The sequence below is a fragment of the Malus sylvestris genome, chromosome 17 (assembly GCF_916048215.2).
Source record: "Malus sylvestris chromosome 17, drMalSylv7.2, whole genome shotgun sequence".
Classification (NCBI taxonomy): domain Eukaryota; kingdom Viridiplantae; phylum Streptophyta; class Magnoliopsida; order Rosales; family Rosaceae; genus Malus; species Malus sylvestris.
The window spans coordinates 18,159,835-18,304,013 of NC_062276.1; the positions used below are offsets into that span (position 1 = coordinate 18,159,835).

The 144,179-nt window shown below is 37.3% G+C and overlaps 2 protein-coding genes and 3 long non-coding RNA genes across 6 annotated transcripts; 3 read left to right on the top strand and 2 right to left on the bottom strand.

The window, feature by feature from the left end:
* Positions 1 to 60,658: 60,658 nt before the first annotated feature.
* LOC126612631 (transmembrane 9 superfamily member 7-like) lies at positions 60,659 to 65,439 on the bottom strand. The gene is made up of 7 exons (XM_050281095.1): positions 65,207 to 65,439; positions 63,767 to 63,931; positions 63,525 to 63,634; positions 63,207 to 63,315; positions 63,019 to 63,131; positions 62,237 to 62,387; positions 60,659 to 62,085 (listed from the first exon to the last, which is right to left on the bottom strand). The coding sequence occupies exons 1-7, from the start codon at positions 65,330 to 65,332 to the stop codon at positions 60,928 to 60,930; spliced, it is 1,932 nt and encodes a 643-aa protein (XP_050137052.1). The 5' UTR covers positions 65,333 to 65,439; the 3' UTR covers positions 60,659 to 60,927.
* Positions 65,440 to 65,769: 330 nt separating this feature from the next.
* Positions 65,770 to 67,970, top strand: LOC126612634 (uncharacterized). Its single transcript, XR_007619199.1, has 3 exons — positions 65,770 to 66,032; positions 66,115 to 66,209; positions 66,765 to 67,970. It is a non-coding gene; the product is annotated as an uncharacterized LOC126612634 (long non-coding RNA).
* Positions 67,971 to 70,774: 2,804 nt separating this feature from the next.
* Positions 70,775 to 91,029, top strand: LOC126612630 (protein ROOT HAIR DEFECTIVE 3-like). 2 transcript variants are annotated; one of them, XM_050281093.1, is made up of 23 exons: positions 70,775 to 70,948; positions 71,838 to 71,987; positions 75,744 to 75,810; positions 75,903 to 76,005; positions 76,270 to 76,340; positions 76,485 to 76,548; positions 76,631 to 76,696; positions 76,859 to 76,906; positions 76,983 to 77,045; positions 77,194 to 77,250; positions 77,437 to 77,595; positions 77,683 to 77,751; positions 77,842 to 77,933; positions 86,936 to 87,014; positions 87,124 to 87,289; positions 87,673 to 87,797; positions 88,050 to 88,312; positions 88,547 to 88,643; positions 88,732 to 88,896; positions 89,245 to 89,349; positions 89,961 to 90,055; positions 90,158 to 90,254; positions 90,412 to 91,029. In XM_050281093.1, the coding sequence occupies exons 1-23, from the start codon at positions 70,945 to 70,947 to the stop codon at positions 90,625 to 90,627; spliced, it is 2,421 nt and encodes an 806-aa protein (XP_050137050.1). In that variant the 5' UTR covers positions 70,775 to 70,944; the 3' UTR covers positions 90,628 to 91,029. The 2 variants fall into 2 exon arrangements, with proteins under 2 accessions (XP_050137050.1, XP_050137051.1); XM_050281094.1 differs by lacking the exon at positions 90,158 to 90,254.
* Positions 77,949 to 80,302, top strand: LOC126612636 (uncharacterized). The gene is made up of 2 exons (XR_007619202.1): positions 77,949 to 79,304; positions 79,429 to 80,302. It is a non-coding gene; the product is annotated as an uncharacterized LOC126612636 (long non-coding RNA).
* LOC126612633 (uncharacterized) lies at positions 81,725 to 85,142 on the bottom strand. The gene is made up of 4 exons (XR_007619198.1): positions 85,022 to 85,142; positions 84,857 to 84,942; positions 84,703 to 84,774; positions 81,725 to 81,962 (listed from the first exon to the last, which is right to left on the bottom strand). It is a non-coding gene; the product is annotated as an uncharacterized LOC126612633 (long non-coding RNA).
* Positions 91,030 to 144,179: the final 53,150 nt, after the last annotated feature.

Here is a 144,179-nt window from a genome sequence, read left to right on the forward strand (position 1 = left end):
CGAGGCATTCATAACTATGGAATACGCATGTTACTCTTGCCAAGGATTTACTTAACACAATCATGACTAGCGACTTTTACTACTTATGAATATAAGTTAATAACGATTACGTGAAATTCCCTTATACTCTAGCATCAAATTCATGCATGCGAACTAAGTATGCATCCTTAATTAACATACATAAACATGTTATCAATCAAATAGATAAGTAAACCACATTCACGATTCATGAAATCATAATTGGAGGTAATCAAGTCATATAAAACATATGATCATGGCTTTGAATTTCCCTCTAACTATAAAGAAATTAGTTCCTCATGTTCGCAAATAAACAAAGATAAATAAATCTAAACATGAACATAAAGATAGAAAACACCTAGAAACGCTCCAACAATCCAAGCTCCTTGAATGTCATGCACGGCTCCAAGAGTCTCTTTCCTTCTCCTTTGTAAAGTCACGGCACAAGAGGGATGATTGGGTGAATGATGTAGTGAAAATCTGGTAGAGGGTGGGGTGAATGAAAGGGTGCGGCACTACATATATATAGGCTGAAAATCACAGCCCCTAGGTAGCAAAGGAAAAGGATCTAAAGGCCTAAGTTGCATAGGAAAATAAAACACAATCATTGAAGGAAAACAAATCAGAAATCCAAAGGGAATGGGAGGATAAGGTGCGGCACTTATCTAGGAAGGGATAAGGGCTTCTAGAAACCAAAATCCCAAGGGAATTGGGTAAAAACTCACGGCACAAAGTGGAGGGAAAGTGGCTGATTTGCAATGCAAGGCAAAGGTCTTCTAGAAAGGTTCTAGGCGCCATTTTTGTAGGAAAGGATTAGGTTTTCTAGAAATCTGATTTTAAGCATCCTAATATAGCTAGGAATCCTCCCAAGTAGCTGAAATATAGGTGGATTAGGATTAGGATAAGATATGATAGGATAGGGTTTGGATAATGTTTTGGATAAGGTTTCTTCACTTGAGCTGATTCTTTGGCTTTAACTTCCCTTCTTCAAGTAGGAAACCTTGTTTGAGTAGGAAACTTCAATCTTCTAGGAATCCAACTTCACTTAGGAATCATTCTTCAACTAGGAAACCATCTTCAACTAGGAATCCATGTTTGACTAGGATTTCATCTTCAATTAAGCACTTTCCCACTTCAATTAGGAAACTTTGAATCTTCAAATCTTCAATTTTGAAACACATTCCTAGCTCTTCAATCCTTCAAATTCGTCCATTCATTGTGCTCCACATGCATGAGCTCCATTCTAGCTCAATTTTGCTCTAAAATGCTCCAAATTGCATCTTTTTGCTTACTTTGTCCTTAAAACCTGAAAACACATGAAAATAGCTTAAAAGACTAACTTAACTACGAAAACACAACATAAATGCATAAGAACTAACTAACTAAGGCGCATAAATATGCTCCTATCAGATTTCTAAATGACTAGCATGCATAAACAATTCAAAATTTATATACATGAGCAACGGAAGCAATTTATCAAATAATATCAAAGCTATAGTCATGCAAATCCCCTTCAAGGTTCATAGGTTTATATATAATGCATCAAAACATTTTAGTAAAGAACAAGGTGTAGGTTTAGTCTTATACCTCTTGATCTAGACTTGAGACCAAGGATGGACCACCTCCAAGCCCTTTGTTCCTTGAAGTCCTTGAGCCTAGCCTCCTTCCTTGCCTCCTCCACTTTGTTAGTAAGAGTGCTCCAAGGTTCTCCTTTAGTCTCCAAAGGAGAAGACCTCTAAATATCCACACCCACTAGTGTAGTGAGATGGATGAAGGAATAACCAAAAGGGTGAAAGATTGTTAGTTAAAACACCCTCTAGGTGGCCGGCCTTTGTGGTTTTAGAGAGATATATTCTTTTGCCTCTTTGTGGTTCAAAAACACACAAAAACCCTAAGGATTAAATTTCTATAAAGTTCCTTATATAGACAAAAAGAAACCTAGTCAACAACTTGACTAAATATCTCTCCCTCTCCACTTGCAAGGGCCGGCCCCTTTGTGTTGATTTGGGCTTTGGGCTTTTATTTATTTCTAGTCATCCAATGCTTGAATAAAAGCCCAATGGGTTTAGGCCCAATGGGCCCAATTAAACCCGAACGTTTCTTTAAGCCCAAAACGATCTTTTATCGCTTTTATGATTTCTTTAGACTTTCTAAATTAATCACAACACTTAATTAATCCAATTAATTATTTCCATCATCCATTAATTACTCACTACAAGAGTGTATCGGTGTACAATCATTTTAGGTTCTAATTAGCAAGGCAGTGAGGTGATTGACATCAATCCAATTGATTATATTTAATCCAATCACTTAGTGAATTAAAACTTCATTTTAATTCACCTTTCTTCTTTGATGACTACATTTAATCATCTAGAAGAACTCACAAGCTATGAGTGACATCTAACCATATGTCATAGCTACCCAAGCTAATGTAGAAGTTGTTCGGAGAACCTATTCAGTTGGAATTACAATGTAATTCGATCCTTCTCTAAAACAATACTCTCAATCACATTATTAGGGTATGGATATATTATGTCAAACCCCTAATGTGATTATTCCTTCTTATATGATTCTATTGAGTCGTATAGGAACGCTTTCCTTTATTACGCTCGATACTTCGGCCGAAGATTCCCGAATCATATCTTAGAGTATTCTTCCTCTCTAATCGAGGATTAGAGATTCCTTGTTACGCATTCACTTGCCTTCATGACTAAGTGGCTTAACCCCAATTATGCCGTGGACATCCGCGAATGGGGTGATTTTGACATAATCAAAGATTAAGTACTTAGCCACAAGACAACGACGATGCCTCAGGTCAAAGGACTACTTACATTATTCCAACCATTAGAGTTACTTGCTTGACATGTGATTAGACCTCCATGCAAGTACTCTCGTTCGATTGTGTTCAGTGAACTCATTCCCTTAATGAGCACCTACATACTTGTCTTAGTGTCACTACACAAATGGGATGAGACTTTCCATTCTTCCATTTGAAGCGGACACAGTATGTACCGGTCTAAGCATTGTCAGTATCCCTCCGACAATCCAATGACCAGAAACCTTTTGGACATAATGGTTATGTTAAGAAGGTCTCTGTAGTCTAACATCATTAGATTACTTCTTCAATCGATCCATTGTCCATGGATACATTATTTAGGATATATATCGTTTATTGAGATAGTCCTAATTCGTGTCTTTGCCATTTGATGTATAAGAGTCATCCATACATCGATTCATTTGTCCTGAAAGGTTTCTTCCAAAGATTGACTTTCAGGGCATATTTCCAACACTTCGAGAATACAAAACTGCCATTGGGTGGACATTGGTCGATATCAAGGGAATTAGCCCTACCACTTGTATGCATCGAATACTCTTGGAAGAAGGAGCCAAACCATCTAGAGAAGTACAACGCCGGCTCAATCCACCTATGATGGACGTTGTGAAGAAGGAAATCATCAAGCTACTAGATTGTGGAGTGATTTACCCAATTTTTGATAGTCATTGGGTCTCACCGGTCCAAGTTGTTCCTAAGAAGTCTGAAGTCACTGTGGTAAAAAATGAAGATAATGAGCTTGTGCCCACCCGAATCCAAACTGAATGGAGAATTTGTATTGACTATCGGAAGCTCAATGCTACGACAAGAAAAGATCATTTCCCGCTGCCCTTTATTGATCAAATGCTGTAAAGGTTAGCCGATCATTCATTTTATTGTTTTCTTGATGGCTATTCGGGTTATAATCAGATTGTGATAGCTCCCGATGACCAAGAAAAGACTACCTTCACATGTCCCTTTGGTACCTTTGCTTATCGACGCATGCCATTTGGGCTATGCAACGCACCAGCCACATTCCAAAGGTGTATGGTAAGTATTTTCTCAGAATTTGTGGAAATGATCATTGAAGTGTTTATGGATGACTTTAGTGTTTTTGGTGACTCATTTGATGCATGCTTGAATAATCTTACTCTGATCTTACAATAATGCATCGAAACTAATCTTGTCTTGAATTGGGAAAAGTGCTATTTTATGGTAAAACTGTTGGAAATATGCCCTGAAAGTCAATCTTTGGAAGAAACCTTTCAGGACAAATGAATCGATGTATAGATGACTCTTATACATCAAATGGCAAAGATACTATTTAAGACTATCTCAATAAACGATATATGTCCTAAATAATGAATCCATGGACAATGGATCGATTGAAGAAGTAATCTAATGATGTTAGACTATAGAGACCTTCTTCACATAACCATAATGTCCAAAAAGGTTCCTGGTCATTGGATTGTCGGAGGGATACTGACAATGCTTAGACCGGTACATACTGTGTCCGCTTCAAATGGAAGAATGGAAAGTCTCATCCCATTTGTGTAGTGACACTAAGACAAGTATGTAGGTGCTCATTAAGGGAATGAGTTCACTGAACACAATCGAACGAGAGTACTTGCATGGAGGTCTACTCACATGTCAAGCAAGTAACTCTAATGGTTGGAATAATGTAAGTAGTCCTTTGACCTGAGGCATCGTCGTTGTCTTGTGGCTAAAATATGATTCGGGAACCTTCAGCCGAAGTATCGAGCGTAATAAAGGAAAGCGTTCCTATACGACTCAATAGAATCATATAAGAAGGAATAATCACATTAGGGGTTTGACATAATATATCCATACCCTAGTAATGTGATTGAGAGTATTGTTTTAGACAAGGATCGAATTACATTGTAATTCCAACTGAATGGGTTCTCCGAACAACTTCTACATTAGCTTGGGTAGCTATGACATATGGTTAGATGTCACTCATAGCTTGTGAGTTCTTCTAGATGATTAAATGTAGTCATCAAAGAAGAAAGGTGAATTAAAAGGAAGTTTTAATTCACTAAATGATTGGATTAAATATAATCAATTGGATTGATGTCAATCACCTCACTGCCTTGCTAATTAGAACCTAAAATGATTGTATACCGATACACTCTTGTAGTGAGTAATTAATGGATGATGGAAATAATTAATTGGATTAATTAAGTGTTGTGATTAATTTAGAAAGTCTAAAGAAATCATAAAAGCGATAAAAGATCGTTTTGGGCTTAAAGAAACGTTCGGGTTTAATTGGGCCCATTGGGCCTAAACCCATTGGGCTTTTATTCAAGCATTGGATGACTAGAAATAAATAAAAGCCCAAAGCCCAAACCAACACAAAGGGGCCGGCCCTTTAAAGTGGAGAGGGAGAGATATTTAGTCAAGTTGTTGACTAAGTTTCTTTTTGTCTATATAAGGAACTTTATAGAGATTTAATCCTAAGGGTTTTTTGTGTGTTTTAAAACATCAAAGAGGCAAAAGAAACATCTCTCTAAAAAAACCACAAAAGGCCGGCCACCTTGAGGGTGATTTAGCTAACAATCTTTCACCCTTTTGGTTATTCCTCCATACATCTCACTACACTAGTGGGTGTGGATATTTAGAGGTCTTCTCCTTTGGAGACTAAAGGAGAACCTTGGAGCACTCTTACTAACAAAGTGGAGGAGGCAAGGAGGGAGGCTAGACTCAAGGACTTCAAGGAGCAAAGGACTTGGAGGTGGTCCATCCTTGGTCTAAAATCAAGATCAAGAGGTATAGATCTATACTTTCACTTAGTTCTTTACTTGAATGTTTTAGATGCATTATATATAAACCTATGAACCTTGAAGGGGATTTGCATGACTATAGCTTTGATATTATTTGATAAATTGCTTCCGTTGCTCTTGTATATAAATTTTGAATTGTATATGCATGCTAGTCATTTCGAAATCCCACATGTAAACTCATAGTTTTCCCTTCAAGTGGTATCAGAGCCAAAGGTTTATGTATAATGTGTCCTTTTGGATTTTATGCATATGGGTATTAATATTATGTATGACATAATTATTGCTTCATTCAAAATATGTTTATCTTTTATTTTTCAATAGTTGAAAAATGTTAGTCAATAGTTGAGAAAGATATGTATGCAAAAGATGTTTTGTATGCATGAATGAAAATTGAGTTTTGAACTAGTTTGACATATTATTTCTTCATTTAAAGTATGTTTATCTTTTGTTTTTCAATGGTTGAAAAATATAAATCAAGAGTTGAAAAAGATATGCATGTAAAAAGGTGTTTTAGATGCATGAATGAAGAGTAAGTTATGAACAAAATTTGGGGTTTTTGAACCAAAGGGAGGGCACGGTTTTGGGGTGGTTTTTTGGGTTGTGTTTGTGTTTTATTGTAAACCACTCACACATCCTTTTAAAGCTAGAAAGTAGAAACCTTGTCACTTTTGTTTTTGGGTTTGAAAAATCACCAAGAATACACAAATCTTGAAAATATGTTCATGGTTTTGTTCTTGGTGTTCATGGTTGTTTTTTGGCGAAAATGGTTTTATTTGGTTTTCATGCATTGTTTTGTGGTTTTGGATGATGTTCATACCATCCATAACCATATCATAAATTTATAAAACCCTAGACTTGACTAGGAGGATTTCCATCACTCTTTTCACTAAAGTCTTCAAAGCAAAACCAAGTGACAAGCAAAATTTAATTTTTTCAACATAATGTGGAATTAATGCATGTTGTGTAAGAATGTGTAAGAGACTTCCCATTTCCCCTTAATGTGGCCGGCCTCCCCTAGTGGATTTATCCACTTGTGGGGCTATTTTGTAATCTTTGAAAAGTTGATATTTTATACTTTTGAGTATTTACGGTTTGACCCCTAACTTTTTCTTATTTGCATTTAGGCCCCTACTAACTAGAAAGTTAAAATATTTGATTTTAATTTTGTTAGTTGTTTAAACTCATAATACTATTATGCCCATATGCACTAAATCTAAATGTTCATGTTGCATTCCATTTTGATTATTTAATGTGATTAAGTAGTTAGAAAAAAGGTGACTATGGACTTATGCCTTAAACGATAATTGAGCTATGAGATAAGGCGCTAAAATCAAATTATTTGAACCTTGGGAATGTGTTTTAATTACTGTTTTATTGGACCTTGTAACATTTGACATTAATCTTTCTCTCCCTCTTAGTATGTGTAATTTGTAGGAATTTGTACAAATCGGTTTGTAATTCTTATTATTTCTTAATCTCTTTTAGTTAGTTGATTCCCTCTAGTGCTAGACTAGAGTTTCTTTAACTATTGGTAAGGAGACATAACTAAAAGAGGGTTTTGACATGAGATTAAAGATTAAATGGGTCCAATGCCCTAATTAGCAATGAATGATTGTCTTTCATTTCTAATGGCTCAATGAAAATGTTTTAATTGGATTGAAAAGCACGTAATTAAATTGACACAACCTCCCCGAGTTTATATTCAACAATGTTGGCTCGTTGTTGCAATAACCTAATAAGTCCATGGTCATCCAAGAGCCTAAGATAACTATAAAGTCCAATTTCAAAGGAATGCAAAAACCTTAGTAGTAGTAGTTACTTCCAATATTTGAAAATTCGTTTTTGATATTGATTTGTTTTTCTTAAAACAAATAGTGGGAGTATCATACGCTACTAAACTATAATGAATACAATTAGTAGTTATATATATCTCCAATATTTTGAAAAATGTTTTGATATTGATTTGTTTTATGAAAACGAATAGTGAGGATATCATATGCTACTAATTTCATTAACTTTGGACTAGTAGTTGTAATAGGACACTATTTATTTGAATATGATTAAATAAATAAAATTGATGAGACCTTAAAATCCCTCAACCAACATACAATATTAAGTTGAAAGCGTAAGAGTGCTTTGAACACTTTTTCGTGGCCTTCCACCGTGGTAGGCTCCAATCGTTTATGACTTGTACATCGCCTTCACCCTATCATGGGGGAGTGCAAAGTGCATGCTTATACTCAGGAGGAGTTTATTTAAAAGATTTGATGAGGTTAAGGTAGGCAACGAGTGTGGCCAACATTGTATCATCGTGAGGTTATGCTTGAACCCCTATCTAAACCGGCATGGTGGGAAAGAACTTAACTAAGAGAAATGATGCCAAAATCGTATCATCGTGAGGCATTGCTCTCTAGAGGCCAAAAAGATGGGTAATCACAAGAGGTTGTTATGAATGGGTAATTGTACCCTCTCATTATTATTTTTGCTAGCCAACATCGTATCATCGTGAGGTGGGCTTGGTAATAGTGAGCCTCCCATAACCCGCTAGGAGCTTTCTTTGAAAACTCCCGGATTCCATCTTGAGGGATATGGAATTTGCCAAAAATGGTGGGTGGTGTCATTCGGTTTAAAGACCCGAATCGTTTGACTTAATCGACAATCAAACTAATTATTTTATTGTTTATGTATTTAGATATGGTTGGAAGCACACTCGCGAAAATACTCGACAAACATTGCCTAGAGGGGCACAATTTCCCATCGTGGTATCATAATGTCAAGATTCTCCTAACATTGGAGAAGATTGATTACGTACTAGACCAGGCTCCACCTCACATACCTCTCGGTCCTGAGGCTACTGAGGATGAACGTGCTAAGTTTGACAAGCACGTTAAGGATGACACACAAGCCAAGTGCTATCTGTTGGCTTCCATGAATGAGGAGCTATAGAGACAGCACGAGGGCATGGACAGTGCATCTTCCATAACACTCCATCTTACGGAGTTATATGGTGAAAGGATGCGCAACCGTCGCTTTAGCACTGTTTGTGAACTTGTGAAGACCAAGATGGTCAAAGGGGCTCCAGTGCATCAACATGTACTGAAGATGATAAGATTCATTGAACAATTGGAGAACCTTGGTACTCCACTTGACGGGGAATTGGCCCAGGACTTCGTATTGGCTTCTCTTTTTTATTCATTTGCGCAGTTCGTAATGAACTACAATATGAATAAGATGGATAGTACTCTCTCTGAGTTACTAAATATGTTAGTAACTGCCGAGAAGACTATGAAGAAAGAGAACGTTGTAGGGACTTCTGCAGTAGTCTACAACAAGCCATCATCTTCCAAGGCCAAGCAGCAAGGCAATGGCAAAGGGAAGGAGAAGAAGTCACCCACTCCTAAGCCGAAAGGAGGAGTGAGGAAAAAGAAGGCAATGGAGCCCAAAGGGACTTGCCACCACTGTGGAAAGGATGGGCATTGGAAGAGGAATTGCAGGTTATACCTTGCAAGTCTTAAGGACAAGCCACAAGGTATGGTTTATGTTCTTATCTTCAATTCTAAATGTTAGATCTTCTAAATATTTATATTTGATATAAAGAGCTAATCACTTGTATAATTGTATATAGGTGGAGGAGCCAAGTAGAAGAGAAACAAGCAAGGAAAATGTGGAGAAGGGTTCGGCCACTTTGTTTTTTGCTCACTACTTAGGAAGTTTGTTAGGCATTAAAGATTGTCTTTAAACTTTCTTATTTTGTTAAGAACTTATTATGTGGCTTCATATGATGGAAGACCACTATTAGTGCCTAAATGTATAAAGGTGTTTATGTTAGTCTCTAAATGTATAGAGCTAATACTTTTTGTATTAAACATTATGAATGTTTGAAATATCATATTAATGTAATATGAAGAATGCCTTTTTAATATACTATTTCCTTAAAGTAGTGTTATCAATTGAAAAATTGTCTTGTTGTATCCTAGATGAGATACAAGAGTTATATCACTTATTGTAATGTGATAACCAAACTTTAGATTTATCAATTATGGATAGATCTCACATGTAGGACATAAAAGGATACAATGAATCTTTAGATTTGGTTCCATTTGTCTACCCATGAGTTCTATATGAATTGACAAAAGTCTAGAGAATCCTTTCTTGAAGAAAAGGAAGATCGCATTATAATGATATAAGTAATAAGAAAAACGTTTCTTATATGGTTGTCACTGTTGGAAATATGCCCTGAAAGTCAATCTTTGGAAGAAACCTTTCAGGACAAATGAATCGATGTATGGATGACTCTTATACATCAAATGGCAAAGACACGAATTAGGACTATCTCAATAAACGATATATGTCCTGAATAGTGTATCCATGGACAATGGATCGATTGAAGAAGTAATCTAATGATGTTAGACTAAAGAGACCTTCTTCACATAACCATTATGTCCAAAAGGTTCCTAGTAATTGGATTGTCGGAGGGAAACTGACAATGCTTAGACCGGTACATACTGTGTCCGCTTCAAATGGAAGGATGGAAAATCTCATCCCATTCGTGTTGTGACACTAAGACAAGTATGTAGATGCTCATTAAGGGAATGAGTTCACTGAACACAATCGAATGTGAATACTTGCATGGACGTATACTCACATGTCAACCAAGTAACTCTAATGGTTGGAATAATGTAAGTAGTCCTTTGACCTGAGGCATCGTCGTTGTCTTGTGGCTAAGTACTTAATCTTTGATTATGTCAAAGTCACCCCATTCGCGGATGTCCACGGCATAATTGGGGTTAAGCCACTTAGTCATGAAGGTAAGTGAATGCGCAACAAGGAATGTCTAATCCTCGATTAGAGAGGAAGAATACTCTAAGATATGATTCGGGAATCTTCGGCCGAAGTATCGAGCGTAATAAAGGAAAGCGTTCCTATACGACTCAATAGAATCATATAAGAAGGAATAATCACATTAGGGGTTTGACATAATATATCCATACCCTAATAATGTGATTGAGAGTATTGTTTTAGAGAAGGATCGAATTACATTGTAATTCCAACTGAATAGGTTCTCCGAACAACTTTTACATTAGCTTGGGTAGCTATGACATATGGTTAGATGTCACTCATAGCTTGTGAGTTCTTCTAGATGATTAAATGTAGTCATCAAAGAAGAAAGGTGAATTAAAATGAAGTTTTAATTCACTAAGTGATTGGATTAAATATAATCAATTGGATTGATGTCAATCACCTCACTGCCTTGCTAATTAGAACCTAAAATTATTGTACACCGATACACTCTTGTAGTGAGTAATTAATGGATGATGGAAATAATTAATTGGATTAATTAAGTGTTGTGATTAATTTAGAAAGTCTAAAGAAATCATAAAAGCGATAAAAGATCGTTTTGGGCTTAAAGAAACGTTCAGGTTTAATTGGGCCCATTGGGCCTAAACCCATTGGGCTTTTATTCAAGCATTGGATGACTAGAAATAAATAAAAGCCCAAAGCCCAAATCAACACAAAGGGGCCGGCCCTTGCAAGTGGAGAGGGAGAGATATTTAGTCAAGTTGTTGACTAGGTTTCTTTTTGTCTATATAAGGAACTGTATAGAAATTTAATCCTTAGGGCTTTTGTGTGTTTTTGAACAACAAAGAGGCAAAATAATATAGCTCTCTAAAACCACAAAGGCCGGCCACCTAGAGGGTTTTTTAACTAACAATCTTTCACCCTTTTGGTTATTCCTCCATCCATCTCACTACACTAGTGGGTGTGGATATTTAGAGGTCTTCTCCTTTGGAGACTAAAGGAGAACCTTGGAGCACTCTTACTAACAAAGCGGAGGAGGCAAGGAAGGAGGCTAGGCTCAAGGACTTCAAGGAGCAAAGGACTTGGAGGTGGTCCATCCTTGGTCTCAAGTCTAGATCAAGAGGTATAAGACTAAACTCTCACTTTGTTCTTTACTAAAATGTTTTGATGCATTATATATAAACCTATGAACCTTGAAGGGGATTTGCATGACTATAGCTTTGATATTATTTGATAAATCGCTTCCGTTGCTCATGTATATAAATTTTGAATTGTATATGCATGCTAGTCATTTAGAAATCCCATGTGTTAAACTCATAATTTTCCCTTCAAGTGGTATCAGAGCCAAAGGTTTATGTATAATGTGTCCTTTTGGATTTTATGCATATGGGTATTAATATTATGCATGTCATAATTATTGCTTCATTCAAAATATGTTTATCTTTTGTTTTTCAATAGTTGAAAAATGTTAGTCAATAGTTGAGAAAGATATGTATGCAAAAGATGTTTTGTATGCATGAATGAAAATTGAGTTTTGAACTAGTATGACATATTATTTCTTCATTTAAAGTATGTTTATCTTTTGTTTTTTCAATGGTTGAAAAATATAAATCAAGAGTTGAAAAGATATGCATGTATGTTTTGTATGCATGAATGAAGAATAAGTCATGAACAAAAATTTTGGGGTTTTGTTCTTTGTGGTTGGCACGGTTTTGGGGATTTTTTGGGCATGTGTTTGTGTTTTATTGTAAGACACTCACACATCATTTTAAAGCTAGAAAGTAGAAACCTTGTCACTTTAGTTTTTGGGTTTGAAAAATCACCAAGAATACACAAATCTTGAAAAAGTGTTCATGGTTTTGTTCTTGGTGTTCATAGTTTGGTTTTGGGTGAAAATGGTTTTATTTGGTTTTCATGCATAGTTTTATGGTTTTGGATGATGTTCTTACCATCCATAACCATATTAAAACTTTTAAAACCCTAGACTTGTCTAGGAGATTTCCATCACCTTTTTTCATTAAAGCCATTTAAGCCAAAACCAAGTGACATGCAAAATTGGATTTTTCTACCTTGCATTGAATTAAAGCAAGATGGGTGAGACTTCCCATCTCCCCTTAATGTGGCCGGCCACCCTAGTGGATTTATCCACTTGGGGGGTCTTTTGTAATTTGAAAAAGATATTTTATACTTTTGAGTATTTACGGTTTGACCCCTAACTTTTTCTTATTTGCATTTAGGCCCCTACTAACTAGAAAGTTAAAATATTTGATTTTAATTTTGTTAGTTGTTTAAACTCATAATTCTATTATGCCCATATGCACTAAATCTAAATGTTCATGTTGCATTCCATTTTGATTATTTAATGTGATTAAGTAGTTAGAAAAGGGTGACTATGGACTTATGCCTTAAACGATAATTGAGCTATAAGATAAGGCGCTAAAATCAAATTGTTTGAACCTTGGGAATGTGTTTTAATTACTGTTTTTATTGGACCTTGACACATTTGACATTAATCTATCTCTCCCTCTTAGTATGTGTAATTTGTAGGAATTTGTACAAATCGGTTTGTAATTCTTATTATTTCTTAATCTCTTTTAGTTAGTTGATTCCCTCTAGTGCTAGACTAGAGTTTCTTTAACTATTGGTAAGGAGACATAACTAAAAGACGGTTTTGACATGAGATTAAAGATTAAATGGGTCCAATGCCCTAATTAGCAATGAATGATTGTCTTTCATTTCTAATGGCTCAATGAAAAAGTTTTAATTGGATTGAAAAGCACGTAATTAAATTGACACAACCTCCCCGAGTTTATATTCAACAATGTTGGCTCGTTGTTGCAATAACCTAATAAGTCCATGGTCATCCAAGAGCCTAAGATAACTATAAAGTCCAATTTCAAAGGAATGCAAAAACCTTAGTAGTAGTAGTTACTTCCAATATTTGAAAATTCGTTTTTGATATTGATTTGTTTTTCTTAAAACAAATAGTGGGAGTATCATACGCTACTAAACTATAATGAATACAATTAGTAGTTATATATATCTCCAATATTTTGAAAAATGTTTTGATATTGATTTGTTTTATGAAAACGAATAGTGAGGATATCATATGCTACTAATTTCATTAACTTTGGACTAGTAGTTGTAATAGGACACTATTTATTTGAATATGATTAAATAAATAAAATTGATGAGACCTTAAAATCCCTCAACCAACATACAATATTAAGTTGAAAGCGTAAGAGTGCTTTGAACACTTTTTCGTGACCTTCCACCGTGGTAGGCTCCAATCGTTTATGACTTGTACATCGCCTTCACCCTATCATGGGGGAGTGCAAAGTGCATGCTTATACTCAGGAGGAGTTTATTTAAAACATTTGATGAGGTTAAGGTAGGCAACTAGTGTGGCCAACATTGTATCATCATAAGGTCATGCTTGAACCCCTATCTAAACCGGCATGGTGGGAAAGAACTTAACTAAGAGAAATAATGCCAACATCGTATCATCGTGAGGCATTACTCTCTAGAGGCCAAAAAGATGGGTAATCACAAGAGGTTGTTGTGAATGGGTAATTGTACCCTCTCATTATTATTTTTGCTAGCCAACATCGTATCATCGTGAGGTGGGCTTGGTAATAGTGAGCCTCCCATAACCCGCTAGGAGCTTTCTTTGAAAACTCCCGGATTCCATCTTGAGGGATATGGAATTTGCCAAAAATGGTGGGTGGTGTCATTCGGTTTAAAGACCCGAATCGTTTGACTTAATCAACAATCAAACTAATTATTTTTTTTTGTTTATGTATTTAGATATGGTTGGAAGCACACTCGCGAAAATACTCGACAAACATTGCCTAGAGGGGCACAATTTCCCATCATGGTATCGTAATGTCAAGATTCTCCTAACATTGGAGAAGATTGTTTACGTACTAGACAAGGCTCCACCTCACATACCTCTCGGCGCTGAGGCTACTGAGGATGAACGTGCTAAGTTTGACAAGCACGTTGAGGATGACACACAAGCCAAGTGCTATCTGTTGGCTTCCATGAATGAGGAGCTACAGAGACAGCACGAGGGCATGGACAGTGCATCTTCCATAATACTCCATCTTACGGAGTTATATGGTGAAGGGACGCGCAACCGTCGCTTTAGCACTGTTTGTGAACTTGTGAAGACCAAGATGGTCAAGGGGGCTCCAGTGCATCAACATGTACTGAAGATGATAGGATTCATTGAACAATTGGAGAACCTTGGTACTCCACTTGACGGGGAATTGGCCCAGGACTTCATATTGGCTTCTCTTTCTGATTCATTTGCGCAGTTCGTAATGAACTACAATATGAATAAGATGGATAGTACTCTCTCAGAGTTACTAAATATGTTAGTAACTGCCGAGAAGACTATGAAGAAAGAGAACGTTGTAGGGACTTCTGCAGTAATCTACAACAAACCATCCTCTTCCAAGGCCAAGCCGCAAGGCAAAGGCAAAGGGAAGGAGAAGAAGTCACCCACTCCTAAGCCGAAAGGAGGAGTGAGGAAAAAGAAGGCAAATGAGCCCAAAGGGACTTGCCACCACTGTGGAAAGGAGGGGCATTGGAGGAGGAATTGCAGGTTATACCTTGCAAGTCTTAAGGACAAGCCACAAGGTATGGTTTATGTTCTTATCTTCAATTCTAAATGTTAGATCTTCTAAATATTTATATTTGATATAAAGAGCTAATCACTTGTATAATTGTATATAGGTGGAGAAGCCAAGTAGAAGATGAACAAGCAAGGAAAAATGTGGTGAAGGGTTCGGCCACTATGTTTTTAGCTTACTACTTAGGAAGTTTGTTTGGCATTAAAGATTGTCTTTAAACTTTCTTATTTTGTTAAGAACTTATTATGTGGCTTCATATGATGGAAGATCACTATTAGTGCCTAAATGTATGAAGGTATATATATTAGTCTCTAAATGTATAGAGCTAATACTTTTTGTATTAAACATTATGAATGTTTGAACTATCATATTAATGTAATGTGAAAAATGCCTTTTTAATATACTATTTCCTTAAAGTAGTGTTATGAATTGAAAGAATTGTCTTGTTGTATCCTAGATGAGATACAAGAGTTATATCACTTATTGTAATGTGATAGCCAAACTTTAGATTTATCAATTATGGATAGATCTCACATGTAGGACATAAAAGGATACAATGAATCTTTAGATTTGGTTCCATTTGTCTACTTATGAGTTCTATATGAATTGACAAAAGTCTAGAGTATCCTTTCTTGAAGAAAAGGAAGATCACATTATAATGATATAAGTAATAAGAAAAACGTTTCTTATATGGTCATCACTTGAAACACAATGATCAAGATCACTCTTGATTCAATTAGTAGTTTTGAACAAACAATTGGGCATTCTTTAAAAGGTTTTAAAATGTCAATTGTGTTAGTGATTAAACCAAGAAACAAGTGTCTAAATCTATAAAATGTTTAAAGACTTTAGTCACTTAATAACAAGACATTAACTTAGTGGAGATTGAAACAAATAAGCTTGAAATGTTTTAAAGCTACTACACAATGTCTTCTTCCAATATACTCCACTTTTATACATTTTGAATGTATGAAGTGATTTCTCATTAAAGTCATGAGAAATAGTGGGAGGTGTGAAAATGGATATAAACTTGAATGTGATTGGTTTATAGTTGTCTAAAGAATAATAGTAATTGACTATTATTAAATGTTTGTAATTTTAATTGTTAAAAGACTCAAGCTCTTCAAACGTTAAAATTCTATGTTGTGTGACATTCTAAAGAATAGTCTTTGAATGTTGGTTTCGTCAACCTAGCATAAAATAGTTATATGTTGGGAGTTGTCCATCATTCTCTTTTATGAGAACAAGCTAAATAACTAAGCATATGGACAAGTTGATGAAACAAAAGGGAAATAGTTTCAAAATGAGTCACAACATATGGTTTAACAACAAGACAATCCAAATTCAACATCTCATGTAACTATAACGCTCTATGTAGTTTTAATAAAGAATTATATCAACCACCTAGAAGGAATGGTTGAGTTTCTATATCCTTAGTAGGAGCCATGCTTCCACTAAAGACTTGGATAATTCTTATATTACTACATTAAAGGTCTTAGTATGACTAAAACTTGAAGTATGGTGTATGACACCATATAATTTAAATGAATAGACTTAATGGAACAAGTCACACATTTCAAAAGGAATTACTTGAGAAGGAATTCTTTTGTGTGTGATTAATTTAAGTTAGTGGGAGCAATATGCATTCAAATCAAGAAAATATAATTGTTATTTTTGAATGAATGCTAAGTTACAACAAGGCCAGTGGGAGTGATGTCATAATTTGAGCAACAAGATGTGAATAAAGTCTATTCGATAGACTTGATAAAACATAGAGGTTACTCGAAAAATGACAAAACATGACACGGTCAATTTTGAAGTATAGCCTTGAAATTGGACTTATTGATATAGCAAGGCTATCTCACTAATGTTATATGGGAATTAAATCTCAAATGTTGTAGATTTAAGAAAGCATTTTCCTATGTGATAGGAAATCACTTTCATAACCCTTATAATGAATGTGTCATAAAATCACAAAAGGGACACATGTATTGACTTGTGAAGTAGATATCCAAAGGTGAAGAACCACAGGGGTTGTCACTTTAAGATATTACTATATCCCAGGATCAGAACCAAAGCAACTGAAAGAGTATTATTGCCTTTAAAGAAAGAAACATCAGAGTGGGACTCTGGAAGCTTGCATTCACTTAGGTTGTTAACCAAAGTGAAAATAAGCCATTTTAACAAATGGAACTTCATAATGGATGAAGTACTAATCATATGAATGAATTGTTAGTATTGTACTACAATGGTCTCAAGGTTGGAGCAAAGTTTGCATAAAGTATACAAACAAAATATATGTCGATATATAGTTTTAGAAACTGCTTCAAAAGGTGTTTTGAATGGAAGGGGTTCTTTTAGGACCAATGATTGAATCCAAACCATAAGGTCTTTAGTAGGATACTACGACGTAATGGGGCGATAGCTCAAGCCATGGAATCAAGGTCTCATCAAAGTATTCGAACACAAGAAAGAGACATCATCAAATGTTTTGGAAACATTTAATAAGTAAATACCTTTTAAATGATAAAAGGGATTAATGCATAACCAAGTTAACCTACGAGCATAAGCTCTCTCAACAAGATGTATAAGATACACTAGTGATTGACTTTAGTGCAAATGGGAGATTGTTGGAAATATGCCCTGAAAGTCAATCTTTGGAAGAAACCTTTCAGGACAAATGAATCGATGTATGGATGACTCTTATACATCAAATGGCAAAGACACGAATTAGGACTATCTCAATAAACGATATATGTCCTAAATAGTGTATCCATGGACAATGGATCGATTGAAGAAGTAATCTAATGATGTTAGACTAAAGAGACCTTCTTCACATAACCATTATGTCCAAAAGGTTCCTAGTCATTGGATTGTCGGAGGGAAACTGACAATGCTTAGACCGGTACATACTGTGTCCGCTTCAAATGGAAGGATGGAAAGTCTCATCCCATTCGTGTGTCACACTAAGACAAGTATGTAGGTGCTCATTAAGGGAATGAGTTCACTGAACACAATCGAACGAGAGTACTTGCATGGAGGTCTACTCACATGTCAAGCAAGTAACTCTAATGGTTGGAATAATGTAAGTAGTCCTTTGACCTGAGGCATCGTCGTTGTCTTGTGGCTAAGTACTTAATCTTTGATTATGTCAAAGTCACCCCATTCGCGGATGTCCACGGCATAATTGGGGTTAAGCCACTTAGTCATGAAGGCAAGTGAATGCGCAACAAGGAATCTCTAATCCTCGATTAGAGAGGAAGAATACTCTAAGATATGATTCGGGAATCTTCGGCCAAAGTATCGAGCGTAATAAAGGAAAGCGTTCCTATACGACTCAATAGAATCATATAAGAAGGAATAATCACATTAGGGGTTTAACATAATATATCCATACCCTAATAATGTGATTGAGAGTATTGTTTTAGAGAAGGATCGAATTACATTGTAATTCCAACTGAATGGGTTCTCCGAACAACTTCTACATTAGCTTGGGTAGCTATGACATATGGTTAGATGTCACTTATAGCTTGTGAGTTCTTCTAGATGATTAAATGTAGTCATCAAAGAAGAAAGGTGAATTAAAATGAAGTTTTAATTCACTAAGTGATTGGATTAAATATAATCAATTGGATTGATGTCAATCACCTCACTGCCTTGCTAATTAGAACCTAAAATGATTGTACACCGATACACTCTTGTAGTGAGTAATTAATGGATGATGGAAATAATTAATTGGATTAATTAAGTGTTGTGATTAATTTAGAAAGTCTAAAGAAATCATAAAAGCGATAAAAGATCATTTTGGGCTTAAAGAAACGTTCGGGTTTAATTGGGCCCATTGGGCCTAAACCCATTGGGCTTTTATTCAAGCATTGGATGACTCGAAATAAATAAAAGCCCAAAGCCCAAATCAACACAAAGGGGCCGGCCCTTGCAAGTGGAGAGGGAGAGATATTTAGTCAAGTTGTTGACTAGGTTTCTTTTTGTCTATATAAGGAACTTTATAGAAATTTAATCCTTAGGGCTTTTGTGTGTTTTTGAACAACAAAGAGGCAAAAGAATATAGCTCTCTAAAACCACAAAGGCCGGCCACCTAGAGGGTTTTTTAATTAACAATCTTTCACCCTTTTGGTTATTCCTCCATCCATCTCACTACACTAGTGGGTGTGAATATTTAGAGGTCTTCTCCTTTGGAGACTAAAGGAGAACCTTGGAGCACTCTTACTAACAAAGTGGAGGAGGCAAGGAGGGAGGCTAGGCTCAAAGACTTCAAGGAGCAAAGGACTTGGAGGTGGTCCATCCTTGGTCTCAAGTCTAGATCAAGAGGTATAAGACTAAACTTTCACTTCGTTCTTTACTAAAATGTTTTGATGCATTATATATAAACCTATGAACCTTGAAGGGGATTTGCATGACTATAGCTTTGATATTATTTGATAAATCGCTTCCGTTACTCATGTATATAAATTTTGAATTGTATATGCATGCTAGTCATTTAGAAATCCCATGTGTTAAACTCATAATTTTCCCTTCAGTCACTTGAAACACAATGATCAAGATCACTCTTGATTCAATTAGTAATTTAGAACAACTAATTGGGCAATTTTAAAATTGTTTTAAAATGTCAATTGTGTTAGTGATTAAACCAAGAAAGAAGTGTCTAAATCTATAAAATGTTTAAAGACTTTAGTCACTTAATAACAAGACATTAACTTAGTGAAGATTGAAACAAATGAGCTTTAAAATGTTTTAAAGCTACTACACAATGTCTTCTACCAATGTACTGCACTTTTATACATTTTGAATGTATGAAATGATTTCTCATTAAAGTCATAAGAAATAGTGGGAGGTGTGAAAATGGATATAAACTTGATTGTGATTGGTTTATGGTTGTCTAAAGTATAATAGTACTTGACTATTATTAAGAGTTTGTAATTTTAATTGTTAAAGAACTCAAGCTCTTCAAACATTAAAATTCTATGTTGTGTGACATTCTAAAGAATAGTCTTTGAATGTTGGTTTCGTCAACCTAGCATAAAATAGTTATATGTTGGGAGTTGTCCATCATTCTCTTTTATGAGAACAAGCTAAATAACTAAGCATATGGACAAGTTGATGAAACAAAAGGGAAATAAGTTCAAAATGAGTCACAACATATGATTTAACAACAAGACAATCCAAATTCAACATCTCATGTTACAATATTGCTCTATGTAGTTTTAATAAAGAATTATATCAACCACCTAGAAGGAATGGTTAAGTTTCTATATCCTTAGTAGGAGCCATGCTTCCACTAAAGACTTGGATAATTCTTATATGATTACATTAAAGGTCTTAGTATGACTAAAACTTGAAGTATGGTGTATGACACCATATAATTTAAATGAATAGACTTAATGAAACAAGTCACACATTTCAAATGGAATTACTTGAGAAGGAATTCTTTTGTGTATGATTCATTTAAGTTAAGTGGGAGCAATATGCATTCAAATCAAGAAAATATAATTGTTATTTTGAATGAATGCTAAGTTACAACAAGGCCAGTGGGAGTGATGTCATAATTTGAGCAACAAGATTTGAATAAAGTCTATTCGATAGACTTGATAAAACATAGATGTTACTCGAGAAATGACAAAACATGACATGGTCAATTTTGAAGTATAGACTTGAAATTGGACTTATTGATATAGCAAGGCTATCTCAATAATGTTATATGGGAATTAAATCTCAAATGTTGTAGATTTAAGAAAGCATTTTCCTATGTGATAGGAAATCACTTTCATAACCCTTTTAATGAATGTGTCACAAAATCACAAAAGGGACACATGTATGGACTTGTGAAGTAGATATCCAAACTATAAGATATTACTAAATCCCAGGATCGGAACCAAAGCAACTGAAAGAGTATTATTGCCTTTAAAGAAAGAAACATTAGAGTGGGACTCTAGAAGCGTGCATTCATTTAGGTTGTTAACCAAAGTGAAAATAAGCCATTTTAACAAATGGAACTTCATAATGGATGAAGTACTAATCATATGAATGAATTGTTAGTATTGTACTACAATGGTCTCAAGGTTGGAGCAAAGTTTGTATAAAGTATACAAACGAAATATATGACGATATATTGTTTTAGAAACTGCTTCAAAAGGTGTTTTGAATGAAGGGGTTCTTATAGAACCAATGATTGAATCCAAACCATAAGGTCGTTAGTAGGATACTACGACGTAATGGGGCGATAGCTCAAGCCATGGAATCAAGGTCTCATCAAAGTATTTGAACACAAGAAAGAGACATCCTCAAATGTTTTGGAAACATTTGATAAGTAAATCCCTTTTAAATATTAAAAGGGATTAATACATAACCGAGTTAACCTACGAGCATAAGCTCTCTCAACTAGCATGTATAAGATACACTAGTGATTGACTTTAGTGCAAGTGGGAGATTGTTGGAAATATGCCCTGAAAGTCAATCTTTGGAAGAAACCTTTCAGGACAAATGAATCGATGTATAGATGACTCTTATACATCAAATGGCAAAGGTACTATTTAAGACTATCTCAATAAACGATATATGTCCTGAATAATGAATCCATGGACAATGGATCGATTGAAGAAGTAATCTAATGATCTTAGACTACAGAGACCTTCTTCACATAACCATAATGTCCAAAAAGGTTCCTGGTCATTGGATTGTCGGAGGGATACTGACAATGCTTAGACCGGTACATACTGTGTCCGCTTCAAATGGAAGAATGGAAAGTCTCATCCCATTTGTGTAGTGATACTAAGACAAGTATGTAGGTGCTCATTAAGGGAATGAGTTCACTGAACACAATCGAACGAGAGTACTTGCATGGAGGTCTACTCACATGTCAAGCAAGTAACTCTAATGGTTGGAATAATGTAAGTAGTCCTTTGACCTGAGGCATCGTCGTTGTCTTGTGGCTAAGTACTTAATCTTTGATTATGTCAAAGTCACCCCATTCGTGGGTGTCCAAGGCATAATTGGGGTTAAGCCACTTAGTCATGAAGGTAAGTGAATGCGCAACAAGGAATCTCTAATCCTCGATAAGAGAGGAAGAATACTCTAAGATATGATTCGGGAACCTTCGGCCGAAGTATCGAGCGTAATAAAGGAAAGCGTTCCTATACGACTCAATAGAATCATATAAGAAGGAATAATCACATTAGGGGTTTGACATAATATATCCATACCCTAGTAACGTGATTGAGAGTATTGTTTTAGACAAGGATCGAATTACATTGTAATTCCAACTGAATGGGTTCTCCGAACAACTTCTACATTAGCTTGGGTAGCTATGACATATGGTTAGATGTCACTCATAGCTTGTGAGTTCTTCTAGATGATTAAATGTAGTCATCAAAGAAGAAAGGTGAATTAAAAGGAAGTTTTAATTCACTAAGTGATTGGATTAAATATAATCAATTGGATTGATGTCAATCACCTCACTGCCTTGCTAATTAGAACCTAAAATGATTGTATACCGATACACTCTTGTAGTGAGTAATTAATGGATGATGGAAATAATTAATTGGATTAATTAAGTGTTGTGATTAATTTAGAAAGTCTAAAGAAATCATAAAAGCGATAAAAGATCGTTTTGGGCTTAAAGAAACGTTCGGGTTTAATTGGGCCCATTGGGCCTAAACCCATTGGGCTTTTATTCAAGCATTGGATGACTAGAAATAAATAAAAGCCCAAACCAACACAAAGGGGCCGGCCCTTTAAAGTGGAGAGGGAGAGATATTTAGTCAAGTTGTTGACTAGGTTTCTTTTTGTCTATATAAGGAACTTTATAGAGATTTAATCCTAAGGGTTTTTTGTGTGTTTTAAAACAACAAAGAGGCAAAAGAAACATCTCTCTAAAAAAACCACAAAAGGCCGGCCACCTTGAGGGTGATTTAGCTAACAATCTTTCACCCTTTTGGTTATTCCTCCATCCATCTCACTACACTAGTGGGTGTGGATATTTAGAGGTCTTCTCCTTTGGAGACTAAAGGAGAACCTTGGAGCACTCTTACTAACAAAGTGGAGGAGGCAAGGAGGGAGGCTAGGCTCAAGGACTTCAAGGAGCAAAGGACTTGGAGGTGGTCCATCCTTGGTCTAAAATCAAGATCAAGAGGTATAGATCTATACTTTCACTTAGTTCTTTACTTGAATGTTTTAGATGCATTATATATAAACCTATGAACCTTGAAGGGGATTTGCATGACTATAGCTTTGATATTATTTGATAAATTGCTTCCATTGCTCTTGTATATAAATTTTGAATTGTATATGCATGCTAGTCATTTCGAAATCCCACATGTAAACTCATAATTTTCCCTTCAAAAACAAGGTATAGTTTTGGGGCATATCATATCAGAAAAAGGGATTGAGGTTGATAAATCTAAAATAGATCTTGTACGTCACTTACCCTCTCCCACTTCGGTGAGGGAGGTTCGTTCTTTTCTTGGCCATGCAGGATTTTATAGGAGATTCATCAAGGATTTCTCAAAAATCTCCCAACCCCTTTGCCGTTTACTCCAAAAGGAAGTAGCCTTCGAGTTCAACAATGAGTGTAAGACCGCTTTCAAAACCCTCAAGGACATGTTGACTTCGGCCCCCATCATCATGCCACCAAATTGGAGCCTTCCATTTGAGCTAATGTGTGATGCATCCGATTATGCCATTGGTGCTATTTTAGGCCAAAGGAGGAACAAACAGCCCCACGTCATCCACTACGCTTCCCGGACACTAAATAATGCTCAATTGAATTATTCTACCACTGAGAAATAACTTCTTGCAGTTGTATTTGCTTTAGATAAATTTCGTTCATACTTACTTGGCATTAAAGTGATTGTATATTCTGACCATGCAGCGTTGAAATACCTCCTTACCAAGAAGGAGGCCAAACCAAGGCTGATTCGTTGGATGCTCCTACTTCAAGAGTTCAACATTGAAATAAGAGATAAAAGGGGGAGTGAAAACTGTTGGAAATGTGCCCTAAAACCAATCATATGATGATACTTTACGGACATTTCGCATGTTAAACTAATCTAGTTTAACTATAAAGGGCAAAGATTATTGTTTGAGCCGTCTCATATAAATGTTATATGCTTAAACGATAAAGTCCAAGGAATATGTGATTGGAAGAATGCAATCTAATGAAGTTAGATTCATGAGACCATTCTTTCGTAGACACATCCTAAATGTTCCTGATCATAGGATTGCCAATTGGGCATTGACAGTCCATCAAGATCGGTACGTGCTATGTCTTCTCTCAGGGAGAGTGACTAGTCTCGAGTCATTGGTGTGTGTGACATCAAGACAAGTACGTAGGTGCTCAGTAGAGAATGAGTTCACTGAACGTGATCAACGAAGAGTTCTCATACTCATGTCACATGAGAACTCATGTTTGGGATAATGCAAATTAGTCATTTGACCTGAGGCATCACAGTTGTCTTGTGGTTAAGTCCTTGATCTTTGATTATGTCAAAGTCACCCCATCGGGGTGTCCACGGCATCGTTGGGGTTAAGCCACTTAGCCATGGAGGCAAGTGAATGCGCAACAAGGGATCTCTAACCTTCAAACTGTTTGAGGGAGAATACTCTATGATATGATTTAGAATCTCTGGCCAGAGTATGAATGAGATTTAGAAAAGTCGTTCTAAATCACATTCAAGGAAATCATATAAGCACACGAATCACATTGGATAGTAGACATGAATAAATAAATTATCAAACCAAACAATGTGGTCAAGAGTATTGTATTAGAGAAAGACCGTATTGCATTTGTAATCCCAAACTGAATAGGTTTTCTCTACCTCTTCTGATTAGCTTGGGTAACCATGATATGCTGCAAGGTGTCACTCATGGTTTGTGGAAGCCCTAAACGTGTGTAATCACTAAAGGGAGAATTGAAAGTAAGTTTCAATTCACAATCGATATAAAATGGTTTTAATCGCCCACTGCCTCGCTAAAAGGAACCTAATGGATCGCACACCGTGTAAGGTGGAGATTGAAGAAACAATGGAGATGAGTAAGAATGATTAAATGGTTTAATCATTTATTTATGGCAAGGATTAATTAATATGTTAATTAATCAAACGAATAAGTTCGTTAAAGACCTCGGGATAGGTTTTGGACCTTAAGGCCCAATGGGCTTCGAACGTCAAGCTCATTGACTTAAGTTGTATGACAACTTAATGAATAATGATTCACTAAGACCCAAAAGCCCAAACAACACCCCATGGCCGGCCATTTAGAGGAAGGGTAGTGAACTTGCTTTAATTACAAGTTTGCCACTCAAATGAATAAAGGTATAAATATGACTTTATAGCCTTTTATTCATTAGGGTTTCTTTTAGAGAAAATTGGTGAGAACTTGTCTCTCCATTTTCTCTCTAGGAGGCCGGCCCCTTGGGGGGTGCATCTTGCAATCCCACTACTCCAAGGTCACTCATTTCTTCTCCAATCTCTCCTTGGTGAAGAGACTTAGAGGTTCTCAATTTTGGGAACTTGGAGAAACCTATTCTTCCATCCAAATCCATAGATTTAAGATGCAAGGAATGAAGGCCCTCTCTTTGGGTGATTAGCCTTTGCTTATGCAAAGAGGAATCTACAAAGGTATAAATTTCAACTCACTATGTTTTGAGTTGAGTTTTGGTTCACCAATCTACTAGGCTTTGAATTTCATGGTTAAAGTTTTGTTTTTAAGTGCATGCAAGCATGATTCCGCCTTTAATTGTTAATTGCATGCTTATTGATGTTGCTTAAATGAACTTGTTTTCACAAAATAATCCTTCAAGTGGTATCAGAGCCTAGGTCTAGTAGTTGGTGAATCCTTTTGGGTTTTGTAGTTCATAGTTTGTGATTTAAAAGTTGTAATTGTTACAAGCTTTATTCTTGCTTCTTTGAATGTAAATTTTGTTAGAAAATTTGCCATCTCAAATGTTGTAGATGTAGTTCATATGAGCATGAATATTGGAGCTAAAATTTGGTGCCATGACTTTGGGGATTTTCGGCCAAATCCAAAGGGTGGATTTTTGGGTTCTTGTTTGACTTGTTAAAAGTGTTTTAAGGTAACTTTTGGAACCCCTATGTACCCTAGTTTGGTTAGATGTTATTTCCCTAAAGTTTGAATGGTTTTGGAATGTTTTTGGGTGAAAAATGTTCATGGAAAATTTTGAGTTTTTTCATGAGTGTTCTTCATTGTTCTTGACATTTTTGCCAAGAACAAAAATGTTTGTGTTTTGATTCAAAGTTTTGATTTATTTCATAAAGTCTTTGTTTTGTGCTTTATCAAATGTTTTAATGTGATAGAAATTGTGTAAGGTGATGGAAATGGTGATAGGTGTGTAAGAAGTACTTCTCTTACACACACATCACTTACTTCTTACACACACATCACTTGCATGACTTTAAGTCACATACCACTTGCATGAATTTATGTCACAAATTCCACTTGCAAGGCTTTATGAAATTGTTGAAATTTTTTCCAAATTTTTGTGGACTTATCTCCACTCCCTTCCCCTCTCTAAAAACCGGCCCTCCCTCAATGGGAGTACTTTTGGGTCTTTTATGCAATTACATAAAGTTTTGATACTTTTGTGTATTTGCACTTTGGCCCAAAGGTTTACGTTTTTACGTTTAGGTCCAAAAACGCTAAAGGACAAATTGTTTTGATCCTTTAATGAAGTTTTTGCATTGATTAAATTTTGGGTTCTAGTGTAATTACATGAAGTAGTGGACTTTTGTGTCTTTACAAAGTGACCCCAAAAGTTTTGCAATATAGCCCAAAAGTTGAGGTTAATTGCTTTATGGCCCAAAAGTTGTGGTTATTGCATATTGGCCCAAATTAGATAGAGAACAAAATTGTTTTGTCTCTTTAAATGAGAATTGGATTTTCATTTTGTTTAGCTCCATTTAAATCAATTTTATGGATACAAAAACCAAATGAAAATGTTGCATTCAATTTAATTAGTTAAAGTGTTAATTAATTAAAGGGTGATTATGAACCTAAGCCTAATATAATTGAGCTATGTGAAAGGCCGTTTCAAATTTGTTTGAACCATGGGAATGTGTAGATTAGATTTTGGTTGTAATTTGATTTGATCAAATGTTGTAAAAGGGCATAAGCTCTTCTTTACTTTAAAGTAATTTGTTTTATGCAAATGTTGTAATGAGCATAAGCTCACCTTTACTTTGAAGTACTTCTTTCTTGCTTTATTTGATATGCATGAAAATGAAGTAGTTGGGTCCAACGCCCCTAAGACAACACGCCTTAATGTGATTAAACGCGTAACTAAAATCAATCACCATCCCTAGACCGAGATTCAACACAAGGCTCGTGTTGAATCTAAACCAAGGTTCATAATCATTCTAAGGCCCTAAGGCAACTATATAGTCCATCAAATGAATGCAAAGGTTATGTTAGTAGTATCATATACTCTTGCTTTAAAAACCGTTTTATAAGCATAGTGGCAGTATTATATACAACTAAAAACAATCATATGGACCAATAGTTGTAATAGGACCAAAATAGTTTTAATAGAGATTAAAATGTATGTTTATATGTGATGAGACCTAAAACCCTCAACCAAACCAATATTAAGTTGAAAAGCGTGAGAGTGCTTTGAACACTCTTTCGTGGCCTTCCACCGTGGTAGGCTTCAATCGTTTGTGACTCATACAATGTATTCGTCCAGTTCTGGGGTTGCAAAGTATGTGCTTACATTCAGGAGAAGCCTATAAACATATGATAAAGTGAAAGTAGGCAACGAGTATGGCCAATATGGAGTTCTTCTGAGGGCATTCTTGAACCCCTACTTGAACTAGCATGGTGGGAATGACTTAACTAAGTGCAATGGTGCCAATATGGAGTTCTTTTGAGGCATCATTCTCTAGAGGCCAAATAAGATGGGTACTTGCATTAGTTGCAAATGAGTAAGCGTACTATCTCATTATTATTATTGCTAGCCAATATGGAGTTCTTCTGAGGTGGGCTTGGTAATAGTGAGCTTCCCATAACCTACTAGGAGTTTCATCCAAAACTCTCGAATTCCAATGAGGGATATGGAATTTGCCAAAAATAGTGGGTGGTGCTATTTGATTTAAAGACCCGAATCAAATGGCTTAAAATCAATCAATTTATATTCGTTATGTATTTGTTTACCAATATATTTGCAAACGCTATCCAACACTTGACAAAGAAAAGCCGAATGCTTTAGTTTCCGGACTTGGTAACACAATCCCAAAGATTGTCTTAAATGGATTGTATATGTACCTAAATAGTCTCATCCTCACAATCTTCCTAATGATAATGTATCATTGGAAGAACATGTTAGAAAGGTCTATCATGAAGAGGACAACACAAACAATCAATGCTTAATCCTTTTTTAAATGAACAAAGGAACTTACGAAGATTAGCATAATGACAAGGACACTTTTAGTGTTATTAGTTCTTCACTTACAAATCGTTGTATGAAGAAATAATAGTTGCTTTGAACAACCCTTAGTCAATGCAAACACTAGTGCTTGTTTCTTTGTTAAATGAACAAAGAACTTGAGAAGAAAGCACAAAGGCATGGACACTTTATGTGCCATGTTTCTTCACTTACAAATTGTTGTATGAAGAAATGAGAGTTGCCTTGTACAACTCTTGAAGGTTTGTAATTATGTTTAGAACATAATGGTTGGTTGACAAAAATAGTCCATTAACATGGACTTATAATGATTTTGAATCATTAAGTGTTGAAGTGATAAACCACTTAATGAGACGGAAACTAGGCAAGGACTTCACCTAAGTGCCCCTATCCTAATGGTTCACTAAGTTTATTGTAAACTATGTAGTGAACAATAACCACATGCTCTCCAAAATGTTTGATGTGTATAACACAATTGAAATAAGTTTCAAGAGAGATAGTGGGAGTCTAGGGACCATGACTATTGTAGTCAAAGGAGAAGTCAAATGAAGAAGATAAAATTAACTCCAAGGGAACAAACTTTCTTTATGAAATGATGGACATTGGAAGGGGTATTTGCAAGAAATGTCTTGCAAATGTCAAGAACACACCTTTCGAATGTGTTGTAAATTGTTCTTGAAAAGTTCAAAACAGTTGGTTCTTCTACTTGAATGCTTGATTCCGTATTAGTAACTATGTTTTACAATCGTTGTAAAAGTGTGACTAATAAGAAGTAGAAGATTAATGAGAGAAGAGAAAGTACTTCACATTCGGAAAGTGAATAAAATATAGATTTCTGCGAAAGCAGATGGTACTTACTTCCTCATATGAACTACCAAAGAAATTGGAAAAACCAAAGATTGTCTTTACATTCCAATTTTAAGGAATTTAATTCCGTCACTATAGTAGAGATGGATGAATGTTTTGTTTGACAAAACATTGTTCTTTATTAATCAATGATTGGATTATAGTAATCTAATTGATTGTCTCTATAGTAGAGATGATATGGTAGTGTTAACTGTTTAGAATACAACGATGCTTAAAACCCAAAAGGTTGCAAGGTAGTGACTAATCCCAACTAAGTTGTGATTCCTCTAAAAACATAAATTACGAGTTGGTAATAAATGGATGCTTTGGATTGTTAGATCCGGATCCAATACCTTCTTGTTAAAATTGTATAGAGGCGAAATGTTCGAATCTTTATTCTTTTGGAAAGAAGAAAGAATCACAAAGTTGTTGAGGTTAATTCACTTAGATGTTAGTGGCACTTGTCCACAAACATAATACTACTCATGTTGGATGACATTCACCGAAGATCACCCTCGGTTGGACTATAGTTTATTTTAAATAAACATAAGTCCGAATACTTTGCAAAAGGTTTCAAAGAATTCAAGTAATGTTAGTTGATGAGTAAGACGTCTAAAGTATTTACCTCCTTAGATTTGATCCAAGATAAGGTAACACTTTAGAACAGTTTCCTTGAAAGATATTAAGGAAATAAGCATCATAAGATAATGTATTTCTCCATTAGGAGAAGAACGAACTCGAATGAGATTTAGTTCGTTAGATGTTATCTATTACCCATATATAGGATATATACTTCTAAAACAATATGATTGTAAATTAGAAGATCTTCCAATATTTTTCATGACTCCATAAGATGTAGTTGGAAAGAAAGACAAAATCTTAAAACATGTTAAGATTTGGGGTTGTGTGCTAATAAGCAATATTTGTTTGATAACAATCTTGTGGGATATCCTTAAATTAACTTTTGGATATCGCTTCTATATACCAACTAACAAATGTTGTTTTGTTGGGTAGTTCATTGTAATCCTACAATGTGATTTGCCTAAGAGCAAATGAACGAGGGATAGAACTCAAAGAATGGTTCTTTGAGAGACAAGATAATAATCAACAAATATAACTACCTAGTTCCTATACCAAAAGCTCCAAGGTAGTCGAGAAGGATTTATAAACCGTCTCAGTTGAATGGTTTGAACTTTATGACTATGTCATAGAGTTGCACCTCTTAATTCGAAAGAAATAAGAATGAAAATCCTTATGACTACATTGAGTGTATATATGATATATACTCAAGGAAATGGTAAAGTACCATTTGACTCGAAATAATGAAACCTTAATAGCTAATTGGTAGCTTAAGGTGACTACAATCAAAGAGAATGGTTGACTTTGAAGGAACCATTTTTGACGTAGTCTTAGTTTCAATTAATTCGAAGATTGCTAGCTACAACTAAATGGTGATTCAATGTTTGGACATAATATAGGTTTCCGAAACCATTATTAAGATAGTCTTGATAATATATGTCTAAAACTATGAATCACAAGACATGTAAGTTGTAGAGATCCATCCATCATGGATCTTAGCAAGCTAGTGGGAGCTATAAGCGTCTTATGAGGTCAAATCGTTTGCTTTCTCATAAAGATGTAAATGAATCTTTTGTTTACTAGGTTTACAAAAGATTAGTGGGAGTTAATCACATTCCTAAATTTGTATATATATATAAATATATATGTGATATATATGAATATATATATATATGATATATTAATTTTGGAAATGAAAAGAATATTTCTTCGTTAAAGTTATGACTTTAAGCATTCTATAACGATAGAATGTATATGGGAGACATTGTCTATATACATGGGATGGAAATCTATATTGATAGATTTCAAGATATAATTTGATTATATAAATCCCTAATAATAGACAAATGATGCTAGGAAGTTTCTCATATGATGATAAACTTTAATCAGAAGAACAACTCTAGTGAGACTAGGAGGTAGCTCTTCTCAAAGGGAACGTACCCTTTGACTCCCAAAGAAATAATGCGTAAATAAGAATCCTTTATGCATACGCATAAAGGTGATTTATGTATTTCATATTGTATGAAAAACATTGATATGAGTTGTACCTAGAACGGTACAAGACAATATCAGTGCAAGCCCAGGATCAGAACCATGGCAACTGTCAAGTGAGTCCTTAAGTATTTAAGAAATACTAAAGGATAGATTCCTCAAAGAATGAGGAAGAATTAGAGTAACGTAATGGAAGCGTAAATGTATTAGATTATGGATCTAATCCATCATTGGATATTTCTTCATTATGAATGAAGAGATAAACGAATATCTCTTTATTATGACTAAAGAGATATTTGGATGGAAACATTAAAGTAATGACTTTAGTGTGTTCCATTATGAATGCAAAATATATTGCCATAAAGAAGCTTACAACAATGTTGTTTGGATGTGAAAGTTCATTCATGAACTCTCTATTCGGTTCCAACCAGAAATTGTATCTAGTGTATCGACACTATGACACTAATGGGGCGATAGCTCAAGCCAGGGAATCAAGGTCTCATCAAGGTCCGAACTCAAATGAGAGACTGAACCACATGATTGAGAATCATGTATAATGGTGACGTCGTTATTCTCAAGGTTGCTTCTATGGATAACATATAGATATCCATTGCCTAGGCCTACTATTCAGCCATTTATGAAATGACTACATAAGAGGTATCATCACTGATGACCAAGATGATTGGCTCTAGTGCAAGTGGGAGATTGTTGGAAATGTGCCCTAAAACCAATCATATGATGATACTTTACGGACATTTCGCATGTTAAACTAATCTAGTTTAACTATAAAGGGCAAAGATTATTGTTTGAGCCGTCTCATATAAATGTTATATGCTTAAACGATAAAGTCCAAGGAATATGTGATTGGAAGAATGCAATCTAATGAAGTTAGATTCATGAGACCATTCTTTCGTAGACACATCCTAAATGTTCCTGATCATAGGATTGCCAATTGGGCATTGACAGTCCATCAAGATCGGTACGTGCTATGTCTTCTCTCAGGGAGAGTGACTAGTCTCGAGTCATTGGTGTGTGTGACACCAAGACAAGTACGTAGGTGCTCAGTAGAGAATGAGTTCACTGAACGTGATCAACGAAGAGTTCTCATACTCATGTCACATGAGAACTCATGTTTGGGATAATGCAAATTAGTCATTTGACCTGAGGCATCACAGTTGTCTTGTGGTTAAGTCCTTGATCTTTGATTATGTCAAAGTCACCCCATCGGGGTGTCCACGGCATCGTTGGGGTTAAGCCACTTAGCCATGGAGGCAAGTGAATGCGCAACAAGGGATCTCTAACCTTCAAACTGTTTGAGGGAGAATACTCTATGATATGATTTAGAATCTCTGGCCAGAGTATGAATGAGATTTAGAAAAGTCGTTCTAAATCACATTCAAGGAAATCATATAAGCACACGAATCACATTGGATAGTAGACATGAATAAATAAATTATCAAACCAAACAATGTGGTCAAGAGTATTGTATTAGAGAAAGACCGTATTGCATTTGTAATCCCAAACTGAATAGGTTTTCTCTACCTCTTCTGATTAGCTTGGGTAACCATGATATGCTGCAAGGTGTCACTCATGGTTTGTGGAAGCCCTAAACGTGTGTAATCACTAAAGGGAGAATTGAAAGTAAGTTTCAATTCACAATCGATATAAAATGGTTTTAATCGCCCACTGCCTCGCTAAAAGGAACCTAATGGATCGCACACCGTGTAAGGTGGAGATTGAAGAAACAATGGAGATGAGTAAGAATGATTAAATGGTTTAATCATTTATTTATGGCAAGGATTAATTAATATGTTAATTAATCAAACGAATAAGTTCGTTAAAGACCTCGGGATAGGTTTTGGACCTTAAGGCCCAATGGGCTTCGAACGTCAAGCTCATTGACTTAAGTTGTATGACAACTTAATGAATAATGATTCACTAAGACCCAAAAGCCCAAACAACACCCCATGGCCGGCCATTTAGAGGAAGGGTAGTGAACTTGCTTTAATTACAAGTTTGCCACTCAAATGAATAAAGGTATAAATATGACTTTATAGCCTTTTATTCATTAGGGTTTCTTTTAGAGAAAATTGGTGAGAACTTGTCTCTCCATTTTCTCTCTAGGAGGCCGGCCCCTTGGGGGGTGCATCTTGCAATCCCACTACTCCAAGGTCACTCATTTCTTCTCCAATCTCTCCTTGGTGAAGAGACTTAGAGGTTCTCAATTTTGGGAACTTGGAGAAACCTATTCTTCCATCCAAATCCATAGATTTAAGATGCAAGGAATGAAGGCCCTCTCTTTGGGTGATTAGCCTTTGCTTATGCAAAGAGGAATCTACAAAGGTATAAATTTCAACTCACTATGTTTTGAGTTGAGTTTTGGTTCACCAATCTACTAGGCTTTGAATTTCATGGTTAAAGTTTTGTTTTTAAGTGCATGCAAGCATGATTCCGCCTTTAATTGTTAATTGCATGCTTATTGATGTTGCTTAAATGAACTTGTTTTCACAAAATAATCCTTCAAAAACGTGGTGGCTGACCACCTCAAACGTGGTGAAAATGTGGTGGCTGACCACCCCATTCTAGAGACCTTCCCTGACGAGCAATTGCAGTCCCTAGAGGTAAGTGAGCCCTAGTATGCTGATTTGGTCAATTATTTGGTCACAAAACAAGTTCCTAGCACTCTAGATAAATACAAGCGTGATAAACTCAGAAATGATGCACGATTTTATGTGTGGGATGATCCATATTTGTGGTAGTATTGTCCTGACCAGATTATTCGTAGATGTGTGCACAATTCTAAGTTTAATTCAATTCTTGCATTTTGCCATAGTTATGCATGTGGGGGTTATTTTGGCACCCAAAGGACGACCCTTAAGGTTTTAGAGAGTGGTTTCTATTGGCCTACAGTGTTTAAGGATGCTAAAACATTTTGTATAACTTGTGATAGATGCCAAAGAACAGGTACAATCGGTGCCAAAGACCAAATGCCGCAAACCCCCATCTTTAATGTGGAGATCTTTGATGTATGGGGTATGGATTTCATGGGACCCTTTTCGCCCTCATATGGTTTTTCTTATATTTTGCTAGCCGTTGATTATGTGTCGAAATGGGTGGAAGCCAAAGCCACCCATACTAACGATTCTAGAGTGGTGGCAGATTTTATCAAGGCTAACATCATTTCCAGATTTGGCATGCCGAGGGTGTTCATAAGCGATGGAGGCTCCCACTTTTGCAATCGCACTATTGAGGCGCTGTTTAAAAAGTACAATGTAAAGCATCGGGTTTCCACGCCATACCACCCTCAAACAAGTGGCCAAGCCAAAGTGTCGAATAAAGAAATCAAGCAAATCTTGGAGAAGACTGTTGGGCCAAACCGGAATGATTGGAGCTTGCGTTTAGATGATGCACTGTGGGCATATCGCACTGCCTACAAAACGCCTCTAGGGATGTCTCTATTTCGACTAATCTACGGCAAGCTGTGTCACCTACCTGTGGAACTGGAGCACAAAGCGCACTGGGCTGTGAATACATTCAATTTGGACTTAGATGCTGCTGGAATGAATAGGAAGCTCCAACTGAATGAACTTGAGGAGATACGAAATGAAGCCTATGAGAATGCACGAATTTACAAGGAGAAAACAAAGACGTTTCATGACAAAATGATTCGGGGAAAAACATTTTCAATTGGACAGAAAGTGCTACTATTCAATTCCCGTCTACGATTGTTCCCTGGTAAGTTACGGTCTAAGTGGATTGGGCCATTTGTTGTCACTAATGTTTTTCCCCATGGTGCAGTCCAAGTTAAAAACTTAAGGAACGGCGACAAATTCAAAGTGAACGGGCATCGCCTGAAGCTATACTATGAAAGTGATATGGGGCAGATTGTGGAAGAAATCCCACTCAGTGCCGTGGGCCCTATCCAAGCTTAGAAGGAAGTTTCGTCCGGCTGCAAGATGTTAGAGCAAGCGCTTTTTGGGAGGCAACCCATGTTTTGCGTTCCTAAAAACCTTCCCTTTTCTGCAATTTTATTTTGCCATGATTATCATTTTTATGTGTTGCTTGTTTAATTGTTTTTGTTATGGGTTTATTTTTGAAACATTGATAGATATGCAAGGTATTTTACACTAAAATTCGTTGAAAATGAACAGGAGGCAGAAAAATACAAGAGGGAGCCTTCACAAAGGCTACTTAGGAGAAGTCTCAGTAGTCGGCGAAGCATTAGCAGTCGGCGAAGCCACAGAAGGAGGAGGTATCGGAGGTTGATCATTTGGAGCTTCACTACGCCGTACAACCCCAGAAGACGAAGGCAAATGCTGTTGGAACAAACCCACAAACCTCTGATGATCAAGTAAAATCTGAACATCAGATTCCTGCATCTGGTCAATCTTCCTCTTCATGTTTGTAGCATAGTTATGTGCAAGCTTGTGCAACTGTTTATTCTCATGCTTGAGCCCTCTAATATCTTGTTTGAGACTCATCACTTCAGCTGCCAATGATTCAACTTGACAGGTTCGAGCAAATAAATGTTTGGCCATATTAGACACAGAACCCGCACACTGCACACTGAGAGCCAGAGAATCCTTAACAGCCAACTCATCAGACCGTTTGGAAAGTAATTTGTTATCTTTGGGAGTGACAAGGTTCTGGGCCACCACCATAGCGATCATATCATTCTTCATCACCGAATCCCCAATGGTAAGAGGACCAGTAGAGGATATGAAGGATGGGCGCCATATGTTGTCTAGAGAAGGCATGGATGCCTCTTCACCAAGGTTCAAGTCAAAACGACAGTCGGAGGGGCCAGACATTTTCAAAGGTGTTGAAGACAAAAAAGGTCGGACAAATCGAGATCTTAGAAGTGCAATGAAGGGAGTTTCTATGGGCAGAAATTCAAATGTGCTTAGAAACAAACTGCTTATCCTCTATAAAAATCAGCACTCGACGGGATTTTAGAGATCGAAGAGGTGAGCTCAGAAATCGAAGAGGCCAATTCAAAAATCGAAGAGGTGCTAGATTTCTCAAAAACTGGGCTTGTTCAGAAACCACGGGCCATCCTCTATTCCAGATTTGTCCGCACTTGTCAAATGCAACCTCTGCACTCGACGAAACTCAGAAATCGAAGAGGCAAGCTCAAAAATCGGAGAGGCATTTGCTTTTCCAGATGTGTCAGCATCTGTCACATGCCGACTCAGCTTGCAAAAATCTCGGGCAATTTGTCGAAGCGCCGATTTCAGATATCGAAGAGGCATTTGCTTTTCCAGACGTGTCAGCATCTGTCACATGCACACTCAGCTTTGCGGAAATTACGGGCAATCTGTCGAAGATTTCTGGTAACGTAGAAAGCACGTGAAGATTACTATTCAATCATCCAACGGTTGCCGACAAGAGTGAAAGAATAGTACCGGTTATTAATTCATATAAATGTTGACCTTCACCCTCCATTGCAAGGCAGACATACCTAACCCTTCTTCATCTCTGAGAATGTCTTCCCAACAAAGCCTCTCAAGTCACTCAGTGTTCCTTATTCCCTGGGATACCTCTGCAAACAACCCATCAAAAGCAAAAGTATTTCATATCATGAAGGTTGAAAGCAAAAGTATCTCATATCATGCTTTCTCCCTGTCCTTCTCCTTGTCGTTATTTTTCACCTGTGAGACAAGGAGAAAGAGAGCAATCAGCCAGCATTTGGTATCAATCTTCCGATCTGGAACAGACTGCCTGGAACCCCTTCCTGATTGCTTACCTAGCCTTGCTCTCGAGTACTCATTTTCAACATCTTATGCTTCCTCAAGCTACCACATCTACCTGGGGAACAGATAAGGGAAGTGAAAATGATACCTCGAAGCATGTGGAGACAATGTGCTAATTCATCCTCAACTAGGGATAAGGAGAAAGAAAGCAAATGGTCGGCACTTGGAAAGATTGAAGAAAGAAACAGACCATCACCTCTACCTCGTGCCTGCCTGCCGTGCAGAAGAAACAAGCAGAAAAGAATGCAGACTGCACAACCAAGGAACTCTAATATTCCTCACTCAGAATTCCAAACCAGTTCAAGATCAAAGATGTGGAAAGTCAACAAGATCATCTATCTCCAAAACCATATTTGCGTTCTTAAACTCTACTCTGTTTGGTTTTTACTTTGCTATACTTGTCATGTTTATTCGTTGTTTGTTTGTTTGCTTGTTTTTGTGTGAGTTTATGCTTGAAACATTGAGGACAACGTTTGATTTAAGTGTGGGGGAGGGGGGTAACCAAGTTGTTTTGCATAAAATTCGTAGGAGTTTATCACCCATTACTTCTAGTGTTGTTCCTTGCTGTTTGTAAGTATTTTTAAGCTGTTTTGGAGTGTTTTAGTGTGTTTTGACATAAAAATCTGAAAATCTCATAAAAATTTGAAAAATTGTTTTGAAAAACCCAAAAAAAGTTGTTTTTGTGTGTTTATTTGTGTCTTAGGGTACCTTCCAACATAATGATGAGGATTTGGTTTTTAATTACATGATTGTTAAAGAGAGTTATAAACATGGATGAAAATTTGATTTACTCTTTGGTGTATGCTTGGTTGTGGTTATAATTTATGAATTCACATGCAATCATAAAGGAAAAATCAGTTTTTGTAACATGCTTGAAGGAAGGAACTCAAATAAACGCTACAACCTTGTGAGACTTGAGCCTAAACGTTTATTTGGAGAGTTAATAATATGTGCATCATTGTTTTCTAAAGTCGTTGCATGATCTCATTATTCTTTGATTGGTTACTACTTAGAAGGCATTTCATCATTTAGTTCCAAATGCTAGAACTCATGCCTATTTCATTCAAAGCATGCTATTGATTTGCATAACACATATTCAAGATGAAGTTATGTAGTGACCACCAAAGCCAAATTGTCATGCCCCTATTTCATGATGTGTTTAAGTTTAACCCCGTTGAGCCTTGCTAAGCCTATGTTCTTTGTTAATCCACACTATCCTTACCTAGCCTAGTTTTAGGACCATCCATACCCTTGTTCTTGAAGCATAGTAAAGCATGACTTAAAATGAACTCCTTTTTTATCAATGTATTGCAGAAAGCAAGTGTGGGAGAAGTGATTCTTGTGTGTGTGTGTGTGCCAAAGTCCTTAATAAGGCAGAGGTAAAGAAGAAAAAAAAAGAGTGAAAAGAAAAAAGTTTGTTAAAAAAGGGTCCAAAACATTGAATTCGGCCCTAAGTGTTGCATGAATCTTCCCTTTGTATTTAAAAGTTGATTCTGCATTCTAAAGTGATTTCCAAGTGTCTATTTCATTGCTTTGCTTGCTATCGCTTTAAGAACATGTGTTATTCCTATCCTTTCTTTATTAGCCATTACCCCCAAGCCATGTTACAACCCTTGACTTCAATCTTGAGTGTTGTGTGTTTCAATTTCTGGAGTTCGAAATTGGTATGAGCATATGGTGTCATTGGTTCTCGCATCTAAGTAGTAGCATTCCATTCATGTGTAGTCAGAAAATGTGTGTGAAAATAGAGAGTATCTTGTAAGAAATTGAGCAAATTCTCTAAGGCATGTTACTACATTCAAAACATCGTTTTAATTGGTTAATTGTGAACTAGTAAGTGGTGACTGTGATTAAGTATGTGCTCAAGTGTAAAGATAACCAAAATCTGTGGGAATGATGATTTTTAACATGTCATGTTTCATTAAAAATCCCTGAGGCAAATGTTGAAAGGTCTAGGTTGTGTTTTGTTTGTTTCGTTTGTTTTGTTTTGCTCGAGGACTAGCAAAAGCTAAGTGTGGGGGAATTTGATAGGAGCATATTTATGCCACTGAGTTAGCTTGTTCTCATTCATTTATGTTATTATTTCTTAGTTAATTATGTATTTTAAGCTATTTTCGTGTGTTTGTAGGTCCATAGGCCTTATGAAGCAATAAGATGCATTTTGGTGCATTTTGGAGCAGTTTTGGGCTTGGAATGAATAGCACATGCATGGAGCAAGGTGGATGGATGAAATTGAAGACTAAAGAGGCTAGGAATGTGTTAAAGAGAAACAAGAATTAATGTAAAAAGGACAAAGAGCTTAGCCACAAAGGGGTGTCACTCCACCATTCACCTTTCCATCATTGCCGTGCACCACCATTGCACTCCCTTTGGATTCCTATGCCGTGCATCATCATCCATGTTCCCTCCATTGACTCATTTGTTGCATCATTCCACCTCCCTTTCCTTTCTCTACCATGTGCACAATCATTCATGTTCCCTAGCTGCAACACCACTTCATTTTACCCTCATGCTTTGCATCATCACTTCACTTTCACCTTTGAATCATTTCAAACACCACTCATTGCACTCAATTGCTACACCATTCCTTGTTCCCTCCATCATTTCAGATTCATGCATCATTACATTGAATCGTTGCACTCAATTGCTACACCATTCCTTGTTCCCTCCATCATTTCAGATTTCATGCATCATTGCACTCAATTGCTACACCACTCCATGTTCCCCTCCATTGCCATGCACTTCCTCTATAAAAGGAAGTGTGTGTAACATAAATTTAGTTCATACTTTGTGAGATCATTCACTCCCATTTCAACATAACCTTCATCCAAACACATCCATTCATCTTCACATCCATTCCTCCATACAAACAAACCTTCAAACACTCACCAACACCTTGTGCCCCATAGCAAAGGAAGGGAAGGAAAGTGCTTGGACGTGCTTGCTGTCGAACTTGGATCGTTGGAGCGTTTAGATGTTTTCTTTCTTTTGTTTCTAATGTTTAAATTCATTTCCTTTCGTTTTGTTATAAATATGAGTGGCTAAACCTCTCTTGGCTAGGGGTGATTTCAAAGCCATGATTATGTGTGCAATATAATTTGATAAATTCCAGTTATGAACTCTTGAATCATGAATGCAATTGGCTTAACTATTTGATTGATAACTTATTTGTATTTGTTAATTAAGGGTCGACACTTAATTGGCATGCATAAATCCGTTGCTAGAATATAAGGAAGTTTCACATAATCGTTACAAACTTATATTCACATGTAGTGGAGGTCACTTATAAACGATCGTGTTAAGTTTAATTCCTAGCATGAGTGACATGATGTTATAGTTGCAAGTGCTTTGTCAATGCCTAAGATTTTCATTAAACGCAATGATCTTTGATTGTATCTCTATTATGATGTCATGTAGGGAACTTTTAAAGAATGTTTTGGGTGGTCAAATGATGTCATCCAATCCAATAAAACAAGGAAAATCTGAGGGTTAACTAGTGATGTCACAGTTAATTTGGGGCATTGTCGTTCATAATTCAATGAAGTGGTAATTGGAAATCAAGTTGTTTGCATACATGTCATGTGTGGAGAAAAAGCCTCTAGCTATCTCATCCATCATCTTATTTCTCAAAATAATTTTACAATCTGTCTAGATTTTCATACTTGTTTATTTGTTTCAACTTCATCCAAATCAAAACCCCCCTTTTAGTTTTTTCTTTCAAAGTGTTTCAAATTTGTTTTAGCTTGTGTTTTTAAGTGTTTTGATTCAAGTGAAAGTCAATTTTCGTCCAAAGTCATTCCTAGTGTCTAGTTTATGTTTATTTGGTTGTTTTAAGCTGTTTTGAGTATTTTAAGTTTGCTTTGAGTCTTGTGAGTCTTGTTAAGTGTTTTTAAGTTTAGTTTTATGTTTTTGAGTCAGTTTAGAGGTTATTAGCAAGCCCTCCTAATCCCCGGTCCAGAATGATCTCTACTTATACTTGTACTACAATTGTCAAAAGAAGGTTAAATTTGTGTGTTAAGTTAATTTTCGCATGAACAACCCAAAACATTCTTCAAAAGTTCCCTACATGACATCATAATAGAGATACAATCAAAGATCATTACGTTTAATGAAAATCATAAGCATTGATAGAGCTCTTGCAACTATGACATCATGTCACTCATGCTAGGAATTGAACTTAACGCGATCGTTTATAAGCGACCTTCACTACATGTGAATAAACGTTTGTAATGATTATGTGAAACTTCCTTATATTCTAGCAACGGATTTATGCATGCCATTTAAGTGTCGACCCTTAATTAACAAATACAAATAAGTTATCAATCAAATAGTTAAACCAATTGCATTCACGATTCAAGAATTCAAAACTGAAATTTATCAAATCATATTGCACACATAATCATGGCTTTGAAATCACCCCTAGCCAAGAGGGGTTTAGCCACTCATGTTCACAACAAAACGAAAGAAAATGAATTTAAACATTGAAAACAAAAGAAAGAAAACACCTAAACGCTCCAACAATCCAAGTGAATAGCAAGCACGTCCAAGCACTTTCCTTCCCTTCCTTTGCTATGGGGCACAAGGTGTTGGTGAGTGTTTCAAGGTTTGTTTCTATGGAGGAATGGATGTGAAGATGAATGGATGTGTTTAGATGAAGGTTGTGTTGAAATGGTGGTGAATGCTCTAACAAAATCTGCCCTATGGCTGTTACACACCCCTTATTTTATAGAGGAAGTGCATGGCATTTGTAGGAGAAAATGGAATGGTGTGTGTAGCAATGATTCAATGAAGTGGTGCTGAAAAGATTCAAAGGTGAAAATGAAGTAATGATGCACGGCATAGGAGGGTAAATGGAGTGGTGTGTGCAGCAATGATTCAATGGAGTGGTACTGAAATGATTCATTGAAGGGTTCATGGAATGGTGCAGCAATGAGTGCATGGAGTGGAGGTTAAAGTGATGAAATGGTGCATGAAATCTGATATGATGGAGGGGACAATGAATGGTGCAGTAATGAGTGCATGGAGTGGAGGTTAAAGTGACGAAATGGTGCATGAAATCTGATATGATTGAGGGGACAAGGAATGGTACAGTAATGAGTGCATGGAGTGGAGGTTAAAGTGATGAAATGGTGCATGAAATCTGAAATGATGGAGGGGACAATGAATGTGCACGGCATGGGTGGATTTCTGCACTCTTTGCCTTGTGTTCCAACTCACTTCCACATGTCCTAGCTGTTAGACAACTTTCACACACATGTTTTGCATCATTTCATCTTGCAAACACCAACTTTTGGCCACTTTACACCTTTTCACACATGCGCCTGCTGCTGGATACTTTCACACACATGCTATGCATCATTTCAGCTTGCAATTATGTTTGTAGTTGCTGGAAATGTGAATACAACTTGTAAAGCAGTCCAACAAATGGCATCTTTCACTTCTTTTCCTTTCAAATTGTTCCTTAAGTGTATGTATCTGCACACTTCCACACTTCAACTTCATTATTCAAATTTTTTCATATGTTGAAACCCTTTTTAAAACACCAAAAACGTCCATCCAACTTGCTCCATATGCATGCAATCCATTTCAGCCCAAAATTGCTCCAAAATGCACTTTCTTGCCAACTTTTTTATTAAGACCTACAAACACACAAAAATAGCTTAAAATACAAAATTGACTAAGAAATAACAACATAAATGAACAAGAACAAGCTAACTAAGTCGCATAAATATGCTCCTATCAAATTCCCCCACACTTAGCTTTTGCTAGTCCTCGAGCAGAACAAAACAAACAAAACTAACAAAGCATAACCTAGACCTTCCAACATTTGCCTCAGGGATTTTCAATGAAACATGACATGCCAAAGATCACCACTCACATAGATTTCAGCAATCCTTACCCTCGAGCATACTTAATCATAGGCATTCACTAGCTCACATTTAACCAATTAAAACAACATTTTGAATGTAATAACATGCCTTAGAGAATTCCCTCAATTCCTTACTAAATACACTCTTATTTTCACACAATAATTTCTGACTACACTCCCTATACTAGCTATATGTGAGAAGATTGATGTAAACATGAAAACTAGTACTCACATATGTTTTTCAACAAAGAAGCAAATTCTGGAATTATTAATTCATGTATATATATGATCTCATGAATGGAATGCTACTACTTAGAAGCGAGAACCAGTGATATCATATGCTCATACCAATTTCAAACTCCACATATTGAAACACACAACACTCAAGATGGAAGTCAAGGGTTGCAACGGGGTTAAGGGTGTTGGTTAACAAAGAAAGGTAACGGTAAACAAACGTTCTTAAAGCAATAGTGAGCAAAGTAATGATTTTGACACTTAGAATTCACTTTTGTACGTAAAAATCTATTTAAACACAAAGGGAAAGTTCCTGCAACACTTAGGGTCAAATTCAAACTTTTGGACCCTTTGTTCAACAATCAATACTTGTGAGTTCATTCTCACTTATTTTCAACTCTTTTTCTTTCTTTTCTATACTTTTTTTTTCTTTTATTGTCGTGCCCTATGGCACACAAAACATACACTTTGAAACCTTTCCCCCACACTTGTTTTCTACAATAATGTTACCAAAAAGGAATTCCTTCTAAATCATGCTCCACTATACTTCAAGAACAAGGGTATGGAAAGTCCTAATCTAGGCTAGGTAGGGATAATGTGGTTAACAAAGAAAATAGGCTAAACAAAGCTCAAAAGGGTTAAAACCTACAAAACAAATGACAAAGGTGGATTCGGCTATTTGGCTTTGGTTCACTAAACAACTTCATCTTGAATATGTGTTATGCAAATCAATGTCATGCTTTGAATGGAATGGGCATGAGTTCTAGTATTTAGATCTATAGTGATGAAACGCATTCTAAGTAGCAACCAAGCAAAGAATAATGAGATCATGCAACGACGTTAGAAAACAAGAATGCATAGATTAATAACTCTCCAAATAAACATTTAGGCTCAATTCTCTCAAGGATGTAGCGTTAGTTTGAGTTCCTTCCTTCAAGCATATTAAAACAACTGATTTTTTTTTTCTTTTGTGATTGCATGTGAATTCATAAATTATAACTACAACCAAGCATAAACCAAAGAGCATATCAAACTTCCATACATGTTTGTAACTTTCTTTAACAGTTTTTCAAATTTTTATCAAATTTTTCGGATTTTTATGTCAAAACACACTACATACACTTAAAAATAGTGAAAACAACATTGTAAGTGATAGGTGAATAAAACCCACGAAAATCATGTAAAACAGCTTGTTTACCCCCCCCCCACACTTAAATCAAACATTGTCCTCAATGTTTCACACATAGACTTACACTCAAACAAGCAAACAACAGAACTAATAAAACATGACAAGTATGGCATAGTAAAAAAAACAAGAACGAGTAGAGTTTAGGAACGCAAATCTGATTATAGAGGTAGATTGACTGTGCAGGTTGCATTCTTTTCTGCTTATTTCTTCTGCACGGCAGGCAGGCACGAGGTAGAGGTATTGGTTTATTTTTTTGTTCAATCTGTCTAAGTGCCTATCGATTCCTTTCTTTCTTCTTGCAGGCAAGAGCAAGGGTAAAGGAAAAACATGCCATGAGATATCTTTGCCTTCGACTCTGATGATATGAGATATTTTTGCTTTTGAAGAAGTATCTTTCCACAAGTTTATTCTTGAACTGGGCTGGGATTATGAGCAAGGAATAGGAGAATTCCTTGGTGGTGGTGAATTGATGGTGTTGTACGGCGAAGCTTGAAGATGAATCAGCACGTTGTCTCCACATGCTTCGAGGTATCATTTTCATTTCCCTTATCTGTTCTCCAGGCAGATGTGGTATCTTTTCTAGAAGCATAAGATGTTGAAAAAATGAGTACTCGAGAGCAATGCTAGGTAAGCAATCGGGAAGGGGTTCCAGGCAGTCGGTTCTTAGATCGGAAGATTGATACCAAGTGCTGGCTGATTGCTCTCTTTCTCCTTGTCACAAAGACAAGGAAAAGGACAGGGAGAAAGCATGATATGAGATACTCTTGCTTTCAACCTTCATGATATGAAATACTTTTGCTTTTGATGAGTTGTTTGCAAAGGTACCCCAGGGGATTAGGAACACTGAATAACTCGAGAGGCTTCGTTGGGAATGCATTCTCAGAGATGAAGAAAGGTTGAGTGAGTCTGCCTTGCTATACAGGACGAGGGTTGACATTTATAAGAATTTCTTCATAACCGGTAGTGGTACTATTATTTCACTCTTGTCGGCAACCGTTGGGTGATGGAACAGCAAGATTCATGTGCTTTCTACTTCACCAGAAATCTTCGATAGATTGCCCATAATTTCCGCAAATCTGAGTGGGCATGTGACAGGTGCTGACACGTCTGGAAAAGCAAGTGCCTCTTCGATATCTATGATCGGCGCTTCGACAAATTACCAGTGATTTTCGCAAAGCTGAGTGTGTATGTGACAGGTGATGACATGTCTGAAAAAACAGGTGCCTCTTCGATTTCTGAGATCGGCCCGTGGTTTCTGAGCAGCCCAGCTTTTGAGAAATGAGGCGTCTCTTCGATTTTTAAGCGGGTGCCTTTTCGATTTTTGAAGCTCCGTCAAGTGCTGATTTTTATAAAGGCACACATTATGTTTCAAAGCACACTTGAATTACCACCTGTAGAAATTCCCTTCTTACACTTTTGAAATCTTGTTTTGTCTGACATTTTCTTCAACACCTTAGGAAATGTCTTGCCCATCTGACCGTCATATTAACTTGAATGTCAGGGAAGATATTGATATGTCTTCTCCTGACAACATTTGGCATCCGTCCTTCGTATCCCCCAATGGTCCTCTTACAGATGGGGATTCTATGATGATGAACGATACAACTGCTTCGAGGGTGGCCAGAAATCTTCTAACTCCTAGAGACACTATGATACTTTCCAGGCGGTCCGACAAGCTGGCTGTTCAGGACACTCTGGCCTTCAGCGTCCGATGTGCAGGCTCAGTATCAAACATGGGTCAACGCCTTCTTACACGATCTCGTCAGGTTGAGTCGTTGATGGCTGAGGTGGCCAGTCTTCGGCAAGAGGTCAGAATACTTAGGCACAAGAATAAGGAGTTGCACATGCTCGCAACTAATTACTCAACCAGTATGAAGAGGAAGCTTGACCAACTGCAAGAGTCTGAAGTTTGGATTCAGAGTGATCATCAAAGGTTTATGGCGTTACTCCAATGGCAACTTCTGCCTTCGTCATATGGCGCTTCACCCAGTGTTGAGGCTTCGAAAAATCAAACTCTGGTGCTTCGTCTTTCTGGAAGTCCATCGAATGCTGAGGCACCACCTGACCAATGAAGGCTCCTTCCTGCTTGTTTGCACTTTCTTGTATTTTTCTACCTTTCTACCTAATGTTCCTTTTTCCACGAAGATTAATGTAAAAACACCTTGCATACATGTCAATGTTTCAAACATAAACCCACACCAAAAACAGCCAAACAAGCTAAAAAAATAAAAATAAAAATAAAAATAAAAATGATAATCATGGCAAAATAAATATAAAAAAATGCAGAAAATGAAGGTTTTTAGGAACGCAAAACTAATTGTGGAGCGATTCAAAGGTTTTCCTTATTTGAATACATGGGTTGCCTCCCAAGAAGCGCTTGCTTTAAAGTCTTGCAGCCGGACGAAACTTCCTTCTAAGCTTAGATAGGGCCTACGGCAGTGATTGGGATTTCTTCCACAATCTGCCCCATATCACTCTCATAGTATAGCTTCAGACGATGCCCATTCATTTTGAATTCGTCGCCGTTCCTTAAGCTTTTAACTTGGACAGCGCCATGGGGAAAAACATTAGTAACAACAAACGGCCCAATCCACTTAGAACGTAACTTACCAGCACCTATTGTACCTGTTCTTTGGCATCTATCACAAGTTATACAAAATGTTCTAGCATCTTTAAACAATGTAGGCCAATAGAAACCACTCTCTAAAACCTTAAGGGTCGTCCTTTAGGTGCCAAAATAACCCCCACATGCATAACTATGGCAGAATGCAAGAATTGAATTAAACTTAGAATTGTGCACACATCTACGAATAATCTGGTCAGGACAATACTACCACAAATATGGATCATCCCACACATAAAATCGTGCATCATTTCTGAGTTTATCACGCTTGTATTTATCTAGAGTGCTAGGAACTTGTTTTGTGACCAAATAATTGACCAAATCAGCATACCAGGGCTCACTTACCTTTAAGGCCAGCAATTGCTCGTCAGGGAATGTCTCTAGAATGGGCAAGGAGTCCTCTTCGTGCACTAAACGGCTGAGATGGTCAACCACCACGTTTTCACTTCCTTTTTTGTCTCTTATTTCAATGTTGAACTCTTGAAGTATGAGCATCCCACGAATCAGCCTTGGTTTGGCCTCCTTCTTGGTGAGAAGATACTTCAACGCTGCATAGTCAGAATATACAAACACTTTAGTGCCAAGTCAGTATGAACGAAATTTATCTAAAGCAAAGACAACTACAAGAAGTTCTTTCTCAGTGGTAGAATAATTCAATTGAGCATCATTTAGGGTCCGGGAAGCGTAATGGATGACATGGGGCCATTTGTTCCTCATTTGGCCTAAAACAGCACCAATGGCATAGTCAGATGCATCACACATTAGCTCAAATGGAAGGCTCCAATCTGGTGGCATGATGATGGGGGCCAAAGTCAACATGTCCTTGAGGGTTTTGAAAGCGGGCTCACACTCCTTGTTGAACTCGAAGGCTACTTCCTTTTGGAGTAAACAGCAAAGGGGTTGGGAGATTTTTGAGAAATCCTTGATGAATCTCCTATAAAATCCTGCATGGTCAAGAAAAGAACGAACCTCCCTCACCGAAGTGGGAGAAGGTAAGTGACGTACAAGATCTATTTTGGATTTATCAACCTCAATCCCTTTTTCTAATATGATATGCCCCAAAACTATACCTTGTTTTACCATAAAATGGCACTTTTCCCAATTCAAAACAAGATTAGTTTCGATACATCGTTGTAAGATCAAAGTTAGATTATTCAAGCATGCATCAAATGAGTCACCAAAAACACTAAAGTAATCCATAAACATTTCAACGATCTTTTCCACAAATTCTGAGAAAATACTTACCATACACTTTTGGAATGTGGCTAGTACGTTGCATAGCCCAAATGGCATGCGTCGATAAGTAAAGGTACCAAAGGGACATGTGAAGGTAGTCTTTTCTTGGTCATCGGGAGCTATCACAATCTGATTACAACCCGAATAGCCACCAAGAAAACAATAAAAAGAATGACTGGCTAACCTTTCAAGCATTTGATCAATAAAGGGCAGCGAGAAGTAATCTTTTCTTGTTGTAGTGTTGAGCTTCCAATAGTCAATACAAACTCTCCATCCGGTTTGGATTCGAGTGGGCACAAGTTCATTACCTTCGTTTTTTACCAGAGTGACTCCGGACTTCTTAGGAACAACTTGGATCGGAGAGAACCAATGGCTATCAAAAATTGGGTAAATCACTCCACAATCGAGTAGCTTGATGATTTCCTTCTTCACAACGTCCATCATGGGTGGATTGAGTTAGCGTTGTGCTTCTTTAGATGGTTTGGCTCCTTCTTCCAAGAGTATTTGATGCATGTAAGTGGTAGGGCTAATTCCCTTTATATCGGCCAATGTCCACCCAATGGCAGTTTTGTATTTCCAAAGCACCCTCACCAACTTGTCCTCCTCTTGTGCAGTGAGTGAAGAAGAGATGATGACGAGTAGCGTCTCTTGTTCTCCCAAAAACACATATTTCAAATGGCTAGGCAATGGTTTAAGCTCTAGGGAAGGTGGCTAGATTACAAAAGGAAGCAACATGTTAGTTGAAATGGGAATTGAAATTAGGTTAGGAGACTTACCAATATGCTTTGGATTTGACTCTAGGGCAGCAACCATCTCCACCATTTCTTCTTGAATAGGCACGGCAAGGTGTTCCTTGTTGTTGCCATGGGCATGTCTAAGTGCTAACCCTTCGTTTTTTAGTCAAATGCTTTGCGTGAGAGTCTTTTCAAGTGCATCCTCACTCAAATCATCAAGGAATTCCTACGCCAAAGAGTCAATCACATCAATAGAGAAACAAGAGTAATCATCATGAGGATATCTCATAGCATCAGAAATATTGAAATCAATAACTTCCCCATCAAATTCCATGGTCGATGTTCCTTTGAATACGTCTATCTTTGTTCGGGCAGTCTTCATGAATGGTCAGCCAAGTAAGATTGGTAATTGAGGGGAATGGTTCGAGTCTTCCATTTCAAGCACGTAGAAGTCCGCCGGAAAGACTAGGTGATTCACCTGCACTAAAACATCCTCCAAAACACCTTTTGGATACGCATTAGATCTATCGGCCAATTGAATGATCACTCCATCATTTTTTAATTCTCCCAAGTTCATAGATGCATATATTGAATAAGGCATGACATTTATTGATGCACCTAGATCTAACATGGCAGATTCAAAGCGAGTATTTCTTATAACACAAGGAATTGTAAAACTGCCGGGATCTTTGCACTTAGGAGGTAATTTTCGTTGTAACACGACTGAGACACTCTCACTTACCCTTACCACCTCTTTGTTCGAAGCCCTCTTCCTTGTAGTGCACAGCTCCTTCAGGAACTTAGCATACTTGGGGACTTGTTTAATTGCATCTAGAAGTGGAATGTTGACTTGCACCTTTCTGAATGTGTCAAGGATGTCTTTGTCACTCTCATCCTTCTTTGCTTGCACAAACCTGTGAGGAAGGGGTGCATTGGGTGGAATGGAATTAGAAGTCATGGAATTTGAACCCAACTTACCTTTGGTGGTCGAATTATGGTGTGTAGATGGCTGCGGCAAAGATTGCTCAATCCTTGCCGTGGGCAGGCCTTGTTCCTTCTTCTCATATTGCATATTTTCATCCTCCGTTTGGGCAAATTTTGATGGTTGGGGCTTCGATCCAACTTCTTTCCACTTCGCAAGGTGATGGCTTTGGCAGATTCGAAGCCTCCATTTGGATTCACATCAGTCGAACTAGGTAACTTACCTTGTTCTTTACTAAATTGCCCCATGAATTCAGCCATTTGTCCCACTTGTCTCTTCAATTGAGTCACCTCTCGAGCTTGATTTTGCACTTCCTTGGCGTAATTGTGCATATCTTTGGCTTGATTTTCCTGACCCTTCGCTAATGTAGTTAGTAATTGAATGACTTGAACATTATCAAAAGACGAACCTAAGTTATTTTGGGCAGGTTGTGTTTGGGGTTGTGTGGGTACATACGGCCTTTGGTAGAATCCCGGAGGTTGCTGTCTAAATGCACTTTGTTGTTGGGTTTGTTAGGGCTCCCTCCATTTGAAATTTGGATGATCTTTCCAACCTGGATTGTATGTATTCGAGAACAGATCATTCCTTGGTTGGTTTTGACTCCCAAAACCCATGGCATTGGCAGATTCCCACCCTCCGTTCTCGATCAATTGAGGGCACTTATCCGTGAGATGTCCATTCATTGAGCACACGCCACAAGCAGCCACACTTTGTACCTTCGGTATTTCAACCACCTGCGAAAGAAGAGTAGTAAGGTTAGCCATTTGATTTTGAAGTTCAGAAACAACACTTACCTCATTAACTTGTTACTGACGTAGGTTGTCTCTTTGACCAACTCCTTCATATAGCAATTAAGGTCTTGGCAGCCATGGGTGTTTTGTCCACCAAAGCTCCTCCCGTTGAGGCGTCTAACATTTGGCGTTCAATTGGTAAAAGCCCTTCGTAGAAATATTGAAGAATAAGCTCTTCCTTCATTGGGTGTTGTGGACATGAAGCAACAAGAGTTTTAAAACGTTCATAATAAGTTGGAAATGATTCACCTTGGTTTTGCTGAATGCCACTAATCCTTTTGCGTAGTAGAATGACTCGAGAAGTTGGGAAAAACTTCTCCAAAAATGCCCGTTTCATACTCTTCCATGATGTGACAGTTTCGGGGGCTAGTTCATACTACCAATCTTTAGCCTTTTCTAAGAGAGAAAAGGGAAAAGCATTCATTTTCGGAATGCTCCCATCAACATTCACCGGCTTTATGCTCGAACAAACAACCTCGAACTCCTTCAAATTTTATTAGGATCTTCCATGGACAACCCATGGAACTTAGGAATATGGTGCAATAAACTGGACTTTAATTCGAACTCGTCGGTCTTGTTTTGTGCCGCCCTTGGATATTGAATGCATAAGGGCATAACATTGTCCAATCCCGAAGCGGAAAGCCCTTTGATTGTTCGATTGTTTACTGCCATATCTTGGACTTCTTCAAAAGTCTTTGTCGTGGCCTCCTCTTGCTCTCCTACCTTATCTTCTTCAAGATCTGGTGCAGGTTGAGGTGGTTGGGGTTCTTGTTGATTCCTTGCTCGTCTCAAAGTTCGTTCAAAATCGTCGTCAAAGTCAAGGATGTGCTTATGAACAAGTTGAGAACTTCGAGTCATAAACCACCTAAAACAAGAAAACAAGTAAAGTCAGCAACTAGGAACAAAAACACATGAAAATAAACAAAAAGAAATAACAAGGGATTAGCAAAATTGCTAATCCCCGGCAACGGCGCCAAAAACTTGATGCGAAAATTAACTTAACACACAAATTAAACCCTCTTTTGACAATTGTAGTATATGTATAAGTAGGGATCGTTCTAGGCCGGGGATTAGGAAGGATTGCTAATTGATTCTAAACTGACTTAAAGACACAAAAACAAACTTAAAAACAATAGGATAGATTCAAAAGACTCAAAACTAGTTCACAAGAGTCAAAATAAGATAAAAATAATTAAAACTGCCTAAAAACACCAACTAGGTAGTTTCTGACACTAAACACAATTTTGGACGAAAATAAGGTTTGGGCTTGACTCAAAACACTTAGAACACAAACAAAACAAGTTTAAAACAATTTGAAACAAGAAGGTAAACGGGGGTTGTGTTTTGGACAAACTTAGAATAACAAAACAAATTGTAACTTAAAAATAGGTTTGAAAACAAATTTAGGAAATTAGATGGATGATGGGATAGCTAAAGGCTTTTTCTCCACACATGACATGTATGCAAACAACTCGATTTCCAGTTACTACTTCATTGAATTATGAACGACAGTGCTCCAAATTAACCGTGACATCACTAGTTAACTCTCAGATTTTCCTTGTTTTATTGGATTGGATGACATCATTCGACAACCCAAAACATTCTTCAAAAGTTCCCTACATGACATCATAATAGAGATACAATCAAAGATCATTACGTTTAATGAAAATCATAAGCATTGACAAAGCACTTGCAACTATGACATCATGTCACTCATGCTAGGAATTGAACTTAATGCGATCGTTTATAAGCGACCTTCACTACATGTGAATATAAGTTTGTAACGATTATGTGAAACTTCCTTATATTCTAGCAACGGATTTATGCATGCCATTTAAGTGTCGACCCTTAATTAACAAATACAAATAAGTTATCAATCAAATAGTTAAGCCAATTGCATTCACGATTCAAGAACTCAAAATTGGAATTTATCAAATCATATTGCACACATAATCATGGCTTTGAAATCACCCCTAGCCAAGAGGGGTTTAGCCACTCATGTTCACAACAAAATGAAAGAAAATGAATTTAAACATTGGAAACAAAAGAAAGAAAACACCTAAACGCTCCAATGATCCAAGTGAATAGCAAGCACGTCCAAGCACTTTCCTTCCCTTCCTTTGCTATGGGGCACAAGGTGTTGGTGAGTGTTTGAAGGTTTTTTTGTATGGAGGAATGGATGTGAAGATGAATGGATGTGTTTGGATAAGGTTGTGTTGAAATGGTGGTGAATGCTCTAGCAAAATCTGCCCTATGGCTGTTACACACCCCTCCTTTTATAGAGGAAGTGCATGGCATTTGTAGGAGAAAATGGAGTGGTGTGTGCAGCAATGATTCAATGAAGTGGTGCTGAAATGATTCAAAGGTGAAAGTGAAGTAATGATGCACGGCATGGAAGGGTAAATGGGGTGGTGTGTGCAGCAATGATTCAATGGAGTGGTGCTGAAATGATTCATTGAAGGGGACATGGAATGGTGCAGCAATGAGTGCATGGAGTTGAGGTTAAAGTGATGAAATGGTGCATGAAATTTGATATGATGGAGGGGACAATGAATGGTGCAATAATGAGTGTATGGAGTGGAGGTTAAAGTGATGAAACGGTGCATGAAATCTGATATGATAGAGGGGACAAGGAATGGTGCAGCAATGAGTGTATGGAGTGGAGGTTAAAGTGATGAAATGGTGCATGAAATCTGAAATGATGGAGGGGACAATGAATGTGCACGGCATGGGTGGATTTCTGCACTATTTGCCTTGTGTTCCAGCTTACTTCCACATGTCCTAGTTGTTAGACAACTTTCACACACATGTTTTGCATCATTTCATCTTGCAAACACCAACTTTTGGCCACTTTACACCTCTTCACGCATGCACCTAATGCTGGATACTTTCACACACATGCTATGCATAATTTCAGCTTGCAATTATGTTTGTAGTTGCTGGAAATGTGAATACAACTTGTAAAGCAATCCAACAAATGGCATCTTTCACTTCTTTTCCTTTCAAATTGTTCCTTAAGTGTATGTATCTGCACACTTCCACACTTCAACTTCATTATTCAAATTTTTGCATATGTTGAAACCCTTTTTAAAACACCAAAAATGTCCATCCAACTTGCTCCATATGCATGCAATCCATTTCAGCCCAAAATTGCTCCAAAATGCACTTTCTTGCCAACTTTGTTATTGATACCTACAACCACACGAAAATAGCTTAAAATACAAAATTGACTAAGAAATAACAACATAAATGAACAAGAACAAGCTAACTAAGTCGCATAAATATGCTCCTATCAAGCTTCACACACTCTTGATCAAGACAGTGTGAAGCGAAACCAATTTATGGTGCCAATAAGAGCTTCATCAAAGGAGTTCAACCACAATTCTCAAAAGCTTCACACACTCTTGATCAAGACAGTGTGAAGCAAAACCAATTTATGGTGCCAACAAGAGCTTCATCAATGGAGGGCAACCACAATTCTCAAAAGCTTCATACACTCTTGATCAAGATAGTGTGAAGCAAAACCAATTTATGGTGCCAACAAAAGCTTCATCAATGGAGGGCAACTACAATTCTGAAACCTTCGAAGAAAATTCAAGACTGTTCAAAGCAAATTCAATTTATATGGTTCATCCAAACCTTCGACTACTACAAGGTGTGGCTTGCATCACAATCTCTTGCTCAACAGTGTGGAAGCAAAATTTCTATATGTTGTCTCTCCCACATTTTCAAATTTCTAGTTTCCCAAAAAAAAAAGAATTGGGAAATTCAACAAAGCTTCATCAATGGAGAACAACTACAAATTCTCAAAAGCTTCACACTATCTTGATCAAGATAGTGTGAAGCAAAATCAAATCGTGGTACCCAACAAAGCTTCACCAACAAAAGCTTCATCAATAGAGGACAACTACAAATTCTCAAAAGCTTCACACTATCTTGATCAAGATAGTGTGAAGCAAAATCAATTCATGCTACCCAACAAAAGCTTCAACTCCAAAGTTTAACCTACAAAGCTTCAACTCCAAAGCTTCACCTAAAAAAGCTTCACCACAATAGCTTCACCCACAAAAGCTTCACCCACCACAAAAGCTTCACCCACAAAAAGCTTAACCCACCACAAAAGCTTCACCCATAAAAGCTTCACCAACAAAAGCTTCACCCACAAAAGCTTCACCCACAAAAGCTTCCCCCACCACAAAAGCTTCACCCACAAAAGCTTCACCTACAAAGCTTCAACACAAAAGCTTCACCTACAAAAGCTTCACACTATCTTGATCAAGATAGTGTGAAGCAAAATCAATTCATGGTACCTAACAAAAGCTTCAACTCCAAAGCTTCACCTACAAAAGCTTCACCCACAATAGCTTCACCTCCAAAAGCTTCACCTACCACAAAAGCTTCACCCACCACAAAAGCTTCACCTACAAAAGCTTCACCCATAAAAGCTTCACCCATAAAAGCTTCACTAACAAAAGCTTCACCCACAAAAGTTTCCCCCACCACAAAAGCTTCACCTACAAAAGCTTCACCCATAAAAGCTTCACCCACAAAAGCTTCCCCCACCACAAAACCTTCACCCACAAAAGCTTCCCCCATAAAAGCTTCACCAATAAAAGTTTCACCCACCACAAAAGCTTCACCTACAAAGCTCCAACACAAAAGTTTCACCTACAAAAGCTTCACACTATCTTGATCAAGATAATGTGAAGCAAAATCAATTCATGATACCCAACAAAGCTTAAACCTCAAAGCTTCACCTATAAAGCTTCAACACCAAAGCTTCACCTACAAAGCTTTAAAATATATATATATATATATATATACACATATACATATATATTTTCAGAAATTCGAAAATTAAAAAATTCGAAAATTCAAAAATTCGAAAGAAAAAAATTTGCCTATGCCTCCTCTTCTTTGGGCCTAACAACTTTCATAACAAATATATATGAATGAGGAGTTTTGGGCTGCCACTTAGAAAGGAAAATGGTGAAGTTTTGTTACTTTAGAAGCTTGGCTACTAGCAAGACACCTCATTCGTCAACTCCCTCGATCGGAGACTTGGGGGACTCCTACCATATGCTACTGCACCTTGATACTCGGAAGTCTCACGACCACTCAGTGACTTGGATTTTTCAAGTCTCCAATTGAGAAGTTTTCCTCACTCGGGAAATTAAGGGAACACTACCTCAACCTACATGCTTCACTCACAAAGTTTCAACATACAAGCTTCAACAAAAGAAAAAATTCAAAGAACTTAGTGAAGAAGGCTTTGGTGTATTTAACACAATACGTTGAAATGAAGCAAAGCTTATTTATTGATATCTCCGATAAGTTACAAATATGTACATATACATGAATCAAAATAAACAAACAAGAAGGAGCCTTCACAATGGTTGCTTAGGAGAAGTCTCAGCAGTCGGTAGAGTCCCAGAAAGAGAAGGCACCGGAGGGTGATCATTCGGAGCTTCAGTACTGGACAGAACCCCAGAAGGAAAAGGCATCGGAGGTTGATCATTCGGAGCTTCATTACGCGGTACAAACCCAGAAGACGAAGGCAATAAATTTCTTTGGAACAAACCCACAAACCTCTGATGATCAAGTAAAATCTGACCATCAGATTCTTGCATCTGGTCAAGCTTCCTCTTCATGTTTGTAGCATAGTCATGTGCGAGCATGTGCAACTATTTATTCTCATGCTTAAGCCTTCTAATCTCTTGTTTGAGACTTATCAATTCAGCCGCCAATGATTCAACTTGGCGGGTTTTAGCAAATAGGTGTTGGGCCATATTAGACACAGAACCTACACACTGAACATTGAAAGCTAGGGAATCCTTAACAGCCAACTCATCATACCGTTTGGAAAGTAGTATGTTATCTTTGGTAGTGAGAAGGTTCCTGGCCACCACCGCAGTGGTCATATCATTCTTCATCACAGAGTCTCCAATGGTAAGAGGACCAGTAGAGGATAAGAAGGATGGGCGCCATATGTTGTCCTGAGGAGACATAGCTGCCTCTTCACCAAAGTTCAAGTCAAAACGACGGTCGGATGGGCCAGATATTTTCAGAAATAATGAAGGAGAAATGAGGTCTAATAAATCTCTGAAGTACAAAAATAAGGGGAAAATTCTACAAGCAATAACTGTCTGAATGTACTTTTTGCACACAATTGGTGCCTTTATAAAAGAAAGGGCAACATGACCATTGGTTCAAAAATCGAAGAGGCATCACTCTCCGGATTTCGAAAAGGCACCACTTTCCACACGCAACATCAGCTTCTCGGGTACCACATATAACTTTGCCAAAGATCTCTGACAAAGTTTAGACACGTGAAGCTTGCAGCTCCCACTACATTGCTATGACCAAGAAAGGTAAAGGAATAGCAAAGAAAGGGCAACATGGCCATTGGTTCAAAAATCGAAGAAGCACCACTCTCTGGATTTCGAAGAGGCACTACTTTCCACACGCAACATCAGCTCCTCGAGTACCACAGATAACTTTGCCAAAAATCTCTGACAAAGTTTAGACACGTGAAGTTTGCAGCTCCCACTACATTGCTATAACCAAGAAGGGTAAAGGAATAGCAAAGAAAGGGCAACATGGTAGTTGGTTCAAAAATTGAAGAGGCACCACTCTCCGAATTTCGAAGAGGCACCACTTTCCACACGCTACATCAGCTCCTCGGGTACCACAGATAACTTTGCCAAAGATCTTTGACAAAGTTTAAACACATAAATTTTGAAGGTCCAGCTACCCTACTATTACCCATAAGGGTAAAGGAACAGCACCACTGCTTGATAACTGAAAAATCCCTATGTGTGCCAACCTCTGTGCTCCGTGGCAAGGCAGACTGGCAAAAATGCCTAACCTTTACTCACATTTGAGAAAACATTGCCACTAAGATTGCTTGCTCAAAAATCGAAGAGGCACTGCTCTCCGAATCTCGAGAGCCAGACTCCCAACAGGATTACTTGCTCAAAAATCGAAGAAGCACTACCCTCCGAATCTCGAGAGCCAGACTCCCAACAGAATTACTTTCTCTCAAATCGAAGAGGCACCGTTCTCCAAATCTCGAGAACCAAATCCTTGATAGGATTGCTTGTTCGAAAACCGAAGAGGCACTGCTCTCCGAACTTCGAGAGCCAAATTTCCTTGGATAAAGCTTGTCTGCAATCTTCACACGCAACATCAGCTTTCCAGATACCACAGACCACTTTTTCAAAGTGCTCTGACAAAGTTAAAACACGTGAAGCTTGCAGCTCCCACTACATTGCTATGACCAAGAAGGGTAAAGGAATAGCATTACTACTTGTTGTTAGGGAGACTCCTATATATGTCGACCTTCATCCTCAACGAACAGGTAGACCTGCAAAAATGCTCAACCCTTTCTCATATCTGAGAGGGCACTCCCAACGAAGCCTCTTGAAATACTCAGCTTTTTTTCCCCACTTGATAATACCTCTGCAAACAAGCTACACCAAAGCAAGAGTATCTCATATCATCAGGGTTAAAAGCAAGAGTATCCCATATCATGCCTTTTCCCTGTCTTTTCCTTTGGCCTTGTTCTTATCTGCAAGACAAGGAGAAAAAGAGCAATCAATCAGCACTTGGAATCAAGCTTCCAGTTAGGAACTGACTGCCTGGAACCCCTTGTCTGATTAATTACCTGGCATTACTCTCGAGTACTCATCTTCAACATCTTATGCTTCTAGAGAAGATACCACATCTGCTTGAGGAACAAATAAGGCAAGTGAGAAGGATACAAGGAAGCATGTGGAGACAATCGTAACAAAACACGTGCCGATACATCCACTACTTTGTCAACAGCAAAAGTATCCCATATCATCAGGGTCGAACATACTCTAGATTTGATGGACTTGTTTTGACCCTCAAATTATTGAGTCGACATTATACTCTAGAGGAAACCAGAAAACCCTCCAGCCCAGTTCAAGAATAAGCCTGTGGAAAGTTACTTCTTCAAAAGCAAAAGTATCTCATATCATCTCTTCTCCTTTTTCTTCTCTTTATCCTTCATGTTGCCTGCAAGATAGGGAGAATGAGAACAATCAGCAGGAACTCGAAATTAAACTTCTGATCTAGGGCTGATTGCTTGAAGCTCTGATTGCTTACCTTGTCTGTCACCTCTTTCAGCAGATCTCCTAGCTCAACGACTTGAATGACTCCTATTACATGGTTTGTATCGCGCTTGACCAAGCCTGAAACTACAAGTAAGCTTCAAGTGAAATTGATACATTACCTTGTGCATCTCCACCGGTTAAAGATACCACCCCTGGATGAAGAAATAGTACTTACAGAGAAGATGCCGCATCTACCTATGAGACAGATAAGGCAAGTCAAGACGATACCACACTTCAGTACTTAGATGTTTCGTGATTACTCAGAGGCTTGGATCTTGCAAGTCCCCAACCGAAGAGCTTCCCTCACTCGGGAACTTAGGGAGCACTGTTTGTATCATACTTGATCAATCCTAAAACTACTGAGCACCGGTTAACGTTATACCGTCAAGGACCCAGAAGAGTTTCCCTCCAACCAGGAGTCCAATCACAATACGACACGTGTCTACATCAGAATCCAATCACAGCGCGACACATGTCAACATCAGAAGCCAATCACAACACGACACGTGTCAATGTCAGAACAAAGCTAGAAACTCTTCTATAAAATGAGATCATTCTCCCACAATATTTCCTAATGTCATTTGTACCAAATCATTTACTAGTACTCACTAAAGGAGAGCTTGAACCTATGTACTTGTGTAAACCCTTCATAATTAATGAGAACTCCACTACTCCGTGGACGTAACCAATCTGGGTGAACCACGTACATCTTGTGTTTGCTTCCCTGTCCCTATCCATTTACATACTTATCCACACTAGTGACCGGAACAATCTAGCGAAGGTCACAAACTTAACACTTTCTGTTGTACCAAAGTCCTCACTGATTTTGTGCATCAACAATTTTCATAGAACGTAATGATCTTTGATATGTATCTCTATCATGTTGTTCATATAGGGAACTTAATAAGAATAATTTGGTTGCGGTGTGTTGTCCATTCAATTCAATGAACTTTGGAAAATTTGAAAGTTAATTAGTGCATTCACAATTAATTTGGGGTATTGTCATTCATGGTTTGAAGAAACAATACTGGAAATCAATTTATGTGCATATGTTTCATGTGTGGAGAAGGACCCTCTAACTAGCTTTTCACCCTTGAATTCACCTTAATTTCGTTTTAACTTACTTTGTTTGCTGCAATTTACTTAGTTTTGTCAAATTCGTCCAAAAGCCCCCTTAGTTCTTATTTGGTGTCTTAGTTAATTACATTCAAATCTGTCCCCATTTGGTATTTTGAGTCAAGTTAGTTTAGAATTCGTCCAAATCACTCTTTAGTAGTTGTTTTGAGTCTTTTTAACTTAGTTTTGCTATTTTGAGTCAATTTGGTTAGTTTTGAGTCATAAGAATCTAGTTTTTTGTTTTTGAGTCTAGTTTAGTGTTTGAAAGTTTAAATTGAGTAGATTAGCATCCCTTCTAATCCCTGGCCTAAAACAATCCCTACTTACATATACTACAATCATAGGGTTTTAATTTGAGCGTTGGAATATTTCACATCATTTTTCCCCATACTCAAAATAGACCCAAATTTTCATACCCAAATCCAATCCATTCGGACGATTATCCACGGTTATCAGGTTTAACAGTTAGAATTGCCGAGAGCAGTCGTCGTATACGGACGGGTTAACGCCCTCTCTTTAAGGTTCTAGTACAAATGTTATGGTTTCAACTTTCGCAGATGGAGAGAACTAATGAAACAAGTACAAGAAACAGAATCATTATCATAAAAGAGCAGGGCTGATATGTATAGAAGCAACAAGCTTAAAACTACAAAGTAGAGTTTCACAACGCCGTAAACGAAAAGAACAGGTCAAACTCTATTAGATACACATAATAGGAGATTTCGGTGAGATTCGGAAAGTTTCTTATCCTCGTCTTGTGAAAGCCAATGAAAACTTGAACACCCTTCTGCTTTCTCATGTAGATCTCATCTTTCTATCTTGCCCTCAACCTCTACATGCATCTTTAGATCAGTCAATCTTCACAGAGGAGTAGATCTTTCGTACGAACCAGAAACACGCGTAGAAACCAATGGTTCCAGTCAGGACGAAAAAGGCATATGAAACAATTAACATGTACCCAAAGTAAAGGACGCCCGAAACAAACTTTGTAATCTCCAACTTGGTAAAGAAGTAGAAACCAGAGTAGAGTAGAAGGTAAAGAGCAGATGAGCCAGCGGTCAGGTAAGATCTCCACCACCAGTGGTAGTCTTCACTGCATAACTGGAAGTAGCATAGCACGATTGTTATCTCCGCACAAGTGATCAGAAGGATAACAAACACGATGAAAAGGAAGCCAAATATGTAATAGAACTGGTTCAGCCAAATTGATGTTAAGATAAAGAACAGCTCGATGAAAACCGCTCCAAATGGAAGAATGCCTCCAATAAGGATAGAGAATACTGGTTTCATATACCATGCCTGCTCTGGCACCTGCCGAGGAATTTTGTTGGTCTTTACAGGGTCTTCAACAGGTGGTTTTTTGAACCCCAAATAACTACCCACAAAGACCAAGGGCACTGATATTCCAAACCATAAGCAAACCAAAGCAATCATTGTCCCAAAAGGCACAGCCCCAGAAGACTTCTCCCCCCAAATTAGAGCATTCAGCACAAAGAAGACGGCAAAAAGAATTCCTGGAAACATGAAGGCAGTCTTTAAAGTATTCCTCTTCCACTCTGTACCCTTGAACATTTTGTACAATCGTGCAGAGGAGTAACCAGCAAATAAGCCCATGAAAACCCACAAAAGAACCATGGCAGTCATGAGACCCCCTCTGTTGGAAGGAGACAAGAAACCCAACAATGCAAATATCATGGTTACGAGTGTCATTGCAAAGATCTGAACCCCTGTCCCAACGTAGACGCACAGTAAATTGGAATTGATTGGTGGCCTAAAAACATCTCCATTTACAAGTTTCCATCCAGTTTCTTCTTGAGCCTCATCTTGACTGTCCAGCTGATTATAGTTGGCAATGTCTCTGTATAGAGTTCTCATCATGATCATAGCCACCATACCAGATAAAAAGAGGACAATCATCAATGAATTTATAATTGAAAACCAGTGGATCTGATCGTCATTCATGAGGAGGTATGTGTCCCAACGAGATGCCCACTTGATCTCACTTTCCTTGGGGGAGGGAGGGGTAAGTCAAAGTTCGTAAGTTTGTAGAAATGAAGAAAAGCAAAGTTCATAAGTTTGTAGAAATGAAGAAAAACAAAGTTCATAAGTTTGTAAAAGGAAGAAAGAAAAGTAGCCAAAGGGTTTAAAAATCATGTACCTTAAAGGAGACATCATATGTAAACACAACCTCCTTATCTTTGTCAACTTCTTGTGGAACACTGCTTCCCGGTGGTAGATTTTTCGTGTCTTTATTGCATGTTGCCAACTGAGTATTGTTACCATTCCACTCCTTATATTCGTGATTGATACTATTGAGAAGAGGCGTATAAGAAAATAAGAGTGATAATAAAGCTATTCACAATCTTAATGAATAGAAAGTGATCCTTTTCAAGAACTCTTGGTTTCTTCACACTGAATCTTGTTCGCAAAGCATTATTTTTTGAAGGTCAATTAAAACGAAGAGGTTATATAACTAAGGAATTCACTATTGGCCAAGAAACCCATTACATGCTTTAAAATGGGCATACAGCGTGATGGAACACAAAAGTACAATAAGAAATCTTACACCCTTCTTTACTATGCAGCTAATTATAAAGTCAATCTTATAAGCATCTACATGGAAAGACCTAGAGATTTTTGCAAGGGAAAGACCCTCCAGGAATCAAGAATAGAATACCACACTTTCTTTCTCTAACTTCAAAATTATAAGTAAATGGCCAGTGGCCACACAAAATATGTACTCAGCAGAGGTCAACTGGACATGCATCACAAGAGAAATGTATGCAGATTCTTTTCTTTTACTTTCAAGTTTCAACTGCATTACAGTATTTCTATCATCCAAACATACAAGCCTGTACTTAATCAAAGTCAAGTGGACATACATTAAACGAGAAGTGCAACAAACTGACCAGAAGAGGGAGAAGGAGAAATATATAGCACCTGTTTGGAGTAACCTCAAATCCAACAATTCGAGCAGAATCAGTCTCAGGATCTTTGTGATACATAACTCGGAAACTCAAGTGGTTGTTAATAAAATATTTCTCCTCTTTATTCTGTAAAGCAAATAAAACATAAGATAGCATAAATGAGTCTTACTTCAACATTAGCAACTAGTCTGTAAGGCATACCCCAGCATAATTTCCTTTGAATCCAACACTGAATCCATGTTCATAAGTTGTTGAGGGACTTCCATCCCGCCTTTGTCTGAGAACAGCAACTGGAAGGTTATCCAAAATCCTGCAGTCCAATTCAGAGGTCACAATCAAACTGTTGAGAAACATAAAATGATCTTTGCCTTCATAATAAGTGAATGTGACCAGGGAGAGAAATTAAGTTAACGTAAATCTAAAGCAGACAAATCATAGAGGAATGACACTTAGAAATTCAAAAAAGAGAATACTTGAAATTACAAACTAAAAAAATACAGGAATGACATTTTTGCTTACATTTGTACTCGATACTTATCTTCAATTTTTTCCTTGAAGTTTTTTGCAGATTCAGCGTCAAGGTTTACTCGACAAGCTACCACACAGGACTGCTCCTCCCTCATTTTGAACTGGAAAAGAATTTACAAATAGAGGTTTCAAAGGCAAAGTTAAATAAATGAGATCGAGATTGAAAATATTGTTAAAAAAACTTCTATACTAATTGAGTGGCCAAAATGAAAAAAAGGGTTATAACTGCTCACCATGTATACAGAATTCTCGATGCGATCACCGCGGAGAACCTCCCCCAGATTTTCTGCACTGTTTACAATCTGTGGGGGAGTACAATATCTTAAGAAGTAAAAGTCATATGGGAGTTGCGTCTTTGTAGATGACAATTTGTTCACTTTGATAGAAAGTTCATCTCCCTGTCAGAAAGAAGACAACCATGGTAAAAACATTAGTATTCTGTGTAGTAAAATAGCAAACAAGGAAAGGGAACATAGTAGTGTTCCAAAGTCAAAATTGATTCAATGTGACATTCAGGCTACAAGCTATAATCATACTTTTAAATATAAACTTATAGCCAGACACAAAATGGCACCCAGAATAAGGGGGACGGCTTAGCTCATGTATGTTGGAGAAACAGCCAGGGAACTGTAACATGAGTTCAAATACTATGTATTTACATCTAACTTGTTTAGGAAAGAACTTGACCCCAATGTTCGCTAACAACTTCGACAAAAAATAATTACAATGAAATGACAAATGCTAGATGATAGTGCAAGCTTGAAACAACCAGATCTTCTGAAAGCCAAAAAAACGATTCTAATAATCAGCAACAGATGGATGGTCACACTTCAATGAATATTCTGGCATCATTATTATGATAGACACAACAGAAAACTATTGAATTAACAGAAATCCCAACAACATTCATCAATGCATGCCCACAATTTTAGAGACGAGCAGACTATAAAATTTAGCTTGATCATTATATGCACGTGTACAAATCTAGTACATCAATACTTCATTCTCTCCAAGCATATACTTCCACAATCCCATTATGTTTGAAAAAAAAAAAAATACAACAAATCTTGAACAAATATGAATTCATATTTATATGAGTGCATTAACAAGCTCCTCACCTTGGAAGCGGTGAACGATTTGTTGCTTTTGGATTATCTAAATTTCGTTTCATGGTATCATACCATAATTCCAACCATATTTTACACTCAATACCGTAAAAAGTTGACCTCCTAACATTTTTAGGAAAAAAAAATACTATAATCCTGCACCCAAAACGGATTCTTAGAATCACTTTTCACCAAAAAAATATACTAAAGCCGAATTCAATCAAAACTTTAGAAATAAAAGCAACTACTCCACTAAATCACACATAAACCTTAACTCTAAGGCAACTAAAAGTAACGACAAGATTAAACAACCAGCTCAAAAATCCAACCCCAACCCCAACCCCAAAACCCAGAAAACCCATGTCGCAGATCTAATTAAAAGGAAAAACAGATCAAACCCAAAACCCCAGATCCACCACTGGTTCGGTGGAAACGAAGACAAACCCAAAACGATTCAGCCACAATGCAGCGACTAAGGACGAAATAAAAAGCAATTAAAGTGATGAGCAATCAAAGGGTCATCGAATTCGAAGAGAGAAAAAAAATGGAGATTTCAAGAGAGCTTACAATGTGGAAATCGCGAGGAGCGACGCCCGGGAGGTAGAAGCAGTGGGACGAGGAGATGAGGAGGAGCACGGTAAAGATAAGGGTAGTTCTGGTGGTGGTTGTAGGGGCGGAGATCCTCCTACCCATCTTCTTCTTGTTCTTCTTCTACCTCGATTCGATCGAGAGAGAGAGGTGTTTACAGAGGTTCCAGTCCTTCATTGATCAGGTAGAATTGTATTATGGATTCTTCTTTTAGGACTTTTAACGAAACATGCGATATTGTTCATTTTAACCAAAAATCATAATTTTATACTAAAAATCAATTCTGTTATTATTTATTTTACCATTTATTTTGTCTTTATCGTTAAAACTCAAAGTTTTCAAGCCTTTTTCATTAGTTTTCATTTTCTTTTATTGTCAGGATGTAATGTTATTGTCACAGCCCGTCCCAATTTATAATACTCAGGATTGTGAAAAGACGAAATTGCCCTTAAACGGGATTAAGATGCGTCACTTTGGCATTGGTTTTTACATAATTTCCCTATACTATTGTTAACTGGGATATTATATAGGGTTACAAACTTAAACTTGGACTAATAATTTTGTGTTTGGACTTTAGGTAGGGTCCTACACCCTAAATCCCTCCCCATTTCCCGTTTGTTGTCTCTCTCTCATCTCCTCAGTCACTCTCTCTCTTCCTCAACTCTTCCTCAGAAACTCTCACTCTCTCTCTTCTTCTCGAACGCACGGGCAACCACCAAAACCACCTAAAACCTATACCAACGTCCAAGTTAAGACTACCATTGCAACCCTGAGGACTTCACGATCACGTAGGTACCATTTTCAGGTAAGTTTTGCTTCGGAAAACCCTAGTTTCAAAGTTCCCGTGAAGAACACTGTTCATGATCTTCGAATTGACTTTGTTTTAGGTGAAACCAAGCTCACAGTGAGCTTAAGGAAGTCCCAAGGAAGCTCGGAGTGCTTCGTTGGCATGAATTGGACGTCGGGATCACCTAGTTCGAAGGTAGGCCGATTTCTTGAATTTTTGAAAGTTTGATCCCGTTGTTTTTAGACCCTAAAACTAGTCCAACGTGATAGTAGATGTTTAGGGCTTCAATTTGGTATAAACTACGTGAAAAATGGATGAAAAACGAAGGAGAATAGCAAGTTTGAAATTTTTCCAGAAACCGGCGAACAGTCGCCGGCGACCGGCGAATCGCCGGAGAAGACAGGGAATATTCCGTCAGTTTTGACGGAATATGCTAACGGCGTTGACTGACGCCGTTAATTATTAACGGAATATGCTAGGATTTAACGGAATATTCCCTAACTGCCGTTTACTGTGCCGTCAGTGTACACGACACGTGGCCGCGCGTGGGGGCGCGTAGGTCCGTGCCACGTCAGGCGCGTGGGGGCGCGTGAGGACTCCAAAAATTATTTTAAAAATATGGGGATGATCCTGAGGTTGTGTAGGTCACGGTGGTATATTCATATACCCAATTTGAGCAATATTTGAGGAGTTATTAACTAAGATTTGGGTTAGGCGTTAAATAACGTCAAATTGGTTACTCTTGTATAGGTGAGGTTTATGCGGGCATCGGGCATGGCCAAGGGATGCTCAGGGACTTACGAGACGTCGATGTATTCTGTGAGTGGGCAGTTTTGTTTTCCGTATATATATATACTTGACGTTTCCCAGAAATTGAATTGAAATGAAAATATGTTTAAAATGAAATGCATATGAGTTATGTGGAAAAACGGGAAGTGAAATACCATGCATAGAATTGATATGAAAAGTATATAGAAATGTGAGTTGAAATGCCATGCATGAATTGATTTATGATGCATATGTATGAATTGGTGCGGTGGACGCACAGGTAAGAATTGATTTATGATGCATATGTATGAATTGGTGCGGTGGACGCACAGGTAAGAATTGATTTATGATGCATATGTATGAAATGGTGCGGTGGACGCACAGGTGAGTATTTATTTCTGTTATGATGATGTTGATGTATATTGAGCTCAAATCCTGCACCATAGTTTAGTGCTTATAGTATTCACCGCATCGCACGCTCGCCTTGGATCCAAGTAGATGCTGGTCGCACAGTCCACGCGGAGTGGGTGCGACGGGCCAGTCGAAGAGTGTTAGTGAGATTTCGACTGGTGGGTGACCTTAGATTATGTGCACAGATGATTGATGAGAAAGCACTAGAGCGTAACTTGTGTGCAGAAGGCCGGACAGGTTACAGAGGTGACTCCGGCAGAGTGAGAGTGATAGATTTTGAGCTCTAGGTTCAACCGTGCAGGGCTATTAGAGGGCCTCCGGTTGATTACTTTCTTGCACCTGATATGATTATTGTTGATGTATCCATACTTAACTGTTGAATTAGACATGGCATGGCATGATTGATAAAGAAAAATGTTGAGATAGTAAAAATGAAGTTTTGAGAATATATATGTATATTTATATTTTACATTTCTGGGAAAGTATACAGGTTTTACGGAGAGGGGTTACAACGTTTTGAGAAATGTTTGGATTTGGAAAAGAATTGTTTTACTGACCCACTCAATTTTGGTTTTGCGCCCCTCCAGGTTCAGGAATCACAAAGGCGTGGTGACTACGAGGAATTCGACGGTGTTCTGACAGATTGGACAAAATTAGGACTCACCTTCGGGTGTATCAACTTATAAATTGTATCTTAAAGCTTCCGTACTGTGCAAATGGTTACGTCACTCTCACGTGACGGCCAGCATGCCCTCCTTCGGGACGGGGTGTGTCAGTTAGTGTACGGTTTATATGCCAAATTACTTCTCCCTCTTACCAATTTTCGACTGAAAAAAAAATGAATAAATTAAAGGAGATACAAAAATTAAATGATGTATTAAAAAATAAAAGTAAATATGTAAATAACACTACCTTTTGTCAATTCCACTTGGATTTGTTTTTGGTCTTATGATGGTTGAGTTGAAATAATTGAAGTTATAAATATGAGTTAAGTTGTAAATACGTCTCTTTTTGTTCTTCTTTACCTACGTGATTGTGTCTCTTACCCTTTACAGGGTGCCTTGTATTTATAGAAGCAAGGATCCTTCTAGGCTTTAGCTTTGGGAATCTCTTGGTTTCTTTTCCTCTTTCAAATCATCTAAGTCTGCCTTCATCTTTCCATGGATGCAGTTACAAGTTTCTCTTTTGGTATAATGCAACAAAGGTTAGGAGCCCTGTGAAGCCTGATAAAGCACTTTCCTGGACCAAGTTCCACAACACCTTTTTTGGACCATGTCCCATAGCACGACTCTATCTTTGGTAACACTCATCCTTGCTTTCTCTCCTATTTTTCATGTGTGAGCTTGGAAAGGAAAGATTCATTTTTGCATAATAAAAGGGACTTGCGAATCTAGATAAACACGTGATTTGATTCTGATTGGGTTAGCTTAGCTTTAGGTTTTTGTTGTTTCCTAAGTGTCCTAGTTAGTTTGCAAGGGAAAGAGTAAGGATAAACCTATTCTCTCTCAAGCCTTCCCACGTAAAGCCAAAATCATGGGCTTGCACTTTTGGTACTCCCATGCAGCCCAAAAGTCTTCCACAATTCTAATTCCACATAGGCCTAGTGAACTTTCATAACCATCCACACCACGAACCACTCAATAAGCCCCGTTAAGTGGCTTGGGCTCATTTTAGCATGGTGCGACTTGTATTATAATATTAAGTATTAATATTATAACACGGCTTGACATGATAAATATGCGTTATTTGCATGGGCTTGGCATCTGATAAACTACTATTTTATTAGCGCAGCATGATCGTAAATTTGCATACTCTTCATTTTGTACTTTATGCATGGATTTAAGTTTGGCTTGTGACGTTTCCACAATGATTGGGCCTTGAGACATGATCCCACTTAATATTTCCTACTTGACTAGGTTTCAATGAGGAATCCATCATTGGTTGGTCATTCTCTTGTGTGCATTCTACTTGCATCATGAAGGCATTTAGTTTTGATTTAATGCATTTCTCACTTTTCTCCTTAGACTATGAGTTTTTATCTCAATATGGCCTCGTTTGGCAGCTCAGAATGTACTGATTATTTCTGTCTGATATGATAGCCACCAAATAATACTGACTAAATTAGTCAGGCGTTTGGTGCAGTATCGGACTAATGATCGTATTATTTATACTATGTTTGGTACTGAACAAAATAAGAAAAGGGAAGAAAAAAAAAATTTGACAAATCTTTTTTTGTTTGATGAACTTTTCTCTCTCCCCTCCCCAGATTGCCGATCTTCTCCTTATATTTCCGATTGTCTCCTCCCTTCACTCCCTCCTCCTCCATCACTCCCTCCCCACATTTTTTGGGTTCTAGGGGTGTTTGATTCGAACAAGAAGGCCCAAAAACGGCTTTGTTTCGATGAGAGAGGTTTGGCTCATGGCGGGCGTCGGATTCAAAGACGACTTTTGAGGAGAAGTTGGTGAACAATCTCGGATTCACGAAGAAAGAGGAAGTGAGTTTTGTGTGTTTTTAACTGGGAGAGATAAGAGCCATTTTGCTGTTGGAGCTTGCTCACTTACTTGCTCTGGTTCTTGAAAAATCTTATAAAAATAAAATCCTTCTGCAAAACAAGAAAAATAACTACTAAATGCACCCAAAATTTAAAACTTGAATTTGATTTTCACCCAGTAAATTACTCACAAGCTTTGAAGCTCTAGAAAATGGCAGAAAGTTGCAGACAAGCTCTGTTGTGTTAGATAACGGCGGATGAAAAAACCCAAAAATCAGAAATTGTAGAAAAATTCCATGAAACAGAGGGAGGGGCGGAACCTGGGAAGAAGAAGAAGATGAATGAGAAGATGAACTAGGATTCAAACGAAGAAGAAGATGAATGAGGGAGGGGCGGAACTTGGGAGGACCGATAGTGCGTTCAGAGAGGAAGGAGACAGCGAGCCCGACTAAATTGTCCCGTGGTTGTAGACGGGATAAATAGTCGGGTGTGAGGGGTACCAGATTAAATAGTCTGGTGCTTATTTCATATGAAGCTTACTAAACACCCGCTTCATATTATTAATATTATCCGGTATGCCAAACGAGGCCTATGAGTATTACCATAGCGACATTTTGTGAGTTTTACTACCTATGATCCGTTTATTGTTGACACTCGCATTTACTCATTGTACATTTCTCAATTTCATCAATTGCTTCTACATTTGCTTGATGATCTGATGTGGCATCCACTTTCGTATTTACACACTCAATGGAAAGTTTTGTGAATATACTTATATGATATGATTGCATTAATCTGTAGCAGATTTGATATAAAATCGTATGAAACCTAGGAAATCTTTCATTCTACAAGTTATATTACTTGGATAACAAGTTTTTCTCTTCCTATTACTTACCATAGAAAGCACAAGTGTACCTTTACCTAGTATAAGAAAATGATTTTTTTTTTATCAAACAATATTATCTACTCTAATGGAAAGAATGTGAACTTTATCTAAACTACTAATAATGTGATTCAAATTCGATTTTGTCGGTTTAGCAAAATAAAAAATAAAGAAAGAAGGAAAATGATTTAGCAAAAAGTAATTAGAGGAGCAAAAGAGACAGAGTCACGCCCACTATTTGAGAAAACATCTCTCCTTCTCCTCTGAGATCGATCTCTCTCTCTCTCTCTCCCCCCTAATCGTTCTCTTTCTCTCAGTCTCGCACACATTTCGAAGCCCGTCATCACAATCTCGGCGAAGCCAATCTCACCCGCAAATGGGTACCTTCTCATTCCTCTGATCCATCTGATTTATATACCCTAATCATAATTATAACCAGACGTTTATTTATTCATTTGTTTAATTTTCCGTTTTACATTAATTAATTGCGATTTAGCACCTGATTGCCATCAATTTCAGACGTTTACTGATTGTGATACTGGGAGCGGTCATGGGTATTTAGCATTTTCTGCATTGGGTTTCAGTTTTTGTGTTTACCTGTTCATGTTTTTATAATTTAATTGAGTCCTGATTTTGCCTCAGTTGGATGCAAATTTTGGGGTTTTGAAGTGGTACATTGAGGGGAAATGATTGATCGTAATATCCCATTTCTTTTTTTCTGTTAGTCAGAAAGTGTAGGAAAATATAACAAAATCTTCTCTCATTTATTTATCGAGTTTAGCTTGAGACGCCAGAAATGTAATTCGATGGTCTTCTGTGGGTTATGGGATTCTTTTTGGCTTAGTTGAGGTGAGCTAGAAAAATTTGTAACACAAATGTAATTGATTTAACTTTGTCTTCAGCAATGTAATATCGGGGTATGGTTAATTAGCATGATACTTGCAGATCAGTGTCGAAATTTTACCTTTTCTAAATTCAAGACTAAAAAAATTATGTTTTTGTTGTGATACATGCAAAAGGCATGCAGAAATATATATAATTGGATGAAATTTTAAGAGTAGTGAGAAAATGGTAGCTATTTTGATTGATTTTACACTTTGTCTTTGCAGATTTTGGTTTTTTGTAAATGCTTTCGATGATATTTGAATCAGCAAAGCTAGTGTTTTGGTCGGCAGATTGATTTTTTGATCAATTTCTTTAGGATGTTTTGTAGCTTTGAAATCCATGGATTTTGTTTCTTGTCTAACATTTGAGCACACTCTCATCCAGCAAAAAGTGAGGAGTGCTGTTCTACTCAGCTTATCGATGGGGATGGTACATTCAATGTCAGCGGAATTGACCGGTTTATCAAGGAGGCAAAATTGCCTGAATGCGGGCTTTCTTATGCGGTTGTCTCCATTATGGGCCCACAAAGTAGTGGTATGCATTCTTATCGTTTCAAGCATAGCATATAAGTCTTCCTTTTTCCCTGTTTACTTTGTTGATGGTTTACATATGATGAAGTGTATTTTATTAAAGGATAAATTAGGTTCCCATCCCTCATTTTTCTTTCTCATTAATTGAAACCTTTTTCCTTTTTCATTTTTGATCAAGGTCCTGTGCCTTTTCTCCATGTCATTATTTGAATATTAAATTATTTACAAGTCATTATATGCCAATTTTAAAAATGAAAAACTTATTAATCATTTTCAAATATATCTTTTTAGCACTATTCTAAAAATCCCAGCGCTAGACGGCTGTCCACCACTCCGATTAGTCCCTAGGTGTTTGAAAATTAAGAAAGTGCGCCTAGACCCAGCTAGGCGCCCGCCTAGCCCACCTAGACTTGCCTAGGTGTTGTACTTTTATGCATAAACGGAAGCGAATTATAACAAAGTACCAATATCAACGTCGTAGGCGAAAGCTAAAACAAACAATCTCAAACTAACACGAGATTTACGTGGTTTGGCGTAAAGCCTACGTCCACGGGTGATGCACTGCTAGGAATTTCACTAAATAAACGGAGATTACAAAAGAGTGTTTAAACTCTCACAACCCAAATCCCACAAATTACAAACCCTAAACCAAACGAGTAGAGAACTCAAACAAACGGAGAAGATTCTCCCAAATTGCTCTCTAACTCACAAACTCACAAATTGACTCTCACCAAATTGCCACACGAATGAGCCACACAAAATACACTAACCCTAACGTCCTATTTATAGTGCATAGGACTTAGGTTACAATAAGAATCCTAATAGGAAGTAAATCCAAATCCTAATCAAATAGGTAATTAACAAAATCTCTCCACCAAGGAAACCAACTAAGAAGTCAAAATTCAAACCCAAATAGGACACCAAAACCAAATAGGTAACACAAACCTAATTCTTTGCACCATCCTAATTTTGAGCCGTAAAAACCCAACAATCTCCACCTTGGCGAGAAATTAGCAAACTTCCAAATCAAATACAAACTTCAAATTTGGGATACCAAAATACATACACAAACGTGCACCAAATTCCTTTGAAACTGATCTCCAACTTGACTCAAAAAATCCAAAAGTCTTCAAACTTGAAATTTCCTCCAACGCCTTCCCCAACAAATTCCATTATGGAAACTAACAAATACGAAACAAAATCCAAGCAAAAGCTTGAACATATGAACAAAAAGGGCGAATTGCACTCCACCCAAAGAGCTTGAGTACCAAGCTCCACCTCTTCACATAACCTTTAGAGGAGTTCAAAACAACGATTTTCTGCAATGTTTGCATCAACACTAGCAAAAGACTTATCAAACGACTTCTTTTTGCCCTTGAGTTTAGGGCAATTTACTTTCCAATGGCCTTCCTTGTAACAATAGCTGTAAGTGTTCTTTCCAAGTTTGCTCCTTTCCTTATTCCTTCCTTGAACTACCAAAGCACGCATCTTCAATTGCCAAATACCAAAGTCATTGCCGTCGAACTTTTCAATATCAACTTTCACTGACGACACAGAAGACTTCATAGTGACTGCCAACCAAAGCCCAAGCCGAAACCTGGGCTCTGATACCACTTGTACTTTTATGCATAAACGGAAGTGAATTATAACAAAGTACCAATATTAACGTCGTAGGCGAAAGCAAAACAAACAATCTTAAACTAACACGAGATTTACGTGGTTCAACGTAAAGCCTACGTCCACGGGCAAAGCACTGCGAGGAATTTCACTAAACAAATGGAGATTACAAAAGAGTGTTTAAACTCTCACAACCCAAATCCCACAAATTACAAACCCTAAACCAAACGAGTAGAGAACTCAAACAAACGGAGAAGATTCTCCCAAATTGCTCTCTAACTCACAAACTCACAAATTGACTCTCACCAAATTGCCACACAAATGAGCCACACAAAATACACTAACCCTAACGTCCTATTTATAGTGCATAGGACTTAGGTTACAATAAGAATCCTAATAGGAAGTAAATCCAAATCCTAATCAAATAGGTAATTAACAAAATCTCTCCACCAAGGAAACCAACTAAGAAGTTAAAATTCAAACCCAAATAGGACACCAAAACCAAATAGGTAACACAAACCTAATTCTTTGCACCATCCTAATTTTGAGCCGTAAAAACCCAACACTAGGTACCCGCCTAGGTCGTGACTCTCACTTATCACTTAAACAGAAAATCCTGGGGTAGGAGGTGGAGGAGAGGAAAGAGTTGGGGACAGCGAGGAGGGTGAGGGAGGAGCGGGGAAGGAAGTCGGAGGAGATGGAGGAGTTGAGGAGGGAGGCGAAGGAGGAGAGGTCGGGGAAGGGGGAGAGAAGGGTGGAGATGTTGAGGGCGTGGATGGAGGAGGACGAGGAGAGGAGGAGGAGGAAATAGAGGAGGGTTGTAGGGGTACAATGGGAAGTGGGAAATGTATTGGCCGTTATGGTTTGGATTGGGTAGGGGTGGTTGTTTGGCTCTCTCTCTCTTGCAGAGAGTGTTCATTTTGCATTTTATTTTGTTAATTAAATGTAAGAGACTTGTTAAGTACTTGGACGAACATTTATTATATGTTTGTTCTCCATGTTTTCAATATGTTCTAATACTTTATAATCTATATGTCATTTTATTTTGCAATTGATGCATCATAATCCAATTATGTGTTTTTTTTTAAAGTATAAAGAGATATATAATAAATTTACTTGATCTGCCCTAGTCCGCCTAGGCGCTAGACCCCAACTCACCGTCCGACTAGCGTCTAGCGTCTTCTAAACCTTGCTTTTTAGTATTTTTCATATATTTATATTTATATTTATAATTGGTATCATTTTTTTTAGTTACCAATATTCTTTTTAGTTGTAATTTGTACCCATAAAGGTCGTACCCAGTGCACAAGGATCCCGCTTTACGCAGGGTCTGGGAGAGGTGAATGTCGGCTAGCCTTACCCCCATTTATGGAGAGGCTGCTCCCAAGTCTCGAACCCGAGACCTACCGCTCATGGGCGAAGGCACTTGCCATCGCACCAAGTGCGACCTCTTGTAATTTGTACCCATAATTTTGAATTTTAATATGTACCTATATGTTTAATTTAATTTGTACACATTTTTTTGTGAATGTACCCATAATTATATGTATTTATGTTTTAAAATATATCAATAGTTATTTCTTATGCTATGTTGATAATTATGTGGGTATGGATAAAAAAAAAAAAATGTCGGTACCTTATTTTTTTGGTAGAATTATGTGAAGAATAATATTACTCTATTATTCATTTCTAAGTAATTGTTATATTGTAAATTTGTTTAAATTTCATAATTTGTAGGATATTGAATGCATAAATGCATGAATTAAATCCCTTAAATGATGCTAGCGACCTAGATCAAACTATTTAAACAAATAAGGTTTCATCTAACAATCAGGTTGACTAGGGACTGGAACCAAAATGACCCTTTATTAAATTATCATTCAGTATAATGCTACATGTTTGAAGTTTAAATCAGATGGAGAAGATTTTATAATGTGGTTTGGTAATTAAAGGCATGAATTTCTATGTATTATGCTTTCTATTTTCTCATCTGATACTCATAAGCTGTTTTTTTCAGTTCAGCTTGCATGAAGGGATTTCATACTGTTTTCCTCTTCCTAAATGTTGGCTAACCTTATTCACAGGCTATGACATGTTAAGGTTTCACTTAATTTTTTATTTTTTCTACTGATGGTCTGGCTAGGAAAGAGCACATTGTTAAATCATTTATTTGCTACCAACTTTCGCGAGATGGATGCTTTTAGAGGAAGGCAAGTTCTCATGATGCTCAATCTGAAATAAATTAGTTATATTTTGTTTAATGGACCAGTAATATGATTGGCACATGTTTTTTTTTCTCCAGGTCACAAACAACTAAAGGTATTTGGGCTGCAAAATGCGCTGGCATTGAGCCTTGCACTCTTGTAATGGATTTAGAGGGTACCGATGGAAGAGAACGAGGAGAGGTGGACACCCCACTTTAGTTTTCTTTAAATTTTGATTTATGGTTGTACTTGGATTTTATCATCATTACCAGTTCCCTGTTTATATTCCTCCACGCCCTTGTGCTTGGATTCTCAAAAGTTCCATCCAACTTTTACCAGAATGCATTATTCTGTCAATATTCTTTTTCAAGGTTCAAGTATTTTGAAATGGAATCTTAGAGTTTAAACAGGTGGAGAAGAAATGACATAACTGTTTGATTATTATTAATTGCTTTTCTTTTAAAGGATGATACTGCATTCGAGAAGCAGAGTGCCCTCTTTGCTCTTGCTGTTTCAGATATAGTGCTCATAAACATGTGAGCTTTCTCCCCTTTGAAATATTTTTGAGTCTAATATATCAATATGTATTTATTCTCTGCACTTTTCTTTAACTATTATATTGTTTGGGATATCATTTTTCATAGTTTGTGTTAATCTCTGAAGCAATTTTTATCATCCAGGTGGTGCCATGATATTGGCCGTGAGCAAGCTGCAAACAAGCCTCTCCTGAAGACTGTGTTCCAAGTATTTTTATACCTAGCTTTCATGTTTAAGCAGTTAGTATAAGTTTTATGAGATTGATTTTTTTAAACTTTATGCTTCACAGGTGATGATGCGATTATTTAGTCCACGTAAAACAACTCTGATGTTTGTCATCCGTGATAAAACAAGGGTTAGTTCTTTTCTTTTAGCGTTCTATGTCGTAGCTTGAGATAAAGCCAATTCTACTTTGCATTTATTATTCATTTTGTAGTTTATGTTACATCGCTTTGTTTCTTCGCAAGGCTTTTCAAATCTGGGTTGAGTTTTTGATAGTACCCTTGTCTCTTTTTAGACACCATTGGAAAATTTAGAACCTGTTCTTAGAGAAGACATTCAGAAGGTAAGTGATTTGTTTCCTTGTTATTTTCCGACTTATGTTGATGTTTATTTTCAACCTTCTCGATCCTTTGCTGCAGATATGGGACTCTGTTCCTAAGCCTGAAGCCCACAGGGAAACTCCACTAAGTGAATTTTTTAATGTAAGATGTCAATACTTTTCTGACATATGAGCATAAAAATGTGCTTATTTTTGTGGCATAAACTGTTAAAGAATGGCAGCAGTTTGATGTTATTGTGGTGAAAACTATCACCCATGTTTTCGACATATTTTGATGATTGAATGGCTAGGTTGAGGTTGTTGCTCTTTCAAGTTATGAAGAAAAAGAAGAGCAATTTAAGGAGCAGGTATATATGCATATGTGTGTCTGTTGACCTCATAGAATTCTTTTTGGTCTTGTACAACAGGTCAAATTAAAAAAATTAATATTTGTTTCTTTGTTCTTGGTGTACAAAAAACTTTAGCTTTTCTCTAGATACATCTATCTAACATTTTTGTTTTCCTTCTTTGGTAACCTATGTTTATAAATTGAGGTTGCTAGCTTGAGACAGAGATTTTATCATTCTATTGCACCCGGTGGTCTTGCTGGAGACCGACGGGGGGTAGTTCCTGCGTCAGGGTTTTCGTTTAGTGCACAACAGATATGGAAAGTCATCAAAGAAAACAAAGATCTTGATCTTCCAGCCCACAAGGTAACACTGCAAATATATTTTCACTTATGACATTCATGTCATATGCATGCTGTTTTTATTTAGTCATCTTTTGTTCATTCACTGTAGGTCATGGTGGCTACTGTACGTTGTGAAGAAATTGCAAATGAGAAGTATGCTGCTTTTGCAGGAAATGAGGTACCTATTTTTCATACAGTACCGCATTTTTCTTCTTCTTAAAGTTGATGTTGTAATTTTTGTGGCCCTTGAACTCCTTAATTATCACAGGAGTGGAATGAGTTGGATAAGGCTGTTCAGTCTGGTCCTATTTCTGGCTTTGGGAAGAAGCTCAATTCAATCCTTGACACTTGTCTATCAGAGTAAGTATCTTCATCTGTTTCTCTCAGCATTATAGCTTTAGGATACAATTTGATCTAATGAAAGAGAAGTTCTTTAACTGTTTTGTGAATATCCTTTTAATTAGGTATAGTACGCACTTTCAGTGAACATCTAGAATTCACTTTGATGGTCATGTTAGGTTTGGAGTAGACACTTGCTTCTAGGTTCTAGAATTCATGATGCATAAGACTCTTAAGGGAGCCTCACTTAATTGAACTAGAAGATCTAGGTTACTGGTTACAAGAAGAAGGCTTGTTGGTATGCGATAGGATTTTTACCAATTGCAAAAGTAGGGATAAAAATACTTAAAAATACTTGCAAGATAACAAGGGTTGTAGTATAAACGGCTCAAGCAAGGTCGTTCTCCACAAGGATTGATATGAATAACTTGTATTTAAAACCAATACTTAGTTAATCATTTAAAACAAGTTTTGAAAAAGTTTTGGAATTGTGAATTAAAATAAAAAGACATAAAATAATTAAAATTGATTTTAATGAAAATTTGGCAACAGAGAGAAAATAAAATAGTTTTGGAAAAATCAAATATGAAAAGCCCTAGGGTTTAGCCGTTGCCATTAACAACCCTATGTAGTTTTACCAATTACTTATGAATTACACATGCAACTTTGAAGGTTAGGTTTTCCTTATCATATTCTCGTGATATTCAAGCAATAATGTATATCTAACATGCAATCCGTCATGCAAGACTCATTAAACTTTGTGAAAACCTTTTGAAAAACCATGCAACCCTTTTTTTTTTTATGCTAAAACAATGAAAGAGGGCGACAAAAAAAAAAAAAAACTATGCAACCCTTAAGAGCGTGATATTTGCCTTAAATGAATTACAATTATCAATCTCAAGAAGCCCCACTTAATCCTCCGGTAATATTTTGAAATTGCATCCAATTACTTGTCTAAACATCCTAATGGTGGCTGTCATCAAGACATATAGATAGTTTAAACACAATATGCATAAAATCATAAGCAATTCAATAAAGCTACATATTCATGCTAAGGCTCGTGGCCTTGCCCTAGCAAAAGGAATTTATTAAAAAAAACAAAATATTATTAGAAGAGTGGATAGAAAACACCTTGAAAGAAGAATACAAATTGCCGAAGCCTAACGAAGTTCTCTAAAGTAGTGCGTATAGAACCCTAATACACAATACACAATACACAATATTTATATTGCTTTATTCCTTATTCTACCTAAACAAGGCTTTCTAATAAATCTGGAAATCTAAGTAAATAATAAATAATAAATAAAAGGTTTCCTATTTAAAGTCAAATTCGGACTGTAGAAAGAATCAGACTTTTGACCGACCAAATCAACTCCGATTTGGTCCCAAAAGGTCTTTTTAAAGCTTGAGACTAAACTTGACATTCGTGTCGTGTTTCTCGTGTTTGTGTTGTTTTCGACTGTAGAAAGAATCAGACTTTTGACCGACCAAATCAACTCCAATTTGGTCCCAAAAGGTCTTTTTAAAGCTTGAGACTAAACTTGACATTCGTGTCGTGTTTCTCGTGTTTGTGTTGTTTTCGTGTCATACTCGATAGCTTAACGGGTCGTGTCGTGTAACACCCGTTAAAATAAACAGGTAATATGACCAGACCCAAAATTGACCCATTAATATTATCGGGTAATATAACCCGACCAGTTACCCGTTAAGAAAAATATATTTTAAATCAATAAATAATGAAAATGAAAAACATAATTTGACCCATAAAAATGTAAAACATAAGACTAAATTAGTATATACGTACCACATTGTCACATAAATATTACTTCAAAACATAAAAAAAAAAACATTTGTCTTTCAAATTTACATACCCTTAAATAAGAGCCTAATAAAAAAAAATTAGTGCATACTACAAAATACAAATGTTCAAAGATATGCAAAATGAAGAGAGTTGTGTTTCAAGGTTGAGGAACCTTGCACGTTTTTGACAATAAAACCCTTCAATTTTCATCAATCATCAAGGGAAATGGTATTGGAACTTTTGCTTGATATATTGTCTTCAAGGGTTATATTGACAATGTTTTCACTAAGGTTTTCCATATTCCATAAACTATAGATCTAAATTTAACCGCTGATTGTCGTTTAAATTTATGCTCCATTGACCAAATTTTTTTTTTTTTTTTCGGATTTTCTTTTTAGAAAATATGATCTCTTACGGGATGTAGGAAGATGAACGGTTCGGATCATTGATCTTACATTAAAAGTTTTACCATTAGTGAAAATATAGCTCGAAGTTTATAAAATCTCTAGAAACTATATAACATAAACTCATATTTTAGTTAACTGTAAATATTGGAATGTCATATCAATGATTTGAATTGTTCATTTTTCTACATTTGCTAAAAGTTCACTTTTCAAAAAAGAAAATCTAAAAAATGAAATTCGGTGAATAGAATAAAGTGTAAACGACAATGGACGGTTAAATTTAAATCTAAGGTTTATGGATTATGGTGAGTAGAATAATGATACAACAATAATTAATAAACAATATATACATATGACATATCCACTGTATCTATTGTATTTTTATAGTAAGTTTCTTTAGTAGTTTAAAAAATTAAAATCATCAAAAATAACTTTTTTTCTTATTGTGTCGAAATAGGTTACCCACGTGTCACTCTCGTGTAAACCTGTTAAGCATCCATTATTAACGGGTTCTTATCATGTAACCCGATTAGTTATTGTATTGACTCGAAACTCATTATTTTCGTGTTGTTTGTGTTGTGTTAACAAGTCGTGTAAGAAATTGCTAGGTCTACTTGAGACCCAACAAATCCTCAAAAACCTTCCTCAAAATATGCCATCTTGACCTTCAAAATACCCAAAAGTCCAGAAACGTCAATATGGGAAAGCTGTGCGCTAGGCCTTCTTTTCTTCGCCACATTCAAACGGCTTGGAATTAAATTCTGGAATTTGGACACAATCATCTTGAAAGACTCACAAACCCACTCCAATTGGAATTACTCCAAAGTTCATCTATTTCATCGCTTTATGTCCAAAGTAGATTCGCATGTCCTACTATTGAAATTTACAAGTATCAAAATTCATCCAAAATATCCAATAAATTATAACTAAGAATAAGGTAAAATAAATAGTATAGTATCAACTCATCAGTATGTTGCTTTATGTTATTTAACCTATGTTGAGAATATCGCGTTTAAGAATGGGAAAAACAAGAACAAATTTCGGAAATCGAAAAACAAATAACCAAGATAAATACCACCAAGAATTTACGTGGTTTGGCAATAAGTGCCTACGTCCATGGGATAGCAACAACAATCTTTCACTATATCAATAATGAGTGCAACCAATAATCTTGCCAAATCTCTAGAACTAGGACTTGACAAAAAACCTGAAAGAACAAGAACAAGAAATACACTATCTCTTTTCTTTTCTCTCACACACACGTTGCCCTTTTCAATATTCTCTCACCCTAATCTAGGGCTGGGCACGGGCCGGGCCGAGCCGGGCCGAACCTAAGTTTGTAGGAACCTGACATTACCCGAAACGGGCCGGGACGGGGCGGGGATTGGATTTTCTTGTATAGGAACCGGACATTACCCGGCCCGGTTAAAACGGGCCGGTTCGGGCCGGGTCCACGGGTACCCTTTTTTTTTTTTTTTTTTAACTGCACTGCACAGTTTGAAAACTGCACAGTTTGCAATTTGCAACTGCACAATCACAATGACACTGCATTTATGCAGATTTTGCACAAATTCACCATTATTCACATCTAATCTAAATACAAAGTCTAATATCCAAGTTCATAAATTAAATTTTAACAATACATCCAAAATAACAATATTACATCGTCCTCCAACATCTAAAAATGAAATCCACATACACAATATCCGAAAGTCCAAGACATCCAAATTCCAAAAATCAAATAATCCAAAACAACATAAACATGACATCCGCAATAAATTTCAAATTAAAACCACATCATCCAACGCCCAAATTCCAACAACAATCCTCAATTCCTCATTGAATCTGTAAGCAAAAATAGAATATAAACATCATATTATCCTCATTGAAATTTAAAGTTTATTCATTTGAGTTTAAAATATTACCGCAATTCCTTTTCCTTTGTTCGTTCGAGTTGTTTGAGGAGCTTCAATTTCAGGAACACTTGATGAAAAGGTTGAACTTGTAAATATAATATTTGCTTTTCTTCTTTTATATTCTACAACAAAGAACAAAAGTTAATTGTAAACCAATTAATATAAACTTATAAACCAAACTATACAAAACAAAATAATTACCTTCTTCACACTCTTGATAAAATTCAAGCTCTGCAGGACTTGCTTCATACTCAATGTTGCCAATTGGTTCACTTCTTAACCAGTTTTGGAGGCACATCAATGACTCCACTGTTTGAGGAAGGAGACATGATCTATAAGGATCAATTACTCTCTTTCCTCCACTAAATGCACTCTCACTGGCAACTGTTGACACTTGAATTGGCAAGACATCTTTCGCTATCAAAGCAAGTGTGGGATATGTGCTCCTCCCTTTCAACTTCCACCATTTCAAAACGTCAAATTGTAAACCATGTGGTACTTTCTCTACAGTGTCAAGGAGATACCTATCCACCTCATGTGCAAGCGCAATATCTTCGGTGTCTTCTAGTTCTTTCTCCCAATCATCCATGATTTGACTAAATATTATTGGATTTTCTGTTGGCACACTAGAAGATGATTGTTTTACCCTTGAAGAAGAAGTGTCAAGAACTAAATCTTCTCTACCCTTTTGTTGTGTTTGTGAACCGAAAGCTTGGCAAGCATATTCATCACACATCACCTTCAACAATGTCTTCACTTGATTACTTTTATGTTGAATCTCTTCTTCTGGAAGTCGTAATTGCTTTTTACACAAGTGCATGTAGTGCCTCAATTTGAACCTTGGGTCTAAGACAAGGGCAACTACAAATATTTGATTAAGGGACTCAATTGAACCAAAATACTTTCGATATTTGGCTCTCATGTTGAATGCCATATCACGTAGCACCACCTCTACACTTCTTCCAGTTTGCATATATTCAGGCAAAAAAAGTTTTTCAATCTCGTTTTCCACAGCAATGACATCATGAACAGCTGTATTAGATGTGGGATACTTACTTGCACTAACTTTCACAGTTATAAGATAGAAGACCTTCAAAAATTCCACAAACACTTCTGCACCATCCCAATCTTCCTCCTTAGGTGGTCCAACCCTCCCTTTACTCGCCACTTCTTCTCCTTCATCATTAAGCACCTTTTCACTGAAATAGGTGGAGTATATATTGGCTTCATCATCTTCGGACATCCTTTCAAATGCTTTTTTAAACTTCATGCAAGATTCTAGCATCATGTATGTGCTATTCCACCTAGTAGGCACATCCATAACAACTAGACCCCTACTATCCAACTTCTCATTCTCCACACATTTCTTGAAATAACTAAACCTTCGGGGACTTGATCTCACAAACCGCACGGCATTTCTAAGAGCATCCACACTTGTATCTAATTTTTTCAACCCATGTTTCACTACCAAGTTAATAATATGAGCTAAGCACCTCACATGCATAAATTTGCCATTCATAATCATTTTACTATTTGTCCATTTCTGCATTTTTCGAACAAGATACTCAATTGCCACCTTATTAGCCGATGCATTGTCAACTGATATACACATCACCTTTTCGATCCCCCACTCAACCAAACATTGCTCAATCAGCTTCCCTATTTCTTTGCCTTCATGACTTGAAATCAAACAAAAGTTTAGAATCCTTTTGTGCATATTCCATTCATCATCCACAAAATGAGCAGTTAGCACCAAGTAGTTCAAGTTTTGCACACTTGTCCATGTATCAGTAGTCAAGCTCACTCTATGTTTGTGTATCTCATTTTTTAACTGCTCTTTCATGGTATCATACATACTGAATAAATTCCTCACAATAGTTCTCCGAGATGGAACATGCAATTTAGGCTGAACTTTGCACATCATCCGCCTAAACCCCTCACTCTCCACACAACTAAAAGCTACCTCCTCGATCACAATATACTCAATAATACCTTCCACTGCCTCTTCTTGGCTCCACCCTTTAGCAACAAGCATGTTTTTAGCGTTCCCAGAAGGTCCAGAACTGCCTAGAACCTTTTGCATCTCATCAGTTGGTTTATATGACTTGCAATGTTTATTGATATGTTTAATGTAAGTACTAGTTCCACCCCCACTTGTATCACATGCAAAAAAGGCGTTACAATAGTTACACTTAGCCTTCAATACTTGCACCTCCGCCATCTCTTTCTTTCCATCCTTTTCTACTTCTTGTATTTCCGAGACGGTACACTTAGTGACATGATCCCAAACCCAAGATCTCTCAGAAGAAGATCTCTCTAGTGAAGCTAATATGGTAGGTTGTTTTGTCTTTGAAATAGGTGGTGTTTTTCTTTTTCTGGAGGATGAGGGTTTTGGGGGAGGCATTGATGATTTTGACTCTATGGGTTGTGCTTCTATTGGTGGTTGTGGAGGACATGGTGATGTACTAGCCGTAGATGATGCTACATTAACACTAGGGGTACTTTGACTTGCTGAGTGAGACATAATGTAGAAAGAAATCTGTAAATATATAAAACCAAACTGCACATGTATAAATCAAAACTGCACATATATAAATCAAAACTGCACATATATAAAAACTGCACATATAAGTATAACAAGGAACTTGAGGACATGAATTTGAAATTACCTTCTCGTTTAAGGAATTGAGAAATCAACCAACTAATCCCAGAATAGTTAGCTCAGTCTTGGCCCTTCAAAACTGTGAATGTGGATTTTGTCCAATCCGTTAATATGCACTCATACATTAATTAAAAAGAAGGAAATAAAGACAATTGGCAAACCTTTTCTGTAAGAACATGGTCAGTTTCTGCCATTTTGCTGGACCATGACTTGCTGCTTCATAGTCAGATAGAAGACCATCAAGAACCTAGAAAAAGAGAATTCAAATATTAAAAAAACATTAATGAAAATGTTAAAGACCACAGAAGCAACCCACTGTTGTTTACCTTCCCAACATTATCAATATTAGCATCACTAGCATGGCATGCTGTTCTCAGCTTCCTTTCCATGATTTGTATGGCATTTGAACAGTGCAACTCTGCCTCCATATATGCATTATTTTTACAATCCTGTGTCAGTAGCCAATTTAAACAAAGTAAGACCAAGTATACAAGGGATGAGTTAACAAGAACGGATAAATGCATGATGAGTGAGCTATTGTCACTAAACTATTTATTGTACACACACAGAACATACACACACGCAAAACATACACACATACACACATACACACACACACACACACACACACACACAGAAGCAGAACACAGAACACACACACGCACGCACACACAGACAGAGAACACACACACAGGAACACACACACACACACACAACACAATACCAGATAACAACAACCAAATCCACGGGACAGTGAAGAAAAAAAAGGGTGAATACTTTCATCCGTATATTTACATAGTCAAGTGATGAGCTAATCATCATTTACTGTACGTTTTTAACACTTGATTACCAACATTTTCTCAGCATTCAAAGTTAGACAGACATATTTTCTGAGCAGCCAAACAGAGTCAAAAGTCATACAATTACAAAACCTGCTGGGGCCAAATATCTTTCTATTTTTTTTTTAACAAATCACAAAACCAAGAGCAGAAAAGTATGAGAAGAAAATAGAAACAATAACATAAGCTATAAAACATCACATTACACAGATAGACTCACGCAGCCTATCTCACACCCAAAGGGCAAGATTCAATTGGTTTTTAGTTTTTACCTGTGAGACAGAGACTGAGTACCAGATTCAGATCCTTAAAAAATGCTGGCACTAATCACATAAAATTGACCTAAAAACACAACAGGTGATTCAAAATCAGAGAACTCGAAATGCAGAAAAACAACTAAATCAAACTCGACCCACATAATATTTAGGAATTTAACACCCGAAATAAAGCAGAGAACTCAAAATGCAGATCAGTTATATACACAAAGGTTGGTTTTACCTGTGAGACTGAGAGATAGTGACAAATCGAGAAGATGGGTGGTGGGGTGACTGGGTTCTGTAAGTTTGGGATGCCGTCGAAGTTGTTAGGCTGTCGTGGTGGTCGCCAGGACCGTCGTGATGTCGGGGTGGTGGAGGGGAATGAACGATTCACAGACGGCGAGAGAGACTGAGACTCGAGTGAGAGATTAGAGAGTGACAGAGTCGAATTCGATAGGACAAGGAAACCTAAAACGAACGGTTAAGATTGGATAGAGATATGATCTTCAATCTCGTCCGTACATTCTAATTACAAACGGGCCGGTCCGGGTACCCGTTTTTTAATATGTTTGGAACCGGCCCGAACTGAAAATGTCTACGGCCCGGCCCACCCCGCCCTTTTCTGTTTTACAAAATTAGGACCCGGCCCGTACCCGCCCCGAACCTCTATTACCCGCCCCGACCCGCGGTTCCTGTACCCGTTTGCCCACCCCTACCCTAATCCCTTGAGTGGTATTCAATTTATTGTTTTGCTCACTTCTCAAAACTAGAACAATAGCCCCTTTATATAGACATAATAAAGGTCTTCTTCAATAAGGATTATTAATCCTAATTGGAAACTAGTTATAAAACCTACTGCAATTGAGAAACTAACTCCAATTGGGAAAACAACTCCAATTAGGAAAACAATTTAATCCTCTAAGACTGTTAATTCCCAATAGACAACAGCCTATCCAACACAACTGATATGTCAATTTGTATTCAGATTTTCATTAAATTTCTTGTCAGAAATATGTGAATGACATTCCTTCGCTTTAATTATACTGAGCAGTTTAAAGTTTCTGTTGCAGTCCACCTTTTGACTTGTGTGGCTGAATAGTTCTTTGTATTTAGTTGATTAATATGTTTATTTGTGCAATTTTAGGTATGATGCAGAGGCTACGTATTTTGATGAAGGTGTTAGAACTGGGAAGCGCAAGCAGCTTGAAGAAAAATTGCTGCAAGTAATAATCCCGATATATATATAAATTGAGTTTCAATTCCATCTTACTCATGTCTTCACTTATTCACTTTTTATGTCTTTTTTTTCTCTCTCTTATTTTTTTCTGTTAGCTTGTACAACCTGCGTTCCAAGCTTTGCTGGGAATTATAAGATCTGGTACTCTGGATAAGTTCAAGGAAGCATTTGATAAGGCTTTGAGTGGTGGGGAGGGATTTTCAGCGGCCGCTCATAATTGCTCCGAGTCCTTTATGGCTCGGTTTGACAAAGGATGTTCAGGTGTGTTTTGGGAATTCCATTCCTTTAGCTAAACTTGGAAACTAAAAACAAAATAAAAAATTGAATTACAAAATAATAGAAGCCTTTAAATTGATGAAGTGAAGAATACGTGAACAATTTACAATTTGGAATGTACACTCCGAAAAACTGAATTACAAAATATGAGAAGCCTTTAATTTGATGAAGCGAAGAATACACAAGTCACGTTTTAGAACACACGTTTTACAACACATTCAAGTACAAGTTGAGTGACCTGTTGCTTCCTGCTGAGTAAATGTGTTCTAAAGGCGAGACTTCAAAATAACAGATTTTGGAATTGACTCCACAGATTTGAGTTTTCAATGCTTCTAAAGTACAATGTGGTATTAACACATTTTTTGCAGATGCTGCTATCACACTAGCAAACTGGGACACATCTAAAGTAAGGGATAAGCTTAAACGTGATATAGAAGCCCATATTGCTTCAGTTCATGCTGCTAAGCTATCTGAACTTACTTCACTTTATGAGGTATAGTTGCATGTTTTGTTCATTGTTCCTTGTGAAATGATTGGGGTAACAGGTAGTTAAAAGCCCAAGCAAAATTCGAATGCAAAAGAAAATTAAAAGGGAAGTGGGTTCAAGCAATAACTTAGCTAGTTGGACTGGTTACATTGTGTCGGATATAGTTGGGAGAAGTTTTTCTCAATGATTTTCAATCCTGATATTTTTTATGATTGAATTTTCTAATGGACCTGTCTGATAATTTAACCATATTTTCAGGGAAAGTTGAAGGATGCATTGTCAGCACCAGCAGAAGCTCTTCTAGATGGTGCTAATAGTGAGACCTGGCCCTCGATAAGAAAAATTTTCCGGCATGAGACAGAATCAGCTGTCTCCGGGCTCTCTAGTGCACTTTCCGGTTTTGATATGGATGAACAAGCTAAGGGCCAAATACTTGCAAATCTAGAGGCATATGCAAGAGGTGTGGTAGAAGCGAAAACAAAGGAAGAGGCTGGAAGGGTTTTGATTCGTATGAAGGACAGGTAGGAAATCCTTTCAATGGTCACATTCAGCTGTCTAATTGTTTCAATTTTATAATATGGAAATTAAGATTGGATTTGCCCACTGGATTGCAACACTACTTAGCCATGGTTCTGAGACATTCAGTTGTCTCAAAATGTTTTCAAGAGTTTATTTTATGGAAATTAAGTTTGGATTTGTCCACAGGTTTGCAACATTACTTAGTCATGGTTCTGATGGTTTAAAATTTCCTACAGGTTTACGACATTATTTAGCCATGATTCTGATTCAATGCCGCGTGTGTGGACTGGGAAGGAGGATATTAGAGCAATTACCAAAACCGCTCGTTCTGCTGTATGTCATAATTTCTGTTGTATTATCTGTTATAGTTTGTGTTTGAATTTTCGCTAAAGCTTCCTTAACTATATATTCAATTTTGCAGTCTTTAAAATTGCTTTCTGTTATGGCCGCAATCCGTTTGGATGACGATGACGTTGATAATATTGAGAATACTTTGTCCCTTGCCTTGGTGGATTCCACAAATGCTGCTGTTAAAGATAGGAGTATCACAGCAGCTGATCCACTGGCTTCAAGCACTTGGCAAGAGGTGGCTTTCTTTTTTTCATTTCTTGCGTATGAATTTATAATCTGCATTGCAGTGATCCCATCTATTAGAAAGCCATGTTAGCTTAGGTATTTCAAGCCTTGAAAAAACTGGTCCCTTTTGGTCTTTTAGAGTCAAAGCTAAGTATTTTTCCAGAAGGCCATGTGGACTTGCGCCTTTCTGTGAAATCAGAGACAAACTCAGACTTAAGTATGCTTATTTGATAAATAAGTTCATAAGTTACTCTGGCAATGTATTCTCTCGTTTGCTCATTCTGTGGTACTGCTGGTAGCCTTTAGTTTTGCCTGTAAGCACCAAGTAACTTTAGTGACTTTTCCCCCTTCTATGCAGATTTCAGCATCAAAAACATTGATCACACCTGTCCAGTGCAAATCTTTGTGGAGGCAATTCAAAGCAGAGACCGAGTACAGTGTTTCTCAGGCTATTTCTGCACAGGTACGATAGACTACCTGTAATGCTGGCTATTATTTCTCTTTTTCCATTTTCTTTGATTTCTTATTTTTCTTAATGGAAACCATAAACTGTTTTGTCTTCTATAAAGCATTATTTAGTGGCCTGTTATTGTTTTAGCGTGTTTTAGCTTTTTAGCTTAGATTTAGATTTAGATGGTACCGTTCATTACATTTATGCCTGTATTGATCTAATGCCTTACTTGATTTTGTTTCGTTTTTTAGAGGAGTTTCAGACAGAATTTTCGTAATTAAATTACTCAGTAAGCTTGATATTACATCTTTTTGTTTTTATTGGTAAAGAACAGAGATTAAGGAACAGTTCTGAGGAGTTAAAGAGTTAAAAACAAATCATTAAAGAGGCTTCTTAGCTTATATTTTGTAGTTGAGTCGTGCAGTGTTGCTATTGCCTTGCATAAATATTACTGTTTCTCGGCACATATCAAATTCAGAATATCACTGCGGTTGAGATGAATACATTGATCAATTCATGTGGTATACTATTTTTATCAATTGCTCTTTAATGGTTAGTATTTCTCTGCGTTTAACTTACTGATAGTCACACCTAGTCCATTCCTATGCTATTTTACTTTTCAGGAAGCTAACAAGCGTAATAACAACTGGCTGCCACCTCCATGGGCAATTGTTGCCTTGATAATCCTGGGATTCAATGAATTTATGACACTTTTAAGGTACATACTTGCTTTTAGTGGAGGTAGATGATGATGCTGGTGTTCTACCTTTTATTTTACCCATTACCACTATTCTTACAAATTCATATACCGTCATGGCAGAAATCCTTTGTATCTGTGCGTCATCTTTGTGGGATTTTTACTCGTTAAAGCCCTATGGGTGCAGCTAGACATTGCGGGTGAATTCCGCAATGGTGCTGTGAGTATCAAATTTTATTTTAAATTTATCTCTCCTCCCTCATCCCTTACCATTCTATTTAAGATAGGACTGATCATATAATACCAATAACCACAATATCTTATTGCAAAAGGTGATTTCGAAGTTGACCTCTAACTGTGTGATACTGTGCCTACAGCTTCCTGGGCTTCTATGCTTGTCGACCAAGTTGGTTCCAACTATCATGAACATGATGAAAAGACTAGCAGAAGAAGGGGCAAAGCCTGCAGCTAATGATCCTCCGAGGAACCCTGCACTAGCATCAACAGGCTATAGGAATGAAGGGAATTCTAGCGGTGAAATGTCATCGGAAGTGACAGAATCTGAATGCTCCAGCCCCTCAAAACATAACTAGTTTAAACAATGAGATCGAAGACCGGTTTCCTGTTTGAAGAGTCTGGTGTTCCACGTACTTAATGTACGGGTGTTAGTCAGTGGTAATTAGTTTTGTAGGCATCATTTTTGAGCGAGTGCCGCATACAAGAGAGGGAAGAAGAGGAGGGGGGGGGGGGGTGTTGTGACTTGTGAAGGAGCCCCATCAAATAGTTATAGGTGGGTTTTTGTTTTGTTGTTTCGTGTTGTTGGAGAAGCTACTAAAGTGCTCATTTCAGTGATCGATATTGATAATTATGCTGTGCATTGATTAATTCCTACGGTGATCGTCAGTTTTGTATTGCTAAGTTGTAACCATGCTTGGTCTTGGAGTTATCTGAATATTGTCAAATCAATTATCCACCAGTTCATTTTCCTTTTTGTATTTTTGATAAGTAATATGTAAATTGTTCTTAAGGAATAATGTTTGCATATTATTTAGGGACATTGTAAAGAATGATTATTTTTCTTAATCTTAGGATTGAAATAGGACAAAAGGAATATGCACAAAGCATGCACATGCAATGTACAACAATAGGACAGAAGTATGATTATTTCTACACCTTGAAGTAACCTAATTGCCCTTGTATATAAATTGATTAATTTGTCAAACCAGTTAGCATTTGCACCTTTGTTCGAAAGTCTCTGGTGCCCAACCCTTAGCTTCAAGAACCTTAACCCTAAACGGCATGGCCTTTTTGCACCCTATTTTTTGACAGATGCTAACTTCAGAATCTGTTCTATGTATTTCGCGGCCTAGGCAATTGTGTTATTCTTTTCAAAAAATTTCAATGGCAAAATAAAAAAGGAGGTAAATTTTAAATGAAATTTCATTATTTCGACCTAGGTTTTTTAAAGTTGGGAATTTGGGTGCAGTTTAGTGTTTTGTATTGTTAAGTTGTTCAATATTATTTTGTGGTGTGCATGTGGTTTAGAGGTTGATGGAAATTAATTGCTTCAAACTTGTTCATCAATTCGTGCATACTATGTGCATAATCTGTGCATGTCTATATGTGGGCACGCTTGAATTTGATTCATGAATTGGTTGAATTTGTGCATACTGTATGTATATTCTGTGCATATCCTTTTGTATTGCTAGAAATAATTGATTGAATTTTGTTTATGAATTGGTAGATATTATGTGCATATTTTGTGCTTGCGTTGATGTGGGGCATAATTGGTTGTATTTGGTTGATGAATTGGTTCAATTTGGGTAGACAATATGCACATACTGTGTAGATCTTGTGTGCATGTTTATCTTATTTATTTGATTTGCTTATGTTGAAACTCTTGTAGGTCGAAAGTTAAATCTTCGCCTCTGTCAGAACTTGTGTGTCCACCAGATGAGGTGTTTCCTGCTACCTACTCATGTTTGTCATACACCTCGGGGTGTTTGGGTAATATTGATAGGAGCATATTTATGCGACTTAGTTAGCTTCGTGTGTTTGTAGGTCCAATTGACAAAGTTGGCAAGAAAGTGCAATTTGGAGCATTTTGAAGTAGTTTTGGGCATCAAATGGATAGCTTATGAATGGAGCAAGATGGATGGACGAATTTGAAGTTCAAAAGGCTAGGAATGTGCTGAAAAGATGAAGAAAATAAATCCAAGATAAAGAAGATAGGGAAAGAGCAAGAAACATGGAACATTATCCAAAACATTATCCAAACTGCCTTATCTTATCCAAAACCTTATCCAATCTTATCTTATCCAAACAAACCTGATCTTATCTTATCCTATCATAATCTTATCATGCCTTAAATCCAGCTGCAAAGGGACCTAAAAACTTGATTTCTAGAAGCCTTATCTATTCCTACATTGGTGGCGCATGTTTTAGGCCTTATTCTTTTAGAAATCAGCCACATAGCACTCTTTCTAGAAGTCCCTACAAATTTTGGAGCCGTTGCCGGGGATTAGCAAAATTGCTAATCTCCCTTTGTTTCTGCTGGCGTCTTTTACTTTTGATATTTGATTTAGTTTTATTTCATTGATTTTAGGTACTAGAGAAGTAAGACATGGCAATTGCTAATCTTCAAGCTCAAATGGCGAATCTTACTTGTCAGTTAAAGCAATATATCGAAAAGACCACAAGGCAAAGTGTCCCTACATTTGGTGCGTCTTATAGGCAAGAATATCAAGCAAATCAACATCCACAAAGAGGTTGGGAGAATGTCAATACCTAGGGTTATCAAGATCATAATCAATCAGGGAACAATTTCTTTTCCAACATGTACAATTCAGATTGGAGTAATCATTCAAACTCAATGTGGTGGGAATCTCAACAAGTTCAACAAGGAGGACATTGGTAGTGATAGGAGCATATTTATGCGCCTTAGTTAGCTAGTTCTTGTGCATTTTCGTTATGTTTTCTTCGTTAAAGTAGTCTTTTAAGCTACTTTCATGTGTTTTCAGGTTTAAAGGACATATTACATGAAATGATGCAATTTGGAGCTATTGGAGCAAAAAAGTGAGCTTGGATTGAAAAGGACATGCTTGGAACACAAGGTTGGGATGAAATTGACGAGTTGAAGATTTGAGGTTTCCTACTTGAAGTAGGAAAGCTAAGCCTAAAAGTTTCCATTTTGGGTTGATCTTTCCTAAACCGGAATGGCCTTGCGTTTGAGCAACATTAGAAGGTTCCGAAGCGTTGGAAGACACAAAGAAAGGTGTTAGAATATTTTCTCATCCTTGCCATGGGTTAGGGCTTAGTTTCTCTTGGTTTTGGGCTTTTTAGAAGCCTATCCACACTCCCACTAATCAGCCGCACCTTTCCCCTTCTAGAACACCTATTTCCTTGCCTTGCAAGGCTTTCTAGAAGCCCTAACCCTAGCCCACTTAATTGCCGAACCCTAGGCCCTTTTCTCACTAAAATTCTGATTGTTTAACCTATTTTTCTGGTGGATTTGGGTTTCTAGAAACCCTAATCTGATTTGCTAGGGTTTTTAAGTGCCTATATATATATTTCCCCACCTTGCCGCACGGAGGATCTTTTGACACAATTCAGAAAATAATTCCAGCAACCTTCCCACTCCTTGCCGCAGCCATTCCTCTAATCCAGCCACCATTCTACACCTCCATACACCACCCACACCCCTTGCCGCACCACCATACCATCCTAACCCCCTTCCTAAACCAAAATCACATCCAAAAATCCCCTAAACCCTCTCTGCCGCAGCAAGGAGAAGAAGAAAGAGGAGCTTGACGTGCAGAAATTCAAAGTGGAATTGTTGGGCGTTTTAGGTGTAATCTTTCTTATGTCTTCGATGTTTCAATTCAATAAACTTTGTGTTGTGAGTATGAGGAACTAAACCCCCTTAGTTGGGGGGTAATTCGAAACCATGTACATGCTTGCAATATGATTTGATTACATTCAGTTGTTATTTCATAAGTTGTGGATTCAATTCGTTCATCTATTTGATTGATAACTTATTTGTGTATGTTGATTGAGAGTGCACGCTTAGTTTTCATGCATGAACATGATGCTAGATTATGAGGGAGTTTCACCTAATAGTTACAATCTTATAATCACAAGTAGTGAAGGTCGCTTGAAAACGATCGCGTTGAATGAATTCTTAGCATGAGTTTCATGCAATTCATAGTAACAAATGCTTCGTCAATGCTTATGTTTTTCATAGAACTTAATGATTCTTGCTTGTTTCTCTATTATGCAATTCATGTAGGGAACTTGTAGGGAATGTTTTGGGTTGTCGCATGCAATCATCCAACTCAATAACTTGTGGAAAAACTGAGGGTTAATTAGTGCAATTCACGGTTAATTTGGGGCGTTGAGTATTCATAATTTATTGGAAGAACAACTGAAAATCGTTTTGTTTGCAAGTGTGACATGTGTGGAGAAGAACCTCCTAACTAGCCTTTTATCCATCCTTTTCATCCAAAAACGTTTTACAATCTGTTTTGTTTTAAAGTTTCTGTTTTGTTTTCAATTTTCGTCCAAAACAAATCCCCTTTTATTTTGAAGTCTTAGATTAGTTAGAATATGTTTTGATTTGTGTTTCTAAGTGTTTTGATTCAAGTTTTCACCCAAATTCGTCCAAGTTCTTGTTAGGTTCTCAAAACTGCCCAGAAAGTGGTTTTTAGGCAGTTTTGAGTCATTAGGTTGCTGTTTTGAGTTTTAGGTTTGTTTAAGTGTTTTAACCTTTAGTTTTGCATTCTTTGAGTCTAGTCTAGTGTTTTAAACTTTGTTTTTATGTTCTTAAGTCAGTTTCCAAGTGTTTAGCAATCCCTCCTAATCCCCGGTTTAGAACGATCCCTACTTACATCTTTACTACAATTTGACAAAAAGAGGGTTTAATTTGTGTGCTTATCTATTTCGCATCAGGTAGCCATATGAGGAGTTCTATTCAAGACCTGCACAGCCACCACAACTTCATATACAATATGCCCAACCAAACTCAGGTTCGTGAAAGGAGCATATTTATGCAACTTAGTTAGCTTGTTTCTTGGCATTTACTTAGTTTAATTCTAGTTATTTTAGTACTTTAAGCTATTTTTGTGTGTTTGTAGGTTCAAATAACAAAGTTGGCAACAAAGTGCTATTTGGAGCATTTTGGAGCATTTTTGGACCAAGATTGGATAGTGCAAGCATGGAGACATGAGGATGGACGTTTTTGAAGATTAGAAGGCTAGAAATCAGCATATGTGTGTGCAAGTGTAACAACTTGTACATGTGGAAATGATGAGTACATGGACAACACTCACATGGGAAAGAAAGGCACGGCATGGGCAGTAAAGGTGTTGATTTGTGGCTGAAATGAGGAAGAGCATGTGTGTGTGCAAGTGTAATAGCTTGTACATGTGGAAATGATGATTAGATGACAGCAAACACACATGAAAAGAGGGAGGAATGCACGGCATGGGCGGAAAATGGGTTGATTTGTGGCTGTTCCATCCCCTTGCCGTGAGCTCCATCCACTACACCCATTACATCCACTCATTACCACAACACTCATCCTTGTCCCCTTCATTATTTCTGTTTTCATGCACCATTACATTGAATCATTGCACTTAATTGGTGCACATCCCTTGTCCCCTTCACCCATCAGATTTCATTCACTTTTACCTCCACTACATGTACTCATTGATGCACCACTCCTTCACTTTCCTTGCCCATGCCGTGCATCATGAATCAAACTGCACCTATGACTCATTTCTGCACCATTCCATCTCCCTTTCCTTTATCTACCATGTGCACAATCATTCATGTTCCCTACTTGCATTCATAGCTGCAACACCACTCCATTTTACCCCCCATGCTTTGCATCATTACTTCACTTTCACCTTTGAATCATTGCTCACACCACCATTCATCCCTCCATGCCGTGCACTTCCTCTATAAAAGGAAGTGTGTGTGGTAGCCATTACAATCAGTTTTTGCTTGATAATTCATCCCCATTTCAATACACTTTCATCCAAACACATCCATTCATCTTCACATCCATTCCTCCATACAACCAAACCTTCAAACACTCACCAACACCTTGTGCTGTAGCAAAGGAAAGGAAGGAAAGTGCTTGGACGTGCATGCTGTCCAACTTGGATCGTTGGAGCGTTTAGGTGTCTTCTTTCTTTTGTTTTCAATGTCTAAATTTGTTTATCGTTGCTTTGTAAGTATGAGGAACTAAACCCCCCTTAGCTAGGGGGGAATTCGAAAACATGTTCATGCTTGCAATATGATTTGATTACTTTCAGTTGTGATTCATAAGTTGTGAATTCAATTTACTTATCCATTTGAATTAAAATTGATTTGTGTATGTTGGTTGAGAGTGCACGCTTAATTTTCATGCATAAATCTGATGCGAGGATATAAGGGAGTTTCACCTAATCGTTATGAACTTATATTCACAAGTAGTAAAGGTTGCTCGTCACAACCGTGTTAAGTAAATTCTTGGCATAAGTTTCATGCAATTCATAGTTACAAGTGTTTCGTCAATGCTTATGATTTTCATAGAACTTAATGATTCTTTCTTGTATCTCTATTATCTAATTCATGTAGGGAACTTGTGGGCAATGCTTTGGGTTGTTGTATGCAATCATCCAATTCAATGAAATTAGGAAAATCTGAGGGTTAATTAGTGCAATTCACAGTTAATCTGGGGCGTTGAGAATTCGTAGTTTATTGAAAGGCAACTGGAAACCATTTTGTTTGCAAGTGTGTCATGTGTGGAGAAGAACCTCCTAGCTAGCCTTCCATCCATTCAATCTACTTAAATTCGTGCAGATTTCATTAGTTCTTTAATTTACTTTTTTTATTTTTAAATTCGTCAAAACCAAAACCCCCTTTACCTTGTTGAGTCATATTAGTTAGAAACTGATTTAGTTTGTGTTTTTAAGTATTTCGAACCAAGTTAAAACCAAAATTCGTCCAAAAGTGTGTTTAGAATCCAAATCTGCCCAGTTTGTGTTTTTAGGTAGATTTGAGCGTTTTTAGCTTGTTTTGAGTTCTTTGAGTTTGTTTTGAATTCTTTGAGTATAGTTTAGTGTTTTTAACTTTGTTTATATGTTTTTAAGTCAGTTTAGAGGTTATTAGCAAGCCTTCCTAATCCCCGGTCCAGAACGATCCCTACTTATATTCTTTACTACAATTGATACAAGAGGGTTTAATTTGTGTGTTAAGTTATTTTTGCATCGAATTTTTTGCTCCGTTGCCAGGGATTAGCAATCCCTTGTTATTTCGTTTTTGTTTATTTTCGTGTGTGTTTTTGTTAGTTATTGACCTTGTTTGTTTTCTTGTTTTAAGTACTAGTTTATAACTCGAAGTTCTCATCTGATTCGTGAGCATATCTTGGACTTCGACGACGATTTTGAGAGGACTTTGAGAAGGAATAGGAATCAGGAAGATCATAACCCACCTATTCCTGAACCTGAGTTTGAAGAACATCCACTTGAAGAAAAAGAGGAAGATCTCAACATGGCAGCGGACAATCGAACAATCAAGGAGCTTTTCGCTTCGGGATTGGACAATGCCATTCCCCTATGCATCCAATACCCCCTGGCTACCCTAGGGAAGACGGACGAGTTCGAATTGAAATCAAGTTTGTTGCATCACATTCCTAAGTTCCACGAGATGTCCACGAAAGATCCTAATAAACACTTGAAAGAGTTCGAGATTGTTTGTTCGAGCATGACCCCTGTGAATGTTGATGGGAGCATTCTGAAAATGAAGGCTTTTCCTTTTCTCTGTTAGAAAAGGCTAAAGATTGGTTGTATGAGCTAGCCCCCGGAACTGTCACTTCATGGGAGAGTATGAAACGGGCATTTTTGGAGAAGTTTTTCCCAACTTCTCGAGTCATTCTACTACGCAAAAGGATTAGTGGCATTCAGCAAAACCAAGGTGAATCCTTTCCCATTTACTATGAGCATTTTAAAACCCTTGTTGCTTCATGTCCACATCACCAGATGAAGGAGGAGCTTCTTCTTCAATATTTCTACGAAGGGCTTCTACCAATTGAACGCCAAATGCTAGACGCCTCAGCGGGATGAGCTTTGGTGGACAAAACACCTATGGCTACCAAGATCTTAATTGCGAACCGAGCATTGAATGCTCAACAATATGAAGGCGTTGGTCAAAGGGACACCCCACGACATCAAGTGAATGAGGTAAGTTCCACATCCGACATTCAATCGCAATTAGCTAATCTTACTTCCATTGTGTCTCAGATGGCCGAAGGAATGAGGATGAAAGAGCCAAGTGTATGTGGTGTGTGTTCTATCCAAGGACATGCCTCTGAAAAGTGCCCTCAATTGATTGAAAATGGTGGATGGGAAAGCGCCAATGCAATTGAATTTCAAGGCCACAACCAGCCAAGGAACGATTCATATTCTAATACATACAATCCATGTTGGAGAAACCATCCAAATTTCAAGTGGAGGGAGCCCCAACAACCCCAACAACAAGGAGGCTTTAGGCAGCAACCTCCGAGCTTCTATACCAAGCAATACGCACCAACACAAGCCCCACAACAACCTGCCTAAAACACCTCAGGTACATCTTTAGATAATGACACACTTCTTAAGTTACTCACCAATTTGTCTCAAGGGCAAGAAAATTAAGCCAAAGCAATGCAAAACCAAGACAAAAGGGTGGACCAAATGGAGAAGCAAATTGGGTAGATTACGGAGTTTGTAGGACAATTCAGAGAGCAAGGTAAGTTGCCTAGTTCAACTGTTGTCAACCCGAAGGGAAGATACGAATCTGCAAAAGCCATGAGTTTGTGAAGTGGAAAACAAGTTGGATCTGATCCCCAACCATCCAATTCATGTTCCAATGAGGTTGAAGAGTTGATAATTGAAGAGGAGGAGCAAAGCACCCCCACGGCAAGGGTGGAAACATCTTTGCTGTAGGCCCCAAAAGCTCCTAAACCATCCAATTCGGCCAACAAAGGTAAGGAAGTTCCAATTTTGATTAATTTTAACTTTGATCCTCCAAATGTACCCTTTCCTCGTAGGTTTATGCAATCAAAGAAGGAGGAGGCTGAAAAGAATATTTTGGAAACATTTAGAAAAGTTCAAGTCAATATACCACTTTTGGATGCAATTAAGCAAGTTCCAAGGTATGCCAAGTTTTTAAAAGAACTTTGCACAACTAGGAAGAGAATTTCGAGCAAGGAGGTTGTCAAGGTAAGTGAAAATGTCTCAGCTGTTTTACAACGTAAACTGCCCACTAAATGCAAGGATCCGGGTAGTTTTACCATTCCTTGTGTAATTGAGAATACTCGTTTTTGAATATGCCATGTTAGACTTAGGTGCATCTATAAATGTCATGCCTTATTCAATCTATGCATCTATGCACTTAGGCGAATTGAAAAATGATGGTGTGATTATACAATTGGCCGATTGATAGGAGCATATTTATGCAACTTAGTTAGCTTGTTTCTTGGCATTTACTTAGTTTAATTCTAGTTATTTTAGTACTTTAAGCTATTTTCATGTGTTTATAGGTTCAAATAACAAAGTTAGCAACAAAGTGCTATTTGGAGCATTTTGGAGTATTTTTGGGCCAAGATTGGATAGTGCAAGCATGGAGACATGAGGATGGACGTTTTTGAAGATTTGAAGGCTAGAAATCAGCATTTATGTGTGCAAGTGTGTTGACCTACAACTACAAACATCCATCCACTACACCCATTACATCCACTCATTACCACAACACTCACCCACTACACCCATTACATCCACTCATTACCAAACATTCACCCACTACACCCATTGCATCCACTCATTACCAAACATCCATCCACTACACCCATTACATCCACTCATTACCGAACATTCACCCACTACACCCATTACATCCATTCATTACCACAACATACACCACTACCACCTTAATTAGATGGTGGTCCTCTCCATAGCCTATAAATACATCCACCCTTCACCATAACAAGGGAGAAAAAATCCATCCAAAGACACTACATTCACATCTCACAACTCCATGCACTTGGTTAGATCATTCACTCCCATTTCAACACAACCTTCATCTTCACATCCATTCCTCCATACAAACAAACCTTCAAACACTCACCAACACCTTGTGCTGTAGCAAAGGAAGGGAAGGAAAGTGCTTGGACGTGCTTGGACGTGCTTGCTGTCTAACTTGGATCGTTGGAACGTTTAGGTGTTTTCTTTCTTTTGTTTCTAATGTTTAAATTCATTTCCTTTCGTTTTGTTGTAAATATGAGTGGCTAAACCCCTCTTGGCTAAGGGTGATTTCAAAGCCATGATTATGTGTGTAATATAATTTGATAAATTCCAGTTATGAACTCTTGAATCGTGAATGCAATTGGCTTAACTATTTGATTGATAACTTATTTGTATTTGTTAATTAAGGGTCGACACTTAATTGGCATGCATAAATCCGTTGCTAGAATATAAGGAAGTTTCACATAATCGTTACAAACTTATAATCACGTGTAGTGAAGGTCGCTTATAAACGATCGCGTTAAGTTCAATTCCTAGCGTGAGTGACATGATGTCATAGTTGCAAGTGCTTTGTCAATGCTTATGATTTTCATTAAACGTAATGATCTTTTATTGTATCTCTATTATGATGTCATGTAGGGAACTTTAGAAGAATGTTTTGGGTTGTCGAATGATGTCATCCAATCCAATAAAACAAGGAAAATCTGAGAGTTAACTAGTGATGTCATAGTTAATTTGGAGCATTGTCATTCATAATTCAATGAAGTAGTAACTGGAAATCGAGTTATTTGCATACATATCATGTGTGGAGAAAAAGCCTCTAGCTATCCCATCCATCATCTTATTTCTCACATTTGTTTTACAATTTGTATAATTTTTCATACTTGTTTGTTTGTTTCAACTTCATCCAAATCAAAACCCCCCTTTTAGTTTCTTGTTTCAAAGTGTTTCAAATCTGTTTTAGTTGTGTTCTTAAGTTTTTTGATTCAAGTAAAAGTCAATTTTCGTCCAAAGTCATTCCTAGTGTCTAGTTTAAGTTTATTTGGTTGTTTTAAGCTGTTTTGAGTATTTTAAGTTTGCTTTGAGTCTTGTGAGTCTTGTTAAGTGTTTTTAAATTTAGTTTTATGTTTTTGAGTCAGTTTAGAGGTTATTAGCAAGCCCTCCTAATCCCCGGTCCAGAACGATCCCTACTTATACTTGTACTACAATTGTTAAAAGAGGGTTAAATTTGTGTGTTAAGATAATTTTCACATCATCGATAGATCTAATGCCTATCCAAAGGGAGTTTTGGAAGATGTTTTAGTGCAGGTCAATCACTTAATCTTTCCGACGGATTTCTACGTGGTTGAAATAGACGAGTCGGACCATTCCCCTACATTGCCCATCCTCCTTGGATGGCCATTCATGAAAACTACCTGTACTAAGATTGATGTGTTTAATGGAACTTTGACGATGGAATTTGATGGGGAAGTTATCAATTTCAATCTTTTTTATTCTATCAAGTATCCTAGTGAGGATCACTCATGTTTTTCTATTGATGTATTTGCATCCTTGGCGCAGGACCATTTTGAACAATTGAATGACGATGCACTTGAATTGGTCATTGCACGAGGAATGGACATTCAAAACAATGAAGCAGTAACCATGCATCCTCATGGCATGAATGATTTTCCCTTGCCGTGCCCCCTAATGAAGACATGATTGAGATGGTGGCTGCCCTCGAATCATTGCTACTACAATCTGGTAAGTTTTTGGACCCAATTTCCATTTCAGTTTCGGCTAATAAGTTACTTCCCTCAGTTGTGCAGCCATTTACACTTGAACTTAAGCCATTGCCAAGCCATTTAAAGTATGTTTTCTTGGGCGATGATGAGACATTGCCCGTCATCATCTCAAGCACACTCACGGCACAAGAGGAGGACAAGTTGGTAAGGGTGCTAAGGGAATACAAAACAGCAATTGGGTGGACATTGGCCGACATAAAAGGAATCAGTCCCACCACTTGCATGCATTGCATACTTTTGGAAGAGGGGTCTAAAACATCTCGAGAGGCTTAATGCCGATTCAACCCTCCGATGATGGAAGTTGTGAAGAAGGAAATAATCAAGCTTTTAGATTGTGGAGTGATCTATCCTATTTCCGATAGTCGTTGGGTTTCGCCCGTTAAATGTGTTCCAAAGAAATCCGGAGTAACTGTGGTGACAAATGCTGAAAATGAGCTTCTGCCTACTTGAATCGAAACAGGTTGGAGGGTGTGTATCGATTATAGGAAGCTCAACGCCACCACTAGGAAGGGCCACTTCCCTTTGCCATTCATTGATCAAATGCTTGAGAGGTTAGTGGGTTATGCTTTCTATTGTTTTTTTATGGTTATTCTGGTTATAATCAAATTGTCATAACACCTGAGGACCAAGAAAAAACCACTTTCACATGCCCCTTTGGTACATTTGCTTATCGTCGCATGCCATTTGGTTTATGTAATGCACCTGCCACATTTCAAAGATGCATGATGAGCATATTTTCTGATTATGTTGAGAAAATTATTGAAGTTTTTATTGATGACTACAACATTTTTGGTGATTCATTTGATGGTTGTTTGCATAATCTCAGTTTGATCTTAAAACGATGTGTTGAAACTAACCTTGTTCTCAATTGGGAAAAATGTCATTTCATGGTTAAACAAGGCATAGTTTTAGGACATATCATCTCTGAAAAAGGAATGGAGGTTGATAAATCAAAGATCGATCTTGAACGTCACTTACCCTCTCCTACTTCGGTTAGAGAGATTCGTTCTTTTTTTGGACATGCAGGTTTCTATCGAAGATTTATCAAAGATTTGTCAAAGGTTTCCCAACCTCTTTATCGTCTCCTTCAAAAAGATGTGGCGTTTGACTTCAATAAGGAGTGCACGGCATCCTTCAAACAACTCAAGGAGTTGCTGACTATGGCTCCCATTATTGTTCCACTGGATTGGAGCCTTCCTTTTGAGCTCATGTGTGACGTATCCGATTATGCTTTAGGGGCTATTTTAGGACAAAGGAAGGATAAGAGGCCGCATGTCATCTACTATGCGTCACGGACGTTGAATAATGCCCAATTAAACTATTCCACAACAGAAAAAGAACTTCTTGCTGTTGTCTTTGCTTTAGACAAATTTCGATCATATTTAATTGGTACTAAAGTAATTGCTTTCACTGATCATGCAGCTTTAAAGTATTTGCTCTCCAAGAAGGAAGCCAAGCCAAGGCTAATTCGATGGATATTATTTCTTCAAGAGTTCGATATTGAGATTCGAGACAAAAAGGGAAGTGAAAACGTGGTGGCTGACCACCTAAATCGTATGATGCATAATAAGGAGTCCTTACCCATTGCTGAAACGTTTCCTGATGAACAATTGATGTCCATTAAGGTGAGTGAACCTTGGTATGCTGATTTGGTAAACTTTTTGGTGTCTAAACAAATTCCAAGCGCTCTCAGTAGACACCAACGTGATAAGCTTAGAAATGACGCACGGTTTTATGTGTGGGATGATCCATATTTGTGGAAATATTGCCTGGATCAGATTATTCGTCAATGTGTGCATGGTTATGAGTTTCATTCTATTTTAAGCTTTTGTCATACATATGCATATGGTGGTCACTTTGGCACACAAGGAACAGCACTTAAGGTGTTACAATGTGGGTTCTATTGGCTTAGTATCTTTAAGGATGTTAGGATTTTTTCCTTAACATGTGATAAATGCCAAAGAACAGGAAATATGAGTGCAAGGGATCAAATGCCACAGGTTTCCATCCTCAATGTTGAAATTTTTGACGTTTAGGGTATTGATTTTATGGGTCATTTCCCTTCCTCACATGGCTTCCTTTATATCTTACTTGCTGTGGATTATGTGTCGAAATGGGTGGAAGCAAAAGCCACCCGAACTAATGATTCTCGAGTGGTTGCAGATTTCATTAGAACTAACCTATTTGCAAGGTTTGGAATGCCAAGAGTAATCATAAGTGATGGAGGTTCTCACTTTTGCAATCTAACCATTGAGGCGCTATTGAGGAAGTACAATGTCAAACATAAGGTTTCAACACCTTATCATCCTCAAACCAATAGGCAAGCCGAGGTGTCTAATAGGGAGATCAAGCAGATTCTAGAGAAGACCATTGGGCCAACAAGGAAGGATTGGAGCTTGTGTTTGGAGGATGCGTTGTGGGCATATCACACGGCATATAAAACACCCCTTGGCATGTTCCCATTTCGGCTCATCTATGGCAAACCATGCCATCTTCCCGTAGAATTGGAGCACAAGGCGCATTGGGCCGTCAAAACATTCAACATGGACCTTGACACCGCTGGAATTCATAGAAAGCTCCAATTAAATGAACTTGAAGAGATTAGGCATGAGGCTTATGAAAACGCCCGAATTTACAAGGAGAAGACGAAGGCTTTCCATGACAATATGATTCGAGGCAAATCATTCTTCATTGGGCAAAAAGTGTTACTTTTTAATTCCCGCATTCGCTTGTTTCTTGGTAAGTTGCGTTCCAAATGGATTGGTCCTTTTGTGGTTACTAATGTTTTTCCTCATGGTGCAGTCCAAATACAAAGTTTGAAGACGCAACAAGAATTTAAGGTAAATGGCCATCGTTTGAAGCCCTATTATAAGGCCTTTGAGGAGCATGTCGTGAAAAATGTACCCCTCCATGCCGTGGGCCCTGTTCAAGCTTAAATGGAGGTATCGTTTGGCTGGAAGATGTTAAAGCAAGCGCTTCTTGGGAGGCAACCTATGTATTCAAATAAGGAAGATTTTTGAATCACTCCACAATCAGTTTTGCGTTTCTTAAAACCTTCCATTTTCTGCATTTTTATTTTTCCATGATTGTCATTTTTTTATTTATTTGTTGCTTATTTAATTATTTTTGGGTATGGGTTTATTTTTGAGACATTAACAGATATGCAAGGTATTTTCACATTAAAATTCGTGGAAAATAATTAGGAGACAGAAAAATACAAGAGGGAGCCTTCACAAAGGCTGTTTGGGAGAAGTCTCAGTAGTCGGGGGAGCTTCAGCAGTCGGCAGAGCCATAGAAGGAGGAGGTATCGGAGGTTGATCATTTGGAGCTTCACTATGCGGTACAGCCCCAAAAGACGAAGGCAAATGCTGTTGGAACAAACCCACAAACCTCGGATGATCAAGTAAAATCTGACCATCAGATTCTTGCATCTGGTCAATCTTCCTCTTCATGTTTATAGCATAGTTATGTGTGAGCCTGTGCAACTGTTTATTCTCATGCTTAAGCCCTCTAATCTCCTGCTTGAGACTCATCACATCAGCCGCCAATGATTCAACTTGACGGGTTCGAGCAAAGAGGCATTGGGCCATATTAGACACAGAACTCGCACACTGCACACTAAGAGCCAGAGAATCCTTAACAGCCAACTCATCAGACCGTTTGGAAAATAGTCTGTTATCTTTAGGAGTGACAAGGTTCCGGGGCACCACCACAGCAGTCATATCATTTTTCATCATCGAATCCTCAACAGTAAGAGGACTAGTAGGGGATATGAAGGATGGGCGCCATATGTTGTCTGGAGAAGGCATGGCTGCCTCTTCACCAAGGTTCAAATCAAAACGACGGTCAGAAGGGCCAGACATTTTCAAGGGTGTTGAAGAAAGAAGAGGTCGGACAAGTTAAGATTGTAGAAGTGCAATAAAGGAGTTTCTACAGGTAGAAATTCAAGTGTGCTTTGAAATGTACTGCGTGCCTCTATAAAAATCAGCACTCAACGGGATTTCAGAGATCAAAGAGGCGAGCTCAGAAATCGAGGAGGCCAATTTAAAAATCGAAGAGGCACTAGCTTTCTCAAAAGCTGGGCTTGCTCAGAAACCACGGGCCAATCTTCTTTTCCAGATTTGTCCGCACTTGTCACATGCAACCTCTGCACTCAATGAAGCCCAGAACTCGAAGAGGCAAGCTCAGAAATCGGAGAGGCATCTGCTTTTCCAGACGTGTCAGCATCTGTCACATGCACACTCAGCTTTGCAGAAATCACGGGTAGTTTGTCGAAGCGCTGATTCCAGATATCGAAGAGGTAAATGCTTTTCCAGACCTGTCAGCGCCTGTCACATGCACACTTAACCTTGCGACAATTAGGGGCAATCTATCGAAGATCTCTTGTGAAGTAGAAAGCACATGAAGTTTACTGTTAAATCATCCAACGGTTGCCGACAAGAGTGAAATAATAGTACTGGTTATTAATTCCTATATATGTCAACCTTCACCCTCAATTGCAAGGCAGACATACATAACATTTCTTCATATCTGAGAATGCCTTCCCAACGAAGCCTTTTGAGTCACTCAGTGTTCCTTATTCCTTGGGGTACCTCTGCAAACAACTCATCCAAAGCAAAAGTATTTCATATCATGAAGGTTGAAAGCAAGAGTATCTCATATCATGCTTTCTCCCTGTCATTCTCCTTGTCGTTGTTTTCATCTGCGAGACAAGAAGAAAGAGAGCAATCAGCCAGCACTTGGTATCAATCTTCCGATCTGGAATTGACTGCCTGGAACCCCTTCCTGATTGCTTACCTAGCCCTGCTCTCGAGTACTCATCTTTAACATCTTATGCTTCATCTTCGTTTACCACATCTGCCTGGGGAACAGATAAGGGAAGTGAAAATGATACCTCGAAGCATGTGGAGACAATGTGCTAATTCATCTTCAGCTAGGGATAATGAGAAAGAAAGCAAGAGGTGGGCACTTGGAAAGATTGAAGAAAGAAACAGACCATCACCTCTACCTCGTGCCTGCCTGCCGTGCAGAAGAAACAAGCAGAGCAGAATGCAGACTGCACAATCAAATCAACCCAGCAGAAGGAGTCTGATTTGAAACCAAGGAACTCTGATATTCCTTGCCCAGAATTCCAAACCAGTTTGAGATCAAAGCTGTGGAAAGTCAATAAGATCATTTATCTCCAAAACCAGATTTGTGTTCTTAAACTCTACTCTGTTTGTTTTTTACTTTGCCATACTTGTCATGTTTATTCATTGTTTGTTGGTTTGCTTGTTTTTGTGTGAGTTTATGCTTGAAACATTGAGGACAATGTTTTATTTAAGTGTGGGGGGGGGGGGGGTAACCAAGTTGTTTTGCATGAAATTCGTAGGAGTTTATCACCCATTACTTCTAGTATTGTTCCTTGCTGTTTTAAGTGTTTTTAAGCTGTTTTGGAATGTTTTAGTGTGTTTTGACATAAAAATCCGAAAATCTCATAAAAATTTGAAAAATTATTTTGAAAAACCCAAAAAGAGTTGTTTTTATGTGTTTGTTTGTGCCTTAGGGGTACCTTCCAACACAATGATGAGGATTTGATTTTTAATTACATGACTGTTAAAGAGAGTTATAAACATGGATGAAAATTTGATTTACTCTTTGGTGTATGCTTGGTTGTGGTTATAATTTATAAATTCACCTGCAATCATAAAGGGAAATTCAGTTTTTGTAACATGCTTGAAGGAAGGAACTCAAATGGACGCAAAACCTTGTGAGACTTAAGCCTAAAACATTTAGTTTGAGAGTTAATAATCTGTGCACCATTGTGTTCTAAAGTCGTTGCATGATCTCATTATTCTTTGCTTGGTTGCTACTTAGAAGGCGTTTCATCATTTAGTTCCAAATGCTAGAACTCATGCCTATTTCATTTAAAGCATGCAATTGATTTGCATAACACATATTCAAGATGAAGTTGTGTAGTGACCACCAAAGCCAAATTACCGTGCCCCTATTTCATTATGTGTTTAAGTTTAACCCCGTTGAACCTTCTTAAGCCTATGTTCTTTGTTAACCCACACTATCCTTACCTAGCCTAGTTTTAGGACCATCCATACCCTTATTCTTGAAGCATAGTAAAGCATGACTTAAAATGAACTCCTTTTTTATCAATGTATTGCAGAAAGCAAGTGTGGGGGAAGTGATTCTTGTGTGTGTGTGTGTGCCAAAGTCCTTAATAAGGCACGAAGTGAAAAGAAAAAAAAAAGAATTGAAAAGAGTATGAAAAAGAGCTCTAAAGTGTTGTTTGTTAAAAAAGGGTCCAAAACATTGAACTCGGCCCAAAGTGTTGCATGAATCTTCCCTTTGTATTTAAAAGTTGATTATACATTCTAAAGTGAATTCCAAGTGTCTATTTCATTGCTTTGCTTGCTATCACTTTAAGAACGTTTGTTATTCCTACCCTTTCTTTATTAGCCATTACCCCAAGCCCTGTTACAACCCTTGACTTCAATCTTAAGTGTTGTGTGTTTCAATTTGTGGAGTTCGAAATTGGTACGAGCATATGGTGTCACCGGTTCTTGCATCTAAGTAGTAGCATTCCATTCATGAGATCATATCTAAACATGCTTAATAACTCCAGAAAATTGCTTTCTTTGTTATAACATATGTGAGTCCTAGTCTTTCGTGCTTACATTAATCTTCTCACATATACTAGTGTAGGGTGTGTAGTCAGAAACTGTGTGTGAAAATAGAGAGTATCTTGTAAGAAATTGAGCAAATTCTCTAAGGCATGTTACTACATTCAAAACATCGTTTTAATTGGTTAATTGTGAACTAGTAAGTGGTGACTGTGATTAAGTATGTGCTCAAGTGTAAAGATGACCAAAATACGTGGGAATGATGATTTTTAACATGTCATGTTTCATTGAAAATCCCTGAGGCAAATGTTGGAAGGTCTAGGTTGTGTTTTGTTTGTTTTGTTTGTTTTGTTTCATTTTGTTTCTTTTGATTTGCTCGAGGACTAGCAAAAGCTAAGTGTAGGGGAATTTGATAGGAGCATATTTATGCAACTTAGTTAGCTTGTTTCTTGGCATTTACTTAGTTTAATTCTAGTTATTTTAGTACTTTAAGCTATTTTCATGTGTTTGTAGGTTCAAATAACAAAGTTGGCAACAAAGTGCTATTTGGAGCATTTTGGAGCATTTTGGAGCATTTTGGAGCATTTTTCGACCAAGATTGGATAGTGCAAGCATGGAGACATGAGGATGGCCGTTTTTGAAGATTAGAAGGCTAGAAATCAGCATGTGTGTGTGCAAGTGTAACAACTTGTATATGTGGAAATGATGAGTACATGGACAACACTCACATGGGAAAGAAAAGCACGGCATGGCATTAAAGGTGTTGCTTTGTGGCTGAAATGAGGAAGAGCATGTGTGTGCAAGTGTAACAGCTTGTACATGTGGAAATGATGATTAGATGATAGCAAACACACATGAAAAGAGGGAGGAATGCACGGCATGGGCAGAAAATGGGTTGATTTGTTGCTGTTCCATCCTCTTGCCGTGAGCTCCATCCACTACACCCATTACATCCACTCATTACCACAACACTCACCCTTGTCCCCTTCATTATTTCTGTTTTCATGCACCATTACATTGAATCATTGCACTCAATTGGCGCACATCCCTTGTCCCCTTCACCCATAAGATTTCATTCACTTTTACCTCCACTACATGCACTCATTGATGCACCACTCCTTCACTTTCCTTGCCCATGCCGTGCATCATGAATCAAACTGCACCTATGACTCATTTCTGCACCATTCCACCTCCATTTCCTTTATCTACCATGTGCACATTCATTCATAGCTGCAACACCACTCCATTTTACCCCCCATGCTTTGCATCATTACTTCACTTTCACCTTTGAATCATTGCTCACACCACCATGAAGGAAAAATTTTGTCCTAGCTAAGAACATGTGAGAATATTTGAATACATATGCAAACTATTAACACATTAAAGTAGGCATGCATTCAAAAACGATTCATAAAACCCATGACTTTCAAAGCCCAGTGAATGGTGAACCAATAAACTCTTTAACAACATTAAAGAGAATAAAGGATTTAGAGATTCGTTACCCTTGAAGCCCATCCTTGATTACACAAGGGATTCACCCAAGTGGAGGGCCTTCAAGTCACCTCCTTGCTCCTTGGATCTTCCTTGTGATTTTCTTCCTTTTAGTGCTCCTTTGCTTCTTTGAGGATTTGAGGATATGTTCTCCAAAACACCAAAAGCTTGATGTCTCTAAGTCTCTTCACCAAGGATATATTGTGAAGAAGAAATGGATGACTTAGAGAAGAATAGATTGCTGGCTAAAACTTCTCTAAGTGGCCGGCCTCTATAGAGAAAAAAAGAGAAAATGTTTCACCTCTTTTCATCAAGAAAACCCTAAATGAAAATAAAGCTATAAAGTTGAATTTATACTTCATCACATGTGAGTGGCAAACTTGTAATTAATCCAAGTTTGCATCCACTCACCCTATGGCCGGCCACGTTGATGTTATTGGGCTAATTGCCCATTTTGTTTTAGTTGTCATACAACTTAAACATAATGGGCCTTGTGGACCAAAACGCTTTTGGGCCCCGAAGCCCAAAACCAACTTAAAAGCCCAATACGAACATTTCGTATAATTAATTAACTAATTAATTAACTTTGACCATTCTTCAATTAAACCATTTAATTGTATATCCATTTCATTTAATTTCTTCACTTTCATCTTTACTCGGTGTACGATCCATTAGGTTCCATTTAGCGAGGTAGTGGCGATTGTTACTCTTAACGATCGATTGTGAATTGAAACCACATTTCAATTCTCCCTTAAAATTAGTGTTTGCTAATCATTAGGGCTTCCACAAACCATGAGTGACACCTAGCAGCATGTCATGGTTACCCAAGATAAGTAGAATTAGTTGGAGAACCTATCCAGTTACAACTACAATGCAATACGGTCCTTCTTTAATACAATACTCTTAATCACATTGTTTAAGTGATAGTTTGTTTCATGTCTACTATCCAATGTGACACTTCTCCATATGATTCTATTGAATAAGATTTGGAACAAACTTCCTAAGTCATATTCATATGCTTTAGCCAAAGACTCTCGAATCATATCTTAAGAGTATTCTCCTTCCACCATGGAAGGTTAGAGATCCCTTGTTGTGCATTCATATGCCTACATGACTAGATAGCTTGACCCCAACAATGCCGTGGACACTCCAATGGAATGCCTTTGACATGATCAAAGGTCAAGGACTTAACCATTAGACATCTATGATGCCTCAGGTCAAAGGACTACTTTGCATATTGCAACTATTGAGTTCTTACATGACATGTATGTTCGAACTCTCTTTTGATTGTAGTTCAGTGTACTCGATTACTCTTTCGAGCACCTATGTGTTTATCTTAGTGATGCGAAATATATAAGCACACAAATTAAACCCTCTTTTTATCAATTGTAGCAAAGTATGTAAGTAGGGATCGTTCTAAACCGGGGATTAGGAGGGATTGCTAAACACTTGAAAACTGACTTAAAAACGTAAAAACAAAGTTTAAAACACTAAACTAGACTCCAAGAATGCAAAACTAAAATTTAAACCACTAAAACGAACCAAAAGACTCAAAACTGCCTTAAAAACACTTTCTGGGTAGTTTTGAACTCTAACATAAATCTGAACGAAATTGGGTTATAACTTGAATCAAAACACTTAAAAACACAAACTAAAACACTTTCTAACTAATCTAGGACTTCAAAGTAAAGGGGAGATTGGTTTTGACGAAATTGAAAACAAAACAAAAACTTTGTAATTAAAACAGATTGTAAAACGAATTGGGAGTTTAAATGGATGATTGATTAGTTAGAGGCTCTTTCTCCACACATGACATGTATTCAAACGACTCGATTTCCAATTATTCCTTCATAGAACTATGAACGACATTGCCCCAAATTAGCCGTGACATCACTAGCTAACTCTCAGGTTTTCCTTGTATTATTGGATTGGATGGCATCATTCAACAACCCAAAGCATTCTTCAAAGGTCCCCTACATGACATCATAATAGAGATACGATCAAAGATCATTACGTTCAATGAAAACCATAAGCAATGACAAAGCACTTGCAACTATGACATCATGTCACTCATGCTAAGAATTGAACTTAACGCGATTGTGACTAGCAACCTTCACTACATATGAATATAAGTTTGTAACGATTATGTGAAACATCCTTATACTCTAGCATCATATTTATGCATGCCAATTAAGTGTCGACCCCTAATTAACAAACACAAATAAGTTATTAATCAAATAGTTAAGCCAATTGCATTCACGATTTAAGAATTCATAATTGGAATTTATCAAATCAAATTGCACACATAGTCATGGCTTTGAAATCACCCCTAACTAATAGGGGTTTAGCCACTCATGTTCATAGCAAAACGAAAGGGAAAGAAATTACACAATGAAATCATAAAACGAATTACACCTAGAATGTACCAACAATGAAGCTTGAACATCCAGGGGTCCTTCCTTCTTCCTTCTTGCTACGGCACACAAGTGGTTTTGTGATGAGTTTTGGGGGTTATGGATGATGTAGAAGGGTGGAATGGTGTTTAGGATGGATGTATGGTGCGGCTAGAAGTGTTTAGGGTCAGAAACTATGGAGATTGGTCAAGGATGGGTGCGGCAAGAATGGTGGGATGGTTTCTGCATGAATGGGAGTGAATGGTCATTTTGTGGCTGCAACAAGGAAGTTTATTTAAAGGGTTTAGGAAATTAAAACCCTAGGTTATTTAGGTAATCAGAAATTAAGTCAAAAGCTTATAGAAATAGGAAATCAAAATCAGAAAACTAAGGGAAATTGGCTAAGATATGCGGCAAGGGGACAAAACACAATAGGAATGTGTTTTAATGCAAGGAAATAGGAAATAACCCTCTCCCTTGCACGGCAAGGAAGAGGAAAGGTGGGTCAAGTGCGGCATATGTCCATGAGGGTTCTAGGGCCTTTGTTTTGTGTCCTCAAGTGCATATGAAGTCCTCAAAGTGACTGGAACATAAGTATTTTTAGAATTAGGAAAGGTCAAACCAAAATAGGAAACCTTGGCTTAACTTTCCTACTTCAAGTAGGAATCCTTGTTGGAGTAGGAATCCTTGTTCTTCTAGGAATCCTCATGTGATTAGGAGTCCATCTTCAATTAGGAATCCTTCGTTGATTAGGAAACCTAATTTCTTCAAGTCTTCAATTCATCCATTCCTTTTGCTCTAAAAGGCTCCAAATTACATCATTTTGCACACTTTGGCCTTAGAATCTGAAAACACATAAAAGTGACTTTAAACACTAAAATAACTAAAGAAACACAACGTAAAAGCATGAGAACAAGCCAATTAAGTCGCATAAATATGCTCTATCACTTAGTGTCCAACACCAAATGACTTGAGACTAGTCATACTCACGCTTGAGTCGACATAACACATACTAACCTTAGCGGATTGTCAATGCCCAATTGGCAATCCCATGGCTAGGAACGTTTTAGGAATGAACATAAGAGAAAGGTCTCATTAATCTAACTTACTTAAATCACTTGTCTCTTAGATCAAATACATTCCTTGGATTCCCTTATTGCTTAAACACATGATACAATAAATAGTGATTAACAATAAGCTTTGCCCTTCATTAAACATATAAAAGTTTAATACAATAAGTATTCCAAAAGCTATTACATCAAATGATTGGCTTTGTGGGCATACTTCCAACAATTTCCCACTTGCACTCAAAGCCATCCTCCCATGTATCTAATACCCATCCTTCCCATATGGCGGTCAAGTTGGATTTGAGACATTGGCTTCGTTAGTGGATCTACTAGGTTATCGGCTGAGGCAACTTTGAGGATGTTGACTTTCCCCTCGGCAGCATATCTTCTAATGATATTAAAGCGCCTGTCAAAATGCTTGTTCTTTTGATGTGCCCTGGGTTCCTTGGCTTGAGCTATCGCCCCACTATTATCACAGTACAAAGTTACTGGTGATGTAATGGTTGGAACCACTCCAAGTTCAGTAATGAACTTCTTCATCCAGAACGCTTCTTTGCCGGCTTCAGCTGCAGCGACATATTCAGCCTCTGTCGTGGAATCAGCAATTACACTTTGTTTCTTGCTTTTCCAACTAACAGCCCCACCATTTAAAGTGAATACATATCCGGAGTTGGAACTTCTATCATCGACGTCAGATTGGAAATCTGCGTCTGTATAGGCTTCCACTTGCAACTCTGTCGCTCTTCCATAAACGAGGAACATGTCCTTAGTTCTTCTTAAGTACTTAAGGACCGTCTTGACAGCTGTCCAGTGTTCTGATCCTGGGTTAGATTGATATCGACTAGTAATGCTCACAGCATATGTGATATCAGGCCTTGTGCATATAATGGCATACATGAGACTTCCTATAGCGGAAGCATAAGGAATAGCTCTCATTTGCCGTATCTCTTTAGGAGTCTTAGGTTCCATGGACTTAGAAAGGTGAATTCCATGTCTCACAGGAAGAAAACCTTTCCTAGATTGTTCCATCTGGAACCTACTTAGCACCTTATCAATGTACATAGATTGGGATAATCCAATTAATTTTTCTGGATCTATCACGATAGAGCTTTATCCCAAGTACATAAAATGCATCTCCTAAATCTTTCATGTGGAAGGTTTTGGACAACCACACTTTTACAGAAGAAAGTATTGCAGTGTCATTCCCGAATAGTAATATGTCATCTACATATAACACTAGGAATACAACTGCATCCCTAACGACCTTTTGATAAACACAATTGTCGTCTTCGTTTTGAGTAAAACCAAACGATTTGATTTCAGTATCAAAATGAATGTTCTAGCTCCTGGAGGCTTGCTTAAGTCCATAAATGGACCTCTGAAGCTTGCATACCTTAGTCTTTTCAGACTTGGACACGAAACCTTCGGGTTGAGTCATATAAAGCTCTTCCTCTAGGTAGCCATTCAGAAAGGTCGTCTTCACGTCCATTTGCCAGATCTTATAATCATGGTACGCAGCTATAGCAAGCAAAATCAGAATGGACTTAATCATGGCTACAGGAGAAAAGGTTTCTTCATAGTCAATCCCTTCTATTTGCCTGTAACCCTTGGCTACTAGTCTAGCCTTATAAGTCTCCACGTTCCCATCAACGCCTATCTTCCTCTTGAAGACCCATTTGTTTCCAACAGGTATTATACCTTCTGGAGGGTCTACAAGAGTCCAGACCTGATTTTGATACATGGAATCCATCTCGGATTTCATGGACTCTTGCCATCTCTTTGAATCAATGTCGGACATTGCTTCAGTGTAGTCCCTAGGGTCCTCCTTTGTGTCATTGCCACCTAGAAGGTGCAATTCCGCAAAGTCATTATTTAAGCCATACCTCTTAGGTGGCTTGCTAACTCGTTCAGATCTACGTGAAGCTAGGGGTTCAGGAACAGGGTTGTCAACTTGTCGAGTGCTTGTTTGTGGTTCATCATTAATCTCATTAATTTCCATCTCTTTGCGTATAGTTCCTTTGAGAACAAATTCATCCTCTAAAAACTTAGCAATTCTGGCGACAAAGACTTTCTGGTCGTCTGGATGGTAGAACTCATATCCCATAGTTTCTCTAGGATATCCCACAAAATAGCATCTTACTGATCTCGCTTCAAGCTTAGTAGCTTCAAGCTTCTTGACATATGCTTCACAACCCCAAATCTTAATGTGATTAAGACTTGGCTTTCTTCCATGCCATATCTCATAGGGCGTTTGTGAAACTGACTTGGAAGGTACTTTATTAAGCAAGTAAGCTGCTGTATATAGAGCGTATCCCCAGAATGTTACTAGTAGATTGGCGGAACTCATCATAGAACGAAACATGTTCATCAAGGTTCGATTTCTCCTTTCAGAAACTCCATTAAGTTGTGGAGTTCCCGGTGGAGTCCACTGTGATACTATTCCACACTCTTTGAGATAATCTAGGAACTTATTACTCAGATATTCACCCCCTCGATCCGATCTTAGGGTCTTTATCTGTTTCCCAGTTTGCTTCTCAACTTCATTCTTGAATTCTTTGAACCTTTCAAAGGATTCTGACTTGTACTTCATAAGATACACATAGCCAAACCGAGAGTGATCGTCGGTGAATGTGATATAGTAGGAGAAGCCTCATCTCGACGTAGTAGACATAGGTCCACATACGTCAGTGTGGATTAACCCTAGAATTTCAGTGGCACGCTATCCTTTTCCAGTAAATGGAGATTTGGTCATCTTCCCTTTCAAGCAACATTCACAAGTACCCATCTGGTCATTACCTAATGGGCGGAAATATCCGTCTTTCGACATCTTGCGAATCTTATCAAGGTTCACATGTCCAAGTTTAAGATGCCACATCCTTTCTTGGTTAACTTCTTCTCTAACCCTTTTGGGTTTTGAGGTATTCCCGCTTTCAATACAATGCATCCCACTATTCGTCTTTAGGTGAAAAAGTCCCTCTATCATATTACCATGAGAGATAATACGACCGTTCAAGTATAAAGTGCAACTCATTTTGTCAAACAATACTGAGTGCCCATCTCGTAAAAGCTTAGAGATAGAAATCAAATTCTTTATACATGAAGGAAAATATAAACAATTTTTAAGTTCCAGGACTTCCCCAGAGGGTAGTTTAAGCATGTAGGTGCCTATTGCTTTTGCAGAGATTTTAGTGCTATTCCCAACTCGCATAACCATCTCCCCATTGCGCAGTGACCTGCTCCCTGCTAGTCCCTACATCGTATTACAGATATGTTGACTAGCGCCTGAATCAAATATCCAGGAATTGGAGTTCACTGTAAAAGCACTCTCTATGACGTAAATAGTCTCTTCAAAAGTTCGTGTCCTAAGGCTCGCAATGCGCACCCTGTATTTCTTCTTCCAACGTTCATCCTTTCCACAATGAAAGCATGTTCCTTTGGATTTCTTTGCCTTCTTCTTATGCAACCTTTTCCTTGTGATTGCATTCTCACTCCACTGTCCTTTTTGAAACCTTGTTCAAACTTACAGCACATGTCAATCATCTCGGTAAAAGTATGATCGAATCTATTCACTTTATAGTTTACAATAAACTTAGTGAAATCATCCGAGAGAGATGCAAGGAAAAAATCTTGGGCCATTTTCCCATCGATGGAAGTTCCTAAACTCGCAAGATCTTTAAAGATCCTTTCCATCTTTTGTCTATGTTTATGGACCGATGTCCCCTTTGCCATTTTGGCATTCAATAGACTACAAACATTTGAGAATCGTACATTACTGGTCTCAATGTCATGCATCTTATGCAAACTTTCAACCATGGCACAAGAAGTGTCCATGTGCTTATATAGCTTCATAAGCTCCTCACTAAGTGAAGTGAGGATTAAGCATTTGGCTTGTAAGTCATCCTCATAGTGTCTAACATAATTTTGACACTTCTCTTTTGAAGCTAGTTTCGTAGGAGGTACATGAGGAGGGGATTGCTTAAGCACATACAATATGTCTTTCACCTTTGAGACATTCTCAATGTGGCGATACCAAGCAAGGAAACGTTGGCCCCTAAGGCCCCTTTTGTCAAGTATAATGGTGGGTATTATTTTAGGCATGTCGTTAACTACATAACATAACAGAAATCGTATTAGATTGTTTGTTTTAAAACTACTTGATTGGGTCTTAAATCAAATAGTACCACCCACTATTTTTGGCAAATTCCACATCCCTCAATGGAATTCGAGAGTTATTTTGAACTCTAAGCGGGGTATGGGAGACTCACCATTACCAAGCCCACCTCACGATGATACGATGTTGGTTAGCAAAAATAATGATGAGAAAATAACGCTTTATTCATTTACAACTTTTGTAATTACCCATCTAGTTTGGCCTCTAGAGAATGTTGCCTCACGATGATACGATGTCGGCACCATTGCACTTAGTTAAGTTATTCCCACCATGCTTAGTTCGTGCAGGGGTTCAAGAATAGCCTCACGATGATACGATGTCGGCCATCCTCGTTACCTACACTCACTTCATCATATGTTTATGGACTCCTCTTGGATGTAAGCACATACTTGAACTTCCCCATGATAGGGTGAAGCCGGTGTAGGAGTCACAAACGATTGGAGCCCACCACGGTGGAAGGCCTACGAAGAGATGTTCAAAACATCTCTCGCTTATCAACTTAATATTCGTTTTGTTGAGGGAGTAGTGTTGGGCTACATCAAATTTATTTTAATCTCATTAAAAGAACTTCGGCCTATCACAACCATTAGTCCAAGTTATTATGAATTAGTAGTTTATAATACTCCCACTATTTCGATGAAATAAGCGAGACTATATGGAACTACTAACGAATGCTTTGCATCCTCATATGGACTATATAGTCATATTAGGTTTTAGGATGATTATGAACCGTTTCATTTGATCCAACACGAGCCTTGTGTTGGACCTTGGGTTTAAGGTAGATAGTTGTTGATTTTATTTACGCGTTTAATCTAATTAAACCGTTATTTCCTATTGGGCGTTGGACCCAACTATTCCAATTTGCATACATTTAAACAAAAAGGAATACAAGAAATAAAAAGAAGGGCTTATGCCCTTTTACAACACATTAGATGGACTTATGTCCATTTACAACAAATTAGAACTAATCAAATTACATTCAAATCTAATCTACTTAACCCAACCATTCATAATGTAAAACGGCCAATCACATAGCTCAATTATCGAGGCATTTGGTTCATAATCACCATTTTCTTAATCAATCACATTAACTAAGAAAGCAACTTAAACAATTGGTTTTCGGATTCATAGAATTGATTTAAATGGAACTAAACAAAATGAAAATCCAATTCTCATTTTATTTGGGCCAAAAACAATGACCACAACTTTTGGGCCATTTTGCAAAAAACAAAAAAAAACTTTTGGGGTCACTTTGTAAAAACACAAAAGTCCACAATTTCATGTAATTACAACTAGAACCCAAAATTTTCAACAATTGCTAAAACTTCATTAAAGGAACAAAAGAATTTGTCCTTTAGTGATTTTGGACCTTTACGTAAAAATATGTAAACTTTTGGGCCAAAATGCAAATACACAAAAGTATCAAAACTTTATGTAATTGCACAAAAGACCCAAAAATACCCTATTCTATAGGGTGGCCGGCTTTTAGTGAAGAAGTGAAAAATTTTCTAAAAAGTTTTTGCAAGTTGATTTGTTAGGTGAGATAAAGGTGATTTGGATGGGTTGTAAGATAAAGTTTTGTCAAACATTGAAAAATTTTTGTCTAACATTAAAGGCATTAAACATCCTTCACCTATAACCATCACCCATAAAAAATAAACCAAAACTTTATGAAAAACATTAAACTTTTGAATCTAAAAATCAAAACTTTTTGTTCTTGGCAAGAACTTCAAGAACATTGAAGAACACTCATGAAAACTCATAATAGCTCCATGAATGTTTTTCACTCAATAAAACTCAAATTTTCACTACTCAAAAGAGGGCTAACATCCTAGGGTACTTAGGGGTTCCAAAAGTCACTTTAAAACCTTTTTAACAAGACAAACATGAACCCAAAAATCCACACTTTGGATTAGGCCGAATTTCCCCACATACATGGCACCAAATTTTAGTTCCAATATTCATGCTTCAATGAACTACATCTACAACATTTGAGATGCAAAATTTTCAAGCAAAATTTATTCAAAAGCAAGAACAAAGCTTGTAACATTTACAACACTTAAATCATAAACCATGAAAAATCACAAAACCTAAAAGGATTCACCATAAACTAGGCCTAGGCTCTGATACCACTTGAAGGAAAATTTTTGTCCTAGCTAAGAACATGTGAGAATATTTGAATACATATGCAAACTATTAACACATTAAAGTAGGCATGCATTAAAAAACGATTCATAAAACCCATGACTTTCAAAGCCTAGTGAATGGTGAACCAATAAACTCTTTAACAACATTAAAGAGAATAAAGGATTTAGAGATTCTTTACCCTTGAAGCTCATCCTTGATTACACAACGGATTCACCCAAGTGGAGGGCCTTCAAGTCACCTCCTTGCTCCTTGGATCTTCCTTGTGATTTTCTTCCTTTTAGTGCTCCTTTGCTTCTTTGAGGATTTGAGGATATCTTCTCCAAAACACCAAAAGCTTGATGTCTCTAAGTCTCTTCACCAAGGATATATTGTGAAGAAGAAATGGATGACTTAGAGAAGAATAGATTGCTAGCTAAAACTTCTCTAAGTGGCCGGCCTCTATAGAGAAAAAGAGAGAAAATGTTTCACCTCTTTTCATCAAGAAAACCCTAAATGAAAATAAAGCTGTTGAATTTATACTTCATCACATGTGAGTGGCAAACTTGTAATTAATCCAAGTTTGCATCCATTCACCCTATGGCCGGCCATGTTGATGTTATTGGGCTAATTGCCCATTTTGTTTTAGTTATCATACAACTTAAACATAATGGGCCTTGTGGACCAAAACGCTTTTGGGCCCCGAAGCCCAAAACCAACTTAAAAGCTCAATACGAACATTTCGTATAATTAATTAACTAATTAATTAACTTTGACCATTCTTCAATTAAACCATTTAATTGCATATCCATTTCATTTAATTTCTTCACTTTCATCCTTACTCGGTGTACGATCCATTAGGTTCCATTTAGCGAGGTAGTGGGCGATTGTTACTCTTAACGATCGATTGTGAATTGAAACCACATTTCAATTCTCCCTTAAAATTAGTGTTTGCTAATCATTAGGGCTTCCACAAACCATGAGTGACACCTAGCAGCATGTCATGGTTACCCAAGCTAAGTAGAATTGGTTGGAGAACCTATCCAGTTACAACTACAATGCAATACGGTCATTCTTTAATACAATACTCTTAATCACATTGTTTAAGTGATAGTTTGTTTCATGTCTACTATCCAATGTGATACTTCTCCATATGATTCTATTGAATAAGATTTGGAACAAACTTCCTAAGTCATATTCATATGCTTTGGCCAAAGACTCTCGAATCATATCTTAGAGTATTCTCCTTCCACCATGGAAGGTTAGAGATCCCTTGTTGTGCGTTCATATGCCTACATGACTAGATAGCTTGACCCCAACAATGCCGTGGACACTCCAATGGAATTCCTTTGACATGATCAAAGGTCAAGGACCTAACCATTAGACATCTATGATGCCTCAGGTCAAAGGACTACTTTGCATATTGCAACTATCGAGTTCTTACATGACATGTATGTTCGAACTCTCTTTTGATCGTAGTTCAGTGTACTCGATTACTCTTTCAAGCACCTATGTGTTTGTCTTAGTGTCCAACACCAAATGACTTGAGATTAGTCATACTCACGCTTGAGTCGACATAACACATACTAACCTTAGCGGATTGTCAATGCCCAATTGGCAATCCTATGGCTAGGAACGTTTTAGGAATGAACATAAGAGAAAGGTCTTGTTAATCTAACTTACTTAAATCACTTGTCTCTTAGATCAAATACATTCCTTGGATTCCCTTATTGCTTAAACATATGATATAATAAATAGTGATTAACAATAAGCTTTGCCTTTTATTAAACATATAAAAGTTTAATACAATAAGCATTCCAAAAGCTATTACATCAAATGATTGGTTTTGTGGGCATACTTCCAACACACCATTCATCCCTCCATGCCGTGCACTTCCTCTATAAAAGGAAGTGTGTGTGGCAACCATTACAATCAGTTTTTGCTTGATAATTCATCCCCATTTCAATACACTTTCATCCAAACACATCCATTCATCTTCACATCCATTCCTCCATACAACCAAACCTTTAAACACTCACCAACACCTTGTGCCGTAGCAAAGGAAGGGAATGAAAGTGCTTGGACGTGCATGCTGTCCAACTTGGATCGTTGGAGCGTTTAGGTGTCTTCTTTCTTTTGTTTTCAATGTCTAAATTTGTTTATCGTTGCTTTGTAAGTATGAGGAACTAAACCCCCCTTAGCTAGGGGGGAATTCGAAACCATGTTCATGCTTGCAATATGATTTGATTACTTTCAGTTGTGATTCATAAGTTGTGAATTCAATTTACTTATCCATTTGGATTAAAACTGATTTGTGTATGTTGGTTGAGAGTGCACGCTTAATTTTCATGCATAAATCTGATGCAAGGATATAAGGGAGTTTCACCTAATCATTATGAACTTATATTCAAGTAGTAAAGGTTGCTCGTCACAATCGTGTTAAGTAAATTCTTGGCATAAGTTTCATGCAATTCATAGTTACAAGTGTTTCGTCAATGCTTACGACTTTCATAGAACTTAATGATTCTTGCTTGTATCTCTATTATGCAATTCATGTAGGGAACTTGTGGGGAATGCTTTGGGTTGTTGTATGCAATCATCCAATTCAATGAAATTAGGAAAATCTGAGGGTTAATTAGTGCAATTCACAGTTAATCTGGGGCGTTGAGAATTCGTAGTTTATTGAAAAGCAACTGGAAATCCTTTTGTTTGCAAGTGTGTCATGTGTGGAGAAGAACCTCCTAGCTAACCTTCCATCCATTCAATCTACTCAAATTCGTGCAGATTTCATTAGTTCTTTAATTTACTTGTTTTGTTTTTTAATTCTTGAAAACCAAAACCCCTTTTAACTTGTTGAGTCATAATAGTTAGAAACTGATTTAGTTTGTGTTTTTAAGTATTTCGAACCAAGTTAAAACCAAATTTCATCCAAAAGTGTGTTTAGAGTCCAAATTTGCCCAGTTTGTGTTTTTAGGTAGATTTGAGCATTTTTAGCTTGTTTTGAGTTCTTTGAGTTTGTTTTGAATTCTTTGAGTATAGGTTAGTGTTTTTAACTTTGTTTATATGTTTTTAAGTCATTTTAGAGGTTATTAGCAAGCCCTCCTAATCCCTGGTCCAGAACGATCCCTACTTACAATCTTTACTACAATTGATACGAGAGGGTTTAATTTGTGTGTTAAGTTATTTTTGCATCAGTTCGTCAATAGATTGTGATCAAATTCTTGATGAATTAATTTCTTTGGCGCAGGGATCACAAAATCAAGTCAAGGAGGCTCAACAAGGAGAATGTTGGAAGCCATATGAGGAGTTATATACAACGCCTATGCAACCAACACAACCCCAACCAAAAACAGGTTCGTCCATGGATAATGATCAAATTGTTCAATTATTAACAACTTTGATGCAGGGAATGCAAAATCAAGCCAAAAAAGTGGATGAATTGAAGAATCAACTAGGAGAGATCACGGAATTCATGGGGCAAATGCAAGAACAAAGTGAACTATCTTACTCAACTATTGAAATTGCTGAAGCTATCACCTTGGACAGTGGCATGGAGGTTGGAGATGAACCCAAGACGTCCAAACCAAGCCAAAACATGGATGAACAGCTGCTGCTCGAAGAAGAGAAGGATCACAATGCCACGGCAAGGGACGAGCAACCCTTGCCGCAGCCTCCCAAAGCTCCACCACCATCCAATTCAGGTGAGGTTGTTCCAAATTCAATTCTTTCTAACCCTATTGATAGGAGCATATTTATGCGACTTAGTTAACATGTTTTCTTGCATTTACTTACTTAGTTATTGCTTATAAGAGTGTTTTAAGCTATTTTTGTGTGTTTGTAGGTCCTAATAACAAAGTTGGAAAGAAAGTGCATTTCGGTGCAATTTGGAGCAATTTTGGGCCAAAATGGATTGCATGCATATGGAGCAAGTGGGATAGACGTTTTTGGTGTTTTAAAAAGGGTTTCAACACATGTAAAAATCTGAATAATGAAGTTGAAGTGTGGAAGTGTGCAGATACATACACTTAAGGAACAATTTGAAAGGAAAAGAAGTGAAAGATGCCATTTGTTGGATTGCTTTACAAGTTGTATTCACATTTTTAGCAACTACAAACAAAATTGCAAGCTGAAATGATGCATAGCATGTGTGTAGAGGTGTAAAGTGGCCGAAAGTTGATGCTTGCAAGATGAAATGATGCAAAACATGTGTGTGAAAGTTGTCTAACAGCTAGTACATGTGGAAAAGGGATGGAATACAAGGCAAATGCATCAGAAATTGAAGAATGAAGGCACATGGACAACTACAAAGGAGTTGAATTAGCAAGAGAGGAATGATTGTCTTTTGTTAAAGGCGGGACACAATGATAAAAGAGCATGTAAACTAGCTGTTTTTGCATCATTTTGGTCTTTGTTTGTATTGTTTATTGAAGCCACTTGAGTGATTCTTTGCTTTGGAGCTTCTATAAATAGGGAGTGAAGGGAAGAACATAAGAGGACATAAAAAAAATACAATCAGCCACACCATCCATTCTCCATCCATTCTTTTAGCCAAACCCATCTACACATTCATACACTACATCACAAACACATTTTCAGCCATCTTTCTCTCTTTTGCCACACCCCCCATCAATCCTAAACACCACCATACCATCTCCCATCCATTCCTCCATACAAATACCATCCAAACCTGTCCCCAAAACCTTGTGCCGCAGCAAAGAGGAAGGAGGAGAAGCCTTGGACGTGCATGCCATTCAAGTTAGGATTGCTGGAACGATTTAGGTGTTTTTCTTTCCCTTGTTTTCAATGTTTAAATTCAATACTCTTTGTTTTGTAAGTATGAGGAACTAAACCCCCCTTTGGCTAGGGGGTAATTCGAAACCATGTTTATGCTTGCAATATGATTTGATTACTTCTAATTGCGTTTCATAAGCTGTGAATTCAATTTACTTATCCGTTCATATAAAAACTGATTTGTGTATGTTGGTTGAGAGTGCACGCTTAATTTTCATGCATGAATTTGTGTTGGAAATATGCCCTGAAAGTCAATCTTTGGAAGTAACCTTTCAGGACAAATGAATAGATGTATAGATGATTCTTATACATCAAATGGCAAAGACACGAATTAGGACTATCTCAATAAACGATATATGTCTTAAATAGTGTATCCATGGACGATGGATCGATTGAAGAAGTAATCTAATGATGTTAGACTACAGAGACCTTCTTCACATAACCATAATGTCCAAAAGGTTCCTGGTCATTGGATTGTCGGAGGGATACTGACAATGCTTAGACCGGTACATACTGTGTCTGCTTCAAATGGAAGGATGGAAAGTCGCATCCCATTCGTGTTGTGACACTAAGACAAGTATGTAGGTGCTCATTAAGGGAATGAGTTCACTGAACACAATCGAACGAGAGTACTTGCATGGAGGTCTACTCACATGTCAAGCAAGTAACTCTAATGGTTGGAATAATGTAAGTAGTCCTTTGACCTGAGGCATCGTCGTTGTCTTATGGCTAAGTACTTAATCTTTGATTATGTCAAAGTCATCCCATCCGCGGGTGTCCACGGCATGATTGGGGTTAAGCAACTTAGTCATGAAGGCAAGTGTATGCGCAACAAGGGATCTCTAATCTTCGATAAGAGAGGAAGAATACTCTAAGATATGATTCGTGAATCTTCGGCCGAAGTATCGAGCGTAATAAAGGAAAGCATTCCTATACGACTCAATTGAATCATATAAGAAGGAATAATCACATTAGGGGTTTGACATAATATATCCATACCCTAGTAATGTGATTGAGAGTATTGTTTTAGAGAAGGATTGAATTACATTGTAATTCCAACTGAATAGGTTCTCCGAATAAACTTCTACATTAGCTTGGGTAGCTATGACATATGGTTAGATGTCACTCATAGCTTGTGAGTTCTTCTAGATGATTAAATGTAGTCATCAAAGAAGAAAGGTGAATTAAAAGGAAGTTTTAATTCACTAAGTGATTGGATTAAATATAATCAATTGGATTGGTGCCAATCACCTCACTGCCTTGCTAATTAGAGCCTAAAAGATTGTTCACCAATACACTATTGTAGTGAGTAATTAATGGATGATGGAAACAATTAATTGGATTAATTAAGTGTTGTGATTAATTTAGAAAGTCTAAAGAAATCATAAAAGCGGTAAAGATCGTTTTGGGCTTAAATAAACGTTCGGGTTTAATTGGGCCCATTGGGCCTAAACCCATTGGGCTTTTATTCAAGCATTGGATGACTTGAAATAAATGAAAGCCCAAAGCCCAAACAACACAAAGAGGGCCGGCCACTTTAGGTGGAAAGGGTGAGATATTTAGTCAAGTTGTTGACTAGGTTTCTTTTGTCTATATAAGGAACTTTATAGAGATATTGTTCATTAGGGTTTTTGTTTGTTTAAAACAACAAAGAGGCAAAAGAAATATCTCTCTAAAACACATCAAAGGCCGGCCACCTTGGGGTGATTTTACTAACACATCTTTCACCCTTTGGTTATTCCTTCATCCTTCTCACTACACTAGTGGGTGAGGATCTTTAGAGGTTTTCAACTTTGGAAACTTGAAGAGAACCTAGGAGCACTCATTCTTTCAAAGTGGAGGAGGCAAAGAGGGAGGCTAGGCTCAAGGATTTCAAGGAGCAAAGGGCTTGGAGGTGGTCCATCCTTGGTCTTAAATCTAGATCAAGAGGTATAAGACTAAACCTTCACTTTGTTCTTGGTTCTCAAAAAATGTTTTTGATGCATTATATATAAATCTATGAACCTTGAAGGGGATTTGCATGACTATTGCTTTGATATTATTTGATAAATGCTTCCGTTGCTCATGTATATTAATTTTGAATTGTATATGCATGCTAGTCATTTAGAAATCCCATACATGAATCTCATAGATTTCCCTTCAAGTGGTATCAGAGCCAAAGGTTTATGTATAATGTGTCCTTTTGGATTTTATGCATATGGGTATTAATATTATGTATGACATGATTATTGTTTCATTCAAAGTATGTTTATCTTTTGTTTTTCAATAGTTGAAAAATGTTAGTCAAAAGTTGAGAAAGATATGTATGCAAAAGTGTTTTGTATGCATGAATGAAAAATGAGTTTAGAACTAGTTTGACATATTATTTCTTCATTTAAAAGTATGTTTATCTTTTGTTTTTCAATGGTTGAAAAAAATGTAAATCAAGAGTTGAAAAGGATATGCATGTAAAAGTTGTTTTGTATGCATGAATGAAGAATAAGTCATGAACAAAATTTGGGGTTTTGTTCTTTGTGGTTGGCACGATTTTGGGGGTTTTTTGAGCATGTGTTTGTGTTTTATTGTAAGACACTCACACATCATTTTAAAGCTAGAAAATAGAAACCTTGTCACTTTTGTTTTTGGGTTTGAAAAATCACCAAGAATACACAAATCTTGAAAAAGTGTTCATGGTTTTGTTCTTGGTGTTCATAGTTTGGTTTTGGGTGAAAATGGTTTTATTTGGTTTTCATGCATAGTTTTATGGTTTTGGATGATGTTCTTACTATCCATAACCATATTAAAACTTATAAAACCCTAGACTTGTCTAGGAGATTTCCATCACTTTTTCATTAAAGCCTTTTAATGCCAAAACCAAGTGACAAGTAAATTTGGAATTTTCTACCTTGCATTGAATTAAAGCATGTGGGTGAGACTTCCCATCCCCCCATTAAGTGGCCGGCCTTCCCTAGTGGATTACCCACTTGTGGGGCTTTTTGTAATTTAGAAAAAGATATTTTATACTTTTGAGTATTTACGGTTTGACCCCTAACTTTTTCATATTTGCATTTAAGCCCCTACTAACTAGAAAGTTAAAATATTTGATTTTAATTTTGTTAGTTGTTTAAACTCATAATACTATTATGCCCATATGCACTAAATCTAAATGTTTATGTTGCATTCCATTATGATTATTTAAATGTGTTTAAGTAGTTATAAAATGGATGACTATGGACTTATGCCTTGAACTATAATTGAGCTATGAGATAAGGCGCTAAAATCAAATTGTTTGAACCTTGGGAATGTGTTTTAATTACTGTTTAATTGGACCTTGTCACGTTTGACGTTAATCTATCTCTCCCCTTTTAGTATATGTAATTTATAGGAATTTGTACAAATTGGTTTGTAATTCTTATTACTTCTTAATCTCTATTCGTTAGTTGATTCCCTCTAGTGCTAGACTAGAGTTTCTTTAACTATTGGTAAGGAGACATAACTAAAAGAGGGTTTTGACATGAGATTAAAGATTAAATGGGTCCAATGCCCTAATTAGCAATGAATGATTGTCTTTCATTTCTAATGGCTCAATGAAAATGTTTTAATTGGATTGATAAGCACGTAATTAAATTGACACAACCTCCCCGAGTTTATATTCAACAATGTTGGCTCGTTGTTGCAATAACCTAATAAGTCCATGGTCATCCAAGAGCCTAAGATAACTATAAATTCCAATTTCAAAGGAATGCAAAAACCCTTAGTAGTAGTAGTTACTTCCAATATTTGAAAAATTCGTTTTTGATATTGATTTGTTTTTCTCAAAACAAATAGTGGGAGTATCATACGCTACTAAACCATAATGAATACAATTAGTAGTTATATATATCTCCAATATTTTGAAAAATGTTTTGATATTGATTTGTTTTATAAAAACGAATAGTGGGGATATCATATGCTACTAATTTCATTAACTTTGGACTAGTAGTTGTAATAGGACATTATTTATTTGAATATGATTAAATAAATAAAATTGATGAGACCTTAAAATCCCTCAACCAACATACAATATTAAGTTGAAAGCGTAAGAGTGCTTTGAACACTTTTTTGTGGCCTTCCACCGTGGTAGGCTCCAATCGTTTATGACTTGTACATTGCCTTCACCCTATCATGGGGGAGTGCAAAGTGCATGCTTATACTCAGGAGGAGTTTATTTAAAACATTTGATGAGGTTAAGGTAGGCAACGAGTGTGGCCAACATCGTATCATCGTGAGGTCATGCTTGAACCCCTATCTAAACCGGCATGGTGGGAAAGAACTTAACTAAGAGAAATAATGCCAACATCGTATCATCGTGAGGCATTACTCTCTAGAGGCAAAAAAGATGGGTAATCACAAGAGGTTGTTGTGAATGGGTAATTGTACCCTCTCATTATTATTTTTGCTAGCCAACATCGTATCATCGTGAGGTGGGCTTGGTAATAGTGAGCCTCCCATAACCCGCTAGGAGCTTTCTTTGAAAACTCCCGGATTCCATCTTGGGGGATATGGAATTTGCCAAAAATGGTGGGTGGTGTCATTCGGTTTAAAGACCCGAATCGTTTGACTTAATCAACAATCAATCTAATTATTTTATTGTTTATGTATTTAGATATGGTTGGAAGCACACTCGCGAAAATACTCGACAAACATTGCCTAGAGGGGCACAATTTCCCATCATGGTATCGTAATGTCAAGATTCTCCTAACATTGGAGAAGATTGTCTACGTACTAGACAAGGCTCCACCTCACATACCTCTCGCCCCTGGGGCTACTGAGGATGAACGTGCTAAGTTTGACAAGCACGTTGAGGATGACACACAAGCCAAGTGCTATCTGTTGGCTTCCATGAATGAGGAGCTACAGAGACAGCACGAGGGCATAGACAGTGCATCTTCCATAATACTCCATCTTACGGAGTTATATGGTGAAGGGACGCGCAACCGTCGCTTTAGCACTGTTTGTGAACTTGTGAAGACCAAGATGGTCAAAGGGGCTCCAGTGCATCAACATGTACTGAAGATGATAGGATTCATTGAACAATTGGAGAACCTTGGTACTCCACTTGACGGGGAATTGGCCCAGGACTTCATATTGGCTTCTCTTTCTGATTCATTCGCGCAGTTCGTAATGAACTACAATATGAATAAGATGGATAGTACTCTCTCTGAGTTACTAAATATGTTAGTAACTGCCGAGAAGACTATGAAGAAAGAGAACGTTGTAGGGACTTCTGCAGTAGTCTACAACAAGCCATCCTCTTCCAAGGCCAAGCCGCAAGGCAAAGGCAAAGGGAAGGAGAAGAAGCCACCCACTCCTAAGCCGAAAGGAGGAGTGAGGAAAAAGAAGGCAAAGGAGCCCAAAGGGACTTGCCACCACTGTGGAAATGAGGGGCATTGGAGGAGGAATTGCAGGTTATACCTTGCAAGTCTTAAGGACAAGCCACAAGGTATGGTTTATGTTCTTATCTTCAATTCTAAATGTTAGATCTTCTAAATATTTATATTTGATATAAAGAACTAATCACTTGTATAATTGTATATAGGTGGAGAAGCCAAGTAGAAGATGAACAAGCAAGGAAAAAGTGGTGAAGGGTTCGGCCACTATGTTTTTTGCTAACTACTTAGGAAGTTTGTTAGGCATTAAAGATTGTCTTTAAACTTTCTTATTTTGTTAAGAACTTTTTATGTGGCTTCATATTAGTCTCTAAATGTGTAGAGCTAATACTTTTTGTATTAAACATTATGAATGTTTGAAATATCATATTAATGTAATGTGAAGAATGCCTTTTTTAATATACTATTTCCTTAAAGTAGTGTTATGAATTGAAAATTGTCTTGTTGTATCGTAGTTGAGACACAAGAGTTATATCACTTATTGTAATGTGATAACCAAACTTTAGATTTATCAATTATGGATAGATCTCACATGTAGGACATAAAAGGATACAATGAATCTTTGGATTTGGTTCCATTTGTCTACCTATGAGTTCTATATGAATTGACAAAAGTCTTGAGTATCCTTTCTTGAAGAAAAGGAAGATCACATTATAATGATATAAGTAATAAGAAAACGTTTCTTGTATGGTTATCACTTGAAACACAATGATCAAGATCACTCTTGATTCAATTAGTAGTTTTGAACAAATAATTGGGCATTCTTTAAAAGATTTTAAAATGTCAATTGTGTTAGTGATTAAACCAAGAAAGAAGTGTCTAAATCTATAAAATGTTTAAAGACTTTAGTCACTTAATAACAAGACATTAACTTAGTGAAGATTGAAACAAATAAGCTTGAAATGTTTTAAAGCTACTACACAATGTCTTCTTCCAATATACTCCACTTTCGTACATTTTGAATATATGAAGTGATTTCTCATTAAAGTCATGAGAAATAGTGGGAGGTGTGAAAATGGATATAAACTTGAATATGATTGGTTTATAGTTGTCTAAAGAATAATAGTATTTGACTATTATTAAGAGTTTGCAATTTTAATTGTTAAAAGACTCAAGCTCTTCAAAACGTTAAAATTCTATGTTGTGTGACATTCTAAAGAATAGTCTTTGAATGTTGGTTTCGTCAACCTAGCATAAAATGGTTATATGTTAGGAGTTGTCCATAATTCTCTTTTATGAGAACAAGCTAAATAACCAAGCATATGGACAAGTTGATGAAACAAAAGGGAATAAGTTTCAAAATGAGTCACAACATATGGTTTAACAACAAGACAAACCAAATTCAACATCTCATGTAACAATATTGCTCTATGTAGTTTTAATAAAGAATTATATCAACCACCTAGAAGGAATGGTTGAGTTTCTATATCCTTAGTAGGAGCCATGCTTCCACTAAAGACTTGGATAATTCTTATATGACTACATTAAAGGTCTTAGTATGACTAAAACTTGAAGTATGGTGTATGACACCATATAATTTAAATGGATAGACTTAATGGAACAAGTCACACATTTCAAAAGGAATTACTTGAGAAGGAATTCTTTTGTGTGTGATTCATTTAAGTTAGTGGGAGCAATATGCATTCTGATAGGAGCATATTTATGCGCCTTAGTTAGCTAGTTCTTATGCATCTTTGTTATGTTTTCTTCGTTAAAGTAGTCTTTTAAGCTACTTTCATGTGTTTTCAGGTTTAAAGGACATATTACATGAAATGATGCAAGTTGGAGCTTTTGGAGCAAAATATGAGCTTGGATTGAAAGGGACATGCTTGGAACACAAGGTTGGGATGGAATTGAAGAAGTTGAAGATTTGAGGTTTCCTACTTTAAGTAGGAAAGCTAAGCCTAAAAGTTTCCATTTTGGGTTGATCTTTCCTAAATCGGAATTGGCAACCAAAGTTTCTAAAGTTGGAAGTTTCTATTCTTGGAGGTTTCCATTTTCGTGAGTTTCTATTCTCGGCTTTGGGCTTTTGGATGACCCATCCTTACTTCTTGGACCTATGTCGCACCTAAACCCTAACCCTAGCCACTTAATCAGCCGCACCTAGGCCTTGTTCACATGTAAAAATCTGATTATAAACCCTAAGCCCATGCCGCACCTTTCCATCCTAGAAGCCCTATTTTACAAACCCTAACCCTAGTCCATTGAGGTAGCCGCACCTAACCCTCCCAATCTGATTTAATTAGGGTTTTAGGTGCCTATATATAGGTGTTTTACACCTTGCCGCAGGATCTCTCCCATTCTACAATTCAGAAATCGTAAAAACCCTATTTCCCCACCTTGCCGTATCTTCCATCCATTCCAGCCACTTCCCATCCTTGCCGCAGACACCATCCACCTCCATACACCATTCTACACTTCCATACACCACCCACACACCTTGCCGCACCACCATATCATCCTAACTCCATTCTTAAACCAAAACCACATCCAAAAACCCCCAAAACCATCTCTGCCGCAGCAAGGAGAAGAGAAGAGGAGCTTGACGTGCATAAATTCAAAGTGGAATTCTTGGGCGTTTTAGGTGTAATCTTTCTTATGTCTTCGATGTTTCAATTCAATAAACTTTATGTTGTGAGTATGAGGAACTAAACCCCCTTGGTTGGGGGGTAATTCGAAACCATGTACATGCTTGCAATTTGATTCGATTACATTCAGTTGTTATTTCGTAAGTTGTGGATTCAATTCGTTCATCTATTTGATTGATGACTTATTTGTGTATGTTGATTGAGAGTGCACGCTTAGTTTTCATGCATGAATATGATGCTAGATTATGAGGGAGTTTCACCTAATAGTTATAATCTTATAATCACAAGTAGTGAAGGTCGCTTGAAAACGATCGCGTTGAATGAATTCTTAGCATAAGTTTCATGCAATTCATAGTAACGAATGCTTCGTCAATGCTTATGTTTTTCATAGAACTTAATGATTCTTGCTTGTATCTCTATTATGCAATTCATGTAGGGAACTTGTAGGGAATGTTTTGGGTTGTCGTATGCAATCATCCAACTTAATAACTTGTGGAAAAACTGAGGGTTAATTAGTGCAATTCACGGTTAATCTGGGGCGTTGAGTATTTATAATTTATTGGAAGAACAACTGAAAATCGTTTTGTTTGCAAGTGTGACATGTGTGGAGAAGAACCTCCTAACTAGCCTTTTATCCATCTATTTCACCAAAATCGTTTTTACAATCTGTGCTAGTTAAAGTTTCTGTTTTGTGTTAAATTTTCGTCCAAAACAAATCCCCCTTTAATTTGAAGTCTTAGATTAGTTAGAAAGTGTTTCTAAGTATTTTGATTCAAGTTTTCATCAAATTTCGTCCAAATTAGTGTAGGTGCTCAAAACTGCCCAGAAAGTGGTTTTTAGGCAGTTTTGAGCCTTCTAGTTGCTGTTTTGAGTTTTAGGTTTGTTTAAGTGTTTTAACCTTTAGTTTTGCATTCTTTGAGTCTAGTTTAGTGTTTTAAACTTTGTTTTATGTTTTTAAGTCAGTTTTCAAGTGTTTAGCAATCCCTCCTAATCCCCGGTCTAGAACGATCCCTACTTACATCTTTACTACAATTTGACAAAAAGAGGGTTTAATTTGTGTGCTTATCTATTTCGCATCACATTCAAATCAAGAAAATATAATTGTTATTTTTGAATGAATTCTAAGTTACAACAAGGCCAGTGGGAGTGATGTCATAATTTGAGCAACAAGATGTGAATAAAGTCTATTAGATAGACTTGATAAAACATAGGTGTTACTCGAGAAATGACAAAACATGACACGGTCAATTTTGAAGTATAGACTTGAAATTGGACTTATTGATATAGCAAGGCTATCTCAAAAATGTTATATGGGAATTAAATCTCAAATGTTGTAGATTTAAGAAAGTATTTTCCTATGTGATAGGAAGTCACTTTCATAACCCTTATAATGAATGTGTCATAAAATCACAAAAGGGACACATGTATTGACTTGTGAAGTAGATATCCAAAGGTCAAGAACCAAAGGGGTTGTCACTTTAAGATATTACTAAATCCCAGGATCAGAACCAAAGCAATTGAAAGAGTATTATTGCCTTTAACAAAGAAACATCAGAGTGGGACTCTGGAAGCGTGCATTCACTTAGGTTGTTAACCAAAGTGAAAATAACCCATTTTAACAAATGGAACTTCATATTGGATGAAGTACTAATCATATAAATGAATTGTTAGTATTGTACTACAATGGTCTCAATGTTGGAGCAAAGTTTGTATAAAGTATACAAATGAAATATATGTCGATATATAGTTTTAGAAACTGCTTCAAAAGGTGTTTTGAATGGAAGGGGTTCTTTTAAAACCAATGATTGAATCCAAACCATAAGGTCGTTAGTAGGATACTACGACGGAATGGGGCGATAGCTCAAGCCATGGAATCAAGGTCTCATCAAAGTATTCGAACACAATAAAGAGACATCATCAAATGTTTTTGGAAACATTTGATAAGTAAATCCCTTTTAAATAATAAAAAGGGATTAATACATAACCAAGTTAACCTACGAGCATAAGCTCTCTCAACAAGATGTATAAGATACACTAGTGATTGACTTTAGTGCAAGTGGGAGATTGTTGGAAATATGCCCTGAAAGTCAATCTTTGGAAGTACCTTTCAGGACAAATGAATGGATGTATAGATGATTCTTATACATCAAATGGCAAAGACACGAATTAGGACTATCTCAATAAACAATATATGTCTTAAATAGTGTATCCATCGACGATGGATCGATTGAAGAAGTAATCTAATGATGTTAGACTACAGAGACCTTCTTCACATAACCATAATGTCCAAAAGGTTCCTGGTCATTGGATTGTCGGAGGGATACTGACAATGCTTAGACCGGTACATACTGTGTCTGCTTCAAATGGAAGGATGGAAAGTCTCATCCCATTCGTGTTGTGACACTAAGACAAGTATGTAGGTGCTCATTAAGGGAATGAGTTCACTGAACACAATCGAACGAGAGTACTTGCATGGAGGTCTACTCACATGTCAAGCAAGTAACTCTAATGGTTGGAATAATGTAAGTAGTCCTTTGACCTGAGGCATCGTCGTTGTCTTGTGGCTAAGTACTTAATCTTTGATTATGTCAAAGTCATCCCATCCGCGGGTGTCCACGGCATGATTGGGGTTAAGCCACTTAGTCATGAAGGCAAGTGTATGCGCAACAAGAGATCTCTAATCTTCGATAAGAGAGGAAGAATACTCTAAGATATGATTCGGGAATCTTCGGCCGAAGTATCGAGCGTAATAAAGGAAAGCGTTCCTATACGACTCAATTGAATCATATAAGAAGGAATAATCACATTAGGGGTTTGACATAATATATCCATACCCTAGTAATGTGATTGAGAGTATTGTTTTAGAGAAGGATTGAATTACATTGTAATTCCAACTGAATAGGTTCTCCGAATAAACTTCTACATTAGCTTGGGTAGCTATGACATATGGTTAGATGTCACTCATAGCTTGTGAGTTCTTCTAGATGATTAAATGTAGTCATCAAAGAAGAAAGGTGAATTAAAAGGAAGTTTTAATTCACTAAATGATTGGATTAAATATAATCAATTGGATTGGTGCCAATCACCTCACTGCCTTGCTAATTAGAACCTAAAAGATTGTTCACCAATACACTATTGTAGTGAGTAATTAATGGATGATGGAAACAATTAATTGGATTAATTAAGTGTTGTGATTAATTTAGAAAGTCTAAAGAAATCATAAAAGCGATAAAGATCGTTTTGGGCTTAAAGAAACGTTCGGGTTTAATTGGGCCCATTGGGCCTAAACCCATTGGACTTTTATTCAAGCATTGGATGACTTGAAATAAATGAAAGCCCAAAGCCCAAACAACACAAAGAGGCCCGGCCACTTTAGGTGGAAAGGGTGAGATATTTAGTCAAGTTGTTGACTAGTTTTCTTTTGTCTGTCTATATAAGGAACTTTATAGAGATATTGTTCATTAGAGTTTTTGTGTGTTTAAAACAACAAAGAGGCAAAAGAAATATCTCTCTAAAACACATCAAAGGCCGGCCACCTTGGGGTGATTTTACTAACACATCTTTCACCCTTTGGTTATTCCTTCATCCTTCTCACTACACTAGTGGGTGAGGATCTTTAGAGGTTTTCAACTTTGGAAACTTGAAGAGAACCTAGGAGCACTCATTCTTTCAAAGTGGAGGAGGCAAGGAGGGAGGCTAGGCTCAAGGATTTCAAGGAGCAAAAGGCTTGGAGGTGGTCCATCCTTGATCTTAAATCTAGATCAAGAGGTATAAGACTAAACCTTCACTTTGTTCTTGGTTCTCAAAAAATGTTTTTGATGCATTATATATAAACCTATGAACCTTGAAGGGGATTTGCATGACTATTGCTTTGATATTATTTGATAAATGCTTCCGTTGCTCATGTATATTAATTTTGAATTGTATATGCATGCTAGTCATTTAGAAATCCCATACATGAATCTCATAGATTTCCCTTCAATTTAATGCTAGAATATAAGAGAGTTTCACCTAATCGTTATGAACTTATATTCGCAAGTAGTGAAGGTTGCTAGTCACAATCGCGTTAAGTAAATTCTTGGCATAAATTTCATGCAATTCATAGTAACGAGTGCCTCGTCAATGCTTATGTTTTTCATAGAACTTAATGATTCTTGCTTGTATCTCTATTATGCAATTCATGTAGGGAACTTGTAGGGAATGTTTTGGGTTGTCGTATGCAATCATCCAACTCAATAACTTGTGAAAAAACTGAGGGTTAATTAGTGCAATTCACGGTTAATCTAGGGCGTTGAGTATTCATAGTTTATCGAAAAGCAATTGGAGATCGTTTTGTATGCAAGTGTGACATGTGTGGAGAAGAACCTCCTAGTAGCCTTCCATCCATAAGCTTCATTCAAATTCGTTCTACAATCTGTTTTAATTACAAAGTTTTGTCTTGTTTTCAATTTCGTCAAAACCAAATCAATTTAGTTTGTGTTTTTAAGTGTCTTGAGTCAAGTCATAACCCAATTTCGTCCAATTTAGTGTTAGGTGTTCAAAACTGCCCAGAAAGTGTTTTTAAGGCAGTTTTGAGTGTTTATTTACTGTTTTGAGTCTTTTGGTTTGTTTTGGTGTTTTATAGTTTAGTTTTTCATTCTTTGAGTCTAGTTTAGTGTTTTAAACTTTGTTTTTACGTTTTGAGTCAGTTTCAAGTGATTTGGCAATCCCTCCTAATCCCCAGTCCAGAACGATCCCTACTTACATACTTTACTACATTTGATAAAAAAAGGGTTTAATTTGTGTGCTTATATATTTCGCATCACCTATTACACAAAATGTACCTTTTCCTCACAGGTTTATTCAAGCTAGGAGCGAAGAGATTGAAAAAGACATCTTGGAAGCCTTTCCAAATGTGCAAAGTAATAACTCAATTTTTGGTACTGATAGGAGCATATTTATGCGACTTAGTTAACATGTTTTCTTGCATTTACTTAGTTATTGCTTATAAGAGTGTTTTAAGCTATTTTCGTGTGTTTGTAGGTCCTAATAACAAAGTTGGAAAGAAAGTGCATTTTGGTGCAATTTGGAGCAATTTTGGGCCAAAATGGATTGCATGCATATGGAGCAAGTGGGATGGACGTTTTTGGTGTTTTAAAAAGGGTTTCAACACATGCAAAAATCTGAATAATGAAGTTGAAGTGTGGAAGTGTGCATATACATACACTTAAGGAACAATTTGAAAGGAAAAGAAGTGAAAGATGTCATTTGTTGGATTGCTTTACAAGATGCATTCACATTTTCAGCAACTACAAACATAATTGCAAGCGGAAATGATGCATAGCATGTGTGTAGAGGTGTAAAGTGGCCAAAAGTTGATGTTTGCAAGATGAAATGATGCAAAACATGTGTGTAAAAGTTGTCTAACAGCTAGTACATGTGGAAAAGGGATGGAATACAAGGCAAATGCATCAGAAATTGAAGAATGAAGGCACATGGACAGCTACAAAGGAGTTGAATTAGCAAAAGAGGAATGATTGCCTTTTGTTAAAGGCAAGACACAATGATAAAAGAGCATGTAAACTAGCTGTTTTTGTATCATTTTGGTCTTTGTTTGTATTGTTTATTGAAGCCACTTGAGTGATTCTTTGCTTTGGAGCTTCTATAAATAGGGAGTGAAGGGAAGAACACTACACATTACACTACATCAAAAACACAATCAGCCACACCACCCATTCTCCATCCATTCTTTTAGCCAAACCCATCTACACATTCATACATGATGCGTAAAATAACTAAACACACAAATTAAACCCTATTTGTGACAATTGTAGTAATGATGTAAGTAGGGATCGGTCTAACCGGGGATTAACTAGGGGTGCTAATCTAATATAAATAGATTCAAAAACACAAAAACTAAACTTAAAGACTCTAACAAGACTACTATGACTCAAAACAGATTTAAAGCACTCAAAACTGCCTAAAACAATCAAATTGACTCAAAAAGAAACTAGAACTTGATTTGGACGAAATCCAAAGTGTTTATGACTCCAAATGCTTAAGAACACAAAATAACACAAATTTGAATGACTAAGACTCGACAAAATATGGGGGAATTGTGTTTGAACGAAATTAAATTAATTTGGCAGATTGTAAAGAAAACAGATTGTAAGATAAAATTTTGATGAATCAATGGATGATGGAATAGCTAAGGGTTTCTTCTCCACACATGAAATATATGCAACGTAAATCAATTTCCAGTTATCAATTCAATAAGTTATGAACCTCGACACTCCAAGTTAATTAGGTCCGCTTAAATTAACCTTCAGATTTCCCTAGAATCATTGAATTGGATGAATATGCATCACAAACAAATTATTCCTAACAAGTTCTCTATATGAACAGCATGATAAAGACACAAGTTAGAATCATTACGTTCTTTGGAAATCATAAGCATCGACAAGGCATTTGTAACTATGAAAAGCATGATACTTTTGCCAGGAATCTACTTAACACGATCGTGACTAGCGACCTTCACTACTTGCGAATATAAATTCATAACGATTAGGTGGAACAAATTTATATCCTAGCACCAAATTCAAACATGCCAATCAAGTGTGCACTCTCAATCAACATGCAAGAATAAGTTCTAAATCCAACGGTTAAGCAAATTGTATTCACAACTTATGCAACGATAACTGGAAGTAATCAACTTATTTCACATATGTAATCATGGTTTTGAATACACCCTTAGCCAAAACAAAATTAGCCAATCATACTTAAAGCAAAACAAAGATTACATGAATTAGACATTAAAATCCAAAGAAAGAAAACACCTAGAATGCTCCAACTTGGCAGCAAGTGCATCCAAGATTTCTCCTTTCCCTTGCTTGCGGCAGATTGGGTTGTGATAGGAGCATATTTATGCGACTTAGTTGGCTTGTTCTTAAGCATTTATGTTGTTTTTCTTTAGTTATTTTAGTGTTTAAAGTCATTTTCGTGCAATTTCAGGTTTAGAGACGAAGTATGCAAAGAAGTGCAAAATGGAGCATTTTAGAGCAAAATTGAGCTGGAATGGAGTGTATGCTAATGGAGCACAAGGAATGGACGAGTTTGAAGGTCAAAGGAGCTTAAGAAATGAAGAAATGAAAGTGAAGAACAAAGAATTCAGATTTGGAAACCAAAGTTTCTAAAGTTGGAAGTTTCTATTCTTGGAGGTTTCCATTTTCGAGAGTTTCTATTCTTGGCTTTGGGCTTTTAGATGACCTAAACCCTAATTCCTTGTGGACCCTAACCCTAGCCGCACCTAGGCCTCTAGAATATCTGATTTCCTTGCCTTGCAAGGCATTCTAGAAGGCCCATCTCTAAACCCTAACCCTAGCCGCACCTTAGGCCTTATTCCCACTAAAAATCTGATTGTTTTAACCTAATTTCTGGTGCGGCTAGGGTTAGGGTTTAGAGATGGGCCTTCTAGAATGCCTTGCAAGGCAAGGAAATCAGATATTCTAGAGGCCTAGGTGCGGCTAGGGTTAGGGTCCACAAGGAATTAGGGTTTAGGTCATCTAAAAGCCCAAAGCCAAGAATAGAAACTCTTGAAAATGGAAACCTCCAAGAATAGAAACTTCCAACTTTAGAAACTTTGGTTTCCAATTCTGAATTCTTTGTTCTTCACTTTCATTTCTTCATTTCTTAAGCTCCTTTGACCTTCAAACTCGTCCATTCCTTGTGCTCCAAGCATGTACTTTCCAATCTAAGCTCCAATTTGCATCCTTTTATGTAATATGCCCTTAAACCTGAAAACATATGAAACTAGCTTAAAAGACTACTTTAAACTAAGAAAACATAACAAAAATGCATAAGAACTAGTTAACTAAGGTGCATAAATATGCTCCTATCAAATTCCCCCACACTTAGCTTTAGCTAGTCCTCGAGCAAAACAAAGAAACAAAACAAAACAAAAACACAATCTAAACCTTCCAACAATTGCCTCAGGGATTTTCAATGCACATGACATATTAAAAATCATCATTCCCACAGATTTTAGTCATCTTCACACTTAAGCACATACTTAATCATAGTCACCACGTACTAGTTCACATTTAAGCAATTAAAACAATGTTTTTGATGTAGTGACATGCCTTAGAGAATTCACTCAATTCCTTACAAGATATGCACTCAATTTTCACTCAGATTTTCTAACTACACACCCTACACTAGTCATATGTGAGAAGATTGATGTAGATATGAAAACGAATGCTCACATATATGTATAACAAAGAAAGCACTTTTCGGAGTTAATAAGCATGTTTAGATATAATCTCATAAATGGAATGCTACTACTTAGATGCGAGAACCAGTGACACCATATGCTCATACCAAATTTAAACTCCACAAATTGAAACACATAACACTCAAGATTAAAGTCAAGGGTTGTAACGGGGCTAGGGGAGTTGGCTAACAACGAAAGGATAGGGAAAACAAACGTTCTTTAAGCAATAGTAAGCAAAACAATGAAATCGTACTCAGAATTCCCATTAGCATGTGATAGGAGCATATTTATGCGCCTTAGTTAGCTAGTTCTTATGCATTTCCATGGTGTTTTCTTAGTTAACGTAGTCTTTTAAGCTAGTTTTATGTGTTTTCAGGTTTTAGAGACAAAGTATGCAAGGAAGTGCAAAATGGAGCATAATTGAGCTAAAATGGCGTTTTTACTTATGGTGCACATGGAATGGACGAGTTGAAGGTCAAAGGGAGCTTAAGAAATGAAGAAATGAAAGTGAAGAACAAAGAATTCAGAATTAGAACCCAAAGTTTCTAAAGTTGGAAGTTTCTATTCTTGGAGGTTTCCATTTGTGAGAGTTTCTATTCTTGGCTTTGGGCTTCTAGATGACCCATCCTTACATTCTTGGACATTGCCGCACCATAGGCCCATCTCTAAACCCTAACCCTAGCCGCACCTTAGGCCTTATTCCCACTAAAAATCTGATTGTTTTAACCTAATTTCTAGTGGATTTGGGCTTCTAGAAACCCTAATCTGATTACCCTAGGGTTTTGGATGCCTATATATACTCATTATAACCCCTAGATCAGATCACCACCTCTCATACACAATCATTCACGCCAGAAATCTACCCTTGCATTCTGCCGCACCTTCCCATCACCAAAGTCCCAAAATTCTGCCCAAAAATCATCCCTAGCCATACCCCCATCAACCCTAAACCTTTACCTACCATTCCCCATCCATTCTACACCCTAAATACCACCCAAAACCTGTTCTAAACTTCTCTGCCGCAGCAAGGAGGAAAGGGAAATCATTGATGATCTTGCTGCCAAGTTGGAGTCTTCTAGGTGTTTTCTTTCTTTGGGTTTTAATTTCTAAATTCATGTATCTTTGCTTTGCGAGTATGAGGAACTAAACCCCTCTTAGTTAGGGGGTAATTCGAAACCATGTACATGCTTGCGATATGATTTGATTACATTTAGTTGTTATTTCATAAGTTGTGGATTCAATTCGTTCATCTATTTGATTGATAACTTATTTGTGTATGTTGATTGAGAGTGCACACTTAGTTTTCATGCATGAATATGATGCTAGATTATGAGGGAGTTTCACCTAATAGTTACAATCTTATAATCACAAGTAGTGAAGGTCGCTTGAAAACGATCGCGTTGAATGAATTCTTGGCATAAGTTTCATGCAATTCATAGTAACGAATGCTTCGTCATTGCTTATGTTTTTCATAGAACTTAATGATTCTTGCTTGTATCTCTATTATGCAATTCATGTAGGGAACTTGTAGGGAATGCTTTGGGTTGTCGTATGCAATCATCCAACTCAATAACTCGTGGAAAAACTGAGGGTTAATTAGTGCAATTCACGGTTAATTTGGGGCGTTGAGTATTCATAATTTATTGGAAGAACAACTGAAAATCGTTTTGTTTGCAAGTGTGACATGTGTGGAGAAGAACCTCCTAACTAGCCTTTTATCCATCCTTTTCATCCAAAAACGTTTTACAATCTGTTTTGTTTTAAAGTTTCTGTTTTGTTTTCAATTTTCGTCCAAAACAAGTCCCCCTTTATTTTGAAGTCTTAGATTAGTTAGAATATGTTTTGATTTGTGTTTCTAAGTGTTTTGATTCAAGTCTTCACCCAATTTCGTCCAAGTTCTTGTTAGGTTCTCAAAACTGCCCAGAAAGTGGTTTTAGGCAGTTTTGAGTCATTAGGTTGCTGTTTTGAGTTTTGTGTTTGTTCAAGTGTTTTAAACTTTAGTTTTGCATTCTTTGAGTCTAGTTTAGTGTTTTAAACTTTGTTTTTATGTTTTTAAGTCAGTTTTCAAGTGTTTAGCAATCCCTCCTAATCCCCGGTCTAGAACGATCCCTACTTACATCTTTACTACAATTTGACAAAAAGAGGGTTTAATTTGTGTGCTTATCTATTTCGCATCAAATTTTGGCGCCGTTGCCGGGGATTAGTAAATTTGCTAATCCCTTGGATTGTTTTTGTTTCTTTTATTTCACTTTGTTTCTGATTTTGTTTAAGTTTCTGATCTAATTTTGTTTCTTGTTTCTTAGGTACTAGTGTATGACTAGAAGCTCTCAAACGATTCGTGCGAACATCTTGGATTTTGACGACGACTTTGAGAGGAAATTGAGAAGAGCTAGAAACCAGCAAGAACACCATCCACCCAATTCCGAATCTGACCTTGAAGAAAACGTACAAGAAGAGGAGGAGGTCACGGCAGGGATATTTGAAGAAGTCCAAGGCATGGCGGTGGACAACCGTACACTCAAAGAGCTTTCCGCCTCAGGTTTGGATAATGCCGCACCTTTGTGCATCCAATACCCCACGGCTGCCCAAGGTAAGACGAACGAGTTTGAATTAAAGTCAAGTTTGCTTCATCATATTCCTAAATACCATGGCTTGTCCATGGAAGATCCTAACAAACATTTGAAAGAATTTGAAGTGGTTTGCTCTAGTATGACTCCCGTCAATGTTGACGGATGTATCTTGAAGATGAAGGCTTTTCCATTCTCTTTGATGGATAAAGCCAAGGATTGGTTATACGAGTTAGCTCCCGGCACTGTCACTTCTTGGGAGAGTATGAAGAGAGCGTTCTTGGAGAAGTTCTTTCCAACTTCTCGCATCATCCTCCTACGCAAAAAGATAAGCGGAATTCAGCAAGAAGAAGGTGAGTCTTTTCCTACATATTATGAACGATTTAAATCACTTGTTGCTTCTTGTCCACAACATCAGATGAATGAGGAGTTGCTTTTGCAATATTTCTACGAGGGTCTCCTACCTCTAGAACGTCAAATGCTTGATGCTTCGGCGGGGGGAGCATTGGTGGACAAAACACCCATGGCTGCCAAGATCTTGATCTCTAATCGAGCGTTGAACGCTCAACAATATGAGGGAGTAGGCCAAAGGGGACCCCCACGGCACCAAGTACATGAGGTAAGTACAACTTCCGATCTTCATTCACAATTGGCTAATCTTACTTCTCTTGTGTCTCAGATGGCCGAGGGCATGAAGATGCAAGGACCAATTGTATGTGGCGTATGTTCCATCCAAGGACATGTCTCTGAAAAGTGTCCACAGTTGATTGAAAATGGTGGATGGGAAAGCGCCCATGCAATTGGGTTTCAAGGTCACATCCATATTCAAACACATATAATCCCGGTTGGAGAG

Excerpts from the sequence above, each read along its gene's own strand:
- LOC126612630 (XM_050281093.1), top strand. Across the intron at positions 77,046-77,193 it reads CACTAAGTGAATTTTTTAAT|GTTGAGGTTGTTGCTCTTTC; the intron begins GTAAGATGTCAA and ends TTGAATGGCTAG. Across the intron at positions 87,015-87,123 it reads TTGAAGAAAAATTGCTGCAA|CTTGTACAACCTGCGTTCCA; the intron begins GTAATAATCCCG and ends TTTTTCTGTTAG.
- LOC126612631 (XM_050281095.1), bottom strand. The coding sequence starts at position 65,332 with ATGGGTAGGAGGATCTCCGCCCCTACAACCACCACCAGAACTACCCTT. Across the intron at positions 63,635-63,766 it reads TCGAGAATTCTGTATACATG|TTCAAAATGAGGGAGGAGCA; the intron begins GTGAGCAGTTAT and ends ATTCTTTTCCAG. Across the intron at positions 63,316-63,524 it reads GATAAGTATCGAGTACAAAT|GATTTTGGATAACCTTCCAG; the intron begins GTAAGCAAAAAT and ends ATTGGACTGCAG.